The sequence below is a fragment of the Stenella coeruleoalba genome (genome assembly GCF_951394435.1).
Source record: "Stenella coeruleoalba genome assembly, chromosome: 8".
In the NCBI taxonomy this organism is placed as follows: Eukaryota; Metazoa; Chordata; class Mammalia; order Artiodactyla; family Delphinidae; genus Stenella; species Stenella coeruleoalba.
This window is the reverse complement of record NC_137154.1, coordinates 68960015-69101163: the sequence shown is the minus strand read 5'-3', so window position 1 is coordinate 69101163 and position 141149 is coordinate 68960015. Positions and strand designations below refer to the sequence as shown.

Genomic DNA, 141149 nt, shown 5'->3' with positions numbered 1-141149 from the left:
AGGTATCTCAGAGACTCCAAGGCAGTAATTTCAGCATGTGATAAGGAGGTTAAAATGGGGCTTGACCCGCCTGTTTCTACAGAGCTGCCAGTGCAGGGCTATCCTGTACCAAAGGGAATGTGAGGCAGCCGCCTATGTGGAGATTACAAAGGAAAAGCGTAAAACCGGTTTTACCACTTTGGGAGCCCTCAGCCAGATCAAAGAAATTAAGGGGAGGCGGTGCAGACTGTGGAGAGGGGAGAGGATTTGATGGAGGGATGTCTTAGGACATCATTTCAAACGCATCTCCCTGGAGTTTTGAACACGAGGCCCACGAGCCTCTTCGTCTGGGGTGGTGAGGCCAGGGACATGGGGGTCTGGCACTCCAGCGGCCCTGGTTTCCTGTCTGGAGGAGAAAGCTGGGCTGCCCGGGGGTGGGAGGAAGCTGCAGGCAGAGAGAGGCCGGGAGAGGGACGGGGTCGCTGGGAGTCCCTAGTTGCCCCACGGTCCCGTCGCTACAGCTAGTTTTCTCTTGTGCCCGCACCACTCAGAGGTGCTTTCTTTTGTTGCTTATAACAGAGTTCTGAGTACTAGGCATGGTGACCCTCAGCGACTCACTGAACTTCTCTCAGTCTGGTTTTCTCTCACGTGTGCAGCAGGTAACCATAACTGCCTCAGTGACTGAGATGTTCAAATAATGTATGTGAGAGCGTTGGGCAGAGTGTTACATAGGAGATAAGCCGTTACGAGTTTTGTGATTATTTTATTAACTACTTGACACTAATGATTTGATTATTCTGAGCGTTGTTTGTTTCTTAGTTTAAGTTAAACATTCTTGTTTTTGAGAAGTTTATTTTTATTTTCTTTTGGCCCCGCTTGTGGGACCCTAGTACCGGGGGCCGCTGCAGTGGAAGTGCGGAGTTCTAACCACTGGGATGCCAGGGCATTCCCTAAACACTCTTTCAGAAACAAGTGATGCCTTTAGCACGTTCCATTTGTTGAAGTCATGGAGTTAAAATAATCTTGACGTATGTATTTGTAGGAAGTGAATGAATGGGTCTTGTTAAATTGTGGCCTTCTCAAGCCTAAAAAAGCTTTCTCCGAGTTGAGCCCTGTTTATGTCTTTGGTGAGTATGGAGTGTGGACTTCCTATCAGATGGGCTGTTTTCCAGCCTCTGTGCCAGGGAAAATAGTGCCAAAATTCTAGAGTGATTGCATGCTTATTTGACGTTGGAGTTGAGCAGCCTTGGGTTTGAATCCCAGTGTTGCCACTTACTAAACCATGTTGTCTTTTTGAAGCTCAATCTTGTCATCTGTAAAATGGAAATAATAATCCCAACCCTGCAGATTGAGGATTGTAGGAGATGTATTTAAGGTCCTTAGTTGTGCGTTGTATGTGGTAGGTACTTAATAAATACAACTGTTACTATTAAAAATGACAGCTTTAGTAACAGTGGCAACTAAAGGGGGTAAGACTAGAAAACATGAATCTATTTGGAATCTAATGCCAAAATAAATTAATCAGTATAAAAATCAGTCAACTACTATGGGGTGCCTTGTCTGTGCAAGGCATGGGGGTGGATGAATAAGAAGCTGTGTAATACCGTTCCTGTCTGTTGGGGGTATAGGTCATGTATATGTAGGAAAAACAGGTGACATACAAGGAACTGGGCTTTGGAGATGGCAGAGGATTGGAAACAGAGAGGCATGCCATCGAAGGCCTTGAGCTGATGGAAGAATGTAGCAAGCGAAGTGAGGTAAAGAGTTAAGCATCCAGCATGACCTTTGGACGTTTCCTGTTTTATATTTGGTCTTCCTGATTCTCTTCCAGACTCGCTTAGTGTTTCTCATCATTATGATGAAGATCCCCACACCCATCGTGCATTCCAGAGTCTTAACATTTTTTGAAGACTCGTTTTCTCTGTGAACAGTTGGCCTTTTGTTGGCTCACACCCTTAAGTGACCAGAATTCTCCTGGCAGATTCTGCCTCCCCACTCCCATCTGCCGTGCCTTGTCTCAGTTTCCTGAACTGTAAGTGGCCTTTTCGGGAGTTTTATCCTGTTGCATCGCTGAATTGAGCACCTACCAGAGGCAGTGGGTAGGGCAGCGTGCTGGGGAGGCCTGGCGAGCAGAAAGATGGTGGGGTGAGCCAGGGTGGTCCCTGCCCTAAAGCAGCTCACTTAGTAGAGGAAACAGATGGGCAGACGGACTCTAATTAAATGTGTTTAGTGCTGGATGTTGGTCAGATAAGGAAAGACATTTGGCGGGAGCCCCAAGTCCCCGGGTCCTCCATCAGGCACTCACTGGCTTCTGGGCATGGTTCACAAAGGCTGTCCACCTCCCCAGCACAGTCTGGAAAAACGCATTCTGTATCAGTAGCTGTGGTTCTGGTGTGAGAGCTCTCTACGTGGTTCCCTGCTTGGTGGAAAGCGTTTAAGTGAAGGCTCCCTTTGTCACCTCACCCAAATCCTCCTGGCAGGAAGTTTGGAACGTAGAGTCTGATCTTTCCATCTCCTCCCACAGACGTACACCTGGTTCCCCCCCCACCCCCGCCACCGCCAGGTTCCCGTCTCAAATGGTACCATCATCATTCCAGAGGCTTGAGAGTCACCTGACACCTCCCTCTCTCCCCTGTAACTGACTAATCATTCCCCAATCCTATCAGTTCTCTCTCCTCCATTGTCATCATCCAGGTCCAAGCCATCATCTCCAATTGGAGGTCATGACCCCAGTGACTGGGTTCTGAAATTAATTTAGAGGGTCTTTACCAGCGTTAAAAAAAAAAAAAAAGAAGTAGAATGGAAAGCATGAGAGTGGAGTACACATAGTAAGGTTGAGTTTTATTTTGTGAAAGTTGTGTTTGTGTATAATAAGAGTTTTACAGAAAAAGGTTAACGTTGCGAAGGGCTTTTCATACACTGACTTACTTCTCCCTGTAACAGCTGATGCAGTGGTATCGTTGTTGTTATCTCTGCCTCACAGGAGAGGAACTGAGGCTCAGGGAAACTAGCCAGGTCAGGCTGGTAGCCTGCCTCTCAGACACTGGGTGTGTGGACACATACTGGGTTACACAGTAAAGTGTCTTTCTCACTCTGCAAGTTGTGGTAAAAACAAAAGTTGGAAAGTTTCTGTTTGACAGACATCTGTACCTTTACTCTTATCCTCTCCCCCTCTCCAAGCTGCAGCCCCAGTACTCTGCATTGCAAATTGGATGCTGCTGCTTCTCTGTAGCAAGGCCCTGCGCTTTTAGGAGGGTGTGCAATCTATGTGGTCACAAGGCCTGCCTGCGCAGCCTGGTCCTGCTGACCTCCTGAGCCTCGCAGCTCTTCCTGGCTCGAAGGAAGGCTTTGAGAACCGCCGGGACCCCTGCCTGTGCTCCCATGACCTCTCAGACTCAGGCCCTGCATGACCTGCCCCCATGGTACCCTGGACTGCAAGTTCCCAGCACCTACTACATCTATAAAGAAATAGTTCCTTGTTCACTTGATGTCTGTCTGGGGTCCAGGGGTGCAGAGACTGGCATGCAGTCCCAGCCCCAAGGACAGTGTCTGGCATGTGAATCAGTGAATGGTCACTGGGTGTTCCATTAGCTATGGGTGGTGAAGAAAGGTGGAGCCTCGTGTTTGGCTTGAAGAGCTGTTGGTCCACGTCTGTTGGGTGGGCTCTCAAATCCCTGTGAGGGTGGGCAGTGTGGTCGAGTGAAAGAGTCCTGGGCCTCACATCAAGAGATAGGGGTCGGGGCTTCCCTGGTGGCACCGATGCAGGGGAAACGGATTCATGCCCGGGTCCAGGAGGATCCCACATGCCGCCGAGCGGCTGGGCCCGTGAGCCATGGCCGCTGAGCCTGTGCGTCCGGAGCCTGTGCTCCGCAATGGGAGAGGCCACAACAGCGAGAGGCCCGCGTACCGCAAAAAAAAAAAAAAAAAAAAAAAGAGATAGGGGTCCTGGCTACACCACTTCTTTGCATTTCAGCCCTGAGATGTAAAATGGGGGTGATGACACTGTACCCATCCGTATCCTGGCTGATTATGACAATCAGGGGAGATAAATTGTGCATGAAAGTTACATGACAGCGGCGTTGGCTGTTTTGGAAGGTGGTGGTTTGACTTTTTCTCCCTTCTTACTTGGGACTTCTAGTGCTTGGCATGTCCCTTAGAGATTGGAGACGCCCTCGGGGCCCGGTGGTAACAGGCCCACAAGGTCAAGGGCAGTTCTCTCACCTGTTGAGTGAGTGTAGCCCTGGGCCAAAGCCATTCAAATTCCTTCTTTAAGCTCACATATTGGTGATTTTTCAAACCATCATCTTTGACCTTGGGAGCTTTCTGGCTTAGAGTAGCGTAGTGTCAACTCTGTATTCTACATAGGCCCTGAAATCATACCTACAGTGAGAATAATTACAGCTTGCGTTTACTGAGCACCTGTCATATGCCAGCTGCACGCTCACTTCCCTCTTCTCCCACCAACTTTGGGGAGTCCAGTCTTGCTGAAGAGGAAACTGAGGCCAAGTTCGAGAAACTTGACAAGCTCTTCTAGTTGAGTTCTTTAGAGCACACCATTCTCATTTTAGTTATAACTATCCTATTGATTTTTTGTTTTGTTTCTGTTTTCTTGACTTAGAAAATAATGACTCTAAGCTCCTCGAGAGCAAATTTTAATAGCTGTGTTTGTCTCTTCTCTGTGTTCTTGATTGGCGTAATCCACCTTTTCCTGGGTGAGACTCTTGTCCAGGCGAGCATTTCCGTTCCAGTGGTGGACTCTGCACGGGCCGCCTTCCTCTCCAGGTGCTTCCTGCACCCTTTGCCCCCTGCCCTGTGGTGGAGTGGATAGATTGCACGCTCTGGAAATAGGAGCTGATTTTCCGTCCTCCCGACTTCTGTTTATTTCTAAAGGCTTCTGTTTGTCTTCTCTGGGCTGCATCCATTTTCCCTCTTTATTGCTGCGGTTTATTGCTCTTACTGGCTCCTTTATTTTTATTCTTCAGACTTGCCCCAAATGCATCTTGATTTTGGTCTCTTTCGATTTTTAAAGCCCTGGACTCTGTTACTGATGATTTCCCTCATTTTGCAGTATTCTAGTTGGTTGCAAGTCTATTTTGCAAGACCCTGCTTCTTTCGCTTCCATCATTAAATTTTAATACATTTCTGTTCCTACTCTTTTATAGAAATTTATATTTCAGTTTTTAGATTGTAGTAATGGACCTTCAGTGTGCTACAGTTTGACTTCCCATCAGACTGACTTGCTTTTAGAATCATAAGTTCATGGAGCAGAGGGCAGCTTTATGTTGTCCTTGCTCTTTCTTTAGAAGACAGATCTGCCCGTGTCACTTTGGTGCACTACACCCCTTCTCTGGTTCTTGTCTGATCAGTTCTGAACCCCTCATCACAGTGCGGGAGGCCACTGCTAGCCCTCTCCTGCTGCCTCTTCACCCTTCCCTCCTCACCACCCATGACCGGCAGCTCGCCAACTTTTCGTTTCAGGACCCCTTTAAAAATTCTTAAAAACTAGTGAGACCCTCAAAGAGCTTTCAGTTATGTGGATTATATTTAGCAATATTTACAATATTAGCAATCAAAATTGAAAAGATTTTAAAGTATTCATTAAATTAGTTTAAATATAGCAATAATAAACGCATTATATAACACAAATAACACTTTTAATGAAAAATAACTATTTCTAAAGCAAAAAACATTTAATGAGAAGGGCACCATTGTTTTACTCTTTTCCAGGTATCTTTAATGTCTGCCTTAATGGAAGACAGCTGGATTCTCATCAATGCTTTTGCCTTCATTCTGTTGCAGTATGTTGTGTTGGTTGAACTGTATGAAGAAAATACAGCCTTACATGGAATGTAGTTGGAAAAGGGAGGAATGGTTAATAACCTTTTCAGTTAATTGTGGAGAGTCTTTGAAACTACATCGGAGCTTGACAAGTGATAGTTTCTTAAAGGTTTGTTGCAGTATAGAATCTGAAACCGTGTATCAGTGAACTTCTCATATTCTGTTACATTAAAACCGTATGGTCTGTCTTGCACTTTAAAAGGATCTTTTATGCATTTTGTAACATCATGCATGACTTATTTGGGTAATATCACGTTTGTTAATGTCACTGCTGCTGTCATCTGAAAAGCCAAGTACTGAGATGCTCTAAAGCTCACAGTGGCCAATACAAGTTTTTCCAAATTTGAATGTTTGCTTGAAAGCTCAAATTTTTCTTTAGCAACAGATACTGTCAGTTTTCCTTGAAATAACAAGCTCACTTTATTCCTTCTAAAAATACCCAAATCTGAGTCACCGTAGTTTTTCTGTCAGTCATTCTTCCAGTTTAAAATGGTGTCTGGTGGAAAGGAGTGGCTAATTCAGCTTTGCAGCTCAGTTGTACGAGTGCTTTGTCTTCCCCAAAACCAACCACCCTACTTTGGCTTGTAGCAGAAGTGCTTTACGAGTGCTTCTCATTTTGTCACAAGGGATTTTAAAAAGATGTGCACTCAAGGTTAATATTTAACGAAATTAATAATTTTTACTGCTTCATTAGGATATTCTTAGTTGAAATTGACCTTTTTTTTTTTAAACCGTGAAAGTACGGCAGTAGAGAACACAATGACCACTAATACAGTCAGATGCCACTGCCCTGATTCTTGCTAAGGCGCCAGCAGTTTTCCCCACCATTGTTTCCGCACCATCAGTGAAAATATCACACCGTTGAAGTTAGTTTTGACCTGGCAGCACCCTCCGAGAGGGTCTTGGACCATACTTTGAAAACCACTGGAGAAGAACAAACTGTCTTCATTCCTCTGCACACATTGGACGCTCTTGCTTCCCGTCTGCCTGGAGCACTCTCTCCCTTCTTGTGTCTAAGAGTGCAGATATTCACATATGTTTGTATATATGTATGTATACATGCGTATATGCGCATGTGTCTGTCTGTCACTTCAGTTAATACTGGTTGTACTCATCATGTGCTCGTGGGTCTCTTCCAGTAGACGGTAGACTGTGAGCCAGGTTTCGTATTTATCTTGGGTGGCAGTAGCACCAAGTACCATGCCTATTAAATGTTAACTTGTTTAATGTTGCCTGTCTTCATCATCATCATATTATGATCATTTCAAGGGCTTAATAAATGGTCTTTGAACAAATGAAGAATCTGTGTTAGTATTTTCCCAGGGTTACCTTAGAACATTCGTTCCCTGATATCAGTAAGTGTTAATCATGAAAGGGCTTCTGTGTTTAAGTTGATTTGGGAAGTTCAAATAGGTATTTAATTGAAAGCTTTCCCATGTTCTTTATTATATAATATGCATTGTGAATTTTTAAGGGGGATGGGAGGCTACGGAATGTAATATTTCTCCTGTTGAATAGCACGTGAACCTTCTTTTCTTGGTATATCTCATAGGATTAGTTTCCTTGGAATTTTCTTTGGGAAATAATTTCGTAGACTGGCTTTTCCGTTTCTACAGATTATTAAATTGATTACCCATGTTTATTCAGGCATTAATTTATACCTCAGGTATTTAACGAGTACTTCTTAAGGTTAGACGCTGGTAGATTTAGGCATACAGTGGCAAGCAAAAAGAAAAAAACAGACTTTGAGAAAATAGTAATACACTATTTGTGTGAAGTAGATGGTTAAGTGGGAGATTCAAGGATCATCAACTGATCCCCCGAAATTACAAGTGTTGTGTTGATAGTATGTTGGAAGGTACAGCTGTCTGTCGGTATCCAGGGGAGATTGGTTCCAGGACTCCCGCAGATACCAAAATCCCCAGATGCTCAAGTTCCTTGTATAAAATGGCATAATATTTGCATATAACCTCTACACATCCTCCTGTATACTTTAAATCATCTCTAGATTACTTATAATACCTAATACAATGTAAATGCTACGTAAGTAGTCGTAAGTACAATGTAAATGCTATGTAAATAGTTGCCAGTGTGTGGCAAATTTGTTTTGCCTTTTGGAACATTCTGGAAATTTTTTTTCTTTTTTCGAATATTTTTGGTCTGTGGTTGTCGAATCGGTGGATGTGGAACCTGCAGACACAGAGGGTGGACTGTACACAGTGCTAAACCATTTGCTTTCTGTTGTTCTCATTTTCAAAGCTCTGCCGGTCCCGTTTAGGTATCCCTCCCAGCATTTTGCTACTGCTGGCGTCCTTGTAATCCAAAAGACTGATGAAGAAGCTCAGTAATGATGGGGGCCGTTTGCCCAGCTGTATCATCTGAGAGTATAGCGTGTTGGAGATAGGGTCTCTTAAAATGTGAGCCAACCTCTTCTTAGTGCCTGGCACATAGTAGGTGCTTTTATATGTTGATTGGCTGGACAAAGAGCGAATAAATGTGCTCAGAGACTAAAGGATAAACCCCACGCTGTGGTCCCGTTACTCCAGTGCCCGAGCTTGCTGCGCCGTACAGGGTGGGCTGAATAAAGCCGTATATGTGCTTTTCATGCCTCGCGGCTCTGACCTGGACCACGTTGGAGGGAACCAGTGACTTTTACCTTCTCTGCCCCAAAAAACAACACACAAAGCACATCCTCCTTTCTGTTTTGATCCAGTTCTGCCCATATATTGCGGGAAAATGTTAATACACTCTTTATAGGAAAATATTTAATCAAAGGATGTGATGTTGATACAGTAAAATTGGGCTTTGGTCCTCTGACGGCCTGGACAGATGATAGCAGGAGGGTTTTGCAACACAATAGGATTGGACTCCGGACTTCGGTAAGAAGATTAAGCCGGTGTTTAATGCGATGATTCATTCTGTGAAGTCACCTACAGAGAAATCAAACATTTCCATGCTTATTAACCAGAGCTCTTGGTTTTTGGTGTGTGGCCCACACCACTTTGGGCTGGCTGAGCTCTGGGAATGCGTAAAGACCTCCCTCTGGTCCCTCCTCCCCATTGCCACGTGTGGATAGAGAGACAGGAAAACATGCAGCAGCTCAGATTATCCTCTTGTTTCAAAGCCTGAAACTTCTTCAGCCACGTCATGTTCCTGCCAGAGTCTGAAAACAAATAGGCTTTAGAGAGGCTGAGGGTTGAGTGGAGTCACGTAGGGAATGGAATGCACCTGGGTGGCTGATTTTTCAGGTTTTGTTCTGAAACTGAATTAAGAAAATTCTCAGGGAGTTTTCTTGATTTCTGATTTTTATGATTGAGTTAGAGCTGCAGAAGTATGATGAGTTGCTAATTAAAAAAATTTTTTTCTTCGTTTCTTTGTAAAAGGAATTCACATTAATTGTAGAAATTTGGAAAAATACCAAAAGGCATAATGCTGAAAATTACCCATAATTCTAGTATTCAGAGATAATCACTACAAAACGTTTTGTTGTATTTGCATGCATTTTTATATGCATAATTAAGATCATTGTGTATAAATTTTGATTTCTACTTTTCCCATTTAACATATGAATATTTTATCTTGCGTTGAGAGCAGTACAGCATGGGAGCTTGTGTTAGTTTCCTGTGACTGCAAATTTCCACAAACTGGTTGGCTTAAAGCCGCAGAAATTTATTCACTCAGTTCTGGAGACCAGAAGTCTGAACCAAGGTATAAGGATTGTACTCCCTGTGGAGGCTCTAGGGGATAATCCATTCCTTGACCCTCTCAGTTTCTGGTGACTGCTGGCATTCCTTGGCTTGTGGCCCTATCTCTTCAATACCTGCCTCTGTTTTCACATGCCTTTCTTGTGTGTGTGTGTGTGTGTGTGTGTGTGTGTGTGTGTGTGTGTGAGATCTCCCTCTGTCTCTCTTTGAGAGCATTTGTGATGGCATCTAGGGCCCACCCAATGATCGAGGATATCTCTCCATCTTAAGATTCTTCATCTGCGGAGATGCTTTCTCTATCTAAGGTAGCACATACAGGTTCTAGGGTTAGGACCTTTGGGGCCATCACTGTATTCAGACTATCACAGGATTTAAGAGTATGGACTTTTTTTTTTTTTTAGCTTATGACGGTCTGCTTTATTTAATATCATGTTAATGTATGTTTTCTTCAATGGATATATATTTTTTTATTTTTCAAATTCTTTTCCCATTTAGGTTGTTACATAATATTGAGCAGAGTTCCCTGTGCTCTACAGTAGGTCCTTGTTGGTTATCCATTTTAAATATAGCAGTGTGTACATGTCAATCCCACACTCCCTAACTATCTCTTCCCCCCACCGTTCCTACCTGGTAACCATAAGTTCGTTCTCTAATTCTGTGAGTCTGTTTCTGTTTTGTAAACAAGTTCATTTGTATCATTTCTTTATAGATTCCACATATAAGTGATACCATATGATATTTCTCTTTCTCTGTCTGACTTACTTCACTCAGTATGATAATCTCTGGGTCCATCCATATTGCTGCAAATGGCATTATTTCATTCTTTTTAATGGCTGAGTAATACTCCATTGTATATATGTCCCACATCTCCTTTATCCATTCCTCTGCTGATGGACATTTAGGTTGCTTCCATGTCTTGTCTATTGTAAACAGTGCTGCAGTGAACATTGGCGTGCATGTATCCTTTCGGACCATGTTTTTTCCAGATATAAGCCCAGGAGTGGGATTGCAGGATCATATGGTAGCTCTATTTTTAGTTTTTTTAAGGAACCTCCATACTGTTTTCCATATTGGCTGTACCAATTTACATTCCCACCAACAGTGTAGGAGGGAGGGTTCCCTTCTCTCCACACCCTCTCCAGCATTTGTTGTTTGTGGATTTTTTGATGATAGCCATTCTGACTGGTGTGAGGTGATATCTCATTGTAGTTTTGATTTGCATTTCTCTAATACTTAGCAGTGTTGAACATCTTTTCATGTGCTTCTTGACCATCTGTATGTAAGAGCATGGACTTCTGAGTCAGACTGTGTGGGCTCAAATCCCTGTGTGGTCTCTTACTAGAAGGATGATCTTGAGCAAGTGTCTTAACACTTGGTGCCTCCATTTTCTGATCTGTAAAGTGGGAATAATAACAGTACCTACTGGGAATTCCCTGGTGGTCCAGTGGTTAGGGATGTGTTCTTCCACTGCAGGGGGAACGGGTTCCATCTCTGGTCAGGGAACTTAAGATCCTGCATGCTGTGCAGCGCAGCCTAAAAATAAAAATAACAGTATCTACCTAAGTAGCTTAAGAAGGTTCATATATGTAAAGCACCTGATAAGCTTAGGACAGTTCCTGGCCCATGTAAGGATTAACTGTTATTATTGTAGTTGTTACTTTTATTAGAAATACTTTGTAAAATGTCATTTTTATGGCTGCGTAAAACTTGATTCATGAATCTACCATAATTTGTCTAATCATTTCCTATTCTTGGCTATTAACTTCATCTCTAATTTTTTAAATCTCATATATAACCCTGCCATGGATATCTTTGAGCATTAAGTTTTGTCCCCATTTCAGATTCTTTCCCTAGTGTAGAGGTCTGAAAATGGAATTACAACATTAAAGGGTGCGTACAATTTTAAGCCATTTAATAAGAATTTGTCAAATTGCTTCCAGGAAGATTGTGCCTGTTACACTCCTACCAGTAGTTGAATGATGGGAGTGCCCGCTTTGCTGTGGCCAGACCTGCATCAAGTGTTATCATTTTAAACATTCTCTGGTATTTTGACACGGTCTGCCCCTTAAGGCTGAAATGTAACATAGCAAAAGGAGTCAACATAGTAGTTCCTTTGATAAGGAGTGTTCCTGCAAGGCAAGAAAACTTCTAATGAGAAATGAAATCCTTGCTTTGTCAAATTTCCAAGCGCTGCCTCCATCCTGTCATGAAGCCTGGAAACTTCGTGAGTGTTTTCTGAGGTTACAGGGCAGGATGTTGGGGGAGAGGATATGTCAGCAGCAGGACAGGTACACAAGGATTTTAATAAACCAGTTTTGTTTCTGTTCTCAAAGTTGGACATTGAAAACTCTGAGCATTTGATGGGATGAGGGAGGCACACTTGAACAAAAAACCCTGATAAATTTAATCACTTTACAACTGAAGCCATTTGAGGGACGGGAGGATGGGGAAGGGAGGGAGCGGCTCCTACACTGCCTGCAAGGTAAGGTGGGAGACCAGCCTTGGGAAGGGCTGAGGGAACAGTGTGCACCTGCCCCTCACCGCCCTGCCACCCGGCAGCCTCCTTTCCTTTACCAGGGGTGTCCGTTGCCGTCTGGTCTTGCCCGGGCTCCTGGGCTGCAGAGGAAGAGCTGGGGTCACAACTGAGTGAGAGGCAGGGCAGCGTTTTTTTTCTCCAGCAGTGAACTGATATGAGCGTACAGTGCACAACAGGTACAACTGGTCACGCATGAATTCCACAGTATCCAAAGCAGTTGTAGTCGGCGGTATGGTGGCCCCAAAGATGGGTTTTGCTCTTTACATTTTCTTATATTATTGTTGTATATTTAAGTTTGGTTCTAATATGCTGTTGAATTCGGTTTGCGAGTATCTTGTTGAGTATTTGATCAGAACTCTTGAGAATGAGGAGATGTTACACTGGCTTCATTTACTCTTTTATGTGTGTCCCTACTCATATCAGGGCCCTGGAAGGCAGGAATTGAGAAGCATCTTATGTATTTTGTATACCTGTGTTAGGAAACGTAGTATACCCTGTTGCTCCCTCCCTCCAGGGTGATCTCCCTTAAACCACGTCATTACGTTGCCTTAGCAACTGCTATTTGCTATGCTTTTCTTTTCAGAAAAAGTGGTATAAGCTTTTCCAAATAAGGTCCAAGTAATGTGACCTTATTTGGAAAAACGGTCTTTGTAGATGTAATTAAGATAAGGATTTTTTTTTTAAAAGAAATTAAGATTTTATTCTAATGAGAGTCCACCAAGATTTCTACCCAAGGTGTGACATGATTTAATTAACATTGCTTAAATCTTGTTGTCCTTTCTTTTTTTTTTGGCCCTGCCATGCGGCCTGTGGGATCTTAGTTCCCTGACCAGGGATGGAACCCGTGCCCCCTGCAGTGGAAGCTTGGAGTCTTAAGCACTGGACTGCCAGGGAAGTCCCAAGATAAGGATTTTTGAGATGAAGTCATCTTGGATGACTTCTCTAGTGGGCCCTAAATGCAATGACAAGTGTCCTTATAACAGAGAGGAAGAAAGAGATTTTACACACACACACACATGCACACACGCACACACACACAGAGAAGGCAGTGAAGCGGAGGAGTGATGTGGCCCCAAGCCAAGGAAAGCCAGGGGACACCAGAAGCTGGAAGACACAGGGAGCATTTTCTTCTTCCCTAGAGTCTCTGGAGGGAGTGTGGCCCGGCCGACACCTTGATTTCAGGCTTCTGACCCCCAGAACTGTGACAGAATAAATTTCTGTTGTGTTATGCCACCCAGTTTGTGGTAATGTATTATGGCATCTGCAGGAAACTTGTACACCAGTCTGTGATCTGTTCAACAAGACGTTTCCACTGATCGCGTGCTTGGCTGTGTAGCAATGTCATAAGCAGTAAAAGCTTCAAAGCTGCCCTTAATTTCTGTACTTATTGTGAGCCAACAGCAAGGAGGTGGTGGATGGCACTGGTTTGCAGACCACCCTCTGAGTGCCACAGGTCCTGTCTCCCTCCCTGGTTTTGTGGACAAGGAAACTGAGGCCCGGAGGGGAGAAAGCGGGGCTGAGTTTAGAGCGCAGGTGCCTCTGCTGCTGGGAATGGACAGATAGGATGTGGCACCAGCCTCCCAGGGGCCAGGTCTGGGGTGAGCGGACAGGATTGCTGCCCTTCAGCCTGTCCTGCAGGCCCGCTGGTGTCCCTGTCGCTGTTCTGCTCCCTGCAGAGTGAAAGTTGATGCTCCAATGAGCCCCTGGAGCACTGAGCTGCCTAGAAGGCCCAGAAGCCTTTGCTGCAGCTAATGAGCCGAGAGTAGCAGGCGAAGCACCCTGTCAAGGGTAGAAGTCACAGCTCGCGTCGACTTCATTTCTAGCTGACTGCTTTAGTCTTTGTGGTTTGGGTCATATTTTCTCTCTGTAGCCCAATTTTAACATTCTACATTTTCGGAGGAGTAATTATCTCTTAGAGAATATGGGATTAGACTGCAGTCATCTAGACTCTTAATGCTGCTTGAATAAAGTCCATCCAACTTAACCTGGCATTCAGACCCCCTGAAGACCCTTCTACTCTCCAGCCCTGCCTCCCAGCCCTCTGTTTCACACACCCTCATCTTTGAACTTCACAAAAACCATGCTCCCTAGTAGAGGGGACTAGAAGGTGTTAAGAGTCTTGAAGCCCTACAGTAGGTGAGTTCATGGTTGACCAACTCAAGAACCAATGGAAAAGTAGGTCAAGGGGTTAGAGGGCATAAATCTTTCAAGATCTCAGGAAAAAAAAATGTTCACATTTACTAAAGTAGACTCTAAAGGCAGCGCAAACAGCTAGTACCAATCACTAGCATATGAGCTAAGTCATCTGGTCTACCATCCGGCTCCGTTGAGCCACCACATGACTGTAGCCACATGAGTAGACCAGAAGAAGAACCACCCCGCTGAGCCCAGCACTAATTGCTGACCCACAAACCATGAGTAAATAAAATGCTGATTGTTTAAGACAAAAAAAAGCACAGCGCAGTAAATCAAGACTTATCCTTGAGTTATTACATTTCTCTTTTTAGTAATGATAGGCATTGTATAGTTACTCAGTTATTCCTTACTTGCTATAGACACTTTCAGAGTCTCCCACCTTTGTATTTCATTGAGATTCTTATTTTGTTTTGTTATGGATAGTACCCATATTAAGAGCCCCTTTTCCCCAGTATCTGGGTCTCCATCTTAATATTTAATACTGCCGGGACTTTATGAATTATTTGTTGGATCTACTCTCTGGGTTTCCCACATCTCTCTCTTCCTTTCCTCTCAGGTGTTATGGGACAGTAGTTCAGAGGCCCAGGTCACTCCCTCTCATCTTTTATTTTTTCCCAAGGCTTTGTTTCAGAAGCCTTTATTTCTTCACCCTCTGCTTGTGTTTGTTTTTTTAGTCCCAACCCTGGATCTCTTATTTTTAAATAAGTAATTTTTGTTTGCAAGGAACAGAAATGCTCTCGTGCCAGCTGTAGTTAGCAGAGGGTCTGTTGCAGGAATCTCAGGAATGCAGGGAGCAGGCTGGAGCAGGAAGGCTCCTCTAGTTCAGGGGCTGTGCGGTCCTGTTCATCTCGTGCGTGTGCGTGCGTGCGTGTGTGTGTGTGTGTGTGTGTGTGTGTGTGTGTGTTTCTCTGGATCAGGGCTCACTGCTGCCTGCCTAAGTTTGCATGTCTTTATTCTCAAATGAGGAAAGAAGGAAGGGAGGGAGGCAGTGTGGCTGCTGCAACACGCCAGTCCCTCGGGGGAGGGGGGTGACTGACGCGAACGGGCTTGGCGGGGGTGTCACAAAAAAGAGGTCTGTGGAGGGTAGTCCCACCAAACCTATTATACCTCTTTTTCTGATTTCTCAACAGGAATAACCCAAGTCACCTTTCCTGGAAATCAGTTTGCTGAAACTATTGAAACAGCAGTTCTTGAAGAAAAGGTAAATAGAAGTGAATCTGTGTCCTACTAAAATTCTCTTAAGAGGGAAACCATGTTTGGAGGGTTGACCGTCCCTGTCGTTCCTTAAACACACCCAGTTCTGTATGTATTATTTTACCTTCCTCTGCCTGGCCAAGTTCCTAGTCATCCCTCAAGGCCTTTATCAAGTGCTGCCTGTTTTGAACCCCACAATACTCTCTCCTTCTAACTGACACGTATCCCAACGGGCTTTACGTTACCATTCGTGCCCCTCCTCTGACCGTTCTCTTGCGGCTGTATGGAATGCAGGCGCTCCTTCTCTGTGACCCCCACCCCGTCGTAGCACTTCCACACTTGATTGTAGTTGCCTGTTTTCCCCGGTTACTTCCTCGAGACATATCTGAATTGGGCCTTGGGCATAGTAGAGGCTCCGTAAACGTTTATTGAATTCACAGTGAATTGGCCTCCACTCTAGACGATCAGCTCCCAGGCGGATTCACTTTGTACCTCCACCGCTACACCCTTGTAGGGTCTGTACTATAAATCCTTCTCAAATCGATTCTGTTCTTTGAGCATGCATCCGAAATTGTTAATCTTCTCTAGTTGTCCTTTGTGTTTTGGCTGGTGGTGAAATGAAGCAAAGCTTTCATATCTAGTTTTTATCTTCCATGGGCAATTTGGGTCCATGTTAAGAGGAGTAATCCAGAAGCGGGAGGGGAAGGGAGGTGACAGGCGGGTCAGGGAACCAGTGACGGTGGGAGCATGGCTCCCCACCCTGCCTCTGCCTCCCTGTGGTTGAATGGGATTACTCGAGGTGGGGTTTGGTCATGCCCCTCTTGTCTGCTGGATGGCAGATGCCCTCCCCCATCCATCCATCCATCCATCCATCCATCAATCCATCCATCCATCCATCCATCCGTATTATCTTCCGAGCTACCTCAATCAACAGACAGTTGCATCTGAACCAACCTCCCTGCTCCAAACCTTTTTTGTTTTAAATCATTGAGTCAGCGGATTCCTTTTCTCACCTGCTTTTACTGCACCTGCTGAATATCCTGAACACGTTCCTCACTAATGTAGGAACGTCATGTAATGTTATCTGTTTTGTTGGTCACTATCCTCTTAAGAGGACTTGTCCCAGCCTTTCCTACCTGACAGTAACCAGCAGTTGTCTCTTCCATTTGAGGAGTTCTTCTCCTTTTAGAGGAGCACCAGAGTTTCTTCTCCTACCAATTCTAGGAAACAGGCAGGGGCAAACGGTAACTTCCCATTTCAGTAAACAGGCTCAGAGCAGGTAGGCGTCCTGCGTGAAGCCACGTCGCCAATGCAAATGGCATCTGGTTTTTCTCTCCCCTGCGCCACCTTGCGCATTCCCCTTGGAAGCAGCCGCTGCTCTCACAGAACCCAGGGGCTCTGTCTCACCCACTCCAGTGTTCCTCTCAGTGGGGGGAGCTTTGGCCTGCTGTGGAGAGATGCCGTCTGACCCTGGTGTTTCCTCTACCGCCAGCCAGGCCGCTTTCTTGAAAAAGTAGGTCTCTTCCTCCCGAGACCTTCCAATCAGTCTTATAAGTTTTATTTTGGTTGGAGTTTATTTAAATGCAGGAACTTTTAATTAGTTTACGTGAATGCTGTGCTGTCTTACTCTAGGAAGACACTCACAGGGACTAGAGCAGCTTAATCTAGCTGTATCTAGTGATTTTCTTCCCTTGCCTTCTCCTTTAAATAATTGCAGATGGTACCATCAGTCAAGGTGGCAGAGCACAGTGCTTTATTGCCATGTAGAATTGTTTAGTTAACTGTGATTTTTAAAAAAATGGCTCAACTTTTAATTAGAAAGCAAATTGTCAAAGAGATTGGAAAATAGACCCATCATGATAGGAAACCAGGTTCCGGTCCAGAAGGGAGCATGTTAACTTAAGAGCAGGATGTGATTTCAGTGAGTCATTGTTTTCCTAAAATAGGCCGTCTTCTCCGGTGTTTTTTTGAGAGAGAGACCTTCCTCTACATCTGTACCGCCTTAGATTAACATTTTCCTGGGGGAGATTCTACTTGGAATCCCCCAAACAGGATGGTACAACCCAGCAGCGGAACTGTCAGGGCACAGGGCTAGATACCGAAACCCTTCTGCCGGGACTCCTTGAAAACATCAGTGTCAAGAAATCAGCAGACCTGTTCTGATGCTTCTAATTGAAGAATTATCAGGCTACATACTTTACTTCCCATTGTGGTGTGATGCAAATCCCATTTTACTGTTAACAGCACTGTTTTCTCAGCCCCAAAGCTGGTGGTATCTGCTTTACTACTGGAGATCGTCTTAGAAGCAGCTTGCATATGTCCTGGCCGAGTCTGGCCCCATGAGCTCCCTGTGCGGTGCACCCCCCCACCTTGAGCTGGCACAGTGGTGGACACACAAGCACCCCGAGAGGAAGGTGGGAAGGATCACCTGTGAGAACGGCCCCAGGCGTCCATCGCTCCACACGACTCCTCTGTGCTTTGTAGCTCCTTTTATACCTTTGATAGCAGCTAGTGAACTTGGATAGGTCATGGGCACCTCAATTTCAACTCTTGCTCTCCTATCACAGACCCTTTCCAGACCTCCCTTCCCCCCATTTCATTAAGGTGCACAGCTGTTAATTCACTTTCTCAAGCCAGAAACTGGGGAGTCATCTGTTATCTCTCACCTTTCTCTTCCTCCAAATCACCAAGTCCTAGTGGTGCTTCTGAAGCAGATCTTGAATTCTTCTGGCTGCCCTTCCACATCCGTCTCCCAAGTCCAGTGACATCGTCACTTGCCTGAGTCACTGCAAAGGCCTTTGAACGGTTGCCCTGCTTCCACTTTCCCTCCATTCTGCTCACCATGTTGGACCCAGGGGAGCTTTAACAATGCTTGTCATATCATTTCACTCCCTTGCTCAAAGCTGTCAGTGACCTCCTCCCGCACTGGGATGGATCCCATGTGCCCAGCATGGCCCACAGAGGGGACTGTGCGATCTGGGCTCCGGGCCTGGCTGGAGATCCCGCAGCATTGTTGCCAGCATGTTGAAGTAACTTGTGAGATGCTTTGCCCTTTCACTTTTGACTTCCTCAGCAGATTGCAGTGACTGATTTTCCAAGTCACGTTCCATGCAGTGGAATGCTCCCGGGGGACTTTACACTGGGGAGATCCTGGATGTTTGATTTTACAGTAGGGATTCTGTAGGCTGGGTCTCTACTTCTGAGGCTCCCTCCTGGATGGCAGTGATCTGATTCAGACATGCAAGTCCTTTCATCAATTCCCACAGGTGTGGGACTCAAAATTCCACAGACTCCCAAGTTTAAGGCATGACTGCAGGCTATCTGCTAGTAATCACAGGGATGTCATTAAAAGTTACTGGAAAAAAAACAACAACAGGGTAATGGTGCGATTTCAAGGATTGGATATGATGCGATGGCCACTGTCTCTAACTTACAAGATGCCTTCCTCCCTCAGAAGAGGCAAAACTCACCTGCATCTAAAGTGGAAGCCCACCAAGGTCAGTCACAGGGTTCTCAACCTCCTAAATAGGGTTCAATGGGTCATCTTCAAAACTACTTCCCATATAAAATAAAAGGCAAAGTGCAACTTACTTAAATTTAATGAGAATTTAATACGTAATACTATGTACTGTTTGCTAATGCTGAACTTTTCTGTTTTCATGAACTTTCAATAATTCATAAAGTTGTACATAATCTTAAGAATAAATCTCAAGATTAAGGTTATGTTGAATAAATTTCATCTAGATAAAACCACAAAAAAAAATGTGATTGATGTTAAATTACAGTCCATCCTCCATGCAGGTTCTGCACTGGGGGATTCAACCAACCATGGATAGAAAATATTTGGAAAAAAAAATGCCAGAAAGTTCCGAAAAGCAAAAGTTGAATTTGCCACATACCAGCCTATTCACATAGCATTTACATTGTATTAGGTATTACAAGTAATCTAGAGATGATTTAAAGTGTATGGGAGGATGTGCCGTAGCTTATATGCAAATACTGTGCCATTTTATAGAAGGGACTTGGGTACATGGGGGAGGCGGGGTCCTGGAACTCACCGCCTGCGGATCCCGAGGGACGACTGTACTGCAGGCTGGAGTTTCTGGATGACTGCCTCATCCTCCACTAGGAGTCTGGCTGCCTCGCCACGCACGCAGCGGTGTGTTCCAGGCTCCCATGGAGCGTGGACTTACACAGGCCCTTGGATTTCCCGTAGAATTTGGAAACAGTACCCTAAGAGTGCACTGTCACCACCGTCTTGAATTTGTGACAGTTTTTAATTGCTAGGAATCTAGATGTTTAATTGTCAATCACTGTTAGCTCGGCTTTCTCATGATTAGTTTAGGGGCTTCCCTGGTGGCGCAGTGGTTGAGAGTCCGCCTGCCGATGCAGGGGACACGGGTTCGTGCCCTGGTCCGGGAGGATCCCACATGCCGCAGAGCGGCTGGGCCCGTGGGCCATGGCCGCTGGGCCTGCGCGGCTGAAGCCTGTGCTCCGCGGCGGGAGAGGCCACGGCAGTGAGAGGCCCACGTCGTACCGCAAAAAAAAAAAAAAAAAATCTTGCTTATCATTATTAGTTTAGCACCATTTGGTTGGTTGTTTACCTTGAAGAGTGAAGTGGTGCCTATTTACACCAGGGATGTGTTTTGGCTAACAAGTTTCCAACAACTGGACTTTAAAACATGAGTGAGATTTAAACGAGTCATTCATGCCCCTTTCCTGAAGCAGGCGTGCACCTCTCCCGCATTTGCTGCTACAGTGATTCTGCACAGTTAACCACTGCATATGTTTTGCTGGGAAGGGGAAAGTGTGTGGGGCGGGTCCACACCCATCCACGGGCAGTGATTTTAGAGGAATTTAGAAGTGTTTGTCCTATTTAGGGCTTGAGAAAGCGGCGAGGTAAGGCAGGGAAACACAGGTTAGGCTGTTGCAGAAATCCGCATGAACCAGACGAGGGCCTACTGGTAGTGGGGATGAAGCGGGAGGATGTGCTGGGAGATGTTTAGGAAGAGGGGTTGGTAGGTCTTGGGGGACAATTTGATACAGGGGATGGGGGGAGGGGAGACATCGAGGAAAACCCCCAAACCTCTGGCTTGGGCACCATTAGCAAGAGGAACAGGCTTAGATCATTCATCAAATACTTACTGAACCCCTGGTGGGGGAGGTGGACAGAAATGATGAACTCTGAAAAGAAAAGGTGGAACGGAAGAAGGGTTATTTTAAAGGTGTAGAAGTAGGTGAAAGGGCCCCTAATTTTGACTAAGGGGATCAGACATGTTTTCTCAGCAGAGACAGTGTGTGATGCAGGCCAAGACGAGAAGCCCCGGGCATAAATGCACGTTGGCTTGTTCTGTACCACGTGCAGCGGGACAGGAGTAACGGCTGCACTGAGGAATGGGGAGGCTGGAAGCAGGAAGACGTGCGGGGTGAGGCCTCGGTGAGGGCGGGGAGGACAGACGGGCTCTGGGTATGGGTGCAGCGTTGATTTCACTTGGAGGTGGGGGGTGGGATCTAGAGTCGGGGCGGGAGGAGAATAATCAGGCCCTGGTGAGGGCGGCGGGGGGAAGCGGAGGTGAAGGAGACCAGGGCTGCCTTAGGAAGCAGCCTCACCGTGGTCAGCGGGGTCTCTGTGGCGCCCGCAGATGGGCCACAGGCAGAATCAGCAAGGCCGATTTCGTCTTCAGCGCTCCAGGGCCTCTTGTTCTGTGCCCTTTGCCCAAACCGTCCTCATCAACCGTTCAGGTTGGTAAACAGGCTTAAGGTTCAGCAAACAAGGCGGCCTTCAAATTAAAGATCAAATATGTATCACTTTGTTCGTGGCAGACCCCACTTCAGCAGCCCGAGTTCGTTGTCTGATGGGGTCCTTCTCCTCCCCCGACCCCAAGCTGACCCTTCGGAGACTCCAGAGAACACCTGGCCTGCCACCGGGTAAATATTGGATCGCAGCCCAGTTTACCGCCTGCCTTTTGCAGAGAATTTGGATTTTGGCAGCGGTCGGGGCCTGCAGTGAAGCACAGATGATGGGCTTGGAGCCTTCGCCAGCGGGTCTGTAGCGTCCTCTTTGGAGTGATCTGCTCGCCTCTGCTCCTCCTCTGGCTCACCGGCTGTCAGCCGCAGGCCCCCGTGACCCCGCATCGCGGTGCTGCAGAGGCACACTCGTTTCAGGCGCCCTCCTGCCCTAGTTCTGCTCCAGGCTTGCTCCCACCTTGTTTTGTGGCCTCTGCTCTCTAATCAGAGATGCAGCCCCTTGTAATGCTGTCTGTACTACAGCACGTCCCCCGCTCTCTGTCACCTTACGCTGCTTTGTCTTGCTTCACAGCACTTCACTCCTTGACACACGACATATGTATTTGTCTCTCGTCTGCCTCCTTTTCCTGGAATGTACGTTCCGTCAGAGCCAGAACTTTGTGTTGTTCATTATTCCATCCCCGCTGCCCGGACAGTGCCTAGCGCATCGAGGTGAATCAGTACCTGATGAGATGGACCAGTCAGTTCATCCGTCTGTATATGCACAGCAGTGAGCAGTGCCTGGCCTGTGGTAGGTGCCCGCTAAGTGTTTGATGGAATGAATTGGTGAGTGAGTGACTCTGTGTGTGATTGGCTCGTCCCCAACACTTAGGTGCCCAGCAGGTGTCTGTGGAATAAATGAATGGAAGTGAGAGCTTGCCCGTCTCTTTCTGAAGCTGGCCCTCTGGGTGGGGTGAGCCCCAGTCTCTGTATCTGAGGAAGGCCCAGGCGTGCAGCCTTGGGCGCATGTTAGTTGCGGCTGCTGTTTGCATTTGACGCTTCCGCCAGTCCCTCACTGTCTCTCAGTATGTGTGCCGTCAGCCAGGCGCTGTAATTAACTTGCTGTAATTTAGCTTAGGGATGAATTTTTCATTTTAAAAATGCCATAAACAACTGGTGCTTGTGATATGTTGGTTGTTAATGAAGCTCATGCCTAAGAGAACATGAGGACGGTGCTCCGCGTCTGGGAGAGAAGGGCTGTGAGCCCGCTCCCGGCCACAGGAGTGTGAGGAAGGCAGGGGAGTTCTGGCGGACCTGTGGCTCTGCATGCCCGAAGCGTTCCCCAGCGTGTAGGCAGAGCCCTGGGGTGCGTGTGGGTCCTGTTTACCCAAAGGTTTGGGGGAAATAACATTTAAAGAATATTAAAACAAATATGGTTGGTTGTTGGAGGAGAATTCAACATAGCTTCGTGGTTACAAGCAGGGCTCTGGAACCAGACTGGGTGCGTTTGAATCTGTCCCACCACTTATTTGCTTCGTGGTCCTGGGTGAGTTACATAACCTCTCAAAACCCCATTTCTCGCCTCTAAGATGGGAGCCTGGGACGCAGTGAGAGCCACGGCAGGCTCTTATCACAGTGCCATGCCCGTTACGAGTAAACAGCAGGGGATAATGCTATATACGATCGCTTGACATTTAAAATAAGACACAATTAAAATTTTATTCTTGCAGTGGCTTTGCCCCAGACTTGGCCTCCAGGAATGAATGTCCCCTCTCCATATTTGAGATGGAAAAGTTAGAGAAGCACTGCCTGAAAAAAAAGTCCAAAACAGTGCATACAATTGGCTGGTGTGCATGTCTTCATGGATTTCCCCCCAGCCTCGCCTTAGCCTTGAGCTGCCACAGAGTTGAGCTGTCAATAACAAAGGGATAAATTAGTGACTCTTGCTTTCAGTACCTGCTGTCTTAAAGTACCTAATTGAATAGCACATGAAATCGAGAGAACCTGCAGGTTTGGATAAAGAATTGCTATTTAAGGAATGACCACACCTAGAAGAGCTTGTAAATTTTCTCGTTCATTACTTCCTTTCATTCTCATAGGAGCTTATTATTCATCAAGGTAGAAAGACTGTCAGGGTGTTTCGGTGACTTCTCCTGGGAATGGGATTGAAACACCTACCAGCCCTTCCTGCCTTGAGGTCTTCTCCATCCAGTGTTTTTCGGAGGCAAGTCACTTTCCATGGGATTAAACTGACATTTTTTTCTAATGAAATGAAACAAAGTAGAAAATTTCCGAGTGTGTTGCACATAATAAACTTACATGCCATGGCATAAAACTTCGGTTTTAGTTTGTGCTGTTAATTGTATTTCTTTCTGTGCATCTTAACCGTTTCAAAGCAGTGTTTTGTACCTTCTTACGGGAATTTCACTTAACTTCGTTTCTGTTTAGTCATCTCCTTTGTCCTTTCCGTGGTTGAGTTTGCTTCAGGTCAACGAGTGAAAACAAATTACTGTGCTTGAAGTTGCTGATCACTGTGAATTTAACTCTAACTTGTCTGGGTTACATAACGAGATCATCAAAGGCTTTTTTGCCCACCTGTCTTCAGTGGGAGGAACTGATGGTTGAGCCGCACCTGCAGAGCTTGGTGGAATTGCAAGGCAGGTCCCGGAAAGCCAATATTTCCCCAAGGCTGGGAGAGCCTCTTCACCGCTGGTTCTTGGAAGAAGCGTGCGGGGACTAGTCTGCCCTCGCGTGACCTTCTTTGTTCTCTGAGACCAGCAGGAGAGGCCTGGGAAATGTGACAGTAGCTTGAACAGAAAAGGGAGGGAATTGGCTTAGTGGAACGAACAGAATTGAGGCTCCTGCAGAGTTTTCCGCTCCTGAGCTCTGTGTGTGTTGGGGGTCAGGGAGGCACACGTGGAGGGAGTGGGGCTCCTTGGACAGGCCGCTGAAGCCTGAACAGCGGCAGCGCTTCAGATGCCAGGTCCTGGGCCAGGCGCTTTTCTTTTGCAATCTCATGTAACCCTCACCTTGTGTCATAGTGGCCTGACAAAATCCTGTCCTGGTTAAGTCTAACATCCCCCGACTCCATCCCCTGCACCTGCACCTGCGCGTTGGTGCCAGCCCCCAGCCGCCTTGCTCTAAGCTCTGAGGCCTCTGACTGCAGGCTGGTGGTCACCCGTCGTGCTCCGATGCATCCGTCCCGCTTGCCCGCTGTTTCAGAGCTTCTCTCTCTTCAGACTCCAGCATCTCCTCCCTCTTCCTGCCTCCCAAGCTGATGACCTTCTTCCCATTTCACCGAGAACCAGCAATAGCCCTGCGAGAACTTGCACAGACTCCCACCGTCACCTTGGGCCCATCCGGGGCCAGCCCAGCTGGTGCTCCAGCTCCCCTGGGCCGCTCGCCAGCACTTCTTTTTCCTTCCTTCTCCTGATCCATCTTCCCCTGTGACACAAACATTCTATAAGTGCCTTAAAAAAACAAACAAGTAGAACAAAACTCTTGTCCTTATATCCCCTTCTGATTCTGACCCTATTTTCATAGTGACGATGAGGATGACGTTGCTGATGGATGACGATACTTACATAGTAAATACTACGGGCCAGGCATTCTTCTCATATACCAATTCCTTAAGGGATTATTCTCCCCATTTTTCAGATGAGAAATGTGAGGCACGGAAAGATTAGGGAACTTGCCCGAGGTCACAGGGCTGATAAACGGCAGGACTGGGATTGCAGTGTAGACACTCAGCCCCCGGGTCCTGCCTTGAGAAGCGTTGGTGACTCGTGGTCTCCGTTCTCTAGCCTGCTCCCTCCCTCCCTGCGACCCCTCAGATCCGGGACCCCTCCCCACCTCGCCACCCCACCAAAACTCTCCCCTCAGGTCACCGATTACCTATACGTGACCAAGCCTGATGACCGGCTCCTTCTTCCTGGAACACTTTCTGCACTTGCCTTCCAAGACACCTTACGCTTTCAGTTTTCTTCCTTTCATACCCTTTTAGTCTCTTACTTGTTGCTCTTCAACTCTGCAAGTCCTAAACCTCAGAGCGCACTGGCCCTTCTCTGTCTGCGCTCGCTCCCCAGCCTGGCGGCTTGCAGTGCTGACAGCTGCCACGCTCCTGTCTCCAGCCCAGCTCTCTCCCCAAGCACAGCCTCATGCATCCAGCTGCCTGCTCAGTGTCTCCACTGGGGACAGCTAATTGCGTCTCAGACTTGACGCATCCCATTGTCCCCACACCCCTACGTGGCGCCGCCATTCCTGCACTTCCTTGGGCCATAGAGCCTTTCATCATTTCATGTTTTCACACTCCAGTTCCAATCTGCTGGTGAATCTTGTTGGCTGTCCCCTCAAAGTACCCGACCACTTTTCCCCACATCTGCCCCTCCCTGGGACCAAGCCACCGCGTACCTCCTGAATAATTCACTCATGTCCTCACCGAGCTCCTGGCCTCAGCCCTTGCCCCCTGCAGTCAGTCGTCCAGCACACGTGTGCTTTTCCTTAGCACACGCAGAGCCCCCCGGTGGCCCCCGTCTCGCACAGGTCACTTCCTCACCTCCTTTGAGCCTCTGGTCCGGTGTCACTTTCCCATGAAGCCTTCCTTGATTGATTTCTCTAATTTTGCAGCCTCTGTTCCCCCAACCTTTATTTTCTCTAAAACACGTAGCATCATCTGACACATATTCTGTTCATTTGTTGGTTGTCTGTCTCCCACATTCCCTGTAAACTACCCAGCATGTCTCCCGACATACAGTTGATGCTCAAAAAATATTTAAACGCTAGGTAGTTTTATCCCTGTTTTACAGACAGCGTAATTGAAGGTCTAAGGGCCACAGACCCCAGAAGTGCCAGGATGGGGATTAACACCCAGACGTGAGCTTAATTGCTCTGTCTGCTATTTTTCTTGTGAAAAAAGGACAATAATAGGTAAGGTAAAGAGTTACCATGAGGAGGAAATGAATACTGCACAGGAAAGCACTTTGCAGGAATGTTACTTATCCGATTTACTGAGAACCCTAGCTCTTTATGTCTGTGTTATTCAGCAACCCACCCCAAAGTTCTTTTGTGTTCTCGGGTTTTTATTTAGGAGTAGCTGACACTGCCACCGAATTACATAGTTTCTTCTTCCTTCACCCTCGGTGAGAGAAGTATGTACACGTGTTTGTGCCTGTCAGCTTCCGTCTGTGGCTCTGACCCTCCCCACAGGCCGGCCGGTCGGGAGCTCCCCGACCTCTGAGGCCGGTCGGCAGCGGGACGCTGGAGCCAGCGTGCGTGGCTGTCACTGCTCACGTCTGTGTTCCCGGGAAGGCGCTTGTGTTATCAGCTGGTGCCTAGCGGGTGTCGGGAGCCCCATCCCGGTCAGTTCTCCTGGTGGCCTGCCCAACCCCTGTCCCCGTCTCTGCGGCAGACAGAAGTGAGGTGATCACGGCCCATTACGGCTAAACCCCAGGGACGTACAGTGAAGTGAGCACACTCCATGAGCCACAGAGCTGCTGTTCTCGGCACGCAATTTAGGTTTCCCTGAACTCAGGGCAGCTTCCCTGGGCTCACGGCGTAGAGCATGGAGTGGTGCAGCCCTCCTGATGCCTCATGTTTATAATGACGCAGCCAGGAGAAGAGCTGGTGGAGATCTGCCCCACATACACCCTTCTTACGTGTTGTTTATTCATTTGTGTTCCTGATTTTGCAGTAGGAGAAAAACGCAGCCATTTTCTCAGTGAGCATCTTACACCGCCTTTTCTGGAGACAGGAGAGCTGCAGGGCTTTGAAAAGGTGGACAGCGTGGAAGATGGGTGGGCAGTCTCTGGCCTCCATCCCTGGGAGCGGCCCTCCAGGTGGGCCGCCACCTGGGCTGGGTGTCTGTCCTTGCATTGACTGTGGGGGGGGGAGCGGGTGCAGCCGACACAGTCTGCAGCCACTTAACGGGCGGCCCTGCAACAGCCTGGGACATCCTGGGGGCCTTCCTACCGAGCAGCCTGGCCCACATGAGAGTTCAAGCAACCTGCAGTGCGTCTTTAAGCCCAGGACAGCTTCTGGGAGTCGGAGCAAGTAAGGAACAGGCTTTATCCGCTGCCAAGTGAGACAAGCACCTGGAGGGCCTGTGCTTCTGCTCACATACCCTCCCTCCTCGTGTCCTCAGCCTCCAGAGTTGACGGGCAGGAACCCGCCGTGGACTCTTGACCCTGTGTCCCGTGACTCCATGGGATGGCCCGGCTACCGGGAGGCAGCTGGGTTGGATGGGAGGCAGACAGAGCTGGGTCTGAATCCCAGATGCACTCTGACTTACTACCTGGGCCCTTCCCTTCTCTGAGCCTCAGTTCCCTTGTCTGAAGAATGGGATAAAAGCCGCAGTGCGGTTTGCGTGTTTGTAGAGGGCTTTAGTGCGGTAGCCTGACAGGTAGTGCGCAGTGCGGTTTGCGTGTTTGTAGAGGGCTTTAGTGTGGTAGCCTGACAGGTAGTGCGCAGTGCGGTTTGCGTGTTTGTAGAGGGCTTTAGTGTGGTAGCCTGACAGGTAGTGAGCCTTCGGGATGTGATAGCTACTGTTCCTAATTGTGGGCTGACCTGGAGGCACTGTCACTGTGGGGTCATGCAGAGAGGATGGGTGCACTTTGGAATTAGGTCTGAGTTCAGATCCTCAGTCCATTCATTCACTCAATATTTAATGAGTGATTGTTTTGGATTTTATACTAGGGTTGAGACTGTGCTGGTTTCCTAATGGTCTTTGATCTTGGGCAAGTCACCATACTTTTCTTTTTTTATTTTTTCATAAATTTATTTATTTTATTTATTTATTTTTGGCTGTGTTGGGTCTTTGTTGCTGCGTGCGGGCTTTCTCTAGTTGCGGCGAGCGGGGGCTACTCTTGTTGCAGTGCGCGGGCTTCTCATTGCGGTACCTTCTCTTGTTGTGGCGCACGGGCTCTAGGCATGTGGGCTTCAGTAGTTGTGGCATGCGGGCTCAGTAGTTGTGGCTCACGGGCTCTGGAGCACAGGCTCAGTAGTTGTGGTGCACGAGCTTCATTGCTCCGTGGCGTGTGGAGTCTTTCTGGAGCAGGGATCAAACCTGTGTCGCCTGCATTGGCAGGTGGATTCTTAACCACTACACCACCAGGGAGGTCCCCATACTTTTCTGAATCTCATCTTCTTCACGTAAAATGGGAGTGAGAATACCAATCTTGTGTTGAGAATGAAATGAGCATTTCTAAGTGGTAGCTAGCTGGTTTATTATCTTCTGCTATAACCTTTTCTCCTCTCCTGTAGAATTTTCTGCTGTAACTCTGTGCTTAGTACATAAGATGACTGCTTGTCCTCCAGCTTTGGTGTTCGATCCAGAGATGCTTGCTGAGCACCTGTTATGTGAGAGGCGTCCTGCCAGCCCAGGGCAATATTATTCCTAGCAAGACACATTTGCTCCCAGAGGAGTGCTTAGTCCAGTGGGGACATCAGGGGCCCAGCCAGTTAGGCGGCGGCCACCGGTCAGTGCTGCAATAAAGGCATAAACCGAGTGCCGAGACGGCACTGTGGAGGGAGTGCTGAAGGCCAGGCACAGGGGTGACCAAGGACGAGCGTCTATACCAGGAGGATGCTGGGGCATGGGGGAGGGCACGTGGCAGAGCTCCCACACGGGCACAGGATGTGAGCGTGTGGGGTGGGCACTCAGGCGTGTTGGTAGCCGTGGGTCATGTGAGGTATGATGAGGCTGGAGAGATCTACTAGGGCGGGGCTGTGGGGGCCCCGGCGTCCTCACCGCTGTGAGTTGAGGCTGTGATGTGGGAGGCTTATCAGGGGGCTGGACCTGGTGCTTATTGCATGGGGCAGGCACAGCACTGCCCAGCTGAAGTGTCATGTGAGCCACTCGTGGAATTTGAAGCTTTTGAGTCGCCCACATTAAGACAGTGAAGAAAAACCAGGGGTAATTAATAATACGTTTTATCGAACCCAGTATATCCAAAATGGTATCATTTCTCGTAATTAGTATGGAAGATTTTAATGAGACAGTTTATATTCTCTCTTTTGGTACGGAGTCTTCAAACTCCGGTGTGTATGTCACACTACAGCTCAGTTTGGCCCACAGCCACATTTCCAGCGCTAGTAGCCGCATGTGACGAGTGGCTGCCATACTGGCCAGTGCAGCATCAGCCTGTCGGGATACGGGAGCTGGGGGTGGTCGCTGTGATTCTGAACCTTCCCTCAATTGCCCAAGCCAACCTTCTTCTCCCATCAAGCCTCTGGGAAAACCTGCCCAGCAGCAGACTGGTAACCGGTGGTTTTCAGCAGGGAAGAGAGAGAAACTGGGGGGTTCCATCACCCAGGGGTTATATGGTTCAAAACCAAAAAAAGGGCAGCATTCCCTGGTACCTCTCTCCGTACGTGCGTCTGCACTGGAAAAACCTCCCTGGAAAGGGAGTTACTCTGTACCATTTACTGAGCATCTGGTTTGGCCTGTTAATCAATACCTCAGATAATACTTCAGTCTTTCTCTCCCGATGACTCTACAAAGCAGGTTTTCTTATCCCATTTTACAGAGGAGGGAAGTCAGGACATGAGAGATGAAGTACATTGCCCGGGGTTGTATAACTAGACATGGCAGAGCTGAGGCTCAAACCTGGTTTCAAACCCACGTTCTTACCTCTGCTCCTGGCTGTTTCCCTAATAGGTTCTAAGGCTGTCATGTACATTATGATTTCTAAGTAGGAAGAAATATACATAAGGATTTTAATAAGCGTGTGTGTGCACAGTATACGTATATATATATGTATATAGAAAAAAGACTGGAAGGCTGAGCCAAAAAATCATAAAATGATTCTGTCTGAAAGGATGTTTCCCCTTCCTCTCTGCCCCCCCCCCCCGCCCACCTGCCCACGCACCCTGGGGACTGATTGGAACATTCCAGTGCTGACCAGTTGCCATGGGCTTGTTGGTGGGGGAGGGGCACCGGTGGAACTCAAGTGTTTGTGAAGTTTCCGATCCCTTGGTTAGGGGAGCCAGAGGCAGGGGGTGGCCAGGTGGCAGTCGCGGTCGGGTTGTGAAGCTGGAACTCGGCTAGTGGCTTCTCTGTCCTGCCTGGGCTGCTTGCTGGGAAAGAGCCAGACTGCACCTTACAAGCTTCATCTCTGATTTCCTCTCTGCAAGGGGCTGGTGAGCAAGGACGTGGCCCCAGAGTGGGTAAAGGGCCGGGAAGGTGCGTGGGGAAGGCACTGGAGGATGCTGACTCTTCAGGCTCCGGGGTCAGGCTGATGTGTGTTTGACTTTGACTCTGACACCCCTAGTTCTGTGACAGTGGCAAGGCTTTGGACTCCTCATTTGCAAAACTGGAGTAATCATTTTAGCTGGGGTTCCTTCACTGGAAGGTACAGAGACCCACTGGAGCCAGCTCAAGTTCAAAGAGATGTCTAGCCTAAGAGTCAGAAACAGGTCAGCATAACTCAACTCAGGAGCCTGTATAGAGCTGGGCCTTGCCGGGGCTGTGCTGGAAAGGTAAGAGCAGAGTCCCCAGTGTCCAGCTCTCAGAGCGCTCCCCTCGCCTCCCGTCTCCTCTCCCCAGCTTGGCTTCCTCTGTTGTCTTCCGCACGTGGCATCGGATGGCCCCCATCTGCAGGATTTTCCAGCTTGTGTGCCTTCATGTTTCTTGGTTTAGATGTCTGAGATAGAGGCTGATTGGCCCACTCCACTGAAGTTCCTCTGGTCAGTTCTCCAAGCCGCCGGATCCAATGGCCGCTGCCTTACCTTCACTTTGTCTCGGCGGCGTTTGGAAGCCGTGCTCTCTTCTTCACTCTTGGTCCCTGGGTCCACACTTCTGTTCTCTCTTCACTTGCGTCTTCTCCACAGGCTCCTTTGCTTGCCCTTCCCCTCCTGTTCTCTGACTGTCACATGCTCGGGGCTCGGGCCTGGCCCTCATCTCCATCTACCTTGTCCTTGGTGAGCTCACCTCATCTGTGGCTGATGACTTCCAAATATAGATCTTCAGCTCAGACCGAGCTCTTGACTCATGTCCTCAACCGCCTCCTTGATATTGCCATGGTGATGTCTAATAGGCATCCTCACACATGGATAGATGTGAACAGAGCACTTAATGTCCTTTCTCAAATCCATCGCCCCTTCCTGCCATTCTCCCTTCACCTCATAAGGCCGGATCACCATGCAGCCAGGTACCCAAGCTCCAGACCTTAGGTCCACCCGTTATTCTCTTTCCCTCACGTGCCATGTCTCATCTGCCATTAAGTACCCCCCAAATAAAAGCCCACTCCATCCTCCTGTCCATCACCATGGGCCCTCCCTGCCCTGCTCTCAGGGCCTCCCTTTTCATTCCCCTGTACCCCAGTCTCCACAGACCGGCCAGAGGAGCTTTTTGAAACTTGCACCTCCCCGCGTGAAGCCCTTCAGGGCCTCGTGCTGCTTTCGGAGTGGAACCCGACTCCTCACGGTGGCCCGCCAGCCTAAGGATGGCCTGGCCTCTGCGCCCTCTGCACTTCCCCTCCTGTCACCCTTCTGGTTCCTTCCGCTCCCTCTGCCTGCGGCTCTTCCCCAGCCTGTGTCCTGCTGGGCCCTTTTCCCTCGCCTCAGCTGTCATCTCAGAGGTGTTTTCCCTCCATCGTCACCACTCTCTCTTCAGCCCCAGGGAAAGTGCGGGGCTGCGGTTTGAGGCCCACAGCTCAGGTGAGTGAGATCAGGGAGGCCACCCACTGGAGCCTGACCAAGACCCCAGACTTCAGGCTGGCGTGTTTGTCCTTCAAATCCTGACCAGACCGGCACTGTCCCCAGTGACGAGGCCTTTTTTTAAGCCTTGGAGAACTTCTGAATGCATCTCACAGGTGTCAAGAGCTGGTCGTCACGGGGGCTGCTGCCCATGTATGTCCACCACACCTCTGCGGGAGGATGCAGCCAGCAGCCGAAGGGGCGGGGCTGGGGCCCTTGTTAACTCTGGGCCTCTGGGGCTACCTGCCTGTGGCCAGTCCTCTGCGGGGGCGGGGGGGGGGTGCCCTGTGAGGGTCCTGTGGGAGAATCCTGTGAAGGGTCCTGTGGAAGAGTCCAGCGAGGGGTCCTGTGAGGGGCCCTGTGGGGGGCTGGGTGACGGGCCACAGCGGGGTCCTCCTCTTTTCACAGGCCATTAGGTCCACAGGGAAATGGCTACAAATCAGGGTGCTGCCAATGGCCTCTTTTTAGACAATCTTGTGCAGCTGTGTCAGGGAGAGAACAGACCATGGCTCGTAGCTTTGGACAAGGGATGCCATCCACTGCTCTGTTAGATACTCTTTACAGACCAGCTGACTGTGCGCAAGACGTTTTTCCTCTTGCCCCTTGGTGTCCTCATCTCTGAGCGGGGTAACGAGCCTGCCCGTCTCCCCGCAGGCTGTCTGTTGGGTGGGCTTCGGGAGCGTCAGCTCACGTGGATCCGGTGCCTTCTCCGTGCCAGGTGCCGTGTTACCGGAATTCTTGTCTCCTCCTCACCACGGCCCTGCGGGCGGGGCACTGCTATTACGCCACCCCGGGGGGCGGCGGCTGAGGCCGGTGAGCTCCGTGAGCTCTGACCAGGGCCCCGGAGCGGGCAAGCGGTGGGGAGGGAGGAAGCGGCTGCGTCCGGCTGGCCGGCCCGTCCTGCCAGGGGTGGGCGGGCCAAGCACCATGAGGAGTGTTTTCTTTTCAAACCCTCAGTCACTCCTTCCGAGAGAGAAATTGTCCTCATTGTTCACATGATGACATTGAGGCCTCCTGAAGCCCAAAGCCGTTCAGCCCGGAAGTTGTATGTCCTTAGTTTGAATCCAGGCCTGCCTGCAAGTTCTCTGAAAGATTTGAAAAGGAGAATTTGTAAAGCTGGGGGTTCCTACACCTGTCAGGTCTTAAGGAAGTTAAGAGTGGCTATTTTCAAAAGCCTGATAGAAGGCGTAAATTTGCCTAAATGGGGCTCTCCAGAACTTTAATATTTGCTTTTGGCTGGCATCATGTCATTCCAGGGCAATAATTTCAGCCCTCTTGCACCAGGAGAAACTCCACCTGATTATGGAGAATAGGAAAAAATTTCCAGGGTCCAATCGGGGATGAGAGGAGTGGTGAGATTAGGATCCCTCTACCAACAGGGAGATTCGCACAAGACTTTTCCCGCCTCGGAACCCACATTCCACGTCCTGCCTGCCACTTGACACGTTCACTTAGGTGTAAATGTCATCTTCCTCATCAGGGTGGTGACAGGCCACCCACTGTCCTGGGGCAAAACTGGGTACACAGTATCATGATACAAGTCTCTCTGTTAGAGGAATATTGGTGTACACTGCTCGTCTGCCGCAGAGAGCGCCTCTCTACCAGTCCCCCAGGATGTTTTATGAAGGACATTTGTCTTTTTCATTTCCCTGCCCAGTAGCCAAACCCCCCCCCCCTTCACTGTGTTTAGAAACACTCCCCCTGCTTATAGAGGTTGGACGGCTAGACTGCGGGTATATTGGGTCTCAGCTGGGCTGGTCACATGCACCTGGTGACACAGAAGCCAGGGCCCTGGAGAATTCATCCTGAAGGCAGTGACAGCAGCTCCGTCTAGTTTCCAGGGGCAGTAGTGGTGGCCTCAGTGCCCCCTGCTCCAGCGACAGTGTCCAGGTGATGATACAGCCTGAGGCCTCCTCCAGGCTCGTGGTGTGAGTGGGGCTCAGGTGACGGCTGCACAGCTCCTTGCCCTGCTCATTTCCTGAGCCAGGTCCTCTTCTCTGGGGATCCTATGAGGTGCCAAAGGCCTCTGTGTAAACTCCATCTCAACTTGAATCAGCCGAAGTCTGTTTCCGTTGCGTAAAGCTCAGAATTGGACTCGTATGGAGCTGTTGCTCTATAGTTACCCACGGCCTTCGATTCATCCCCCAGGCCCCTGACAGCACCGCTTCACCGCCTGAGCACCTCCACGGGGCACAGAATTTACACGATCCTAGGTTGAGTGGGTGGCTGGACCGAAGGCTCAGCTGGTCTCTCTTTATCGTCTGTCTGACCCAGCTCTCGACTCTGCTTGCAACCTAGGGTGCACCCCTAGTCCGTGGGCTCTGTGAGCACAGCCCCGCGTGTTCCACCTCCTCCTCCCCGCCTCGAGCAGATCCTGGCACATAGGAGGTGCTCAGGAAGGTTTGGGTGGATGGGTAAAGGATCAAATGGAGATCAGAAAAGTCGGTGCCTCCGGGCTCTCTTCGGCCCCAGTGAGGCTGCCGCAACCTGCGATCGGGCCCTGGGCTCGGGCAGGAAGGGAGCCACGGTCCTGGGATCTGCAGGCTGCCGGCGGTTCAGCGCTGGAGGTTAGCCGGGGAGATGGTAGGATTTAGAACAGTGAAGTAGATAGGTGGAGCCTTGGAAGGGAGAAGGGTGCCCCCCTTTCCGCTGAGTGGAGGCGGCATAGTTAGTGCGTCCCAGTCCCTTCGTGTCATGAAAGCAGTCTTGTTCATCTGGTGCCCAGCGCCTGGCCAGCTGCCCCTGGAGCTGAGAGGCCCTGTCTCAGTGTGCCGGTCACCTGTGCACAGCACACCTGCAGAAGCGCTGACAGTGATAGAGCCCCAGGAGCATCCTGCTTAGCTCTACCACCCACCACTCAGAGGGGCTACAAGACCTCTCCTGTCCTTAATCCTTGGGCTGCTAAGTTGCAGATACTCTTCCTGGTTTAGCGTTTGCCTTTGCCTTTGCGATTCCTTTTCCTTTCACTCCGTTCATTCTTGATCATGGTTCTCTTTACAGGAGATTCTGCACCTTGACCGGAGGAGCGTGACCCTTCCTTCAAATCCCTCTCCGGACGCACCCTCCTAGCATCCCCTAGGAAAGATGCGGCAGCTCAAGGGGAAGCCCAAGAAGGAGACGTCCAAGGATAAGAAGGAGCGAAAGCAGGCCATGCAGGAGGCCCGGCAGCAGATCACCACGGTGGTGCTGCCCACGCTGGCTGTGGTCGTGCTGCTGATCGTGGTGTTCGTGTACGTGGCCACGCGCCCCGCCATCACCGAGTGAGGGACCTCCCCCCCAGAGCGGAGGCACGGGAGGGGAGAGCAGAAGAAGAATGGCTTTCATCCGCAGAGATTTTCGTGATGCTGAGCTCTGAGCCAGAGGACCCCGTCTTCTCTGGTCTGTGACTTGATTAAAGTTTCTCCACTTTTCTTGGGAGGGAATAGGGAACGCTTTATCAGTGAATGTGCCACACACCTTATGGTCCACTTCATGTGCCTTTCAGACTTCAAAGCCGTGTGTGTGTGTGTGTGTGTGTGTGTGCGCGCGTGTGTGTGTTTCTCGCCTACAATCGATATGTAGCTCCACCTGGTGAGAGGAGGAATCTCTGGGTCATGGATCAGTTGGAATCAGTGCTCACCCCATCCCCTTTGCTTTGAACGTGACTCTTTGCTACACGTGTTCATGATTTCCAAAGGGACTGTATTTCTTCTCTGTGCTTCATGTGATTTGAAATATGTCGACTCAAAAGTGAAATATTTATTTTTTGAATAAAGGAGATAATAGCCTTAAACTGGATGTTTATCTTGTTTTGCCAGGAGGTGGCCTTGCTCTCCCGGGAGCACAGGAAGGTGCTGTCCGTGCGGGTCCCCTGGCTGGGAAGTATGTCCCTCTCACCTAAAGTCCTCTGGGCTTTCTCTATCTCCCCCTTCACTCCCTGCTGTGAATCACTTCCGGTAACATTGTGTTTTTTGACTGGCTCATTTTAAGTTTGAGAGACTCTTGAGAGAGCCAGAAAGGATGCATGAATTGGTCCGTTTCAGCAAAAATAAGAGTTCTAATTGGAATGAGACCACAACTGCTTTTAGCGAACAGCAGCAGCACAGACGTGGTCCTGGAGGTAAAGGTCAGGCTTGGTTCAGTTCCTGCAGGGGTACAAATTGTCAACAGTCCAGCTGAGTTTGGGATGCAAATTGGCTGTGCTGGAAGGGTTGCTTCATTGTATTTTAGGGCATGGTTAGCTGTCCTGGTGGCTGGTGGAGTGGGCCCCTTTTGGAAGTCAGATGCATGGTAACTGCTCTGAGGGTGTCTGCTCCTCTGTCATTGCTGATTAGGGGGAGATCTGTGGGGAGACAAGTGCTTGTCTAATCTCGGTGGCTGCATGACTCGCTCACTGATTGCACAGGCGTGTTCTGGGGGCATGGAGCGTCTTGGAGTGAGTCTCTAAGAAGACGAAGCAGCTGCTGGAAGGAAGGGCTCCAGCTGAAGCTCGGATGCTGGGCTGGGCAGGGCCGACGGAGCTCTGCGGGCCTCCGAGGGAGACCCTGTGCTGCCCCACGTTCACTCCAGTGCCTGTGGCCCTGGAAAGAGATTCGCTGAAACATTTATCAAATGCAGAGGCTGCTAGCGTCAAGTTCCTCTTAGGTTTCCGTTTTCCTCCCCCTTTTGGTTCTCTGAGGAGCCTTAGTGCTTGCTGGTCCGAGAAAGCCTGGAGCCTGCTGCCCCCAGGATGGCTCATTGGGATGAAGGAGGGGGCGGGGCTTCTGCACCATCCCCGCCCTCACGATGGCCACTTAGCCACGAAATGCAGAGCTCCGCCCCCTCCCTCCCCAAGGACAGCCTGTGTGAGGACGGCCTGTCCGCTCCAGAAGGAAGAGCCCAGGCTGTGCTGGGTCCTGGCCTCATCTGTGTTCAGTTTCCAGCCTACCCCTCAGAGCTGTGGATTTCCCAAACCCCCGGAGCTCAGTTTCCCCATGTGTAATAGGCAGTCCAGGCACTTTCAGGGAAGTGGACCTCTCGGGGAAACAAGAGCCAGCCTGACTTTTTATGCAGGTTTTGCTGCCAGAGCCCCTCTCAGTCCACTTCCTCCTGTGAAAATGGAGGCTCTCTTGCCTCGTAGGATTGTTGGGAGGAATCAATTGAAATAATACATTTGTGATGCCAAGTCTAACACCTGGGATGTAGTAGTTACTCTGTAGTAATTTCTAGCATTTGACATGTATTCATGTAATCAGGTAATGTATATATGCAGTTTTCCACGTATTAACTCATTTATTTCTCATATAGCCCTAGGAGTAGGTACTGTTAGCGCTCAGTGTTACTGCTGAGGAAACTGAGGTGGGCCAAAGGACTTGTTGATGTCATACAGCTAGTCAGCGGAGGAACCCAGGTTTATTTTAATGCTTTTGTTATGGGAAGTTTCGCACATATACAAAAATAGAACAGTAATACAATATACCTCACGTACACCTCGACCAGCTTCAGCAAACCGCAACACATGGCCACTCCTGCTCCCCCATCTCCACTGCCCCTCACACCCAGACACCTTCCTGGGCACACGCACACCGGATTATTCTGCAGCAGAACAGGAGATGGGGTTTAAACCCAGGCAGTCTGGCTCCAGAGTCCATGCTCTTCATTATGAAGACCTGTTACCTCTTAATAAACACTAATTTCCCCCTCTCCACTCTCCCAGCCTAAAGTAAGCTTTCCTGCCCAGGTGTGTGAACAGCTCTCACTTGCCCACAGCTGCCGTGAACAACCTTAGATGCCATCTTTGGACCAACAGGCCATAGTTTAGCTTTACCCACTGAGTGTCTGACACCCTGCTCAATCTCTCACCCTGTAGCGATCAAGGAGAAATACCTGTTTCGTGGGCTCCTTAGAAACGCATCTCAGTATTCGTGCTTAGGACATTTCGGGTGTGATGTGAAAAGAGCCTGAGGATTGGGAAGCAAAGACACGTGTGAATCCTCACCCCACCACTTTCTAACCAGATGACCTCAGTCAGGTCCCGTGACCTGAGCTGTAGTTGCCCCACATCTGTCAGGTAAGGTTCATTTTAACTATGTAGAGGATGTTGGGAGGATAAATGGAAATAAAAAAGGGGTGTGACATTGTTCCTAGGACATTGTAGATGCTCAATAAATAGCCATTCTCTGTTTGTCAGTGCGTTCAAACCTCACAGGACATGCATGAAGGAAGGCCAGCCTCCCAGGGTGTCGCTTGCCAGACTGACACAAGACCTCACACTGGATGACAGATCCTGAGGTGCTTCTGGCCCTTATTTTCTCCCACTGTTTTTCTCTCTGTTGTCCATCGGGAAGCCTGGTGGAGTTGCACTGGATTTTCAAGTGAAGGCAATTACCAGGCAGGCTTGGTGAAAGCAGGCTGAAGATGGACTTCTGAAAGTTAACAGAACTTTGATGTGAGCCCCCTCCTGGCAGGAACGAGGTGCCAATTTACTGTGGACTTGCTGGGTGGAATTGAACAATTCTCAGGGTAAATGGTACTCTCATGTGGAGGCACTGGGTGATGATTTGAGACACAAGCTTCCAAATTGTGCTCAGTTATTCAATGGCTTCAAGGCAAAACCGAGTGATTTATTAGGAGTTTCACAGGTCATGCTGGGGTTCTGCAGCAGGATCTGGGGCTCTTGGCTTTCGGGGTCCTCATTTCAAAGCCTAACATTTCTCGAAGAGCAAATTCCAAAAGAGGAATCAGATTAGAAACAGGAATAGAAACCATTGTCATTGGTTTGAAAGGCGTCACTTGTTGTCTTTTAAGAAAATCATACCAAGATGTATTTGTGTATCTGCTGGTTCTAAAACCACCAGCTTTAATTCCTTCTCAGTCGGTCTTTCCTTCCTGCATCCTTCATGAGGTAACAGGAAGGAAACCTGTAGCCAGACTCATCTGTAAATTGGAGATGGTTTTTAACACCTGCCTCAGGTTTGTTCAGGAAGATTAAAGAGATGATTGTCTTTCCCTTTTCCCCCAAAGGATCTTACATCATTATTTACTTGCTAGAGGTAGAAAAAGAAGGAAGTCAATTATGGCTCTTGGATTTCGTTTTGGAAGGCTGCCTTCACATATATGTGTGTGTGTATGTATTTGTGTGTGTGCATATACATGAATATATTTATCTTTTATGGCTCCGTGTTGAAAATGCCCCACGTGCTCTGTCACCGGAAGATGTCTGCCTTACTTTGAATGCAATTTCTTTTTCGGGAACCACCTTTAATTCTGTGTTCTCTACAACAGCGGTCCCCAACCTTTTTGGCACCAGGGACTGATTTCGTGGAAGACAATTTTTCCGTGGACTGGGGGTGGGGGGATGGTTCAGGCGGTAATGGGAGCGATGGGGAGCGGCTGTAAATACAGATGAAGCTTCGCTCGCTCACTGCTCACCTCCTGCTGTGTGGCCTGGTTCCTAACAGGCCGCGGACCGGTAGTGGTCTGAGGCCCTGGGGTTGGAGACCCCTGCTCGACAATATTTGTCATGGACTTGCTTAAGCATTAAAAATCAGATACAGAATCTTTGGATCAAGGAGATAGATGAGTACCTTCCTCAACCCTTCCAGAACATCTGTACTAGGATTGGCTAGGGGCTTGCACATCCTCGGAGGTCTGTCCCACCTGCCCCTGTGCTTCAGAGATCAGGGAAGAGCAGTTGTGCACGTATGTTCTGCCTCACCCACTGCATCAGGCTTAATTTTTCCTTATGAGTCTATGTCGTGCAGTAGCCAGGCTGTCCTCTTCTGTTCTGAGTATTTTCTCATTACTCTACAAGGCAAAGGTTTCTGACTTCAGAGTATGTCAGTTGGGTCATCTGTATTATCCCCCCGCCTGCCAGTTCTGTGGAAAGGAGCCAGTCTTTTCGAAAAGCTTTTAATCACTTGAGCTGTTGAGTAATAACTTCGGGAAGGTAGACCAGAGTGAGCTTTGGGTGCTCAGTGATGCCACGGTTCAGGGTCTCTCTCCTTCTTTTGTTCACTTCCTAATCATTGCGTGAAGGTTGTCTCTCTGAACCCTCCCAGGAAGGAAACTTCTCCAACCTGTGACTGTTTCTTTTCCAACTGAAACAAAGCACAGCTGGCCACACGGATCACAGCCACTCTTTCAGAAAGCACAGTGAACTCTTTGGGATAAGGCCCAACTCCCAAGGCATCAACTCGTTTGGATTGCAATAAATTAAGAAAGCCCACGATGAACTCCTCCTGCAAGGCCCTCCACCTGGAGTTACTTCTGCCTCTTACTGCATTACTGGTTCATTGAAAGTCTTCCATTTAGTTCATCCACCCACATTCTCCAGAGACATTGTAATTCCCTGCCTCACACAGTCCTCCCAGGTTGGGTTTTAAAAGATGTAGCAATATCTACAAAAGATATATTTAAAGCAAAAGTATACTAAAGATTGAAAATTTAAAAGATGGAAAAAATATATGTCAGGCAGATTGAACAAAAGCCATGGCAGCAATTTTAACATGAGCAAAACAATTATAAGATGAATATGCCATAAGGGGCAAAGGATGTCATATATTAGTAGTAACAAATGATATTTTGTCGTGGATATGTATGTTGCTAACAATATAGCCTCAAAATATATAAAGCAAGTGACTATCACCAGACTAGAAAGTTTTAGTTGAAGATTTTAAGATATACCGTGCAGAAATGGATAGATCAAAAGCTGAAAAGAGCAGAGATATAGATTTGAATTGTAAAATTAATGAACTTGATCTAGTAGATAAATATAGATCTTTTCACTCAAGAGAGAATAAAGATTTTTTTAAGAGCACACATGGTACAGAAATAAAAACTAGCTTAAACATTTTCAAATTTGATGAAAAATATAAATCCATAGATTCAAGATGTATAACAATTTCAAGTAAGATTAAACACAAAGAAAATGACACTTAGGTACCTCAAGGGCAAATTGCTGAAAACCAAAACTAAATTGTACTGGGGTAGAAATCAGAGAGGCCTCAAACTTCTCTCTTTTAGCATTTGGCACTAGAAAAGCCATGCTGACAAAATTCTCAGAAGGAAAAAGCCCAACCCCAAACCGTTTTTTGTAATTTTCCTTTGTATATTGTTCATTTAACAAATATTTATAGTGCAACTATGTGCCAGCTATTGTTCTTGGCATCGGAGATACACCAGTGAGCAAAACAGACACACGTTCCTGCCTGTGTAGTGTATACTCTAGTGAGGGAATATGTCAGACTGCCACTTATGTTTGAGTGTAATACATCGATGTTTATAAACATGGGAAAATTAAGGACTGTATTTCTTATGAGCATTTTATGAAAAAACTGCAAGAGGATAAGCTCCAAACAAGCGGTAAATGAGAAATCACAGCAAAGGAATTTGCTATAGGATGAAGACGGGATCCACAGTGGAAGTTACAGTTACAAAAGTTGGAAGTAAGAGAAGGTAAGAGGTGGCATAAGTATTCTGATTTCTTACTCTTTTATTATTAGGAGTAAAAAAGTTCATAATATACTTTTTCAATGTATTTATTTTTGTCTGCATTGTTTCTTCGTTGCTGCACGTGGGCTTTCTCTAGTTGCAGCAAGCGGGGTGTGCATGCTTCTCATTGCAGTGGCTTCTCTTGTCGTGGAACACAGGCTCTAGGCGTGCGGCTTTCAGTAGTTGCAGCACGCGGGCTCAGTAGTTGTGGCACGCGGGCTCTAGAGCGCAGGGTCAGTAGTTGTGGCTCACGGGCTTAGTTGCTCTGCGGCATGTGGCATCTTCCCAGATCAGGGCTCGAACCTGTGTCCCCTGCATTGGCAGGCGGATTCTTAACCACTGCGCCACCAGGAAAACCCAGTAATATACTTTAAAGTATAAAGGTAAGTACTGAAAGAATAAATAGAAATAATCAGCTAATTTAGCGGAGAGGAGAGCATGAGGAAGTAAAAGCATACTATTATTTTATTTTTTATATATGGTGTCAGTAGATAGAAGCTAAGAAATAGAGGGTTCATCAATAAGATAACCGCTGAAAGGTAAGACAACGTAAAAATTTTTTGAATGATCAGAACACATACATGAGCAAAGGAAACAAGCCATATATTGGAGGTTATTTTAAAGCATCAATGGAAATAGTTCGTGTAATGTAAAACACGATGACAGAAGCAAGACCAAACAGCCATCCTATCTGTAAATGTAAACGGTCCAGATATACTTAAAGAAAAAGGCTCCAATTGGATTATAAGGAAAACCCAAGTATATGCTATATAAAAAAAGATACACCTTGAAGTGATTCAGAACAGTTGAAAGTAAAAGGATGGGCAAAATGTATGTCAGTGATACATGTGGAAAATAACAATACCATTAAAGGAGTGCTGAGAGGAACATTCACTTTAAATACTTATATCTGTAAACATGAAAAAATGACACTGTCAGAGAAGAAGGAAGCAGTGTTCACAGCCTCACTGTTAAAGTTGAATGGGAACAAAATATAAGAGGGAGAAAGGACACATGATGATAAAGTATATAATTCATGATGAAGATCTAAAAATTATGGATATGTATAAAAATCCCATTTTTCTCAACAAAAATTACAGGAACTACAAAGAGCAATAGAAGCATATCAGTAAATGGAGACTTTAGTTCACCATTTTCAGCCCATGACAGAGCAAGTAAGTAAAAGATAAGGGTTTATAAGACCTAAACGACATAATAAAATAGACCTGACTCATATATATCAAATTCTGTCCTAAAGATAGAGGCTATGTCTTTTCAAGTTCCAGAAATATTTACAAAAATTGTTACTTATGTTTGTCTACTTCCTGTAAATGATGAGCTCTGTGAGATGAAAAGGGAAATTGTCTGTCTTGTTAACCCTTTATCCCAGGAAGTAACAGAGGTGACCAATAAATATTTTTGAGTAAGGGAAAGAACAATGCACAAAAGAAAAACATAAATGGTCAATAAGCTCATGGGGGAAAAAAAGCACAACTTTATAACCAAAGTTATTTCTATTCAGATATCAAAAGAATATCATTTTACCTGTCAAGTTGGCAAAGCTTAAAAAAAAATAACATGCTCTAAATCCTTGCTTTATATATATAAATGCATACCTAGATACTGTGTCAGCTCTGCAAAATGTCAAGCAGAACAGGTAACACACACGGTTCTTCCCAGTTCCAGATCCTCGCACGCAAACGTCCAAGGTGAGCCATGACCTTGAGGAAATGTACTACTTGTGTTAGGTCACATTCTAACTTTCCCTTTATTTCAGTGGGTGGCGTGGCCACAGGCAGGATGGCATCTCATCCTGATAGGCCTACAGCTGAGGTCGACCCATTCCCGAACAGCGCCCAGGAACTCTCTGCTTAGCTGCTCTTGCCCGTCACTGTGAGTCTGCCCCGCTCTGGTGCTCTCCCCCAAGGGAGTATCTACCCCAGGCTGACATTTAGCCTATAGCTGACGTGTAAATTTGCTACATGAAACTCAGAGTGCATTTCCACATAGCAATAAAGGTGCATATTTCATGGTTACGTTTCCAGACTGGCCCACAAAAAGCTGTTTGAATTTTAGAACCTTAGAGCTGAAAGCTCTATAGAAATGACTGGTTTAATCGCCTACTTCTTCCTGTTTCACCCTGATAGATTCTGATTAGGTATCTAGGATTAGGAGAGCCTACAACTGGAGAGGATGGGCCCCAAATGCTTGTATTAATGAAACAAAATAAAAAGCAGGAGAAAGGATGTTGAAGAAGATTCCACATCCAAATACTTCCTCCTTCAAGTTAGGCTTGGGATTTGACCTCCTGCCTTCTTGTCTAACCACCTCCAGTTATGATGAGAGCTCATCTCAGCTACATCCACAGTGGTAATTTGAGTCCATGTGCTTGAAGTAACCATGGGGCTGGGGCACGAGAATGATGACAAACCCAGATGTCATGTTAAACCCTTACAACCACTTTCATTCCTCATGTGTTGGCTCAGACTATGATTATTTAAATAAAGACCTCGGGTGAATGAAGGCGAGTCAAACACATGCTCCCTCCTCATGATAAAACAACAGTGAAGGAAAAGGAACTAAATTCCCAGGATGAAGAGAAAGTGAGAAGCCTTTTTTCCACATCTAGCCCCCAGAATGCGTCAAGGAGGATCATAAACTTCAGACAGAAGAGTATCTTCTCCAGGTAATTTAATAGACCCAGGAGAAAAGACCTAAGGACTAATGTTGTGGGCTCCCCAAAGAAGCGATCTATTTGGATTAGCCTTCAGTAGAGCCCTGGGCTTCAGTAAGCTCTACCAAGCCTCACCCGTGGACACAGAGCTTTTTAGTGCCTCACCCTTAAATACAATCAGACAGCTAAGGATCACAATACAATTGTTAAGAGGCCAAAATAAACAATTACAAAACAATGCAGCGGAAACAGAGGCCACACCGAATGGCTGGGTAATGACTGCTGTATTGGATGAAAGATTTCCTAACATGAATGTGAATACGGATGCTTTAAATATGGTGTTAAATTTTTTTTGTGTGCTGCACAGTGGACAAAACTGAGATCGTTAACGGAAAGACTGAGAAAGTTAATACCAGTCCATGCAATTCAAACAGAACTCCTGTTCAGAGAGCAATCATATTTACATGGACCACAACACAGTTGAATAAAACAAACAACTAGCGTCCATGATGCAGTGAAAATCCAGGATGTAGGAAAGTAGGGGTGGCATATAACTGGAGAAGATGCGCTCACAATACTGATATGAGAGCAACGATAAGAGAAAGAGGATTTTGAAGATTCCAAATCCAGAGGGGGTTACATACCCACTGCTCTTATCCCTTTCCAGGTTAGCTTTGGGAATGGACACTTGCCACCTAGGAAACCACTGCAAAAAGTGTAAGAACTAACTACTGTAAACACATTTTAAGACCTCTGATTGTGTCTAGATTTCTCTAAAGTTTTAGCATCTAAGACAGCATTGAATGAACATGTAGTGTTTCTTGTTGTTTGCATTAAGCTCTATAAACTACTACAGCCTGTGGGCCAAATTCAGCCTACCACCTGTTTTTGAACAGATGGAGAGCTAAGAATAGTTACTTTTTAAAAAATTAAGCCTTTTATTTTGAGATAATTGTAGATTCAAATGCAGTTGTAAAAAGTAATACAGAGCGATCCTATGTTTCCTCTACCTAGTTCTCCCCAATATTAACTTCTTCAAACCTGTAGTACAATGACCTAGTACAACCAGGATATTGATACTGGCACAGTCAACAGAGGCCACAAGGATGCTCTGTTCCCCTTTTATAGCTACACCGACTTCCCTCTTGCCCCACTCCCTCCATTGGCCCGTGGTGACCACTAACCTGGTCTCTATTTCAATGGCTTTGTTTTGTATATATTTGTTATATAACAAAATGTAGCCATTTAGGATTGACTTTTTTGCTCAGCATAATTCTCTGAAGAGTCCTCTAGGTTTTATATAAATCAGTTTTTTGTTTGTTTTTTTTTTTAATTGCTGTGTGGTTATTTCATGATAAGGATGTACCCTGTACCACTCCCCCCGTTAAACTGTTCACCTGTTGAAGGACATCTGTGTTGTTTCCAGTTTGGGGCTGTTATGAATAAGGCTGCTATGAACATTCATGTATAGCTTTTTGTGTGTGAACATAAGTCTTTACTTCTCTGGGATAAATGCCAAGGAGTGCAATTGCTGGGTCATGTGGTAGCTACTAAACGGTTTTCTAGAGTTGCGGCGGTACCACTTTACATTCCTACCAGCAATACAGTCCAATTTCTCTGTGTTCTTGCCAGCATTTCGTGTTGTCACTATTTTAAAATTTTAGCTATTCTGATAGATCTGTAGTGATATCCTACTGTGGTTTTAATTTGCATTTCCCTAACGACTAAACATGTTGAACATCTTTTTATGTGCTTATTTGTAACCTGTATATCCTCTTCAGTGAAATGTGTCTTCCTTTTTTTACCCATATTCTAATTGGATTATTTGTTTTTTTGCTGTTGAGTTTTGAGAGATTTCTATACATTCAGATGCTAGCTCTTTTTCAGATGTGTGGTTTGCAAATATTTTCTCCTGGTGGTAGCTTTTTCCATTCTCTTAATAGGGCCTTTAGCAGAGCAAAAGTTTTAAATTTTGATGACTTCCAATTTATCAATTTTCCCTTTTATGGAATGTGCTTTTCCTTTACATCTAAGAACTCTTCGCCTAGCCCTAGGTCTCATAGCTTTTCTCGTATGTTTTGTTCTAAAACTTTTATAGTTTTACATTTAAGTCCATGATCCATTTTTGTATAATTAATTTTATAATTTTTTAATTACCAAAAAAGTTAATTATTGTATAAAGCATGACAAATTCTCTTGGTTTTCCTTCAGCTGAGAGCGTCTTGACTTTGCCCTCATTCCTGAAGGACTGTTTCACTGTGTATAAGATACTGGGTTAATAGTTCTTTTCTTTCAGCCCTCAAAAATATTGTGCCAGTTACTTCTGGTCTCCATGATTTCTGATTAGAAATTTGCTTTAATTAAAATTGTTTTCTCTTTATAGCTAAGGTGTTGTTTCTCTCTTGATGCTTCCAAGATTGTTTTGTTTTGTTTTCAGAAGTTTGACTATAATATAGGCTTCCCCTGTTACCTGAAAGTAGAGCGTTCCTATGAAGCCTTTTGTAAGCCGAAATGGTGTAAAGCAAAGAAGCAATTCTTTTTTTCATAAAAGCAAAGATTTTCTTCAGATTTCTTTTAGTGAGTGAAAACAGGTACTAGCATAGGTCTTTTGTAGAAGCAAAGTGGTTTAAAGCAAACTTGCGAAAAGCAGGAGACACCTGTATGTCACAATGTGGATTTCCTTGGGTTTATCCCGTTTGGGGTTCGCGCAGCCTCTTGGGAAATTTTCAGGCATGATTTCTTTGAGTACTTTTTTAGCCCTGCCCTTTCTCTCCTCTCCTTCCAAGACTCCAGTGACACAGTTGTTGGGTCCCTTGTTATAGTTTCACATGTTCCTGAGAGTCTGTTGATTTTAATTTTCATTGTTTTCTCCATGTTGTGCAAGTTGGGTAATTTCTAGTGTTCACTGATTGTTTCTTGCATCTCCTCCATTCTGCTTGAGCCCCTCTGCTGAGTTTTTATTTGATATGGTATTTTTCAGTTCTAAGATTTCCATTTGGTTTTACTTTACATCTTCTATTTCTCTGCTGAAACTTCCCTTATTTTCATTTTTTCCTGTTATGTTTCTGATTGCTTGCTGAAGCATTTTATGGTGGCTGCTTGAAATCTTCATTGGCTCATTCTAACATGTGTCATCTCCGTGTTGTCCCTCATTGATTGTCTTTTCTCATTCAGGCTGAGATCTTCCTGGTTCTTGGTATGACAGTTGATTGAAACCTGGATATTTCGGGCATTATATAATGAGATTCTGGATCTTAATTAAAGCTTGTGTTTCAGTGGGCCTATTCTGACAATGTTAGAGCACAGATGGGGTGCAGCGTCATTCCCGTCAGATGGTAGTGGAAACCCCAGTTTTTGACTCAGCTTCTATTGACACCTGGGGAGAGGGGCTCCTCGTTACTGCTGGATGGGTGGGAGTTCTGGCCCCCCGGTAGTCTGTTACTGATACCACCCTGGCTGAGAGGGGCAGGGGTTCCTCATTACTGCTTCTGACATGGACTCCAGTCTCACTGTGGGGCATAGGAGGGTGGCCTCATTACCACCCAGCTGTGGTTAATATCCTGACTCTCCACTAGACCTCACTGATGCCCCCTAGTGGAGAAGGGTAAGGATGCTTTGTTACTGCCTCCTGGGGGCTCCCCACATTAGTCTCCACTGGTACTGCTGTGGTGATGCCTCCTTACCTGCTGGTGGGGATGAAAGTGCTGCTGTTCTGCTGCCCTACTTAGCCTTCTTGACACCACTTTGGTGGGGGATTTGGGTTGAGGGTGGAAATCTAGGTGATCTGCCTACCTTTGCTGGTGTGGTGGGAGAGGGGCTCCAGTTTGCTCTGTGGTGTTTGGTCAATTAGAGCGGTTGTTGTCTAGACGTTTTCTGCCTTGCTCTGATGCCCCTTTCCTTGTCTTTTGTCTAGAGAGGGCAGACTCTGCGGGGGCTTTTTTGTTTGGGCCCATTGCCCTTTCAAGTTTGTCAGCATTTTCAGCTCCAAGTCTGGGATATATAACTGGATTAGTTTGCCTGGGCTCCTGTAACAAAGTACTACAAACTGGGTGGCTTAAATAATAGACGCAAAATTTGGAGTGCCTTATACATCTAACATAGTGTCTTCAATTAAATAAATGCATTTTCTCCAAAATGAAGCTATTATGTTTGGCCATTAAATTCTTTATTTCCTAAAGTACTCTTTTCTTTTCTTTTTTTTGCGGTGCGCGGACCTCTCATTGTTGTGGCCTCTCGCGGAGCACAGGCTCTGGACGTGCAGGCTTAGCGGCCATGGCTCACGGGCCCAGCCGCTCTGCGGCATGTGGGATCCTCCTGGACCGGGGCACAAACCCGTGTCCCCTGCATCGGCAGGCAGACTCTCAGCCACTGTGCCACCAGGGAAGCCCTCATATTTTTAATATTCAAGTAGTGTTTAAACTAAGTTTTTATTTTCTAAGCTCCGAGACTTATTTTTTATTTTATTTTTATTTGGCTGTGTTGGGTCTTTGTTGCTGCACGCGGGCTTTCTCCAGTTGCAGCTAGTGGGGGCTACTCTTCATTTTGGTGCACAGGCTTCTCATTGCGGTGGCTTCTCTTGTTGCGGAACATGGGCTCTAGGCGCGCGGGCTTCAGTAGTTGTGGCTCACGGGCTTAGTTGCTCCGTGGCATGTGGGATCTTCAGGGACCAGGGCTCGAACCCATGTCCCCTGCATTGGCAGGCGGATTCTTAACCACTGTGCCACCAGGGAAGCCCTGAGACTGTTTTTAAAATTAATTAAGTAATTAATTTATTTATTCATTTTGGCTGCATTGGGTGTTTGTTGCTACATGCGGGATTTCTCTAGTTGTGGCGAGCAGGGGCTACTCGTGGTGAGCGGGCTTCTCATTGCAGTGGCTTATCTTGTTGTGGAGCACAGGCCCTACGCACGTGGGCTTCAGTAATTGTGGCACGCGGGCTCAGTACTTGTGGCCTGCGGGCTCTAGAGCACAGGCCCGGTAGTTGTGGCGCACAGGCTTAATTGCTCAGTGGCATGTGGGATCTTCCTGGACAAGGGCTCAAACCCATGTCCCCTGCATTGGCAGGCAGATTCTTAACCACTGCGCCACCAGGGAAGTCCCACTGAGACTGTTCTTGATTCGTGCTTGTTTTTGTAAACTACTGTATTGAGATATAATTGACAGATTAAAAAGCTGTGCATATTTAATGTATACAACTTGATGAGTTTAGAGATAAGTATACATCTGTGAAATCATCTGTGCCATTAACTTATCTATCAACTTCAAAAGTTTCCTCCCTCTCTTTATTTATTATATTATTGATGATTATTTTCAGAACATTGTGTGTATATATGTATGTATGTGTATACGTTGCTTACATATACATACATGTCTATGTACATATACACACATTTGTGTGTATACATATATATACATATACATATATATGTATATATTTATTTTCCTGAAATTCTTGGATGCAACTCTTGTTAATATAAAAACCTTTTGTTATAAGCTAAACTTTTAATGCAGCAAATGAAGCCAAAGAGCTGTTTTAATTTGGTTACTCATCATTTTATCCATCAGAGTCATTTGGGAATGACTCATCAAATAATTTATCTCAGCTGAGAGATATGTTTGGGATTGGAAATGGTTTGAACTGAAACAGTACTGACTTTTGGAAGATTTTCCTCAAGCTGATGAAAATGAGGAATTTCAAAGCTGTTCTGATTTTCAGAAACAAACAAACAAAAAAGAAATCATACCAAAATGGGAAGAATGTTAGCTCAGTTCTTTTTTTTTTTTTTGCGGTACGCGGGCCTCTCACTGTTGTGGCCTCTCCGGTTGCGGAGCACAGGCTCCGGACGCGCAGGCTCAGCGACCACGGCTCACGGGCCCAGCCGCTCCGCGGCACGTGGGATCTTCCCGGACCGGGGCACGAACCCGTGTCCGCTGCATCGGCAGGCGGACCCTCAACCACTGCGCCACCAGGGAAGGCCAGCTCAGTTCTTTTCTATTTTGTCACTTTAATGTATAAAATTTTCTGATATAGATCTGTTATGCGCACCTCGAGTACAGCATAGCATCTACTTAGTATGGGCCCTTTGGCCTCATCTTATATAATAATCTTCTAGGCGGTTCACCATCCCTGATAAAAGGCATGTTGACCCGATAAGTGAGACACCTAGTTCTTTATTTCATGTGAAGCACACAGAGCCAATAAATTTTATCGCTGATGGTTCTTCCTGTTAAGGGAGCAACCGTATCATTTCTGTGTGAGTAAACAAAATTTAGGGAGTCACACATCAGGCTTCTCTTAATCTAGAAGCGGTCTTGATTATCAGTTGTCAACTGTCCTTGTCAAAACAAGTGTGGATCAGTCTAACCACTTATGTCCTTGGGCATATTTTGTTTTTCCCCTCCTTGGCAGGCAGGGGAGGAAGGTGTATCAGTTTAAACTGTTAAGTGCAGCCTCTGCCATTGGGTGCCTTCCCAAGAGGGTTTACCTGTATCCTGCTGAGTGGGATTCCTAAGGCAGTGATTCTCCATGGGGCTTTAAAGAAGGGAGAACCCTGGGCTGTGGGTGGCATCCCTGCTGCCAGCAACTCGTACTGCAGGGAGTCACAAGTCTTTGATTTAAAAAAAACCCCAAACGTGGATAGATTAAGGCATCCACACAAAAGGGTTGTTTTTAGTGGTGACTCTGGGGGTTGGGGGTCACCTTATAAAGCCCTATGTCTGTTTAGAGGCAGTGTGACCTGGTAGAAGCAGCATGGACTTTGCAGACCCACTGACTGGACATTTTCCAGATATCTTACCCTGAGATAAATCACTCAATCTTTTAAGTCTCAAAATAACATGGGCCTAATTATTATTTTGAGGGATTATTATAAAGATTACATTTAATGTAAAAGTCACCAATCATCGAAATTGACTCAAAAAGAAATAGAAAACCTTAATGGATCTATAACAAGGAGAAAAATTGAATTAATAACTAAAATTTTCCCACAAAGAAAAACCCAGGCCCAGATAGCTTCACCAGTGAACTCCATCAGATATTTGAAGAAATAATGCTAGTCCTTTACAAACTCTTCCAGAAAATAGAGGAGTAAAGGAAACTTCCCAGTTTGTTCTGTGATGTAAAAATTGGGGTTCCCCTGCTGGCGCAGTGGTTAAGAATCTGCCTGCTAATGCAGGGGACACGGGTTAGAGCCCTGGTTCAGGAAGATCCCACATGTGGCAGAGCAACTAAGCCCGTGTGCCACAACTCCTGAGCCTGTGCTCTAGAGCCTGCATGCCACAGCTACTGAGCCCATGTGCCACAACCACTGAAGCCTGTGTGCCTAGAGCCCGTGATCAACAACAAGAGAAGCCACCACAATGAGAAGCCCGCGCGCTGCAACAAAGAGTAGCCCCCGCTCGAGGCAACTAAAGAAAGCCCGCATGCAGCAGTGAAGACCCAACACAGCCGAAAATAAATAAATAAATAAGTAATTTTTTTTAAAAATTAAAAAGATAAAATAAAAATTGCCCTGATACCAAAGCCAGATACGACATGACAAGAAAACTACAAACCATTATTGCTTATGAATATAGACGCAAAATCCTCAACAAAATGTTAGTAAACCAAATCCAACAGCATGTAAGAAAGGATGATAGATTATGATTAAGCAGGATTTGTCCCAAGAATGCAAGATTGGTTCATCCTAAAAATAAGTTTGTATAATATACTATATTACTAAAGAACAAAAACCACATGATCACCTCAATAGATGCAAAAAAAGCATTTGACAAAATCTAACAGCCAATCATAAAAGCTTTCAACAAATTCGGAATAGATGGGAACTTCCTTAACCTGATAAAAAGCATATACAAAAAAACCTACAGCTAACATCATGCTTAATGGTGAAAGACTGAAACATTTTCCATAAGATCAGGCACAAGGAAAACATGGTTGCTTTCACTACTTCAAGTTGACATTGTACTGGAGTTTCCAGCTAGTGCAATCAGGTATGAAAGAAAGAAAAAAAAAGACAGTGCACCCAGAATGGAAAGGAAGATGTAAAAGCTGTCTTTATTTAAAGACAACATGATCCTTATGTAGAAAATTTTCTCTTTTACGGACTGTGATTTTGGCATCATAGCTAAGAAATATTTGCTTGACTCAACATCACAAATATTTTCTCCTACATTTTCTTCTAAAAGTTTTACAGTTTCAGGTTTTACATCAGGTTTATGATCCATTCTTAGTTAATATTTTTGTATAGTGTAAGGATCTAGATTCATCCTTTTACATGCAGATAGATACCCAATTGTCCCAGACCATTTGTTGAAGACTATTCTTTACCCCATTGAATTATCTTGGTACTTTTTTGTTGAAAAGTCAACTGACCATAAATATAAAGCTTTATTTCTAGACTCTTAATTCTTTCCCATTGATCTATATGTTTATCCTTATGCCACTACCGCAGTCTTTTTTTTTGAATATTGGAATTTTATTTCATTTCTTTATATAGCAGGTTCTTATTAGTTATCTATTTTATACATATTAGTGTATACATGTCAATCCCAATCTACCAATTCATCACATCCAACCCCCACTGCCCAGAATAAATGAGCTCAGCAAAGTCACAGATGACAAGACCAATGTACAGAAATTGATTATATTTGGGCTGGCTAAAAGTGCCTTCGGTTTTTAAGTAAAAATAAAAGACACATTTTTCATTTTCACCGAGAACTTGATTGAACAACGTATTCATCCTTTTGTTCCACTACCTTCTGCAATTTTTCTGGGACAACATTAAACACAACATTTGCAGTATAGGGGTCCCAGAAGGAGAAGAGAGAGAGAAAGGACCCGAGAAAATATTTGAAGAGATTATAGTTGAAAACTTCCCTAACATGGGACAGGAAATAGCCACCCAAGTCCAGGAAGTGCAGAGAGTCCCATACAGGATAAACCCAAGGAAAAACGTGCCGAGACACATAGTAATCAAATTGACAAAAATTAAAGGCAAAGAAAAATTATTGAAAGCAACAAGGGAAAAACGGCAAATAACATAAAAGGGAACTCCTAAAAGGTTAATAGCTGATTTCTCAGCAGAAACTCTGCAAGCCAGAAGGGAGTGGCATAATATATTTAAAGTGATGAAAGGGAAGAACCTACAACAAAGATTACACTACCCGGCAAGTATCTCATTCAGATTCGATGGAGAAATCAAAAGCTTTACAGACAAGCAAAAGCTAAGAGAATTCAGCAGCACCAAACCAGCTCTACAACAAATGGTAAAGGAACTTCTCTAAGTGGGAAACACAAGAGAAGAGAAGGACCTACAAAAACAAACTCAAAACAATTAAGAAACTGGTAATAGGACCATACATATCGATAATTACCTTAAACGTGAATGGATTAAATGCTCCAACCAAAAAACACAGGCTCGCTGAATGGATACATAAACAAGACCCGTACATAGGCTGTCTACAAGAGACCCACTTCAGTCCTAGGGACACATAAAGACTGAAAGTGAGGGGATGGAAAAACATATTCCATGAATGGAGATCAAAAGAAAGCTGGAGTATCAATGCTCATATCATATAAAAGACTTTAAAATAACGAATGTTACAAGAGACAAGGAAGGACACTACATAATGATCAAGGGATCAATCCAAGAAGAAGATATAACAATTACAAATATATATGCACCCAACATAGGAGCACCTCAATACATAAGGTAACTGCTAACAGCTATAAAAGAGGAAATTGACAATAACACAGTAATAGTGGGGGAGTTTTACACCTCACTTACACCAATGGATAGATCAACCAAACAGAAAATTAATAAGGAAACACAAGCTTTAAATGATGCAATAGACCAGACAGATTTAATTGATATTTATAGGACATTCCATCCAAAAACAGCAGATTACACTTTCTTCTCAAGTGTGCATGGAACATTCTCCAGGATAGATCACATCTTGGGTCACAAATCAAGCCTCCATAAATTTAAGAAAATTGAAATCATATCAAGAATCTGTCCTGACCACAATGCTATGAGATTAGAAATGAATTACAGGGAAAAGAACGTAAAAAAACACAAACACATGGAGGCTAAACAATATGTTACTAAATAACCAAGAAATCACTGAAGAAATCAAAGAAGAAATCAGAAAATACCCAGAGACAAATTACAATGAAAATACGATGATCGAAAACCTATGGGATGCAGTAAAATCACTTCTAAGAGGGAAGTTTATAGCAATACAAGCCTACGTCAAGAAACAAGAAAAATCTCCAATAAACAATCTAATCTTCGACTTAAAGGAACTAGAGAAAGAAGAACAAACAAAACCCAAAGTTAGTAGAAGGAAAGAAATCATAAAGATCAGAGCAGAAATAAATGAAATAGAAACAAAGAAAACAATAGGAAAGATCAGTAAAGCTAAAAGCTGGTTCTTTGAGAAGATAAAAAAAATTGATAAACCTTTAGCCAGACTCATCAAGAAAAAGAGGGAGAGGACTCAAATCAATAAAATTAGAAATGAAAAAGGAGAAGTTACAACAGACACCACAGAAATACAAAGCGTCCTAGAGACTACTACAAGCAACTGTATGCAACTAAAATGGACAACCTGGAAGAAATGGACAAATTCTTAGAAAGGTATAACCTTCCAAGCCTGAACCAGGAAGAAATAGAAAATATGAACAGACCAATCACAAGTAATGAAATTGAAACTGTGATTAAAAATCTTACAGCAAACAGAAGTCCAGGACCAGATGGCTTCACAGGTGAATTCTATCAAACATTTAGAGAAGAGCTAACACCCATCCTTCTCAAACTCTTCCAAAAAATTGAAGAGGAAGGAACACTCCCAAACTCATTCTATGAGGCCATTCTATGAGGCCTGATACCAAAACCAGCTGAAGATACTACAATAAAAGAAAATTACAGACCAATATCACTGATGGCTATAGATGCACAAATCCTCAACAAAATACCAGCAAACAATCCAACAACACATTAAAAGGTTCATACACTGTGACCAAGTGGGATTTATCCCAGGGATGCAAGGATTCTTCAATATATGCAAATCAATCAATGTGATACACCATATTAACAAATTGAAGAATAAAAACCATATGATCGTCTCAAAAGATGCAGAAAAAGCTTTTGACAAAATTTAACACCCATTTATGATAAAAACTCTCCAGAAAGTGGGCATAGAGGAAACCTACCTCAACATAATAAAGGCCATTTACAACAAACCCACAGCAAACATCATTCTCAATGGTGAAAAACTGAAAGCATTTTCTCTAAGATCAAGAACAAGACAAGGATGTCCACTCTCGCCACTATTATTCAACGTAGTTTAGAAAGTCCTAGCCACAGCAGTCAGAGAAGAAAAAGAATTAAAAGGAATACAAATTGGAAAAGAAGAAGCAAAACTGTCACTGTTTGCAGATGACATGATACTATACGTAGAGAATCCTAAAGACGCTACCAGAAAACTACTAGAGCTAATCAATGAATTTGGTAAAGTTGTAGGATACAAAATTAATGCACAGAAATCTCTTGCATTCCTATACACGAATGATGAAAAATCTGAAAGAGGAATTAAGGCAACATTCCCATTTACCACTGCAACAAAAAGAATAAAATACCTAGGAATAAACCTACCTAGGGAGCCAAAGACCTGTATGCAGAAAACTATAAGACACTGATGAAAGAAATTAAAGACAATACAAACAAATGGAGAGATATACCATGTTCTTGGTTTGGAAGAATCAATATTGTGAAAATGACTCTACTACCCAAAGCAATCTACAGATTCGATGCAATCCCTATCAAATTACCAATGGCATTTTTTACAGAACTAGAACAAAAAATCTTAAAATTTTTATGGAGACACAAAAGACCCTGAAGAGCCTCAAGCAGTCTTGAGGGGAAAAAACGGAGCTGGAGGAATGAGGCTCCCTGACTTCAGACTATACTATAAAGCTACAGTAACCAAGACAGTATGATACTGGCACAAAAGCAGAAATATAGATCAATGGAACAGGATAGAAAGCCCAGAGATAAACCCACGCACCTATGGTCAACTAATCTATGACAAAGGAGGCAAGGATATACAATGGAGAAAAGACAGTCTCTTCAATAAGTGGTGCTGGGAAAACTGGACAGCTACATGTAAAAGAATGAAATTAGAACACTCCCTAACACCGTACACAAAAATAAACTGTAAATGGATCACAGACCTAAATGTAAGACTGGACACTATAAAACTCTTAGAGGAAAACATAGGAAGGACACTCTTTGACATAAATCACAGCAAGATCTTTTTTGACCCACCTCCTAGAGTATGGAAATAAAAACAAAAATACACAAATGGGACCTAATGAAACTTAAAAGCTTTTGCAAAGCAAAGGAAACTACAAACAAGACAAAAAGACAACCCTCAGAATGGGAGAAAATATTTGCAAATGAATCAATGGACAAAGGATTAATCTCCAAAATATATAAAAAGCTCATGCAGCTCGATATTAAAGAAAAAACCCAATCCAAAAATGGGCAGAAGACCTCAATAGACATTTCTCCAAAGAAGACATACAAATGTCCAAGAAACACATGAAAAGCTGCTCAACGTCACTAATTATTAGAGAAATGCAAATCAAAACTACAGTGAGGTATCACCTCACACCAGTTAGAATGAGCATCATCAGAATATCTACAAACAACAAACGCTGGAGAGGGTGTGGAGAAAAGGGAACCCTCTTGCACTGTTGGTGGGAATGTAAATTGATACAGCCACTATGGAGAACAGTATGGAGGTTCCTTAAAAAACTAAAAATAGAACTACCATATGACCCAGCAATCTCACTACTGGATATACCCAGAGAAAACCATAATTCAAAAAGACGCATGTACCCCAATGTTCATTGCAGCACTATTTACAAGAGCCAGGTCATGGAAGCAACCTAAATGCCCATCGACAGATGAATGGATAAAGAAGATGTGCTACATATATACAATGGAATATTACTCAGACATAAAAACGAATGAAATTGGGTCATTTGTAGAGGCGTTAATGGATCTAGAGATTGTCATACAGAGTGAAGTAAGTTAGAAAGAGAAAAACAAATATCGTATATTAATGCATGTATGTGGAACCTAGAAAAATGGTACAGATGAACCGATTTGCAGGGAAGAAATAGAGATGCAGATGTAGAGAAGAAACAAATGGATACCAAGGGGGAAAGTGGCGGCAGGAGGGTGGTGGTGTTGTGATGAATTGGGATATTGAGATTGACATATATACAGTAATATGTATAAAATAGATAACTATTAAGAACCTCCTGTATAAAAAAATAAAATTCAAGTTTTCAAAAAAAAAGACTGTGGTAGTGGCATAAGGATAAACATATAGATCAATGGAAAATAACTGAGTCTAGAAATAAAGTCTTATATTTATGGTCAGTTGATTTTTCAACAAAAAGTACCAAGATAATTCAATGGGGGTAAAGAATAGTCTTCAAAAAATGGTCTAGGACAATGGGGTATCCATCTGCATGTAAAAGGATGAGTCTAGACCCTTACACTATACAAAAATGTTAACTAAGAGTGGATCATAAACCTGATGTAAAACCTGCAACTGTAAAACTTTTAGAAGAAAATGTAGCAGAAAATATTTGTGACGTTGAGTCAAGCAAATATTTCTTAGCTCTGATGCCAAAATCACAGTCCGTAAAAGAGAAAATTGATGAATTGTACTACATCAAAATTCAAAACTTTATGTGCTTCAAAAGACACCATGAAGAAAATGAAAAGAGAAGCCACAGACTGGGAGAGAATATATGCAAATCATATATCTGATAAAGCATTTATAGCCAAAATATATAAAGAATTCTTATAGCTCAATAAAAGAAGAAATAATTATAAAATGGGCAAAAGATTTGAACAGACATTTCACCAAAAAAAATATGAATACTCAATAAGCACACAAAAGATGCTCACATGATTAGTCATTAGGGAAATGCAAGTTAAAACTAGCATGAAATACCACTCACACACACTGAAATGACTCACCAAAAAGATAGTACCGGGTATGGGAGAGGAGATGGAGAAATCGGAACTCTTAGGCCTTGCTGGTAGGAATGTAAAATGGTGTAGCTACTTAGGAAAATAGTTGGACAGTTTCTTTTAAAAGTTAAACATAAATTTACCATGTGACTCAAATTCTACTCATAGGAATGTACTAAATAGAAACAAAAAGATGTCCACACACAGACTTGTATGTAAATGTTCATCATAGCTTTATTCATAATAGCCTCAGTGGAAACAACTCCGATGTCAATGAACTAGTGCAATGGATAAACAGATAAATGGATAAACAGAACACTATTCAGCAGCAACAATAAAAACAACAAAATATCAATACATGCTACAGTATGGACCACAAAAACATACCAAATGAAAGAAGCCAGATGCAAAAACCCACACTGTATATGAATCCATTTATACGAAACGTCCAGGTAAATCATAAAGACAAAGTAGTTTAGCAGCTTCCTGGGGTCGGGCATGGGAAGGGGGGGTGACGGCAAATGGGCACTAGAGATCTTTGGGGAATGATGGAAATGTAAAATTGGGTTGTGGCAATGGTTGCAAAACTTTGTAAATTTAGTAAAAATCATTGCATTATACCCTTGAAATGGCTGAATTTTATGGTTTGTAAATTATTAATAGAACTGTTAATGATTAAATGAGTATATATTATAGTGGCTGGCACATGGTCCTCCATAAATGATAGTCTTATTCTTTGAAGAGGTATTTTCTCTTCTGAGCTCAGACCTAATGCCTCAAGAGGGCAAGGATGGCACGTGCTCACAACTAGCATTTACTGAGTACTCACTGTTCCGGACTCTATGCTAACCGTTTTATGTGTATTGCCTTCTTTAATCTCACAACTCTCTGACATTGTGCCTGTTCTACAGAAAAGGAAACGGAAGCTTTGTTATGGTCCTGAGGTCAAGGCATGGAGAATACCTGGCCTCCAACAGATCTGACCTGTCCAAATGTGTCGGGAACCTTTAAGACCTAAGAATTTCTAGCCTGGTCATGGGTCTGGCTAGGTGGCTCTGAGCATCTCCTTTGTGCTATGCTTGGCCCTCCTGAAGCCTTTGCTGTTTGAAGCCTTGCTGTTCTAGGTTACCTGGCAGTTCTGCTGTGCAATGAAATTGCTGGTCACCATAACAATAATTACCTGGCTGACTCTGACTCATGTTTCTCCTTGTCACAAGACTGTGACTGCTCTTCTTTGAGGTGTCAAAGAATTTTTTTAATGAAGTATAGTTGATTTACCATGTTTCAGGTGTATAGCATAGTGATTCAGTTTTGTATATACACACACACACACATATATAAACATATATATGTGTTTTTCAGATTCTTTTCCATTATAGGTTATTACAAGATTTTGAGTATAGTTCCCTGTGCTATACAGTAGGTCCTTGTTGGTTATCTATTTTATATATAGTGGTGTGTATCCGTTAATCCCAAACTCCTAATTTTTCCCTCCCCTGCCTTCCCCTGTGGTAACCATAAGTTTGTTTTCCATGTCTGTGAGTCTTTCTGTTTTGTAAATAAGTTCATTTTTATCATTTTTTTTAGATTCCACATAAAAGTGATATCATATATTTGTCTTCCTCTGACTTACTTCACTTAGTATGATAATCTCTTGATCCATCCATGTTGCTGCAAATGGCATTGTTTCATTCTTCTTTATGGCTGAGTAATATTCTATTGTATATATCTAACACATCTTCTTTATCCATTCATCTGTCGATGAGCATTTAGGTTGCTTCCAGGTCTTGGCTATTGTACATAGTGCTGCTATGAACATTGGGGTGCATGTATCTTTTTGAATTAGAGTTTTTGTCTTTTCTGGATATATGCCCAGTAGTGGGATTGCTGGATCATATGGTAACTCTATCTTTAGTTTTTTAAGGAACCTCCATACTGTTCTCCATAGTGGCTTTACACCACTTTACATTCCCACCAACAGTGTAGGAGGATTCGCTTTTTGCCACACCTTCTCCGGCATTTATTATTTGTAGACTTTTTAACGGTGGCCATTCTGACCGGTGTGAGGTGATACCTCATTGAGGTTTTGATTTGCATTTCTCTAATAATTAGCAACACTGAGCATCTTTTCATGTGCCTGTTGGCCATCTTTATGTCTTCTTTGGAGAAATGTCTATTTAGGTCTTCTGCCCATTGTTTGATTTGGTTGTTTGTTATTGAGCTTCATGAGCTACTGTGACCCCTCTTGACCCGTGTTGGAGGATGGTGCTGTGTGGCAGGTAGCCTCTGAACACTGCCCAGTTGGCTTCTGTGACTTGTGCCAATGTTTTTGCCTCATGCCTGCCTTGGGAGTCCCTGGCGGTCATGAAAATTTTTCCCCAGGCTCTTCCCTCAGCCAGGACTCATAGGCCCATTGCCCATTCATTGTCATCCCTGGCACAGTGAGTGCATCCTCTCTGTAGCAGGAAAGAGCCTTTCATCAGTTTGGAATGCTTTATCCCTTAAGGTTGAGCTCTTGGTGATGCTCTAGGCTGTGGGATTGGGAGGGTAGGACAGAGTTTCAGTTGCTAGTTGGGTATAAGTCCTTGGGCCCAAATCCCTCTCACAATCCTGGGATTCTAATGGTTTCATTTGCTCTAACTATTAAGCACCATGGCTGCTGTTCTATATTAGATTCCTATTAGACATTAGTTAAAACATATAAAAGGAGTGTGTAGATGCTCAGATGGTCCTACGTTAGGTCAAGTATGAAGTGAAAATCTCCCCCCACGCCCATCACCATTCAGACAAATTCACAGTTCTGTGCTCCTTTCTGCAGCTGACAATTTGATATGGCTAATAGTTTGTCTTGTATCTAAACTGCCTCAAACTTCCTCTACTTTTTGCCTTTGCTAAAGGCATTCCCCATGTTTGGATTCAATCCACGCACTGACTGCTACTTATCCAATACCTCCCTGTGCTAGGTGCACAGGGGAGGCAAAGAAGCCTAATACTCCCCTTTTCTAGGCGCTTTCAGGCCAGTTGGAGAGACTGGAGGCGCATGTATAAAGAGGAAATGTACATTAAGTGAGATAACGGGATAGGGAGGGGATAACTGCACAGCACTGTTAAAACCACGATTACGGATTGCTTGGGTCAGGTTAACCATGGTTGAGGCATGGCAGGGATCTAGACAAACTCACCGCAGGGCAGGCCTCTATTTAGGCAGCCCAAGCTGCTGAACTGATTGCTCTCCCAGAGGGGAGGGCACTGTCTCAGGATCATGGTCCTGGGGAGACTGCGTCCCACTTAGCCAGAGCAGCGCTGTTGACAGATAATCCAGAGCTGTCCATCATTTTGTTTTAACTGACATTTGGGGGTTATATGTGTTTTTCCAGCAGCCTTCCCTCCTTCAAATTTGGTTGATTCTCAAACCAGTTTGCTCCTGGATAATTAAGAAGTAAAAGTATATATTTAGGCCATTACAAGGCAAAAGTTAACTCAAGTCCCACCTCCTCTTTGAGTTGACTCCCAGCGTTAGGTGACCTGATTGGTCCTTCTCCTGCGGCTCTGCTTCTACTCCTTTCGTTGTGTTTTAGATCAATCATGGGCTAAGCTGACTTTTGTAATATGAAGGGGGTTATAACCCTCTTCATGGCATGGTTTCTGTAGGAAACTATTCTGTCCTGAGGTAGTAACAGCACAGCTGCCTCTCCTTCGACCCCTCCCACAGCAACATATGGGCAACTGCTCTGTCAACTCCCTGGGTCCGGGGAGGGGAGGGGAGGGGCTGGGAGGGGGAGGGGGAGGGGAGGGGAGGGGAAGAGGAGGGAGGGGAGGGGAGGGGAAAAGGAGGGAGGGGAGGGGAGGGGAAGAGAGGGGAGGGGAGGGGAGGGGAAGAGGAGGGAGGGGAGGGGAGGGGAGGGGGAAGAGGAGGGAGGGGAGGGGAGGGGAGGGGGAGGGGCGGGGCTGGGAGGGGGAGGGGAGGGGGGAGGGGAGGGGAAGGGAGGAGCACAAGGTAGGCCTCACTCCTCTCCTTTCAACATTCAACCAGAGCTGCTTGCTTTTTATCTTGACTGTATATATGTTGGGCTTCAGCATATGATTCCTTTCAAACATTGAATCCTGCTGTTAAGCAAAAACTATTGAAAACCACTGTTTTAAGAAAGTGGGTATGAAGAGGAATGCCGAACCTAGTGATTTAAAAGAAGTTTGCTTGTGGACTTGACAGAATAATCTGGAGGGGCAAATGCACTGTGAGTCCTGGACATATTCCAGGTTCATGCTCTCTTGACTTTGTTGTTTTAAAATCATTGTAGTCTAGAGTCTTCGATCCAGCATGCAGACGTAGTGTATTTTAAAGATATGTACCTTTAAATTTTTGCATTGTTTGCATTTGCATTAGGGATATAAAGGTTTTAGAATTTGTTTATGAACTGTCCTTTACCTAAACGTACTTTTTCTTCCCGTCTTCTAAAGATAACACTGAAAAGTATTCTATTTTCTTTGTGTCCAGGCTAGAAATTACTAAATTTCTAATTAAAGGTATGGTAACGGGTTATTTTCCTCATGTGGGTCATTGTACCCTCTGATGTTTTGCCATGAAACATGGCTTCTGTGGATAGAGCACTGCTCACCACCTGCTTGCTGACAAGACATAATGCTGGGAAGTGGTAAGAGCCAGAGCTGGGAATCAGAGGCTGGCGTTTCTGACTCTTGCTCACCGTGATTCTAGTAAGTTCTTAACAGCTTGATTCCCAGGAACAAGGACACTAGCCTTGCTGACTGCACAGGCTTGTTTTGGGCTGAAATGAATAATGCTCTCTGAAGGCTTTTTGCAAATGTCAAGAGCTCTACAAACCCACGTGGTTGTTTCAGCTGAAGTGGACAGGGCTCTGCATTTCCCTTGGCAACGACACTTCTCTAAGGACATTGTGACTTATCTTTCCGTATGTGGCGATTTAGTTTCTTCAAAGAGAAAAAGAAAACTATAAAAACTGTAGGACTTAACCTGGAGTAATGACATGGGGATTTTTCGTAATCTTTATATAAATGTCATTTTTAAAGAAAGAAAGATGGATTATCATGCTTGTATATCTGGAACTTGAGTTTCCTTGTTCACCACCATGCTATTACTGTTCTTTACAGACTTGGCATTTATGTTTTAAGTCCAAAGAATTTCTCATTCTTTAATTGTATTTAAAACAGAGGTACGACAAAGGAGAAGGTAACAACAGCAATGCTTTATAGTTTCTTTATCTTATGTCCATGAAGTAATAATTAGTACTAACAGGAAAGCATTAATATTTGGCACATATGTTTTAAGTGTGCAAACAGCACATTCCAGGTCTTTTGTGTTAAAACAGAGAGACAGGGGGCTTCCCTGGTGGCGCAGTGGTTGAGAGTCCGCCTGCCGATGCAGGGGACACGGGTTCCTGCCCCGGTCCAGGAAGATCCCACATGCCGGGAAGATCCCACATGCCGCGGAGCGGCTGGGCCCGTGAGCTATGGCTGCTGAGCCTGCGCGTCCGAAGCCTGTGCTCTGCAACGGGAGAGGCCACAACAGTAAGAGGCCCGCGTACCGCAAAACAAACAAACAAACAAAAACCAGAGAGACATTACAAAGATGAATGCAGCAACAGTAAGCTGTATCTTTTTTTCCTAAAAGAAATGTTAGGATGTTTACATAGCTATTCATTTCAAAACATCATTGGGTTTTCAAACCTAGTACAACAGAGCTGCACTTGATCCGTTTGTATTTAGAATATAGCGTGTCCCTTTCCCTCATCATGTGTTGTTACAGAGGAAATGGGTTTCAGTATACATGATTCAGGTGGGAAAAAACTGCATATTTAATTCCAAACTATTCCTCAGACTGGAGAAAAAAATCTCTTTTGGAGAAGTCATGTTTATTTTAGAGTAACTGTAGCTGAACAATTTGTTTGTTAATGCAGAAATACAAACAGCTTTATTGAACAAAATACTATTTTCTAGCTGCCTTACAGAAATGATTTACTCAGGAAAACAGAACAAAATTTCTCAGTTTCACGAATCAGCTTTGTAACTATTTTGCCAGAGCTTTTTTCCTTGGGGTGGGCGAAGCAAATAAAAAAGTTTAAAAGCTCATATGTGTCTGTTTTGTTTTAGCTTGGTGTGTTTATTAAGAGTAAATTCTGTGTGTCTTTGCAGTTCATCAATATGTGTATTCAGAAGTTTTTCAAGTTCTTTTGCTCGCTTCTCCTCCTCCAGAAAGAAATGCTGTGCGGCCAAAGAAGCGGGGAAGGCTGTATCTGGGGGCGACTGAGAAAAGAAAAAGAAAAGTTAGATGAGGAACACAAGGTCTTTTACAAAAAGTTTTCCTATTTCTTGGTATGCTTCACCCCTGACAGAACACTGCAACTCTTAATGAAATAATGTGTCTTAAGCTGAACTCTCTACACCAGTGTAATACAGTTGCTGCTAATGAAACCCTTAAGGAGCGAAAACAGCAAGTGAAGAGTATAGTCGAGTCGGGCAAAGAAAGCTTATAGAGGAAAGAAACTTAAGGCTGGGCTTCAAGGGGGCTCGCTGCTGCATGGAGGTGGCCAGGTGAGGTGGGATAAAAGCATGATGTATAGTGGAGGTGGGTGCGTAATGCTGGGCTATCTTGTTTGTCCAACTGCAGTTGAGAACACTTCAGTGATGAGTGCCTGCTTCCACCCTTCATGTGGTATGGAAGTGCTCAGTTAACTGTGACCTGTGTAGTGCTTATTTACACACACACACGCACACACATACAATGTGTGGCTGAGGAATAAAGGGCAATGATACCATAATTTTACAGTGTTTCATTCAAAATAATTTGTTCAATTAAAAAAAATAAGTTGGGGAAATCTGTACTTCCATTTTTTAGTTCTGCGGCACCCCCCAGACTTTTCTTCAACTTTTGTTTTATGGGAAGAATGTGATTTTTATAAAGCGTTTGGAGAGTCAGCGATCTGTATGCAGGTGAACTCTGTTATAGGGGGATGTAGTTCACAAGTCTGGCCTCTGCCAGAAGTGTAGGGATTGTGGCAGATGACAGTGGAGTACTGCCAGCTTATCCAAGTAGTAGCCCCAACTGTAGCTGCCGTGCCAGGTATCACATCTTTACTGAAGTAGAATGTCACAGTCCTGGGGACATGGTATGCTGCTGTTGATCTGGAAAATGCATTCTTTTTAATACTCAGTAAGGAGGAAGATCAGAAGCAGTTAGCATTCTCATGGGATAGACAGTACACATCCATGTTCTTGCCCCAACATGATGTTTTATGTTAACGATGCTGTCATAATACACTCTCAAGGAGCCTGGACCACCTGGACGTTCCACGGACTGCAGAGTATAGAACATGATACAGTAACATGAACATCATGCTAAGCCCTGATGAGCAAGAATTGGCAAGCATGTTGAAGGCTTGGAAAGACACAGGTACTGCAGAGAGTGAAAGGTAAACCCCAGAAGCAATTCAAGGCTTGACACTTTGTTTGTAGGTGTCTGGTGATATGGAACATGTCAGGACATCTCCTTTTAAGCACAAATTAATGCACCTTGCATTTCTTAATCACTGTGAAAGGAGCATAAAGCTTGGTAGGTCTCTTCAGGTTTGGAAGGCAGCATGCTCCACTCTTGGGAGGAATAACCTGACTCATTTATTACGTGGACACAGAGGCAGTTTTGTTTGTTTTTGAGCAGGGCCCAGAGCAAGAAAGGGCTTTGCAGTAAGTTGGGAATGGGGGGAAAAGCAGTCCTGCTAGTTGGGTGAAATGACTTAGCAGCTCTCATACTAGACGAATTTCTCATAGAGAAGAGTGCTCTGTGGAGCCTTTGGCAAGGTTCGGCAGGGAGTTGTGTTACAAACCCTTGAGATTCTGCAGCAAGGCCATGCCATCTGCTGCAGAAAACTGTATACTATTTGCAGAACAGTTCCTGTCACGCTAGTGCGCCCCGGTTGAGACAGAGCATCTAAGAAGTAGACAGGATGACTTGATCTAGCTTCTGTCCTTGGCCACTCCAGTGGAAATCATGCATGGGCCTAACAGCACCATCTCCCTTTTGCCCAGGTTCATCTAGCTGCTGTTCCTGTTGAATGGCTGATCTGCTTGCAGTAGAGGCCAAAGCTGAGCTTCTGATGTGGCACCGTCCCTCAAGGACATCAGCCAGCCTCTCGGTGGCAATTAGATTACATCAGGTCCCTTACACTTTGGAAAGGGCAATGTGTTATCCTTACCAGAACTGATGTGTATCCTATAATTTGCCTTTCCTGCCTGCAGGGCCTCGGTCAGCACCACTATCCGAGGGCTCACAGAGTAACTGATTTACTGACATGAGATCCTGATTAATAATAAACGAGCCTACTTTACAGCAGAGGAGTATGGCAGTGAGGGCGTGACCGGGTATCTACTGGTTCTACCACATACAGCATGAAGTGTCTCCAGAGGATGCTAGCCTGATAGGCTTCTTGAAGGCACAGCTGAGGAATTAGCTTGGAAATCATATCCCGCGCGGATGGGGTGCCATTCTTCAGCATATGGTAGAGACTTTAAACCAATGGCTGTTATAGGCTACTGTGTTCGTAACAGTGATCTGGGAACAGAAGGGAGGATGTAGGAATGGCTTCACTCTCTGTTGGCCCTCTTGGAGAACTTGTTCCTTCTGTCTCTGTCTGGTTGGTCTACAGGTCTTTGGTCTCAGAGGAGCAATGCCTCTCACCAAGTGAGACTGTAAGAGTCTCCCTAAACGTAAAGCTTTGGCTGTACCTACTCACTTTGGCCTCCTCATGCTGACAGATCAGAGGCACAGAAAAGAGGGACTATACTGGCGGCGGGAACTGACCCCAAGCATCATGAAGAGGTAAGGCTACTACTACATGATGGAAGCAGTGAGGAATAGGTTTGGAACTCGGGTAATCCACTGAGGTGGTCTTTTGGTGCTCTCATGCCCAGATTTAAGTGTAGATGACAAACCACATCCTGATAAGGGCACGGGAACCAGGGGCTCATGCCACAAGGCAAGCCACCTGGACCAACAGAAGTACCAGCTGAGGGAGGCGGGAACCTAGAGTGGGTGAGGAGATGAGTATCAGTCAAGCCCTTGAGACAGCATCAAGGGCTGTAGTTTGCTCTACCAACCCTCCTCTGTAAATTTTCCCAGAAATTATAACCAGCCAGAATCTTGGAGAAGCTATGCCTGAATGGAATGAACAACATGAAAAGCACATGACTCTGAGTGGCTCAAGAAGTGGACCGCAGTGGATGCCGCTGGTGCTCTACCTGGATCCCTTCACCAGGCTGGTGCATCTATCCTCCAGCTGCTGCGGGTTTTGGCTGCTAACGGCTCAGAGCTGGCCACTTCTCTGGAGATCTGCCTGTGGCTAAACTGGAGCCTCCCGCCTCACCTGGGAAGTTACTATTCCCCCGTCTTCTCAGAGGCAGTGACTGATTGACACAGGGCCCAGAGCACCAGCCAAGAAGATGGCAGAGTAGAAAGGCCCTGAGCTCACCTCCTCTCACAGGCACATCACAATCACAACTGTCTGCAGAACCACCATCGAAGAAAAAGACTGGAACCTTCCAGGAAAGATCTTCTACAATGAAAGGCATAAAGAAGGAACCACAACAAGATGGGACTTGCGATATAATCAAATCCCATACCCTCCCAGGTGGGCGACTCACAAATGGGAGAATAATTATATTGCAGAGGTTCTCCCACAGGTGTGAGAGTCCTGAGCCCCACATCAGGCTCCCCAGCCTGGGGTTCCAGCACTGGGAAGAGGAGCCCCCAGAGCATTTGGCTTTGAAGGCCAGCAGGGCTTAACTGCAGGAGCCCCACAAGACTAGGGGAAATAAAGACTTCACTCTTAAAGGGCTCACACAAAATCTCATGTGCACCAGGACCCAGGGCAAAAGTAGTAATTTGATAAGAGCCTGGGTCAGATCTACCTGCTGACCTTGGAGAGTCTCCTGGAGAGGTAAGGAGTGGCTGTGGCTAACCCTGGGGACAAAGACACTGGTGTCAGACATACCAGGAAACATTCAACTGCATGAACAGTCCTGACAACTGACATCTTGGATCAGTAGCACCAAGACCAGGCCCCACCCAACAGCCTGCAGGCTCCAGTGCTGGGGTGCTTCAGGCCAAACCACTAAGTGCGCAGGAACACAGCCCTACCCATCAGCAGACAGGCTGCCTACAGACTAAAGAACCCACAGCCGCCTGTGGACACACCCCTAGACAGGGCCCAGCCCACCAGAGGGCCAAGACCCAACTCTACCTACCAGTGGGCAGGCACTGGCCCCTCTTGCCAGGAAACCTGTACAAACCTCTAGATCAGCCTCACCCACCACAGAGCAGACACCAGAAGCAAGAAAACTACAATCCCACAATGCGGGCCTCCTGGGACTAGCTGGGCCCTGGCCGTGCCCAGTAGCAGGCCAACGCAACCTTCCAGACATCTTGGACCCCACAGACAACTGCCTCCCCCCGCAGTGATCTGAAATGAGCTCTGGGATCCCAGGGCCCTGCAGCCAGACTCTAGGAACCAGCTCTCCCTGCCACTATTCCAGCACTAACCCCAGGATCTGGCTTTACCTGCCAGTGAGTTGGCGACAGCCTCAGTCTTTGGGACCCTGATTCCACCCACCAGTGAGCACTAGCCCCAGGGCCCCCTAGGATTCCACAACCAGCCGCCTCGTGACCAGGCCCCACTAAACTGCAGCCAGCAGCAACTGCGCAAGGCAGGGCCTGGCAACCAACCAGACTAGGGGCCAACCAAGCCTACCAGACCACCCACATAGCCTGTCATAAGAGGAGGACCCACCCAGCCCTCTTAGGGGGAACCCCTAGAGCATATACCGTGGGTGCACTGCTCGGATGCATAGGATGCCTTCTCCAAGGTCGAGAAACGTTAACTTACCAACCACACACATAAAAATACAAATAGCAACTTAGACAAAATGAGGTGGTAGAGGAGTATGTTCCAGACAAGATAAATCTTTAGAAGAAGAACTAAGTGATATGGAGATAGTCAATCTACCCGAGAAAGAGTTCAGAGTAATGATCATAAAGATGATCAAAGAACTCAGGAGGAGAATGGATGCACAGAGCAAGAAGTTAGAATTTTTTAACTAAGAGTTAGAAAACATAAAGAACAACCAAACAGAGATGAAGAATACAATAACTCAAATGAAAAATACACTAGAAGGAATCAATAATAGAATAAATGATTCAGAAGAATGGATCAGTGAGCTAGAAGACAGAGTAGTAGACATCACTGTTGCCGAACAGAAAAAAGAATGAAAAGAAATGAGGACAGTTTAAGAGACCTCTGGGACAACATCAGGTGCACTAATATTCACATTATAGGGGTCCCAGAAGAAGAGAGAGAAAGTGCCCAGGCAAATATCTGAAGAGGTAATAGCTGAAAACCTCCCTAACCTGGAAAAGGAAATAATTACCTAAGTCCAGGAAATGCAGAGACTCCCATACAGGATTAAGCCACAGAGGAGTACACTAAGACACACAGTAACCAAAATGAAAAAAAATTAAAGAGAGAATACTAAAAGCAGCAAGGGAAAAGCAACAAATAACATACAAGGGCATCCCCATAAGGCTATCAGCTGATTTTTCAGCAGAAACTCTGCAGTTCAGAAGGAAGTGGCACAATATATTTAAAATAATGAAAGGGAAAAACCTACAATCAAGAATACTCTACCCAGCAAGGCTCTCATTCAGATTGGATGGAGAGATCAAAAGCTTTATAGACAAACAAAAGCTAAAAGAATTCAGTATCACCAAACCAGCTTTACAACAAATATTAAAGGAACTTCTCTAGGCAAAAAAGAAAGGCCACAACTAGAAACAAGAAAATTATGGAAGGAAAAACCTCACCAGTAAAGGAAAACCTAGGAAATCATCCACACACAAAGCTAGTAGGGAGGTTAAAAGACAAAAGTAGTAAAATTGTCTATATCCACAATAAGCAGTTAAGGGATACACAAAACAATTAGATGTAAAATATGATATCAAAAACAGTAATTGGGCTTCCCTGGTGGTGCAGTAGTTGAGAGTCTCCCTGCCAATGCAGGGGACACGGGTTCATGCCCCGGTCTGGGAAGATCCCACATGCCGTGGAGCGGCTGTGCCGTGAGCCATGGCCGCTGAGCCTGCGCATCCGGAGCCTGTGCTCCGCAACGGGAGAGGCCACAACAGTGAGAGGCCCGCGTACCACAAACAACAACAACAACAAAAAAACAAACAAACAGTAATCATGAGGGAAGGAGAGTACCAATGCAAGGCATTTAAAATGCATCTGAAATTAAGAGATTAGCAACTTAAAACAATCATGTATATATGTAGACTGCTATACCAAAACCTCATTGTAACTACAAATGAAAAATCTATAATAGATAAACACACAAAAAAGAAAAAGGAATCCAAACATAACACTAAAGATAGTAATCAAATCACAAAAGAAGAGAACAAACGAAGAAAAGGAAAAAAAAAAAAAAAGACCTACAAAAACAATTAACAAAATGGCAATAAGCACATACATATCAATAATTACCTTAAATGTAAATGGATTAAATGCTCCACTAAAATACACACACTGGCTGAATGGATACCAAAACAAGACCTGTATATTTACTGCCTATAAATTACCCACTTCAGTTCTAGAGACACATACAGGCTAAAAGTGGGAGGATGGAAAAAGATATTCTATGCAAATGGAAATCAAAAGAAAGCCAGAGTTGCAGTACTTATATCAGACAAAATAGACTTTAAAATAAAGGCTGTTAAAGAGACAAAGATGGACACTACATAATGATCAAAGGATCAATCCAAGAAGAAGATATAACAATTGTCAATATATATGCACCCAACATAGGAGCACCTCAATATATAAGGCAGATGTTAACAGACATAAAAGAAATTTACAGTAATACACTAATAGTGAGGGACTTTAACACCCTGCTTACATCAATGGACAGATCATCCAGACAAAATCAATAAGGAAACACAGGTCTTAAATACCACATTAGACTAAATGGACTTAATTGATATTTATAGAGCATTCCACCCAAAAGCAGCAGAATACACATTCTCTTCAAGTGCACATGGAACATTCTCCAGGATAGATCGCATGCTAGGCCACAAAACAAACCTTGGTAAATTTAAGAAAACTGAAATCAAATCATGCATCTTTTCTGATCACAACGTTATAAGACTAGAAATCAACTACAAGAAAAAGAATTGCAAAAAGCACAAACGTGGAGGCTAAACAATATGCTACTGAACAACCAATGGATCACTGAAGAAATCAAAGAGGAAATAAAAAAGATATCTAGAGACAAATGGAAAGGAAAGCACAGCAATCCAACACATCTGGGATGCAGCAATAGCAGTTCTAAGAGGGAAGTTTATAGCAATACAATCCTACCTCAGGAAACAAGAAGATCCCAAATAAACAACCTAACCTTACACCTAAAGCAACTAGAGAAAGAAGAACAAACAAAGCAAAAAGTTAGTAGAAGGAAAGAAATCATAAAGATCAAAGTAGAAATAAATGAAATAGAGACTAAAAAAAATAGAAAAGATCAATTAAATTAAAAGCTGGGTCTTTGAAAAGATAAATAAAATTGATACATTTTTTTAGCCAGACTCATCAAGAAAAAAGAGAGGACCCAAATCTTAGAAATGAAAAAGCAGAAGTTACAATGCAACCAACACAACATAAATACAAAAGATCATAAGAGACTACTATGAGCAACTATGTACCAATAAAATGGACAACCTAGAAATGGACAAATTCTTAGAAAGGTATTGATACAATCTCCCAACACTGAGAAATAGAAAATATGAACAGACCAATTACCAGTACTGACATTAAATCAGTAATTTTAAAACTTCCAACAAAAAAAGTCTAGGACCAAATGGCTTCACAGGTGAATTATATCAAACATTTAGAGAAGAGTTAAGACCTATCCTTCTGAAACTATTCCAAACAACTGCAGAGGAAGGAACACTTCTGAACTCATTCTGTGAGGCCATCACCCTGATACCAAAACCAGAAAAAGATATCACAAAAAAAGGAAATTACAGACCAATATCACTGATGAACATAGAAGCAAAAATTCTCAACAAAATACTAGCAAACAGAATCCAACAACACATTAAAAGGATCAAGTGGGATTTATCCCAGGGATGCAAGGATTCTTCAATATATACAAATCAATCAGTGTGATACACCATATTAAGAAATTGAAGGAGAAAAACCATATGATCATCTCAATAAATGCAGTAAAAGCTTTTAATAAAATTCAACATTCATTTATGATAAAAACTCTCCAGAAAGTGGGCATAGAGGGAACATACCTCAATATTAATAAAGGCCATACAGACAAACCCCCAGCTAACATCATACTCAATGGTGAAAAGCTGAAAGCATTCCCTCTAAGATCAGGAACAAGATAAGGATGTCCACTCTTGCCACTTTTATTCAACATAGTTTTAGAAGTTCTAGCCACAGCAATCAGAGAAGAAAAAGAAATAAAAGGAATTCAAATTGGAAAGAAGTAAAACTGTCACTGTTTGCAGATGACATGATGCTATACATAGAAAGTCCTAAAGACGCTACTAGAAAACTACTGGAGCTCATCAATGAATTTGGTAAAGTTGTAGGATACAAAATTAATATACAGAAATCTGTTGCAGTTCTATACATTAACAAGAAAATATCAGAAAGAAAATTAAGGAAACAATTCCATTTACCATCACATCAAAAAGAATAAAATACCTAGGAATAAACCTACATAAGGATGCAAAAGACCTGTACTCCAAAAGCTATAAGACACTAATGAAAGAAATTGAAGACCACACAAACAGATGGAAAGATATACCATGTTCTTGGATTGGAAGAATCAATATTAAAAATGACCGTACTACTCATGGCAATCTATAGATTCAATGCAATCCCTATCAAATTACTAGTGGCATTTTTCACAGAACTAGAACAAAGGATTTTTAAATTTGTATGGAAACACAAAAGTCCCCAAATAGCCAAAATAATTTTGAGAAAGAAGAATGGAGCTGGAGGACTCATAATCCCTAACTTCAAACTGTACTACAAAGCTACTGTAATTAAAACAGTATGGTACTAGCACAAAAACAGACACATAAATCAATGGAACAGGACAGAAATCCCAGAAATAAACCCATGCACTTATGGTCAATTACTCTATGAGAAAGGAGGCAATAATATATGATGGAGAAAAGACCATCTCTTCAATAAGTGGTGCTGGGAAAAGTGGACAGCTACAGGTAAAAGAATGAAATTAGAAGATTCTCTAACACCATATACAAAAATAAACTCAAAATGGTTTAAAGGCCGAAATGTAGGACCAGATACTATAAAACTCCTAGAGGAAAACGTAGGGGAACACTTCATTTCAGGCACCCACTCCCGTGGTCATATTCTTGACATTGTCATCAGTGATAACTGCATTACTTACTAATAAAGATTTTATGCAACCCACCTAGTATCCTTCCATCTGCCTTAGTCTAGTATTCCCACTTTCTCATATCTTCCTTCTTTTCTAACTCTGCTCATATTCCATATCCATTATGATAACCATTCAGCAACTTGTCCCTCCCTATATCCTGGCTTTATCCTAGGTATTTGGTAAAACCCAGGCCTAATTAAACTGCCTGCACCATGCCTGTACCTGAGCAACTGAATGCTGGGCAGGTGGATGGAGGAGAAATTACATTACTGTAGGGACTGGTTTCACTTGAAATTCATGACCACAAATTCAAATGGTTAGTTAGCACTTCCTGGCCATTCTACTGCACTTCCCTAGTATGTTCACTTTCTCACTCATGGCATTGTGGCCTTGCCTCTTTCTCAGGTGGAAACTCCTTCATCTCACCACACCACTTGCACCTGGAGCCATATTTTAGGCCATACTCTGTTTCAGAGTCTTCCTTCTACCTACACTGTGGATTCTATTTCTTCTTACCTGCTTAATGACTTTGCTTCTACAAATGAACCGCATCCCTCCCTGGGTCCCACCCCACCTCTTTCACCATCAAACTTTCCTCCTCTCCTTGAAGATGCCCATTGGACCACTAAATGTTATGGTCTAAGGCTCTGTCTTGGGACAACTTTTCCATTTATACTCTTTTAAGTATTATCAACCAGTCTGATAGATTTAAGTATCAGCCTTATGCTGATTACTCCCATATTTTATTTCCAGCTCTGATCTCTTCCTTGATTACCAGATTCACATATCTATTGCCTATTTAATATCTCCATTTGAATGTTTAATAAACACTTTAAATTTAAATGTCTAACCTAGAAATCATGATTTTCTCCTCTAACCCTGGCTCCTTCCTAGCCTTCCATGTCAGAGAGTGGTATGAGCATCTACCTGAGGCTCAGGCTGAGATCCTAGGAGTCATCTTTGAGTCCTCTCTTTCCCTCGCTCCCATAGCCAATCCACTGTCAAGTCTGATCTCTCCAAAACATTTCCTGGATCTAACATGTGGTTCCACCTCCACCGTTCCCAAGCCAGCAGCATCATCCCTTGCTTCGACTACTGAAATAGGCTGACAATTGTTCTCCCCACTTCTACCTTTGCCCATCTATAATTTATAGTTTATTCTTTATTTGGCAGTCCAATGGATCTCTTAAAAATTTTTAAACAGATCATATACTCCCCCACTTGCAACTTTCCCATGGCTTCCCATTGCTTTAAAATAAAATCCAAATTCCTTCCCATGGCCTACAGTCTCTACATACCTGGACTTCCCCTGCCTATTTCTCTGTCCCCATTTCATTACATTCTCTCTCTGTCCTTCTAAGCTCCAGACCACCCCCTTCCCTTTTTCTGCTTCTCAAACTTACCAAACTTCTTCCTGCCATACAGATTTGCACCAGTGGTTCCCTCTGCCCGAAGTGCTCTACTTCCAGATCTTTGCAAGGCTGGATCTTTTTTTGTTATTTAGGTCTCATCCTAAACGTCCCCTCCTCAGTAATCATTTTCCTGGCCACTCAACCTAAAGTCATCCCCCATACTCTCATCACTTCCTATCACATCGTCTGCTTTCTTTTCATCATTTTTTATAGGATTTATAACTTTTTGATATTTTCTTACTTGTTCATTTGTTTCTAGTCATTAACTGTTCCCTCTTTTTTGAGATAAAATGCACATAAAATAAGATTAACCATTTCAAAATGAACAACACCTCTATCTAGTTCCAAAATATTTTCATCGTCCCAAAAGGAAACTCTATAGCCATAAAGCCACTGCTCCTTAATCCTCCCTCCCCCTTTACTCCTGGTAACCACCAACCTTCATTCTGTTTCTATGTATTTACCTATTCTGGGCATTTTGTATAAATGGAATCATATAATATATGACCTTTTGTGTCTGGCTTCCTTCACGTAGCATAATATTATCCAGGTTCATCCACATTATAGCATGTATCAGTACTTTACTCCTTTTTGTGACCGAATAGTATCAAACCATGTATACATACCACTCTTTGTTTATCCATTCACCCATTGATGGAGTTCTCCTCATTTTTCACCAGTCTATAGACTTGTCTGTCTCATCAAAGATGTGTTTAGAACAGAACCTGCCATACAGTGAGCGCTTAATACATGTTTATTTTATCAGTGACTGAGTGAATGATGAACTCTAGTATTTAAGGGACAGGTATAGGAGGGAGAAACTTGGAAGCAGACTGGGAAAGAGTAACCAGAAAGGCAGTAGGGGAATCAGTGGAGAACAGCATCTTAGAAGTCAGAGAACATAAGAGTATCAGGAGAAAAGGATTAAGGAAGATGAGTTCTTTAAACTGTGTATTTAATTAACAACTAGGATGTCACTGGTGGTCTGAGTAGGAGCAGTATTGGTGTAGAAGTAAAAATGCAGCAGTGGATGGAAATCACTGGACCCAGAACGGTGGGCTGGGCTATGTCTTTCAGGAAATTCTAGGGCCACCATCACATCTTAAGTTCCCTGTGCCCAGACCTACAACAGTAGAGAATTTTCTTTCCTGGTTGACTCTGTAGTTATGAACTCCTCAAAGGAATAATGTAGAATTTTAGAGGTGGAAAGAAACCCCGTTTTAAGTTATACAACACTCTTGAATGCTTTTTGTGCCTGCTAGTGCCAGGCACTGTTTTAGGTGTTGGGGTTAAAACAGTAAACAAAAATAGAAAAAAAAAAATCCTACTTTAATGGAGCTTAAGTTCTAGAAGAGGGAGGCAAACAAACAAAATATCTTATGGTAAAGTGCAATGGAAAAACAAAAAATAGGATGAGGGGACAGGGAGTCTACAAGGCAGGTGCTACTGTAGGGTAGCTGTGCAGGTGTTTCTGATGAGGTGATATTTGAGCAGAGACAAATCATCCTAAAATCCTAAAATCATCTGATATTAGAACAATGAAGGATTTAGCAGTTTATCCCTTTTTTTTCTCTTGCTGGACTAGAGTATGTGCTTACTTTGGAGTACTTAAAGATCAAAGTTTTGTTGATCAAAATTTGCTAAGTCCCCTTAGATGTTCCCTTAGCTTAAATGAGGAAATTTATTTACTTTACTTTATTGTTATGGAATTTTGTTCTGTTCAGATAATTTTGGCATTTTATGTTGAGATGAAACAAAAGAGCATTTCAGGGCTATAGAGATCTCTAAAACATCCAAAGTTAATGGATTTACGTCTTCTTCTTCCACAATAGCTTAAATCTTACTACCAGTCTCTCCCAAAGAAGGTGATAGATTCCAGAAAAGCAGAAAAGTACTCATGGGATGCCTAACCAGTTTAAACATTTTCTGGGATTTTTTGTTATTGTTTGTTTTTATAATTTGTATCTAATAGTGCTATATCATGGAGAGGCACTGAAAAATTACATAATACACTTTGAATATAAGCAAAGGTAACTGCTAAGAGTACTACTAGTTTCTGAGGTGAAAAACCTACATATCTTTTAAAAATATGTGATTATGTTCAGTAAATCAAATCACAAGGTAGAAAATTTCAGCAAAGAACTGGAAACTAAAAAGAAAAATCAAATGAAAATCCAAGAACAGAAAAATAATAAAACTGAAATTAACCTACATGAGACCACTTCCTCAAGGCTGGGAGAGGTGGCTCTTTATCTTATGCAGAGAAACCAACACAGAGAGTCAGGGAAAACGAAGTACAAAGGAATATGAAATTTAAAGCCCTTCCCACCTGTTTTATGAGGTCAGCAAAATATGATACCAATTCTTGACAAAGACAACAAAGAAACATTACAGACTAATTTTTCTCATGAACATAAAGCAAAAATTCTAAACCAATATGAACAGACCAAAGCCAGTAATCAAGTGTGTTTATTCTAAGAATTCAAAGTTGGGTTAACAATCTAACGTCAAGAAAAAAACACCACATTAACAGGGCAAAGGAGAAATTATATGGTCATTTCAATAGCAGTGGAAAAAGCATTTGATAAATTCAATATCAACTCGTGAAAACAAAGTTAGCAACCTAGGAATAAAAGGAACGTTCTTAATCTTTTAAAAGGAACCTACAAAATATATATAGCAAATATTATGTACAATGATGACATATTGAATGCTTTCCCTTTGCAATTGAAAATAAGAGAAAGATGCTGGCAATACCACTTTTACTACTGAACATTTACTAGAGGTCCTAGTGTACAATAAGGCAAGAAGAAGAAAAGAAAGGTATAAAGATTTGAAAGTAGGAAGTCTAACTATCATTATTTTGATTCTGAATATAGAAAAGTCAAAGAATCTACAGAACTGGAAAACATGTATAAATTCAATTGAATATTTCCATGGGAAAAGGGACTGAGGTCATACCTTGCACTATATGCAAAAAATTAATTCCAGGTGTATACTTAAGTAAAAAATAAAGAGTCAAAGCTTCCGAAAGATAACATAGGATAGTATCTTTTATAACTTTGGGACAGGCAAAAGCTTTAAATAGGACACCAAAAATATGAAGCATAAAGGAAAAGATTCATAAGTACGAATGTATTAAAATTAGGAACTTCTGGTTATCAAAACATTCCATTAAGGGAAGAGGCAAGCAAGAGTGGGAGAAGATACTTGCAATACGTATACTCAACAAAGGGCTTATATCTAGAATATACCAAGAACTCCTATAAATCAAGAAGAATAAAGAGAATCCAATAGAAAATTAGGCAAGAAAATCAAACAGATACTTTACAAAGGAGGATATCAAAATAGCCAATAAATTTATGAAAAGGTGCTCACCTCATTAGTCACCAGGAAACAAGAATTAAAATCACAATAAGATGTTGCTACACACTGACCATAAAAGTTAAAATTAAGACCAATAACACCAACTGTTAGAATATAGAAAAGGAGAATACTCACACACTACTTGTAGGGATATGAACTGACTCAAACAGTTAGGAAAACAGCTTGACAGTACCTGCTAAAGCTGACCTTACGCATATTCTATAACCTAGCAATTCCACTCTTAGATATAGATCCAATGGAAATATGTACACATGTGCACCAAAGGACACTTGCAAGAATGTTTTTAGAAGCAGTATTTGTAATTGCCCCAAACAGCAATAATTCAAATATCTGTCAATAGTAGAATGGATAAATTGTATCAGTATCATTATATAACACTATCATTATATATAGTATTTATATACAATGTAATACTATAGAGAAACAAAAAGGGATAAGCTACAGCCAACAATATGGGTGATGACTCTCATCAAACAATGTTGAAACAATGTTGAGCAAGGGAAGCTATACAAAAGAACACATATAGTGTAATACCATTTATATAAAATTTACAAATGGCCACAACTAATTTACGAAGTTAAAGGTCAAGACAGTGGTTATCTTGGGAGCGAATCAGAGTGACTGGAAGGGCACAGAAGGGAGCCTCTGGAGTACAACTAATGCTCTTTTTATTACTTGGGTGGTAGTTACACTGCTGTGTTCCCTTTTCAATCATTCATCAAGCTGTCCAATTCTGATTTGCACATGTTTCTGTATGTATGTCAGAGTCAATAAAAGAGTTTTTTTTTTTTTAAAAAAAAAAACAGGCACAAAAAATCACTTGTAGCTCTTTAAAATATACAGATCTTTGAGGGGTCTTAGAATGTGCAGAGGTGACTTGCATTTTTTTTTTAAAAAAAGTCACCAGTAATTCTGGCCTGTTCTAGAAGTGAAATACTTCATGAAACATTATGAATCCTTTCCTTCTATAGGTAGTCATGGCCAGATGATTCACAAGACCCATCTTGGAGTCCTATTCAAGGAGCAATGTTTTTTTTTTTAACCACTATGTACACATCAGTATATCAGTATCAGTGTAAGAGTAATCACCCTATAAAGGAAAAAAAACAATAACCAATAATCAGCAACTCACCATTGGGAATACTTCATCATCACTAACCAAAGGACTTGTCATTTCTTTGGTTTGAAATGGCGAAAGTGGCAACGAAGGTGTTGCACTTCTGTTTGGCTCACGATCGTGGCTAAATCTAAAAGAGAAGGACTGGTTGGCGTTATTGCTCCCAAGGACACCTGCTTATTTATGGGGCTAAGGATTTAAATTTCTCTGATATCTAACTGTGAGGAAAACACAACAAAACGTTTGTGCTTGTTATCTGGGTATTTCTTGGAAAATAATTTTGCTGATAATTTCTATTCCACTTAAAAGACTTAGAACAATTAATAATGAAGCAGAAAACTTTTATAATTGTTAAAAAATATTCTGCCATTCTTATTGCCTACGTTTTTTCCCTTTCTGTGTTTTACTGTTTTATCTCTTGGCCATTTAATTAAATAATATTAAAACAGTTTGAGAAAAATTTCAAAACAGTTAACACGGCTGCCCTTGACAGTTCTAAATAGGTACTCTTTTTTCTTTAATTTTCTATTTCACTTAACCTCACTGGCTTTCTTAGCAGAGTTATTCCTTTTTTTTTTTTTTTTGATGCTAATACGTCTCTGTATAATAATAATTCTAATTTCTAAGGAGCTTAATAATTTATAGCATGTTTTCAATTTACATCATCTCCTGAACTCCTCCACCCTTAGTTGTATGACCTTGAGCAGGTGACTATATCTTTCTGTGACCTTAATTTTTTCATTTATAAAACAAGGTTGTTATGAGAATTGAACTCCACAATTTGATGAAAGGCGCAGTATAGAATTTGCTGTTTGTGCTAAGATATGGGGTAGAAGATGAGACTGAACAAAATACCAGTGAGATTTTAAATTTTGGTATGCTGACTAAACAAATGAATAATGAAACAAAGAAACAAACCAACTTACCCTAAAATTTTACACAAAAAGGTCCTAACAGTAGGGGCTGTTTGGAGCTAGATAAATATTTTTTCTGAACCTTAATTCATGAAAATGGGGTTTAAATTTAATCAAAATCATCAAAGACCATGAAAACATAAAAACCCCCTGAATTTAAAATTATTTATTTTTACTAATAATTCAAATTCTCCACAGGTATTGATTAACCATTTTCAAAGTCTTCATATTTTAACTTCACACCGTTCAAAAAAGTTACATTCTTTTCCTCTGTTCTTATCCAAAGACTATCTATATAAACTTGTTTTTTATTATGCAAACATTTTCAAAGCTATGCATACAAATAGCAATAAAAGGCAAGTGAGGCATCTGTAAATTGGTACATAAAAACAAACACAACATGCTTTACATTTTTACTTATCTTGAAATAGATCTTTTTTTAAAATCCATTCTTCCAAACCATAATTACCATGGAAACAGAACAGCAAATTAAACTGAAATAACATGGTTTATGATGTGCACAATAAAATGAAACATCCCACAATTCAAATAGAATTACAACAATTGCCTAGTACATCTGCACAGAATCTTCAGCTGAACCTTTTAATTTGAATGAGGCTACCATCTATACTTCAAAGCACAGTGGGGAAAAAATAAGATAATTATAGAAGTGGTTCAAGAAATATACGTCTCTCTATAATCTCAATTATACAGAGAATTCAGGGAAAGTATTATTTGTCTTAAATTATCTAAATAATTATCTCAATTATCCATTTGGCTTTGGATGTATAGATACAATTTTACGGTCTTAACTACTAAAATTTATGTGTGAACATTCTCTTTATTGTAAGATCAATAAAATGTAGAAATTGAAAGGAAACACTACATTATGAAGTAAAGTACTTTTGCTTTAAATCATCTTTATATCTAAGTTGTTCTTCTAGAATACAGTTATTCAAATACTTCATAAAACTACCTTGCAAAAACACGCTAAGAATATCAATTTAAAAGCTATCTTAAAAATTATTTCAGAAGGCTTTTAATACACTCTCACAAGCCGGTCTGTTCAATTAGCTTTTCCACAGCCCCCATTCTAAGGCCTCTGCCTACTTTGCCAGGAGTGCAGGACCTGGCTGCTTTGCTGGGGAGCAGAACTCTATCCAACGGGAGTCAGCTTGAGACCTCAGTCAACTCTGCACAGTTTACAGAGTTGTCTGACTGTACATCCAATCCTGGCCCTCCATTAATTTTATAACCCTCCTTGGGCTGTCGCATAATGTCCTCAGCATGGAACAGGATCCCTGCACAAACTATGCTAATTTACCTGCTTCCAGCCTTGCCTTCTAACACTCCACATAACACTCCCTTATTCTATGAACTACTCATTATTTCCTGGCCTAGAACTCTTTCGCCTGCTGTGTTTTTCTCCTGATTAAGCAACACCATGGTGCCAAAACTTACTCAACTTACTTTTTTGCTTCTAACCAGCTATTCATTCCTTGACAAGGGATCCTGTAGAGTGGTTAAGACAAACCTGACTTTGTGGTTTTTTAGTATTACAAACTTTTAATTTATTGACTAGATTTGCTTGTGATTACCAAAACCTTTCCAGTACAGGATATAATTTTTAAAGCCGTATATTCAGTTTTAAGTATGAATCGTATATAGAGATAAAGCTCCATTTATTATAAAACTGATTTGCCATTAAAATTAGTTGTATATTAATAGCTCTGGATACCACTACTCTAAGTGAGAATGTAAATGATTCTTAAACTTCAAAACTCTAACTTTAAAAACCTTTTAAAACATTTAATACATCCTCACCAAATTTAATTTCATCTCATTCATTAATTTTTTTTAAAGTGCTGAATAACTTTCTTATTGGAAAGTAAATGCTCTGGAATATCCTAAAAGGCTTCACATTTTAAGTGGATGAGCATGAAAATTTTCTTATCACTTCTAACAGGAGTGAAAAACAACAATAAAAACTGAGTCAGCTCCAAGTGGATAAAAGATTATTTTAAGAATACAGTATACAAATCTTCCTCAGGTAAAAGCAAGAAGTGGCTAAAAATTAGACTACAGACTTAAAAATTTTGTGGAACGTTACCTTTATATACCTTTACCTAAAAGCCTTTTCCTTTCTAAAATAGCTTAATATGACCTTATTGCATTAACCATTGATATGTAAATATGACTATGTATTTTTTAAAATTATTTTCTGCCTAATCAATACACACAGCTTTCACTATTTGACTTCACTGAGCCGTGCTGTGAGGGAAGGAAAGCACATTGCCTTTTTCACTTGCTAAAATTAATAGATATGTGCTTTACAGCTCTCCACTGGTGAGTTCACAGTGTCCTTGCCTCTCAACAACTCTTTCCCCATAGTGGGTTTTATATGGTAATAATTTATTCAGAACATTTGAAATGCTGTTTCTTTTAAAAAAAAATCAGGTCACTGGAGAACACTGAAATCAGACAAGCCATTAAAACAAATTTAATGAAACTTTCAACAAATCAGACTGGCAGGACACAAGGCTTTGCAGCAGGAATAGTCACCCAAACTGCTTATTAAGACAGTCTCCTGCTGAGCATTTTACCTCTTATGCTGCTCTCTGTGTCCCCTACTGTCTTGTTTTCGTTAGGCATGTTTAACACATTCCCTACTGCCTGGCAAAGAGAAAAGGGAGCAATCCAAACAATAAAAACACTCTTTAAAAATAGTAAAAAGCAGAGTAGCTGTCTTTTTGTTTAAATAACAACACCTAGTACCTTCATCCAAGGCTTTCAAAGTTATTCCCAACAAGCAAGAATAGGAAACAGTGTTGTGCATCTAATGGGCACTCAACACAGACCAGTGACTAAGATACACTGGAAGATCCTTTGTAACACAGGGGCCTGCTTTCTCCTACAATGAGAAACTATACAGATGGGGTGGTGAGTTGACCCATGGAGAAATGAATCCATAGTGTAGGGAAGCACTTTGTAAAGCGTTCATTCTATATTAGAAAATACATTCTTACCCTCAAATCAAGATTAGGCCCCTTTGGACAGATTTTCAGTTATACTGGCCGGTCAACGTGGGCACGCTCACCAGAGAACCGGGCCCTGGTGGCGCAGTGCCCGCTTTCATCCTCCCCACACTGCTTTTGTGCTGCTGCTCCCACCCCATCACAGCACCCCACGCACAGTGCTTGTTTTGGGTAGCAGCCAGTCTTCCCTTATTCCCTTCCCTAACCACCTGAAGAGGAGTTATTACTTTAGCACTTCTGAATGCTTTCTGTTTCTTACATCAGTTTAGAATATATCCCTCTCATACACACAGGGCTGGGGCGGTGAAAGTGGCAGAGAGCTGTACTACATCTGCAAGAATGCTGAGCAGACATTTTTAATACGGCCCCTGGATTTATGGATTTATCTACCTGTAGAACTGGACCGCTTAGTTACAAAGATAAGCCTGGCATCACTCCTCCCCAACAGGACTATCTTTTGAGGAAATGTCAGATTCAGCCATTTGTTTATCCACCAAAATAATATACTTTTTAGGTACTGTGAGTTGTTGGAGCAGTATTAACATTATTATAAATACTAACAATTTTGTTGGTAATAATAACATCAATGATAATGGCTAACATTTAGGGGACTATATATTTTACATGGAACTATGTTTTCTCCTATAATCCTCAGAAAACCCCTATAACTATTATCTGTATTTGTCAGATGGGAAAACAAAGGTTAAGTGAATTTCCCAAAGTTGCAAATATTAATTATATTTATGAAAACAATATGTAAAGTCTTCATGCTAAGTATTATGAGCTTCAAAGCAAAAGTTGTATTGAAGTTGGGTCTGGACTTATTAATTTGCCGTTTCTAAGCACCATGGAATGTTAATAAATCAAATAAGTTTGGGGAATGTTGCACATCACACCTGTTCCTGGAAACTCACAATGTAATTAGCAATATTAATGACTTTGAGAAATCCTGTAGAAAAGAAACTTGTTTGTCTTGCTGAGCATTTTCCAAGTATGGGAAAATGGTGAAAGAACTCCAGAGACAGCTCTGACTCCATAAATACTTTACTAAAGTTGAAGAAATTAGCCAATTTTATGGCTGATGTATTTACTTAAATTTTGAACTAAGACATTTTAAAGAGCCTGGGGATAATGAGGGCAGCAGATAGTGATTTTCCACACTCTTCTTTTCACACAGAAAAGACCTCTCTTACGCATTCATAGATTCTTTCCTATGAAATGACCACAGTTTTTCACCACTGCCGGAGTGCCAATATAAAGTGTATATATATTTGAAGTAAAGTCAGACATGCTATCTTCCTATATTTTGACGTAAAAAATAAGATTACTTATTTGTATATTTTGTATGCCACATCAGGTTCTAAGAAGGGTGTGAAGTGACGAAAACTCATTTTAACACTCTACCCATTTCACTGTTATACTTTGAAAGCGATTGGCAACACAGAATTTCATATAAAAAATGGTATATCTAGACTATTGAATTATCACCATAAAATAAATGTTAAACAACTGAAGAGAAAGTATATAAAATTATAATTTGAATTGTTTAAAAATAAATGTCACTTAAATGTCTGTACATTTATGTCCTTATGTAATGGTGTCAGCATACCAGTCTTCATTTTTTCCCTTATTTTTTTGGCTCTGATAGGCATACCTTCCTGTTTCTTTGTAGGTATTTTGGTTAGCCCATGCTGATTTTCCAATGGCCTGAAGTTTTGCAAGATCATTTCGGAGCCTTTCATTCTCATATTCCAGTTTGTTAATAGATGTATGCCTTGCATGTTCCCTGTTAGTGAAGTCCATACTCTAGAGAATAAAATAAACTATCATTGAAAAAATTGTTACTTACAAGTGACGCATGTTTTCTGTGCGTTTGGACACACGTTGGAAAGACCCTTTAATTTGAGTCAAGTGATGTCGCTCTACTCCTGTGTGCCTCCTAAATGCTTCTTCTCACCCCCGCCTTCTCACAACACAGGTACTCAGGGACAGCTGCCACTGAACACATTGCAGTAAAAGGGGTGCACACACTACTGCCCACGCTCCAGTACAGAAAAGGCTCACTCCATGCATTACCGTTCTCTGCAGCTAGAAGAAATTGGCTAGATAAAGGAGTTTTTGTGTTTATAGGGTATGCCTTCTAGTGCTGATTAATAATGGAACCAGAATTAACATAGCTTTCAATTTTAAAAGACTTTTTTCTGATTAAAACAATACGTGTCATTATAGAAAATCACACATCAATTCCCCACTGTTGGGTGATGCAACAAATTATATACTAAATCCATGTAGACTGGGATATGATTCTGGACCATTCTATACCAAGATCATTAGATCCTGGTTGAGAGCGTGCCAATACCACACAGTTTTGAGCAATGTAGCTACATGATAAAGTTTTACTCTCTGGCACGGGCAACCCAATTTTAATGTCTTCATAAAAGAATAAGCAGCATATTTAAATCACAAAATGAGAGGTTTAGAGCAAGAAGAAAGATTCCTGATGCTGTTTTAATTAAATGCTGTAAGAAGTTTCTTAGGGAGAGTCTAATTTTTTTTTTTTTGTGGTACGCGGGCCTCTCACTGTTGTGGCCTCTCCCGTTGCGGAGCAACAGGCTCCGGACGCGCAGGCTCAGCGGCCATGGCTCACGGCCCCAGCCCCTCTGCGGCATGTGGGATCTTCCCGGACCGGGGCACGAACCCATGTCCCCTGCATCGGCAGGCGGACTCTCAACCACTGCACCACCAGGGAAGCCCTAAACTTTTTTCTCACAAAATTTTAAAAAACAGGATATATACTCACATGAAAACTCATGAAAATGCTTTAAATGACCCCATGTAGTCCTTTATAGTGTTATGATTCGAATACCCATGAATTATGTAGTTGCTGATTAAACAATAGCTCTCTGCTTTCAGAAGGATAATATTTTAGCACAAAAAGCATGACATGAGTAAAATATCTTTTGAAGCTACAAATGTCTATGTTTCAAAGCTCATAAGACTATAGTTGATTATGGCTTAGAACTTTCATTTATAAGTTTCTAAATTTAAGGTTTTGAGTGCCATTTCATATGGGCTGCCATGCCATAAAGTCATTCAAAAATTTTTGACTAATTGCACATTTAAAATTATTTATATACTATCATATTAGTATCAACACTGATAAGTATAGAAATATATATTAGGCATTTAAAATGTTTACCTATTTGTCTTATTTTTTGCTTCACAGGCAAAGTCTGTTTATTAAAATTTTTGTTTACTGCCTAATGTATTATAGAAGTTTATGAATTTTAGAAAGATCTTACTTTTGAATGAAAAAAAAAAAGTGCTCCAGGAGATCAAGTGTCCTCAAAACAGTACAGCAAGGGTTATATGCTTCTATGTCTATTGACCAAGATGCCCTTTGGGAAAGAAGGGCCATTCAAGGTATTTCTCTGCTTGTTAGGCCCTTGCGTTTAGTATATCTCAACTTTGCTCATTTGAGATACACTGGTGCATATAAAAGAGTAATCTATAATCTGCTTTAAAAGAGAAAGGATTGTTTATTCTAAAATTAGAGCAGATTTGTGATAAAGGAGGCAGATCTTATAAAATTTGTACTCATAAGGAGAATACTCATACGCACAGGTCTGTTTGAAAAACATCTTGGAAAAGATTCACAATTTTACTCCTAAAAAGACATCTACTGGTCAAAATATATAATTCTTGATGGTCTGCTGCTCTGTTACAATTTTATTCAAAAATTTTCTATAAAATTAGATTTCATCTGTGACTCTTTGGCCCAGTGTTGGTTTAAAGTAATTAAGAATGATAGTAATGATTTTTTTAAAAGCCCAGAATTTTCTAAATGCACCAAAATTAAATGTGTTGTGAGCATGACCTGAAAGAATTACACAGGTAATGTATTTACATGATTTGTATTTAAAAGCGTTTTCCAGTTTCCTGGACAACATTTTGGGGCTCTCTCGTTTTATTTTTTTCCTAAATACTTTTCTAGGGATTTCAGAAATATATCCTCCACTAGATGGTTATCATGCATTGATTAAACTTTACCTCTGTACTGCTGATCAGTTCTTTTACAGGCCCATTATCTCAATTTCTTGTTTTTTTCCTCCCAAATTTTACGGTTTCATAGTTTTTTTCTTTCGACTTTTTTTCTTGAAACGGAAAAACCTGCTGGTGCCTGTTTACTTGAACTCACTGGCTCAAGGCCAGTTGAGTTGCTGAACCGTCTGAATGATAGTAATTTGTATGTGTACTTTTTCTCTTAAATTCTTGTGTATTCTACAATAGTAATTAGGCTAACAAAGTACTTCTACAGAAGGACTGGCTTTAATCATGTTAGTTTAAGGTTACTATATTAATTTTTAGTATATAAATGGATTTTTAGATGCTTATGAGGGTACTAATTTTTTATGCTGTTATTTTGTTTAGCAAACTTTATGGATAGTGAAAGGCAAATTAGTCTTAAAAATTACCATAAATTCTGAGTTCTGATTAAGTCTAACTGGATTACACCTTCATTAAATAAAAGAAAATTTAACAAATACAAATATAGGTCTAAATAAATATGGAATCACAAAAATCTATCATGATAAAATTGATTCTTCATAATTTACCCAGGAGCAGAATAAAGATAAATCCCTCACTTTTCTCCATACAGTCAAGTTTTTGCACAAAAAACCTCTTGCTAGTACTGTTCCTATTCTAAGTGTCTCACTGAAACCGGAGGACAACTTACATACCAGGTGGATAGTCCCAACAGTAAATTCTCCAGAGGAAAATGGGGGTGGTCACAGCCCCAGGTATGCAATAGGTTAGAACTGAGTGCAGGGCTGCTGTTCCTACCTGGGTAGGTCCTACCACTGGGTGGGTGTCATTTTTCAACCTTTTTTTCCCCTAAGTGTAAATAATCAGGGAGTTTCACAATTAATTAAGCAGAAAAGTTCTCAAAGCTCTAGTTATTCAGAAATGACCTACCTTTATATCAGTAATTCCGTTTGTCTAGGAAGGAAAAAATAATTGTTATTTTAATATTATACAAATACTAAATATTTTAGAAGATCTAAAAATAATGATGTAAATATTATGTTTCTTATTGCGCGAGGTAAAGTTTCAGCACAAATTATTTAATTGTATGTTTACTTATTAATTTTAGTGACTTCAGAGCAAATTAACTATCTAATTATGGGATTTTAACATATAGCAGATATGAGTTTTCTTTATTTAATCTTTAAACAGATAAGTGCTAAATAGGTGATAATAGATTATAAAGGCTTAAAGAGCCGAGTCATATTGAATTCTTTTTTATTATTCAATAGACACAAGATTTTTCTCTTTGGGCAGTGGCTTGACTATTTCAATTATCAAAGTCAATTCCAAATCTTCATATATAAAAAATGGAGAGCAATTATAAAGTCAACGTCCTATGAGGGGAATGTGTTCAAGATGGCATAGTAGGAAGATCCTGAACTCACCTTGTCCCAGGGGCACACCAAAATTACAACTACTTATAGAGCAACTACCTATGAGAACAACCTGAAGACTAGCAGAGAAGATTTTCCATGACTAAAGTTATAAAGAAAGAACCACAACGAGACGGGTAGAAGGGGTGGAGACACAGTATGGTCAGCACCCACATTCCTGGATCAGCAACTTTCAAACTGGAAGAATATCATAATTGCAGAAGTCCTCCCCAAGGAGCAAGGGATCTGAGCCCCACATCAGGCTCCCCAGACTGGGGGTCCTGTACCAGGAAGATGAGCCCCTAGGATGTCTGGCTTTGAACACCAGCAGGACTTATGTTAAGCCAGAGGGCTACTAGGGAACAGAGACTCTGCTCTTCAAGAAAACGCACAAAATTTCTCATGCTCCAAGTCTCAGCACAGAGGCAGAGTTTGAAAGGATCCGGGATCAGATAAACTTGCTAATCTTGGAGAGCCTCCTGGAGAGGCAGGAGGCAACTAGGACTCCCCTGGGGATAATGATACAGGTGGCAGCCATTCTTGGGAGCTAGTTCTACCACATGGACACCAGCACTGGCAAGCGCCATTCTGGAGACCTCCCTCTAGCCTCTTAGTGCCAGGGGTTACCTGCCCACCAGCTGGATGGCATCAGTCCCAGGACTTCATGGGCTGCACATCCAGCTGTGCCAGGACATGGCCCCACCTATCAGAGGTCTGGAACCAGCCTCAGGCCCCACAGGCCCCATGGTCAGCTATGCTGGGGCCCAACCCCACCCACCAGTGGGCCAGCATTCACCACATGAGGCAAAGCCTGGCAGCCACCCTCGCAAGGGCCCAGCCCTGCCAACCACTGTGCCCACAGTAGTTAGCCATGCCATAAGAGAAGGGTTCATGCAGCCCACATATGAGGCATCCCAAGAGCACACAACTCTGGTGAATAGAGGGGAGTGTTCTGCTGGGCCCCATAGGACATCTCCTACATAAGGCCACTTCTCCAAAATCAGGAATCATAATCAACCTACCTACTATGAAGAAATAAAAACAGAAAATTAGGCAAAATGAGGTGAGAGAGATATATATTCCATATGTAGAAGAGGTAGGTGAAGGGAGATAAGCAATCTACCCAATAAAGAGTTCAAGGCAATGATTTTAAAGATGCTCAATGAGCTCAGGAGAAGAATGGATGAACACAGTGATAAGTTTAACAAAGAGTTAGAAAATACAAAGAAGAACCAAAAGGAGCTGAAGAATACAATAACTGAAAAAATACACTAGAAGGGATCAATAGGAGATTAGATGATAGAGAGGAATGGGCCAGTGAACTGGAAGATAGTAGTGGAAATCACCCAACCTGAACAGAAAAAAGAAAAAATAATTAAAAAAAATGAGGACAGTTTAAGATACCTCTGGGACAACATCAAGGATACTAATATTCACATTATAGGGGTAGCAGAAGGAGAAGGGAGAGGGAAAGGAGCAGAGAACTTACTGGAGGAAATAATAGCTGTAAATCTCCCTAACCTGGGGAAGGAAACAGACATCTAGGTCCAGGAAGCATAGACAGTCCCAAATAAGATGAACCCAAAGAGGCCTTCACCAAGACACATTATAATTAAAATGGAAAAAAATTAAGGTAAAGAGAAACTTAAAAGCAGTAAGAGGAAGCAACTAGTTACATACAAGGGAACTCCAAAAGACTGTCAGCTGACTTTTCAGCAGAAATTTTGCAGTCCATCAGAGGATGGCATGATATATTTAAAGTGATGAAAGGGAAAAGCCTACAACCAAGAATACTCTACCCAGTAAGGCTATTATTAAGATTTGAAGGAGAGACAAAGCTTTTAGCAAAAGCTATAAGTGTTCAGCACCACTAAACCGGATTTACAGGAAATGTTACAGGGACTTCCTTAAGCAGAAAAGAAAAGGTCACTACTAGAAATATGAAAATTAGGAACGGAAAAACTCTCATTGGTAAAGGCAAACATACAGAAGGTAGTAAAGCTAGTAGAAGGTTAAAAGACAAAAGTATTAAAATCATCTATATGTAAAGATGTACAGCTTTACATATGTAAAGCTAGTAGAAGGTTAAAAGACAAAAGTATTAAAATCATCTATATCTATAATAAATAGTTAAGGAATACACAAACCAAAGAGATATAAAACATGACCTCAAAAACATTAAATGTGAGTGGGGAGTAAAAATGTAGAGTTGTCAAAATGCATCTGAACTTAAGAAATCATCATAAATAGTCATCAAATCACAAGGAAAAAAGCAAAAGAAGAAGAAAAGAACAAAAAAGAACTATGAAAACAATGAACAAGATGGCAGTAAGCACATAATTATTAATAATTACTTTAAATATAAGTGGCCCAAACACTCCAATCAAAAGACACAGAGTGGCTGAACAGATTAAAAGACAAGACCCATATATATGCTGCCTACAAGAGACGCACTTAGATCTAAAGACACAAACAGACTGAAAGCGAGGGGATGGAAAAAGGTATTTTATGCAAATGGAAATGAAAAGAAAGTTGGGGTAGCAATACTATCAGACAAAATCGACTTTAAAACGAAGACTATAATGAGCCAAAGAAGGACATAGCATAATGACAAAGGGATCAATTCAAGAAAAAGATATAACAATTGTAAATATATATGCACCCAACATGGGAGCACCTAAATACATAAGCAAATATTAACAAACATAAAAGGAGAAAGTGAAAGTAATACAATAATAGTAGGGGACTATAACAACCTACTTACATCAATGGACTCATCATCCAGATAGAAAATCAATAAGGAAATACTGCCCATAAATGACACACTAGAGCAGTTAGAATTAATAGGTACATACAAAACATTTCATCCCAAACCAGCAGAATACACATTCTTTTCAAGTGCACATGGAAAATTCTCTAGAATAGATCACATGCTAGGCCAGAAACAAGTCTCAATACATTTAAGAAAATTGAAATTATATCAAGCATCTTTTTCGACTACAATACTATAAGACTAGAAATAACTAAACGGAAAATTGTAAAAACAAAACAAAACAAAACATGCTGTTAAACAACAAATTGGTCACTGAAGAAATAAAGAGAAAATACAAATATCTGGAGACAAATGAAAATGGAAACACAATTAGAAATCTATGGGAATGAAGCAAAAGCAGTTCCAAGAGAGAAGTTTACAGTGATACCAGCCTACCTCAGGAAACAATAAAAATCTCAAATAATCTAACCTTGCACCTAAAGAAACTAGAAAAAGAAGAATAAACAAAACCGACACTTAGCAGAAGGAAAGAAATCATAAGATCAGAGCATAAATAGATGAATTAGAAGCTAAAAAAATAGAAAACATTAATGACACTAAGAGCTGCTCCTTTTAAAAGATAAAAAATTGATAAACTTTTTAAAAGATAAAAAATTGATAAACTTTTAAAATGAGTCAGACTCATAAAGAAAAAAAAGAAATACAGCCCAAATAAATAAAATCAGAAATGAAAATGGAGAAATTACAACTGACACCACAGAAACACCAAGGATTGTAAAAGATTATTATGAATAATTATACACCAATAAAATGGACAACCAAGAGGAAATGGATAAATTTTTAGAAATGTACAATCTTCCAAAACTGAATCAAGAAGTAGAAAATATGAACAGACATTACCAGTCATGAAATTGAAGCAGTAATCAAAAAACTCCCGATAAATAAAAGTGAAAGATCAGACAACTTCACGGGTTAATTCTACCAAACATTTAAAGAAGAGTTAATGCTGATCCTTTTCAAACTATTCCAAAATATTGAGGGGGAAGGAATGCTTCTGAACTCATTCTGTGAGGGAGGCCAGCATCAGATTGATGCTGAAACCAAACAAAGACACCATACACATACACACACACACACCCCACAGGCCAATATCACTGCTGAACATAGATGCAAAAGTTCTCAACAAAATACCAGCAAATCTAGCTCAACAACACTTTAAAAAGATCATACACCATGATCAAGTGGGATTTATCCCAGGGATGCATGGATGGTTCAATATCTGCAAATCAATCAATTTGATACACCACAGTAACAAATTGAAGAATAAAAGTCGTGTGATCGTCACAATAGATACAGATAAAGCTTTTGACAAAATTCAACATCCATTATGATAAAAGCTCTCCAGAAAGTGGGCATAGAGGGAACATACCTCAACATAATAGAGGCCCTATATGACAAACCCACAGTTAACATCATACTCAACAGTGAAAAGCTGAAAGCAATTCCTCTAAGATCAATACCAAGACAAGGATACCCACTCTTGCCACTTATTTAACATAGTACTGGAAGTCCTAGCCACAGTAATGAGACAAGAAAAACAGATAAAAGGATTTCAAATTGGAGAAGAAGAAGTAAAACTGTCACTGTTTGTAGATGACACGAAACGATATATAGAAAACCCTCAAGATGCCACCAAAAAACTATTAGATGTAATAAATGAATTCAATAAGTTTCAGGATACAAAATTAATATACAGAAATCCTTTGCATTCCTATACACTAATAATGAACCAGCAGAAAGAGAAATTAAAAAAACATTCCCATTTATAATCACATTAAAAAAATAAAATACCTAGGAATAAATCGACCTAAGGAGATGAAAGACCTATACCTGGAAAACTATAAGACACTGATGAAAGAAATTGAAGATGACTGAAACAAATGGAAAGATATACTGTGCCCATAAGTTGGAAGAATTAATATTGTTAAAATGACCCTTTTCCCCAAGGCAATCTACAGATTCAATGTAATCCCTTTCAAAATACCAACTGTATTTTTCACAGCACTAGCAGAAATAATTCTAAAACTTGTTTAGAAATGCAAAAGACCCTGAATAACCAAAAAATATCTTGAGAATGGAGAACAAAGCTGGATATATCATGCTCCCTGACTTTAGACTATACTACAAAGCTACTGTAATCAAAATAGTATGGCACTGGCACAAAAATAGTACATTGATCAATGGAACAGCCTAGAGAGCCCAGAAATAAATCCACACTTATATGGTCATTAATCTACAACAAAGGAGGCAAGAATATACAATGGGAAAAATTCTCTTCAATAAATGATGTTGGGAAAACTGGACAGCTACATGCAGAAGAATCAAACTGGACTACTCTCACACCATTCACAAAATAAACACAGAATGGATTAAAGATTTAAATGTAAGACATGAAACCAAAGAACTCCTAGAAGGAAACATAGGCAGTATACTCATTTACAGTGGTCTTAGTAATATAGTTTTTGGATCTGTCTCCTCAGGCAAGGGAAACAAAAGCAAAAATAAACAAGTGTGTTTACATCAAACTAAAAAGCTTTTGCACAGGGAAGGAAACTATAAACAAAATGAAAAGGCAGCTTAACAAATGGGAGAAGATATTTGTAAATGATACATCTGATAAGGGGTTAATATCCAAAATATATAAAGAACTGATACAGCTCAACATCAAAAAATAAAACTGATTAAAAAATGTGGATGTCAATAGACATACAGATGACTAAAATACATGAAAAGATGCTCAACATCACTAATCATCAAGGAAATGCAAATCAAAACCACAATGTGATTATCTGTTAACACCTGTTAGAAAGGCTATCATAAAAAAGACAGAAAATAACAAGTGTTGGTGAGGATGTGGAGAAAAGCAATGTTCGTGCCCTACTGGTGAGAATATAAATTGGTACAGCCTCTAAGGAAAAAAATATGGAGGTTCCTCAAAAAATTAAAAACAGAACTGTCATATGATCCAGCAATTTCACATCTGGGTATTTACCTAAAGAAAACAAAAACACTAACTCAATAGCTAAGATACGGAAACAACCTAAATGTCCATCAATAGACAAATGGATAAAGAAGAGGTGGTGTATATATACAATGGAATATTATTCAGCCATAATTAAAAAAAAATGAAATCTTGCTATTTGGGACAACAAGTGGATCTAGTGGATGGATCTAGAGGCTATTATGCTAAGTGAAATAAGTCAGACTGAGAAGGACAAATACCATATAATCTCACTTATACGTGGAATCTAAAAAACAAAACAAAACAGACTCAAGGATACACAGAACAAACTGATGGTTGCCAGAGTGGAGGGCGTAAGGGTGGATGGGTGAAATAAGTGAAGGGGATTAAGAGGTACAAATCTCCAGGTATAAAATAAATAAGCAATGGGATGTACTAAACAGCATATGGAATATGGTCAATAATACTGAAATAACTTTATATGGGACAGATGGTTACTAGACTATTGTGGTCATTTCATAATATATGCAAATGTTAAATCACTATGAGGCACACCTGAAACCAACATATTTTATGTCAAGTACATTTCAATTAAAATAACCTTCCTATATGAAGTAAAATGTTACATAAAATATATATGATTAAATGCTATTTTGATAAGATCACATTGAAGGCTATACATCAATGGCATTCCATTTTATGATAGCCCATTAACACATCTTTAGACATATATATTATATATGTGTATATATATATATATATGTGTGTATATATATATATTATATATGTGTGTGTGTATATATATATATATATATATATATATATATATATGTGTGTGTGTGCTAAGTTCTCCAGATGTAATCAAATATCAAAAAGTGACTCTGCCTTTATGGAAAATATAATAAAATTGAGTAGGCTAAAGTAACATGTATGAAAAAATAGTAAATAATATAGATATGGTATAATTATGTGTTAAATTATGTTGCACCAAGTAGGAACTCAAATGTTTTCTGAATCAATGAACGTCAACAATTATTGGGATTGAGGTCATCCAGAAAGTGAGATAAGACAAGGCTTCAGTGATCTTTTTAATGATATTAGAAATGATTTTCATGATAACTTATTCATGCTTCTTAGACTACAGGTGAGTCCCATAAATCCGCAAGTATTCATTGAGCCCTACACTATACCAAACCCTATATGAAGAAAAAGTATAAAACATAGTCCACTTCTTCCCTCAAGAAGTCTATGACTGATGAGACAAAACATACCCATACTAAACAATTAAAAAAATAAAAGTAGACAATTCCAAACTGTTATAACTAAGTGCTAAAGAAAGTCAAAGACAGGAGAACTAAATGGGCCCTAGAGTAATGGGAAATGAATTCATGGAGGAAATAAAATTTAATCTAGTCCCTTAAGGGACAGGTAGGATTTTTTTTTTTTTTTTTTTTTTTTTTTTGCAGTACGCGGGCCTCTCACTGTTGTGGCCTCTCGCATTGCGGAACACAGGCTCCGGACACACAGGCTCAGTGGCCATGGCTCACGGGCCCAGCTGCTCCGCGGCACGTGGGATCCTCCCGGACCAGGGCACGAACCCGTGTCCCCTGCATCGGCAGGTGGACTCTCAACCACTGCGCCACCAGGGAAGCCCGGGACTGGTAGGATTTAATAAAGAAAAGGGTATGTCTTTACTCTCGTAAAGTAAAGGAAAGGTGGAGGACATATAATAGGTTAATTAATTCATCATTCACTCATTCATTTATTCATTCACTCATCCAACAGAAGATTTTTTCAGTGCCTCCTATATTCAGGCACTATAGTAAGTGCTGAGGTACAATGGTAAACTAGGACCATAACTGCCCTCAGTGAGCCTACTGGTAAGGGGATGGGTAGCTGACAAGAAACAGGTAATTTTAATATTGCGGTACGATAGGTGTTAAGTAAAGGATGCTATGATGGCTTCGAGGAGGGACTCTTAACAGAGGAAAATCAGGGAAGATTTCGTATAACACGTAAAATTTATGTGGAGAGACTTGAAACATTAATAGGGCATGGCCATGTGAAGTAGGGAAAGGGGATTTTTAGGTAGAAGGAAAAGCATGTGCAAAGGCCTGGTAATAAGAAAGAACATGAGAAATGAGCATCACACACACAGATGAGAATAAGCTACTCTAGCTATAGTGGAGGCTTTGTGTAAGTCACTACAGGGAAACAAAGTGGGTGAGCCAGATTAAGGAAGCCGTGGAATGTGAAGAGTTCTGACTTCCTATGGGAAATTGAGCACATGTTCTACAAGGAAAGCTTATGTAAAGAAAGCATATCTGGTCTGAGAAGTGCCCAACTTGGAAGCCATTCTATGATCCAGAAGAGATAACTGACGTTATCTCTATCCTTTAAGAGAAAGTACACAGCCAGAGAAGCAGAGGGCCAAGGCCAAATTTAAAGGATGAGTAGAGGAAGAAGGGTGAGGAGCCAGTGAAGAAAACAGAAGAAACAGAACCACGGGATATAATAACAGTTAATATCATGCACTTGGAGTTATCAAGCTATGTGATCTTGGGCAAATTACTTACAAGCTATGTGATCTTGGGCAAATTACTTAAAAACTTAAAGATTTCATTTCTTTTTCTGTGAAATGGGGATAATAATACCTACCATACACACACGGTATAAGGATGTAGACACTAATGTACGTAAAGTATTCGGCAGAGGGCAAGGCATGTAGTAAACACCCAATGAACAGCAGCTCTTTGTTGTTATACAGTTCTACCAGTCTCCCTGACTTTTTATCTCTAGTCTCTGTACATTATATTACCTTATCATGACTCATTCCCACCACTCTGTCTGGCTAATTATTCCTCAGATGCCTTTTCTGACTCCCCATACTGGGTTAGGTAACCCCTATACAGCCCCCTGCACTCTGCAATTTCCTATCACTCTTTAGCATAACTATCTAGTTAATTGTCTGTATCCACTAATGTATGTCTCCTTCCACTAATATTAAGCTCCATGAATTCAAGGATGTAGTCTGACTTACAATCCTAACATACTGCCTGACACATAGCAGACATTCAATAAGTATTTATAGAATGAATGAAAACATTCTGTGGTGACTGTGGCATGCGATAAATACAGAACAGAATAGAGAACCCAGAAATAAACCCGTACATGTACAGTCAACTAATCTTTGACGAGGGCACCAAGAACACACAATGGGGAAAGGATGGTCTTTTCAATAAGTGTTGTTGGGAAAACTAGACGTTCACAAGCAAACAAATGAAACTAGACCTCTATCGTAGACTACTCACAAAAACTAACTCAAAATAGATTAAAGACTTAAATGTAAGACCTGAAGCTGTAAAACTCCTAGAAGAAAACACAAGGGAAATAGCTATTTACCATGGGCCCTGGCAATGATATTTTGGATATAACACCAAAAGCACAGGCAACAAAAGCAAAAATAGACAAGTGGGACTACACCAAACTGAAAAGCTTCCTGCACAGCAAAGGAAACAATCGACAGAGTGAAGAGGCAACCTATGGAATGGGAGAAAATATTTGCCAACCATTTATCTGAAAAGGGGTTAATTTCCACAATATATAACAAACTCATTCAACTTAACAGCAAAAATACGAACAATAAAAATTGGGCAAAGGGCCTGAATAGACATTTTTCTAAAGAAGACATACAAATGGCAAGAGACACGTGAAAAGTTATTAACATCACTAATCATCAAGGAAATGCAAATCGAAACCGCAATGAGATATCACCTCACACCTGTGAGGATGGCTAGTATCAAAATGGCAAAAGATAACAAGTGTTGGTGAGAATGTGGAGCAAAGAGAACTCTTGTACACTGCTGATGGGAATATAAAGTGGAGAAGCCACTCTGGAAAACTGGTCGGAGGTTCCTGAAAAAATTAAAAATAGAACTAACATATGACCCAGCAATCCCACATCTGGGTATATATCTAAAGGAAATGAAATCAGTATTTTGAAGAGATATCTGCACTCCCATGTTCATTGCAGCATTGTTCACAATAGCTAAAATATGGAAACAACCTAAGTGTCTATGAATGGATGAATGGACACAGAAAATTCCACATAATGGAATATTATTCAGCCATAAAAAGAAGGAAATCCTGCCATTTGTGACAACATGGGTGAATCTGGAGGACATTATGCTAAGTGACATGATCCAGACAGAGAAAAACAAATGCTGTATGATTGCAGTTATATGTGGAAATTCTTTAAAAAGTCAAACTGATAGAAGCAGAGAGTAGAATGGTGGTTGCCAGGGGCTATCTGGGGCGGGGGGGGGGGGGGGGGTGGAATGAGCAGATGTTGAATCAAAGAATACAAACTTTCATTTATAAGGTGAAAAACTTCAGGAGATCCAATGTACAGCATAATGACTATAGTTAATAACACTGTATTGTACATTGGGAATTAGCAAAGAGAGTAGATCTTAAGTGTTCTTACCACGTACACACACAAATGGTAACTATGTGAGTGAAGGATGTGTTAAATAATTTGTGGTAATCATTTCACAATGTATATATATATCAAATCATCACATTGTATACTTCAAATATAAACAATTTTACTTGTTAATTATACCTTAATAAATCTAGGGGGGAACAAAAGAAAGCTTTAAGAAACCAATGTGAAACTGACTAACTTCATTAAAACTTGAGTGCTAACTTCTCTGTGGGATATATATTTTCTAATATTCTTGTTTTGAGGAGTGAGGGAGACTTGGAAGTTGGCATCTTGCTGCATCTCCCCTGTACCATGTTTATTTCTAACCTTTTGCTCCTGAGCTAAGTGAGTGAGGCTCCTGTCAGGGAAAGCTGGTGAAGGCTCCTTCCCTCCCTCAGAGCAAGCAGGGCCACGTAACCTAGGAGGGGCTTGGCTGGGTTATATTAGCCCTCTTGGGTGTGCCTGATCGTCCAGTTCTCAGAGACCAAGCCCACTCTATGACTGGCAGAGTGCATTTGAAGAGAAACATATAGGAAAACATTTCACAGCAAAATTGATGGGATGCAGCAAAAGCTATATCCAGAGGAACACAGAGAGCTTTAAAAACCCTTACAATTAAAGAAAAAGATATAAAATTAAGAAATTCAGTATTTATCTTAAGATATTAGACAAAGTACAACAAAACAAATCAGGAAGAGGAAATTAATAAAAGACAGTAATAATGAAATTAGGAAGAATAAATAATAACAAATCCAAAGTCAATACTTTTAATACTAATAAAATAAGCAATGATTCTGTGTGCCAGACTTAAAAAAGAGAGAGAGTTAAACTATACAAACTTAGAATTAAGAAAGGAAACAAATACAGAATATAGAAGAGATGCAAAGAACTTTAGGATATTACTCCCTTTGGTAACAAGGAAACATACTGGAATGGGGAAAAATTTCCTAGAAAAATAAAAATGACCACAAACAACCTAAGAAGAAGTGAAATTTGAATATACCAGGTACCCTGAAAGAGAATAGAAAGGTAATTGAAAATCTACTTTGCTGAAACTTCAGTTACATATATATACATTCTTTTTTATATTCTTTTCCATTATGGTTTATCTTCACTGGTTCAACATCCAGACAGTTTCATAGCTAAGCTCCTTCTAACCTTTAAAGAACTGTAATTCCAATATTATTTAAACCATGCTAGACTGCTCATAAATATGGAAAGCCCCCAATTTATGTTATAAAGCCAGCATAACTGTATAACAAGGAAGACAAAAGAGAACTATATACAAATCTCATTTATACACACACATCTTAATTTCTAAATAAAATATTACCACATAGACTCCAGAAATATATCAAAACTGTTAGAGTATGACTGTGATATGTTGAAGTCCTAACCATTATTAATGCCTTAGAATGGGACTTTACTTGTAAACAGGATCTTTACTGAGGTAATCAAATAAAAAATGAGGTCATTAGGGTGGACCCTAATCCAGTATGACAGGTGTTCTATAAAAAAGGGAAATGTGGACACCGGGAAAACATGCACAGAGGGAAGATGATATGAAGAAACAGAAAGAAGATGGCCATGTGAAGACAAAGCATTGGAGTGATGCATCTACAGTCCAAGGATTGCCAAAATTGTTGGCAAATCACTAGAGGCTATAAACAGGCAAGGATGAATCCTCCCACACAGGTTTCAGAGGGAGCATGGCCCTGTTGACACCTTGATTTTAGACTTCTAGCTTCCAGAACTATACAACAGTTTCTATTGTTTTAAGCCACCCAGTTTGTGGTACTTTGTTATGACAGCACTAGAAAGTGAATACAATGACCAAGAAGGTTTATTCCAGGAATTCAAAGGTGGATCAATATCAGCAAATCTGTCAATCATAGTCTATTACACATCAACAAATTAATGGACAAAAACTACATGATGTCACATATGCTGAAAAGGCATTTGATGAAACTGGCAGCAAATCTTAAAAACTCTAATTAGGAATAGAAAGACAAAATAAAGACCATAAGTCAAGAACAAATATTATCCTAAACAGTAAAACTCTAAAACAATTTCATCAATTAGACAAATCTGTCAACAATCACTACTATTATTTAATATTCTCTTGGAAGTGCTAGCAAGTTCAATATGACAAAAATTACTGATATGAACAGGAGAAAGGAAGAGATACAACTATTTTTGTTGAGACAACTGCATATCTCAAAAAACTTAAGAACCTCTAGTAAAATGCCTACTAAAATTAAAAGATAATTTGGCTCTTTTTTCTATATTAGCAGTAAGTTTTTAGATATGGAAAAAGGAAAATATTCCACTTACAATAGTGACAAGAATTATAAAATGCTTGAGAATAAATTTAAAAAGAAAGGCACAGAATTTATACAAAGATGATTGTAAGGTCTTATTGAAGAGCATAAAATAAGAGATGAAGGAATGGAAAGCCATGCCATATTCTTGGATGGCAAATTTTACTATTATAAAAATGCCAATTCTTTCAAAGATAATATATAAACTTAATTCAATTCCAAATAGAATCCAACAGGAAATTATCAGGAGAAACTGGATTAACTGAGCTTAATATTTATATAAAAATTTAAATCGGATTCCTGTTTTACGTCACATGCAAAAGTGTAATTCAAATGGATTAAAGACTTAGATGAAGAATATAAAGATCTTTGAGTAAACTATATGTATTGTCTAGAAGTTGGAAGAACCATGTTACACAAGGAAGGAAATTCAGATGCTATAAACAAAAGGATGTACATGTTTGACAAATAAAGGTTTAAAATTTTTTGTATGATAAAAAGATATCATAAATAAAATTAGAAACAACAAACTTAGAAAAATGCTGTTATAAATTGACAAGAAAAAATTGTCCAAAGAAAATGAGTTTGAGTTTTGCTCGAGAAAAAGGAGCAAAGAATATAACGAATTTATAGTACATTGTCAATAAATACGCAAAAATATGCTCACTGTAGTCAGGGAAATGCAAATTACACTACTATTGAGAAATCACTTTACACCCATCAGACCAACAAAAATATAAAAGAGCAATAACACCTATTATTTCCACTAAGGATGAAAGAAAAGGGTACTCTCATACAGAGACGGCAGAAATATGATTCGACAACAAATATTTTAAAATTAAAACATATTCTTTGAATCGGCAATTCCATTCTCAGAAAGCTATTCCAAGATGTATGTACAAGGATCTTTTTGACAGTATTGTGTATCTGTGTAAAAATCTAGAAACAGTTATTAATTATGAATGAATTCCAGTTGACCCTTGAACAACAGGGGTTTGAACTGTGTGGGCCCACTATACATGGATTTTTTCCCCTAAATACATACCACAGTACTACAAGACCCAGAGTTGGTTGAATCCTCAGATATGGAGGAGGGCTGACTGTAAAGTTATGTACAGACTTTTGACTGCATGGAGTTAGCGCCCCTGACCCCTGCGTTATTCAAGGGTCAACCATAATTCTGAAAAAATAGCTGAATAACTTTTGATACATTCACATCATGGGATATTATTAAGCTACTCTATACAATCAAATAAGACCTAAACTTGTTGACATAGGATCTGCAAAGGATACAAGACACAGAGAAGTGTGTAAAATCTAATCCATTAAAAAAAAAATTAAAACCCCTAAATAGGTATATGACTACACACACACACAAACATGTATGAAAAACACAAAATGATACATAGCGAATAGTTAACGTGTTATCTGGTGGATGGGTTAGGAGGTTGCTAGAGAAATGGAGGAAAGGGGAAGGGGAGAAGCAAGAGAAAAAGAGAGACTGCACTAAAATCACTAGTGTGTAAGTTACTCTTCAATTCATTAAAATTTGTATATACCTTACATGAGTATACATACATTTATTTTTTCTAAGAAATTAAGAAAAATAAAAAGGTGTTTCTCTACTGACTTGTAGAGTTGTCCGTGACACACAGTCAAAAGCCAGTTTAGAATAATGTATATATTACACATGTATTTCTGTAAAACAACACTCAGCTCATCCCTCCTAAGTGTGTACACAAGCAAGGAAAAAGTTATAGAATGCTACACACTAGCTGGTTAGCGCTGAATACCTCTGGAGTCCAAACTGGGATTGGGGATAGGAGCAGAGATAATTAGCTTCTTCTTTACACATCTTCACGTGTTTTATTTCTTGAAAAAATGAAAACCAATAAATGAACAAAGCCAAATGCCTACAGGAGCCAGAGTGAAGCAGGCTTAGTGGGGGCTGTGACGAAGCAGAATACACAACTAAAAACATCCAGATTGGGGGCTTCCCTGGTGGCGCAGTGGTTGAGAGTCCACCTGCCGATGCAGGGGACATGGGTTCGGGCCCCGGTCTGGGAAGATCCCACATGCCGCAGAGCAGCTAGGCCCGTGAGCCATGGCCGCTGAGCCTGCGTGTCTGGAGCCTGTGCTCCGCAACGGGAGAGGCCACAACAGTGAGAGGCCCGTGTACCGCAAAAAAAAAAAAAAAAAAAAAAAATCCAGATTGAAATGTAAAAAATTAACATAAAACCCATTTATTTGAGAGAGAAAAAGACATAGATGAGGGCAGGATCCTAAATAACGTTTTCGTGTATCCAGTTTAGAAAAAAAAAGTCCTTGTGTTACACAGATTTTCTGTAACAGACAGGGAAATCACACATACTCTACTTTTTATCCATTTATACTCCAATCACAGGACCCATAACAAGGCCCAAAGAAGAATGCAGAATGCTTCTATTCTATGATGCTAGAATACAGACTATTAGGAGAACAAGCACATACTATCACAGAAATATAGTATCATCATAGGCAGAACACGCTTTGACATAAACTGTAGCAATATTTTTTTGGATCTGTCTCCTAAAGCAAAGGAAATAAAAGCAAAAAAAACCCCAAATGAGACCTAATTAAACTTAAAAGCTTTTTCATAACAAAGGAAACCATCAACAAAATGAGAAGACAACCTACTGAATAGGAGAAAATATTTGCAAATGATATGACCAATAAGGGTTAATATCAAAAACAGCTCATACACTCAACATCAAAAAAACAAACAACCCGATCAAAAAATAGGCAGAAGAACTGAATAGACATTTTTCCAACGAGGACATTCAGATGGCCAACAGTCACATGAAAAAATGCTCAACATTCTTAATCATCAGAGAAATGCAAATTAAAACCACAATGAGATAACACGTCACACCTGTCGGAATGGCTCTCATCAAAAAGAACACAAATAACAAATGTTGTTGAGAATGTGGAGAAAAGGGAACTGTCACACACTGTTGATGGGAATGTAAATTGGTGCAGTCACTGTGGAAAACAGTATGGAGGTTTTTCAGAAAACTAAAAATAGAAATACCATATGACCCAGCAATTTCATTTATCTGAGAAAAACAAAAAACACTGATTCAAAAAGATATATGCACCCCAATGTTCACAGTAGCATTATTTACAATTGCCAAGATACAGAAGCAACCTAAGTGTCCACCAACAGATGAATGGATAAAGATGATGTGGTACACACACACACACACACACACACACACACAAAATGGAATACTACTCAGCCATAAAAAAGAATGAAATTTTGCCATGTGCAACAACATGGATGGACTTGGAGGGTATTATGCTAAGTGAAATAAGTCAGAGAAAGACAAATACTGTATGATATCACTTATATGTATAATCTAAAAAATACAACAAACTGGTGAACATAACAAAAAAGAAAGAGATTCACAGATATAGAGATAGGGGTAGGGGATTAAGAGGTACAAACTATCATGTATAAAATAAACTATGAGGATATATTGTATAACACAGGGAATACAGCCAATATTTTATAATAACTATAAATAGTGTATAACCTTTAAAATTGTGAGTCACTATGTAGTATACCTGTAACTTATATAATATTGTAAATCAACTATACTTCAATTAAAAAAGCAAAAATAAAATACTGACAAAAAAAGAAATACAATATCCTGGCTTAAGAAAGGACCTTGGAAAATGCCCGATCCAACTTCCTCACTTTACAGCTGAGGAACGTGAGGCCAGGTTAAGCACCTGCTGTACTCGATTCCCTCCATTCCCTGCATGGCAGAAAATTATTTTATCTCAGAATTTTCACTCAGAGCAAATAAATGGTAGACAAGTAACAATGGTATTTCATTAATTCAATAAATAAAAGTTCTTCTATTTTACATGTAAAAAAACCAACCCTCAACTGTTGTATTAAACATTTGAAATGAAAGGCACAGAACCTGTTTTAAGTTGCCTTGTGTAAACCTGTAAAGACACTGCTTGAAACCACACGGTCAGTCCTCAGTCATTCACTGATCCATCCTCTTTATTCAACCAGCATTCACTGAACACTGTCTATACTCCTGACGCTGGGAGGTACTCTTGATACACACATTAGTGAGGCACAGTCTTTGTTCACCATCCAGTGGGGAAGTGATAAGCTATGAAACAAGTTGGACCCAAAATACAAACCAAGTGTAGATGGAATGATTTATTCTGACTGGAGTTTCAGGAGCAGCTTCATCAAGGGGAAAGTTGACACATGAGTCAGGCCATGTAGGATGTAGGATTCCAGAGGCAACAGCAAGAGCAAAAGCAAGGAAGTAGTGTGTTTGAGGAAATGATCAGAATTGAGCCCAATGCAAGAAAAGAACAAGGGAGGAAACTAGAAATTCACATGTTCTAGCCTGAGGATAAAAGTAAATTCAATCTAAGTGCAAGATAATTTGCCACCCCATCTCCTGCATGCCTGACATGTGGGAAGCATTCAGTAAAGAATGTCTGGGTGAATCCTGACCAACTAAGTAATCTCTCTGTTCAAGTTACTGAATGATTTCAGCATATTACCATGTACCGTCCAGGGTCTAAATCTCCCATCATGCCTTTCAGGTGTGTGATTTCAGTTCTGACAGCTTTATCTCTCTTATCTGAGACCTGAAAGGAGATTAGTAGTTAAAAGTGAATGTAAAATTCATAATAAAAGTTCACAATTCTATGAAAATTAATTTTATTTTGTTAATGTAAATATTTTCAAAGTGTAGTGAAGGGAAACACTTCTTAGGCAGGATCATCATAAATCAGGTATTTTCATTCAGTTCTCAGGTCTTCAGCAGGCCCCATTTTACCCTCCTTTTCTGATTGGTGCTAAATTAAAAATAGATACTTACAATAATGATTCATTATACTTTTCTATTCCAAAATTCCATTTCTCACTTCTATTTTTTTATGGTATGCAAATTACCATCAGAAAAATTACAGTTTTAAAAACATGCTTGAATAATAGTGTCCGTTAAATTTGTTCATGACCTGATTAATTTTTACAATACGCAAATATGATTTCATGTTTAATTTTGTTCTTCTTGATACTTCTGCCAAATTTCCTTCTTTTTTGTGACAACTTCATTTTGTCTCCTCATTTATTTTTTTCCCTAATTTCTTCTACTTAAGAGCACTTAGACATAGCATTTGCCCTTTTATTTATCTAGGGCTCATTTCCATATAAAACACTTCCCTTAAAAAGGTTTACTTTTGTAAATTACAAAATATATTCTCCTTGACAAAAATCTAAAAATATAGAATATAGAGGTGAAACTAAAAATCATTTGTGATCCAACTACCCAGATCACTGTTAACACCTGTAAAAATATCATTTCCTTTACAGGTGCAACCAATGCTATTGTCCTATCTATGCTGTTTTCCTGTAATATTATACAAATTAATCACAGTTTAAAGCTTATAATTGGGCAAAGGCAGAATCTTTTCTTGTTTTTACAATACTCAGGATTGAAATAGCCCTGTTATTTATGAAGTAACCCTCATATGCCTAGAAAATTATTGAATGGTGCTCTCAAAAACCCTATTTGGTGGTGAGATGAATTGGGAGATTGGGATTGACATATATACACTGATATGTATAAAACAGCTAACAAATAAGAACTTGCTGTATAAAAATGAATAAATAAAATTTTAAAATCCCTCTATATTTGGGGTAAAAACACTGAGAAACCCTATACTTTCAGTAGCAGGCCACCAGTTTGATGATGAGTATGGGACTGAGGGAATTTCAAAACGAATAGGAGGGGAGGGAGGGAAGACTTAGAAGTCACTTGCAGTATTTTAACAGTAGAACGTTATAATGGCTGTTTTTCCCCATGAACCAAGCTATGCATTGAGTGAATGTTCAGTAAATATGAAGTAATCTTCGTGTTTCATGTCCATTTTTTAAAACTCTAAAACAAAGGTATGAAGTGGGAGTGGGAAGTGTCCAAGAAAAGCTGGAGTAGAAGCTTTTTTTAAGATACAAATGTTAATAGAAGAGAACTATGGAAAACAAATTCAGGAAGAAATCTTTGACCAGAGCATGCTGTGGGAGGTGATCAGAATATGGGTCACTAGAAAATGTTAGCATGAGATTTAAAGAAATTTTCTTGTGCTGTCGCTTGTTTCCCTGGTTCTTGTTTGATGACACTTTGCATTATCTCACCAAGGTTTTATGTGACTCCACAAAGCATTTCTGTGCTGTTAGTCTCAGAAACAATACAAGAAATACAACCCTTTTATTAATCAATAAGGAAGGCGACTATTTGCACTGAGCAAGAGTGACCTGGACAGGTGCTTCCTGCCGCTTGCATACCTGTTGTTTCGCCAACATTTTCTCTTTTATTTCTAACTCCATTTTTAACTGTCTCTCCAGAAAGGCAGCTTTCTTCATGATAGTTGCTATAGTGATTTCCTTCTGATGAAGCTCCTCTGTTAGGTCAGAGATTTCATTCCTCATTCTTTCCTGCTCAGAGCTATGGTACTCTTCCTCCTGATAGAGTTGGCTTCTTATCTGCAGCAGATATTTTCCAGAAAATAGTAACAAATCCTTTATACAGCAGCTAAAAGGTTTTATTGGCCATGTTCGGTCTTCCCATCCTATCTTAAAACTTTGCCAGACCTCACTTTACCCTCCTTTTCTGATCAATGCTAAATGAAAAAGATACTTACAATAATGATTCATTGACTTTTTCCTTCCAATTTCAAAATTTTTTTTTCACTTCTATTTTCTATTGTATGTAAGTCATCACCAACTACTGATACCACTTTAATGACGACTTTGACAGGAAGGTGGGGAAAGTATTATCAAGCACTTTTCTCCCAGCTTCATTGAGGTATAATTGCTATACAAAAACTGCACATAGTTCATGGATAAAATTTGGTGAGTTTGGACATACACTTGTGTTACTATCACCAAAATCAAGAAAATAAACGTGACAATTACACCTAAAAGTTTCTTTGTGTCCCTTTGTTGTTTTAATTTTGTGTACGTGTGGTAAGAATACTTCACTCAAGCTCTACCTTCTTAACAAATTTTTAAGTGCACAATACCTTACTGTTCACTGTTGCACTGTGTTGTGCAGCAGACTGTGGAACTCACTCATCTCGTGTAACTTACTTGATACCCATTAAACCACCACTCCGGATTTGGTGCCATGGAAGAGCACTGGACCCACAGCGCAGAGGCTGATGAACCATTTTTTAGGGAGAAAAAAATTGGCTTAGAGAGGTTAAGTGACCTGCTCAAATTCATAAAGCTATTAACGGGCAGAGCTAGGTCTAGAACTTAGGACTTTTGGATCTAAATTCAGTGCTTTTTTGGACTAAATCATGCTGTACTATTTGCGACTGAACACTATGTTTTTAAGAATCTTGTTACAATAAATTTCAAACTTAAGGTGTCCATCAGAAAGCATCACCTACACTTCTTAAGCCGGTGGAGTCTCATATTCTTAACTTTAGCTAAACCTTCCACGGTAGAAACCTCTGGATCACCTTGGACTCCTCCCCTCCCTCATCCTCCCAAATCAAGTCAGGTAGCAAATTCTGTCCCTTCTATTTCAACCTCTCTTAAATCTCACCTCTGCTTTCCATTCCTACTACCACTGTCTTAGTCCAGCCTCCTCCCGTCTTTCTAGAAATCTTTCACTCTCTCTAATTCTTGAGGATCAGAGATAAAGTATGTAATTACCGGTCTCAAAAAAAAAAAAATCACAGTCCATCGGGGGAAACAGGAAAATAAACAGTTAGAACACAGTGTAGCAACTGATATCAGCAGTATGTAGTGGAGTAGTGCTTACTCCAGCCTGGGGATGCCAGGATAGGATTCCCAGAGGAAGGGACATCACACGGAATACTGAAGGATGAATGGAAGCCAGATGGAAGAGAGAGATGGAGGTGAGCTCCCAGGCAACGAATGCAGTGAAGGAGCGGGGTCAGATGGAGAAGGCACACTCAGTGAACCCAAAGGAGCTTGGAGTGGCTGGGACTTGGCGCGTTGTGAGAAGTAAGGCTGGAGAGTTAAGGAGGGGCCATTCACAAAGAGATTTATATGAATTTACCCCTCAGAACTTACTTCAAAAACTTTTTTTTCATTTCATCTTTAAACATTTCAGGATATATCTCTAAAAGAATAGCGGTGTGCTCTCTCTCTTTTCTAACATAACCAGAATACCATTATAATGTCTTAAAAATATTAACAACAATTCCTCAATATCATACAGTATCCAGGCACTATCAAATTTAAAATTGTATCAGAAGTGTAATGAATGGTTTGCAGGTTTGCTTATTTGAATTGAGATCTAAATATGGTCCACACATTGCGATTGGCACCTATCTTTTTTTTTTTTTTTTTTTGGCGGTACGCGGGCCTCTCACTGTTGTGGCCTCTCCCGTCGCGGAGCACAGGCTCCGGACGCGCAGGCTCAGCGGTCATGGCTCACGGGCCCAGCCGCTCCGCGGCATGCGGGATCCTCCCGGATCGGGGCACGAATCCGTGTCCCCTGCGTCGGCAGGCAGACTCTCAACCACTGCGCCACCAGGGAAGCCCCTGGCACCTATCTTTTTAAAACCTCTCTTTGTGCATGCATGTGCGTGTGCACGTGTGTGTGTGTGTTCTGAGTACTCTGCATACATCGTCTTATTTAATCACCACAATCTCTATATTCCAGATCAGAAAATTAAGATACATAACTGTTCACAGTCACATTCTTGGTGACAGGCAGTCTGATTCCAGGTCCTTAACCATTGTTCTATGTAACCTCTGTGAGCATAGCCCTAGAACGTGGTTCCCACATTGGAAAAAAGCCAGAGTGGGATGACCTAACATGGAAAGTTCTCAGGTCAGTAAGGCAACCATGGTCCAGCCTCAGGATTTATACCATCAATCTCTCATCTGAGTCTATTCTTTTTACCAAAATTTTTAGAATTTCAGAGTTGGACATAACCTTAGAAATCACATGGCCTAACTCCATCATTAAAAAAATGGAAAAACAAAGGGTCATAGGGAAAGGAACTGACTGGGTCTAAGTTATCCAGCTCCTAAGAGCAGAAGCATAGACTAGGAGACTGAAGTACAAATACCCTTACCCCAGGACAATATTATACATCTCCATTCATCTCCCATCTTCTCTCTTCAATTTTTTTCTCTTACAGTTTATTTGATGAACAATGGGGTTGTTCTATCATTTGCCCCAATTTGGATTTTGCTGATTGCATCCCCATGGTGTAGTTTAACATGTTCTCTTAAAATGGTATTTTTAAAATGTGGGGAAAAAATGAATATATTATCATGAAGAAGGAGTAAACTATTTTCATTATTTTTACAACATTTAGATATTAAAACATGCTATACTGAAAAATTTCTTTTTAAATGAGATTAATTTACCTAGCTGTAAATGACTTTTGGCTTTATTAAAAATGTCAATTTTATCACAAAATAAGTTACTAAAAATCATTCTATAATTGACAAAAGAGAAAGAAATAAAACACTTGCAAGATTCATAGTACATGGCTCTTGTTGGTTTTATTACAAGAGAATGAAAATGCTCTCTACAAACACTTCCCAGAAACTATAGCTATTTATACACAATTCATTTGTTACCTTTTCTGCACAGCAATGCATTATCTAGAGGTCTCCCAGAGTCTGTAAAGAGATTTGTGTCTTGCAGTCTCTCCCTCCACATCAAAACTGTGCAAAATCAGTAGATTCCTTCTAAGTTTTATTACTCTACCTAAATCTATGAGGTTAAGAACAGTGTAACTATACTTTAGGAGGATTTAGTCAACCTTTTATCATAATGTATTCACTGGGGACTCCAGTCAAGAACAATTTTTAAAGTTATATTTTAAAATATCAGTAAAATAAGTTTCATGGGATTATGTGAAAAATATAAGGAAAATGATCAGTAATTCATAACACCTTTTCTACACTTAATAGTTGCCTGACAGTCAATTCTTCAGGAGATGGGATTTGGCTTTTACATTATTATATTTCCTACAGAAATAAGCAGTACAGCAACAGTCCTACTAGATACTCAATAAATGTTTGTTTAATTTATACAAACAACTGAATTTATGACCCTATACAATTATGGGAGACTTCAGCCTTAATATTAATTAATTTGTTCTCTAAATATTTATTTTCTCATTGTGTGTCAGGCACTTTGCTGGGCACTGGATGATAATTCAAAGCCACATCCAGTATTTTCCTGCTTTTAACAATTGTTTAGACTATATAGCATTGAATATTCTGTGTAATCCTTAAACTGAAAGACCAGAGAAGTGGGTAGCAGCCGTGAGAAACTCATGGGAAAGCCACGACTGAATTTGACGAGAGGAAGAAGAGAAGACAGTTTTTGTAGCTGCCTAGCTCCTGGCAGAGTACTTGGCACATGTTAGGTGCTCAATGACAAAATGTGGGTGTCACCAATAACAAGAGCAGCCAACATCTATTAGGTGCTTCCTCTGAGCTAGGTAGGCCCCGTTTTAAGCACTTTACTTGCATTATTTTATGGATTTAATGGAAGAGTATGAATTCATACTCTTAAAGGAAGAGTATGAATCCTGGAGCCAGATTGCCTGGATTCAAATCTGGCCCCTGCTACTTACTAGTTATATAATATTGGTGGAAATTGCTGATCTTCTCTGTGCCTTAGTTTCCTTAAATGTAAAAGAGGGTAGCATTAGTACCTACCTTATAAGATGGTTGTGAGGAATACATGAATTAGGATTTGTTAAGCCCTTAGAACAGCTTCTGGCACATGGCAAGAGTTGTTTAAGCTTGTTTAATCCTCATCACAACCTTATGAGGTAGGGCGAATTATCCCACCCCCATCCTAGAAATGAGAAACATAAGCAGCTCGCATAGGCAACTTCCCAAAGCTCATGCACCTAGCGTGTGGTTAAGTGCAGGCCTCTGCTTTCACACTTCCTGCGCTCAGCTACCCTGCACTGAGCCACAGGCCCTCTGTGTTTCCTGGGCAGTCTCCCAGCAGCAGAGTGATGACCTAAGGTTTGTCTTTCTTGTAGCATCACACAGAGGAGTGTCAGAATTAGCAGCTTGGTAGGTTATTATCTTAGGAGAAAACACAGAAGGAAAAAGAAGGGAGTGTGGGGGCTTCCCTGGTGGCGCAGTGGTTGAGAGTCCGCCTGCTGATGCCGGGGACACAGGTTCGTGCCCTGGTCCGGGAAGATCCCACATGCCGCGGAGCGGCTGGGCCTGTGAGCCATGGCCGCTGAGCCTAGGCCACAACAGTGACAGGCCCGCGTACCACAAAAAAAAAAAAAAAAAAAAAAAAAAGAACGGAGTGAGAGGGAAGATGTTTTTCCCCCTTTGTATTCAGAGACCTCAGATCTGCCTGTAAGAACAAAGCTCATTATTTGCCATACCTTGTTCAATTCTTTTTCATGATTTGGTTGATCTGGGGTCACTGCAAACAGCTCTTTCCGTTGTTTTTCTGATTCTTTAATAGATGGTGAATAAGATGATTCAAGTCTACAAATTATAATGAGTAAAAATTAAGCTTAAATTGATAAATTGTTGTGATTATATTGTTAATTTAGGCCATCATAGGATGCAGAGATAGATTATTAGTCTGCTGGAAACATTTCTAGTTACAGAAATGGCAAGTTCTAATACATTCAGGTCCCATAAGTATTTGCATATTTAACTGAGTGCAAATAGTCTTAGTGAAAAAAATAAAACCTAGTTATTAATATGGAATTTCAATTATACATTAAAAATTGGCTGAATACTGGATTTGCATATGTAGATAAGATTTTTGGATAAGAAGAAAAGACTGTTTGGTATAATAAAATAGCTTGGGAGCCAATTTAAAAAAGAAAATACACCTGACCTGCTTCTACATCGTGGAAAGGAACTATGTCAGGAGATGTCCGAGGGGAGCCGCTACTCTGTAAAAGTGATTCAAAATGATTAAATCTGACAGGCTACCCAGAGAGAGTGCAAATATGTCTATTTTTTGGCTGCTCAATTTATAAAATGGAATAGCAACCATATATGGACACTAGAGAGGAAAGGCAGAAACTAGTATAAAAAGTACCATTTCCATAGGAAGGTTGGAGAACTAGAAACAGGTAATGTTCACTTCCACATCAGGGAGGTTGGTAAAATTAAAAAAACATTAAAACAGAAAAATAAAGATAACCAGGCAAGAAAAGAAACATGCTTTCCACTATTGCTGGACTAACCTGGTAGAGTCTAGGGTTTTGAGGAATGTACCCACCTATAAGTGAGCATAATTTTAGATTTCCAAAGAGCTTTTTAAAAAGTTCCACAAATCAAAAACTTAAGCCACCATTCAAACACAACAAAATCTGAGTAATGATAGAGAAACAACTAATGTAAAGATGGAAAATATAGGGCTCTTTTAAAAGGTATAAATTAATAGTGATATCCCTGAGGTACATATGTCTGGACTGGACTGCTTTTATTCTGATTATCAAATATACATGTTAAGTGTAGAAAACAGTTTATCAGAGTATATACTGCGATAAATTGTCATCTAGGAAAAACTGTTGTCAGCATTTTTGTGTATATTAATTGTCTTTTTTGCCTGTGCATATGTGTATAAAAACATACATGTTTCCTGTACAATTAGAATGTACTGAACACATTATTTTTCAGTCCCCTTTTGTTTCCCACTCAGTAATATATTGTATTTTATCCAATATTCTCCTAAAACATTATTTCAGGATCAATCTTAAATTTCTCTTATTTGCTATGATTTTAAGAAGGTGAAAAATGAAATTTCCTAATTTTTTAATTCTTCCTAAGCAATTCAGGGAGTGGAATGCTGAACTGAATGGTAAAACCTCATAATGACCTTATAAATTTCAGTAAGTGAAGGGAACAAACATCAAGCTTTAATGTGGACAAATTTAAAGAAGAAAACAATAATCATGCTAATATAAAGATATAAAGGAACTATCATTTATCTTGTAAGAAGGGAATGTAGAAATTATTTTTATAACTCTCAGAACATATCAGCCCAAGGTGTTTCTATAAGTAAGAAAAGAAAAAGCTAACAAAATCTTAGCATTATGGAGAAAGGTTCTGAAAATGAATGAAGACATTATAATGCTACTATTATAAAGCTATTGTGTGTCTACACTCAGTAGCCATGGCTGCTTCACCTTAATACAGCTGTAAAGACAAAACAGAGTCTAAATTAAAAAAAAAACCCAAAACAATAAAGAGGATAGAATCAAGCTCATATGAGCACAAACTAAAAGAATTAGAAACTTTCAGTGGGAAAGATGAAGGCTGAGAAGACTCTGCCCAAAGTCTGATATACAATGGAAGCTGTGAAAAGTTAAATATCTATCTTTTCATCAAATCTCAGAATACTAGAACTGAAGAATATCCTCCAAATTAGAAAGATGTAGCTTGGAGACCAAAATATATACCAACTTAAATAGAAGATGGCAAGCAGGCATACCAGAAGAGTCGTATTAGCCAAATATGTGACTAACGGCAAGATTTTAGATTAAATCATGTATTGAAGGACAGTTGGCAATGTCTAGAATTCAGCATTGGCCTTGTGAGGAAGTTCCAGAGAAAATACCTACAATGCTCTTCACAAACCAGAGCTAGACATGGGTTGAATGGTTTGCTCTTGTAGGAAACTTCTTACGTTTTTAGGCATATACATTCCTTGCGCAAAGACATTTCTCACCAACTCACCACACTGGGACAGTGCCTTGCACATAATATATTTCCAATGGATTTATTAATGATCAGTGGTGATGACATATAGCTTATATATCTGAGCACTCTATAATGCTAACTGGCTAAGAGGCATTCTACCATCCCTGGTTAGATGCACAGTAGGTCATTTTTACAGATCTTAATTTGCCATTTGTTGTTAAGCGTAGACCTCAAAGAAATGCTAGCAGATCCCACAACTTTGAGGAAATAATTATTGCCTTTAAAACAATGTAATTATCCTTCAGTAAAATATCCCTTACCATTTGGCTATTCAGTTTCTAAAATCCTATCATTGGTCTGGCATTCGCCTTCAGATGTATGAAGGATTCAAGTTCTAATGAGAATTAGAACATCAGTGAATAGTTAGAACATTCAAACTGTCTATTCACAAACATAAACATTTAATAATCCTCTGAAGTTCCATTTCCTTTGTGGTTATGTAGTACACAATATCTGTCTGATTTTAAAAAAGGGAAAAAAAGTCTGGTCTAACAAAACCCTTAATGGAACTGACACGGTGGTGAGTGTGGAGGCCAAAATAAATACAACATTTATGAGTGAAAAGTTAGTAACAGGTTTAAGGCCAACAAAATAAAAATATTTGAAAAATATGGAATAAATCTTATTTACCAACACTGATAATTAAATACCAGCTCTATATTATTGTTTTTACGATATTCTGAAGAATAAAGTTCTAAGAAAGTCTCTGACTTCATTATGACACATAAATATCCACATATCAGAGCATGATATAATTTTCTAGGTGAGTAAAGATACTGATTTTGAAGATAAATAATCACTAACTTTTTTTTTTTTTTGCTGTACTCGGGCCTCTCACTGTTGTGGCCTCTCCCGTTGCAGAGCACAGGCTCCTGACGCGCAGGCTCAGCGGCCATGGCTCACGGGCCCAGCCGCTCCGCGGCATGTGGGATCTTCCCAGACCAGGGCACGGACCCGTGTCCCCTGCATCGGCAGGAGGACTCTCAACCACTGCGCAACCAGGGAAGCCCCCACTAACTTTATTTTTAATATCTAATATTACCTAATAATTAACAGCATGTTAATACAAAACTGACTTTTAATTCTAGTTTCAAATATAAAACTCTTAAAAATATTCAAACATGATGTTTTGAATAGTTTTTCTCAGGCTGCTGAATATAAAAATATACCTTTTTTTATTATCTGGAGCACTTTGGCACTCTCCTAGTTTTAATAATTCTCTGTACAACTGCAATCGTTCCATTTCTATAATTCTCAAGAGATCATCACGTGATTGTAACTCACTTTTCACCTCTGAGAGTCCTGCTGCCATGGCCTAAATAAAAACATCAAAAAATTTCAGTCCTCACGTTTGGATATCATGATGTATAATACTTTTAAAAATATTTAACATCTATGAAGCAGCCTAATTTCAAATGAACTGATATATCATCCTTTGCTGGCTCTGTCTTACAGAATTTCATTCATTTATTCAACAAATATTTACTGAGCTCTTACTCTATGCTCAGCACTGAGGATACAGACACAGGATCTGTCCTCATGAGCTTACAGTCTAGAGATAAAGACAAAGAAGCATCCAAATATGGCCATACTGTATGAAAGAGGGAAACATAAAAGTATGAATAAAATATCAATGCATAAAATTTGAATGAATGCAAATAATTCCTAATTTAAATAAGATAATAGCCAAGAAAAATCTAATTTCAAAGCTGGCCAACAAAGTGAATTATAAACCGTGGTTTACGGTTCCACTATTGCCCAATAGTAGCCCTACTTCAGCTGGTAACTAGAAATACCAGCAATCCTTTAACCCAGTGTTTTATTTGGCTAATAGCAGGGACTTGAGCAAGTTTAGAAGCTGTTGGGAAGGATCTAGTTGGGAGAGAGAAGGGGTAATACTAACAGTGTCAGGTTCCTGAGAAGGTAGGTGGGGTGGGTCCCAAAGCACAAGTGAAAGAACTGCCTAAAGCAAAAGAGTCCCTCTGCTCCTGCAGTAGGAAAGAAGGAAGGAAGATGGAATGGAGACACGTATATGCATTTGGAAATGGGGAGCTAGGAGAGGGGCTACCTGTTGGCTTTTATTTTCCTTGTGAAGGAAAAAGGCAATGTCAGGTCAGTGGAAGGAGAGGTGCAGGTGGGGGTAGGGGAGGGGTTTTTGAGAGTGGAGAAGGTTTGAGATGGCCTTCAATGGGCATGGGAGAGTTAGTTGTTTGGAGCAACACAGTAGGACTCCTGGCAATGTTGACACTCATTTGAGGTTTGTGCCCATGACCTGCTGAGTGATTTTCTCCAGCAGAACTTGGCTGTTCTCTGGGAGAGAGGAATGGAAGAGTCCTTTCATATCAACAGGTCTCCTCCACTCAATTACACAGAGAAATGAATATTTATTAATGTAATTAATATTAAATACATATTAATATATTTGATGACCCAAGTCATCAAATCCATCGCCATTTTTATAGATGAGGAAATTGAGGGCCAGACTTGGTCCAAAGTTACATAGCTCATAAGTTGCAGATTCTGGAATGGAAAAATCCAGATCTTTTGTCTACTAGTTCAGTTAGAACATTCAAGACGCAAAAATAATTGTTTCATGCAAAATAAGTAAAGCAGACCTGTAGCTTATCGGTAAAGTTGGGGGGGGGGTGTTGTTCTGAGGGCACTGCTAATAAAGGCTGTAAAAAAACACTGTTGATATTTTCAAAAAATCATTTGTTCAATAATGCTTTATATATCAATAATAGATTCATTCAAATATAATCCATATACCATAAAATGCACCCACTTAAAGTGTACAGTTCGGGGGATTTGAGAATATTCACAAAGTTGTGCAAGCGTCACCACTATCTAATTCCAGAACAGTTTCATCACTCCTAAAATAAACCACATACCCATTAGCAACCACTCCTCATTTTCCCTTCCTTCCAACCCCTGGCAACCACTACCGTATGTTGTGCCTCTATGGAATTACCTATTCTGCACAATTCATACAAATGGAATCATATGACATGTGGCCTTTTGTGATTGGTTTCTTTCTCTGGGCATAATGCTTCCAAGGTTCATCCATGTTGTAGCATGTATCAGTACTTCATTCCTTTTTATTAATAATATTTAATTGTATAGATATACCACTTTATTTATTCATCAATTGATGAACGTTTTGGTATTTCCTTTTTTTTTAGCTATTATGAATAATGCTGTTATGAAATTCATGTATAAGCTTTTACGTGGACATACGTTTTCTTATTCATTAATTCTTATGCAAAAATTCACAGCTTAGACTTATAATCATGTAGACAGTATAGGACATATGGGTTCCCAGATAAACTTTCTTTTTTTTTGACCGAAGTCTTAAATATAATGTATTATTTTGCAGGAGACCTAGAGACCTGGGCTCAGTAAAAGACCTAGCTGCAATACTTTAGCCCCAGAAATTCCTGGCTGATTTGGAAATAAGAATGAAAATATATTCAAATAGGTGACCTAACAGACTTGTTTGGATAAAGTCCTTGTCTCAAACAGTGGGGATTTTTCAGATGAGTTTAAAATTCCAAAATAAACAAAAGAAATGTGGAACAATAGATTAGCGAATAGAAAGACAAATTAACTTGATGTGAATTTCATCGATTACTTTACCCAATTGAGGAAGGCACTCTCCCGGCTCCCTGCATTGCAGATTTACTACCAGGGAGCAATCTAACATGAACCTGCATGTAGAAGAGTGGGCCTGCCTTCACTTGGGGAAGGGGTAGGGTACAAAAGGGCTCTAACTCCAGGACAATGAAATGTAGTGTCACCATGGAATTCTGTAAAATGTGATAATAATGGAGTCTATTTGTGTACTGTCATTAGAAAATAATACCTAAAAGAGAGACATTTGGGGCTTCCCTGGTGGCGCAGTGGTTGAGAGTCCGCCTGCCGATGCAGGGGACACACGTTCGTGCCCCGGTCCGGGAGGATCCCACGTGCCACGGAGCGGCTGGGCCCGTGAGCCATGGCCGCTGAGCCTGCGCGTCCGGAGCCTGTGCTCTGCCATGGGAGAGGCCACAACAGTGAGTGGCCCGCGTACCGCAAAAAAAAAAAAAAAAAAGAGTGACATTTGGAGATATCATTAAGGGAAAAAAAAGCTTCTTTGTGATCTAGCTGCACAGGTAGAAGAATTTATGTTAGAATTGAAACTTTTACAATAATAATGATTTGACAGGTTTTTCTAACATGAAGGAATATGTGAAAGTTTTTAATTATAATTGACAGCATTATGTAAAATTGATTAGAAAGTGCAAAAAAATAAGCTTTGTTGATATTGATAAATTGAGTTGTTTTTTGACTTGTGTAATATCCCTTTGAATTCAATGTTAATAATACTGAGTTGACACAAGAATTGGTGATTTAACTTAGATTAGGTGATTTAACGTTAGCATGCTTTTGTATAAAAGTCAAACCAATTATTTGTCAGTGTGGATGCAAATATTCAGGAAAAATGATTCTTTGGTACTTGATTCAGTTACTGGAACACTTTCAAGTTTGCTTGGAACAACTTGGGTATGTAAATCTCTACTTTTTTAACTGTAAATTTTATGAAATCTTAATACAGATTGGGAACTTCCGGTGAATACTAAACATCCAAATTGAGATGTGTAAGTGTAACATACACACCAGATTTTGAAGACTTAGTATGAAAAGAAATGTAAAATATCTCATTAATAATTTTTTACATTGATTATAAGTTGAAATGATAACTCTTTGGATATATGCTGTGCTACATAAAGTTTATTACAATTATCTATTAATTTCACCCATTTCATATTACGTCTTTTAATGTGGCTACTAGAAAAGTTTAAATTACATTTGTGGTTTGCATTATATTTCTATTGGACAGTGCTGCTCTAGTACCTTAATGACATATTAACAAGCAAAGAAAAAAGGTCCATTTTTTTGGCATAGATATTAGAAAAAATGCAGAACAATTTATTTCTGTCATTAACTGCCAATGGGAAATATTGTACACTTTCAAAACGTGAGTAATGCAGCACAGTAAATAAACATATGCAATGGAATTAATAGCTATGCTGACACATTTCAAGGTTGTGGAAAGACAAGTGAGAAGGTGTGATTCGTGTGAAAATTCAGATGCAGCTGGCATTAAAGTGTGTTGTAAGCTAAAGAGAATTTTATATACAATAAGTGACAGTAATTCAGACTGAAATGGTTGTCTTTTTAAATTCATGTGCAAGACGTGGAACACCGTCATATGACAGTTTTGCAAAACGAGAAGAGAAACTTCTTTCTAAATACATGCACTGGTTACAGTGATTATTCACTTCTAATTATTCCCATTTGGTAAAATATAAATTTTGTAAAACTAGTTTGAGGCCCATCTGTTTAGTTAGAAATTTGCTTAATGGTTTGAGAGAAGCAGTGAGTTTGAACCCTCAATCAGCTATCAAGCAGTAAATAATTGATACTTATTCTAAAGCAAAAGAATGAAACGTAAGTAAAATTTGGAAGTAAAACAGGGAAAAGGCCAAACAAAAGCAGCATTTTTTTCTAGTTGCATCAAAATTAATTAGTGTTTTCCTGGAAGTAGAAATCTTAGCTTTTAGACACCTTGAAGTTTTTGAAGCAAATTACTTCTCAAAAATCTTTTCATTAGAACTATAATATATTTTTTTTGTGTGTGTGTGAACCATACTCCAGAATAATTTGCTTTTTTTTTTCTGCAAGTGAACCCTTGTGATCCTGGTGCAGCCTCTAGCAGTATAAAGACAGCTGCAAAATGTAAATTTAAGTCGTCTTTAAATCAGGGCCAGAGGTGTGACCCGTGGCCCCTGTCCAGGGGGATGACGGGGAAGCAGCCCCTGGGAGGAAGGGGAGCCTGTCAGAACTAGCAGTCACGCAAACCCAGCTCCACCAGGACTGGTGGGCTGATGGCGAGCTAAACACTAGAAAGCACCTGGACAAGCTCTAGAGCAGAAGAGGAGGGGCTCGTCTCACTTACATTCTAGTGAATCCAGAGAAAACATCATCAATAACTTTTCTGTTTCTAGAAGACGTATGACTTTCTCAGTGTTTAGCATTTGTGGTTTAGCCTGGTTTGTGTACATCTGCTTTCTCATTTGTATTGGAATAACACCCCCTCCCCAAACAAAGCTGGAGTTTGGGGTGGGAAGCTGTACTTCTCGTAGAAATGCCACAGGATAGGAGAAGCCGGGAGCCTGTGCTCTGTCCCCTTGCCAACGTGGGGACAGGGGAACACAGAAGATAGATGCTGGCAGAGAAAGAAGTGAAAGGATGAATCCCACACGTAATCCCACATACAATGTGGCAGAAGGAGGGAAGGAGAAGTCGGCCCAACACTAAGAAGTGACCCTGGGAAGAAGAGCCTGAGGTGGAATATCTTAGAGAAGTGGGAGTCTGCTCAGGCAGTGACCTGGAAAGGTGACCTCAGCCTGAGGAGGGAATAGAGTGGGACTAAGAAATGGGCCAACTGACACAGAGGAATCAGTAGAAAGAGGCTGAATGTTTGCTGGTGGGAGATAAGACGTAGAATGGGAGAGAAAACCACAGAATGTCTCAAGTAACTGGGAGAGCCATGAATAAGAAATACGTATTTAGTCGAGAAATTGGTAATGATCAATTTTGATGAATGCTGCATAACCTTCTTAGCGGTTCCAAGAGAGAGACAAAAAAAAGATTTTTGAGTTAAGAAAAAAATTAATCCTTGGAAAAACCATCCATCACATCTACCAAGGTGGAGTTACCTCCTATTTGGTAAACGATTATGATAAGGTTAATGGCGATAAATCACAGGGAGTGACCCTCATGCCTCTCAGGGAGGTGATTAGATTGTCAAACCCTTAATCATTTCCTGGGTCTCCAGCCCAGGACTCCTGAGAGGCAAAGAGGCACAGTGTCAGAGAGAATGAACACTGGAGACAGAGGGTGTGGTGTGGCTAAAGGGCCATGGTTTTTAGGAAGAGAGGTCTGTGAGAGACCACTGTTCTACTGCACTGGTAATATTTATTATCACGTCGCTGCAGAACCCGAGTGCACCTAGTGGGGAAAAGTACCCACGGGAATACTGAACTTACTCATCAAGTAAGAATTACTTATTAAGAGGAAATATGAGCTGAATTTACATATGTAATAAAAAATTAGCTTTCTAATCCACATGCCTGTTGAGTCATCATTTGTACAACTCATGGGCTATAACAGTTGAAAAACAAATAAATCCTTACCTGGCACTGTCTTTGGTACATTTTTAGTTCTTGTAAGAGCTTCTGATTTTCATCTTGTAACTTATTCCTGCTTAGCGCTATTTCACTCACAGCTGATTTTAATTTTTCAATAATGAACTCATCTCTTTCATTGGTTTCACAACTGGTATCTGGTTCGCATATCCAAGGAATTTCAGAGCTGCTGTCTTCTTCTATGTCCTGTTTTTTACTATTTAGTGGAGTTTGGTAACTTTGCGCCTGTTTCTGAGAAATATGAAAATTGTGTCAGTTAAGTGAAGAGTATCGTATTTAAGCTTACATAAAGTTCAAGAATGATAGAAAAGAATTAGTAAAAACATCTTTAAATATATTATTAGATAGTGAAGCTTTGTCCTTCATAATTCAGTCTTGTGTTTATTCTAAAACCTCAATTTCAGGTGGCATAAAGAGAAAATATATCTGTATAACCTCAGAGCAAAGATGCAGAGTAGAGTAGATGGCTTTTGCTAGGGAATTCTTATTCGGCAAAAAAGAAAATATAGAAGATATGAAAAAAAGCATGGATTCAATTACATAATAGCTGAAAATGTCTCTATGACAAAAAATAAACAAAATAAAAAAAATCTGGATTGTACAAAGAAGTTGTCAACATGTATAACAAGGGTAATTTCTGATGTACAAAAACTTCTACACATCAATAAGAAAAAGACAAACAACACAAAAGAAAAGTGGGCAAAGTTTATGCACAGGCAATTCACAGAAGAGGAAATGAAAAAGGCTGAAAAACACAAGAAGAGATGCTCAACCTTACAAGTAGTCAGAGAAACGTAAAACAAATGAAGTCAAGGTTACTATTAGTCCATCAAGTTAGTAAAAATCAAAAGACTGATAGTCCATGCTGGTGAGAGTAGGGGTAGTCTTGTTGCCTGTTCATGAATTATAAATTACTATCATTTTTAAGAAAGGAATCTGCTAATATTTATTAAAATTTTGAATGAACAAACCCTTTGGCTCAGCGATCATTTCTAGGATTTTTATTTAACAAAACGAAGTATTCGTATTTAAAGATGTACATACAAGGGTATTTGTTACACTACTGTAATAGCAGAAAACTGGAAACAACCTGAGTGTTAGTTAATAAGGAAATGATTGAAAGAATTATGGTACATCTGCGATATACTATGGTATATATGATATATATACACTATATACTTTGAAATATTTTAATTAAGTAGTGACTCAAAAGGCTCTTCATGGCTTATTAAGTAAAAAAGCAAAATTTAAAAAAGAAAAATATACAATTTCCACACAAGCATATATTTACATATTTGTACAAACAAAAGAAAATGTATGTGAAGATAAACACCTAATTGTTAACAGTGTTTATATTAAATGGATAAGAATGAAATAGAGGATGAGGCTATCAGTTTTACATCACATTATTTTGTATTGTTGAATTCAGGGAACATGTATAACATATAATTCAAGTAACTTAAAGAAAGAATGAAAAATAAGTATATATCAAACAAAAGTGTTTCTTACCAGCTTTAATAAAAATTCAAAATTCCTTAGGTAAGCCTTTAAGGCTTATTACAATCTAATATCCAACTCGCCAGCCTTCCCTCCCGCCTACTGCCCCTTCACCTCCCACATGGACTTCCAGCCAATTGGCCCACTTTCCATTCCCTGAATTTGCCTTTTGCTCTCTTGCCTCAGTGACTTTGCTCATGTTATTTCCACCACCTGGAATACATTCTCTCTTGTCTCAAAATATAGCCATTCTTCTTCTAGGCCCAGGCCTAGTCCCACCCCTGCTGGAGGATGTTTCCTGACTATGTCAGTCCAAATTTTTCTCGTACTCCTTCGACCTCCAAAAGGATTTGTATCCTTTTCATTCACTTGTCATTAATTATCTGTAAACCTGTACATGTATTATCTGTGTCTAGGCTGTAAGGTTCTAGAGTGCCAGGATCAAGCAATCTTAAGACTTTCTAAATGACTTGCTCATAGGCATGCAAAAACATGTTATTTAATGACATAATAACAATGGAGACTTTTAATAGCACCACCTTCTGAGACATACAGACTAAAGTCACCATTACAGATATTTCACGCACTTGTAACTCTACCCAGTGTTGGACCTACTCTGGTTATTTTCCCTTAGTTGGCATTTGTATCTGTAGAAGGATTACATGCTGAATGGTAAAGAGAGTAATAGTATTTAACTTCTAATTTATTCTGATTTAGAGGATAGTATTAGATAATGTACCTGAAATGGATTACACTTCTCAGATAATACTTTTTGTTGAGCATCTAAAGAAACCAGATGAGTCTGATATAGTATCTCCTGTTTGTCCCATTCTCTTGACTTTGCTCTAAATTCCTTTAAAAAGTGGAGAGAGAAATATAAATTGAAAAAATTATTCATTTTAAAGCACAATGAACAGGGCTTCTTTCATTTGTACATCTTTCTTCTGAGAAAAAAAGTAAATCCATTCTTTCCCCATTAGGAAAACAAAAAAGTATCAAATCACTCATCTTGGATTTAGTAATAGATATATCTTCTAATTTTTGCTAGGAAAGTATGGAATTGAATCCGCTACTTTATTTTTATTTTTAATTTTTATTGGAGTATAGTTCCTTTACTGCATCTTTTTAAAAATAAGGATTTTTGTTTGTTAAAAATATAAAAAAATTTTTATAACAAATACTGATAACAAATAGCGGAGTTTCAAACAATTTTTTGCATCAACCAGTTCTTCCTTTCTATTTCCTGAGCTGACACCAGAAGTTTTTTTCCCTTCTTTCATTCTTTACACTCAGTCACCAAACCTGCTCTCTTGTTTTTGAGGGGGTGGGGCTTGGACTGATTTAGTGACTTTGTCCCCTGTGGCTTTCAAAACTGTTATCCCAGGTGAAGCCAAGATTGACCTATTCTTGAGAACAGACAGAACAACCATCTCAGGCCTCCTTTAGGCAGTACCAACTGGGCTAAGCTGGGGAAGAAGTGGTAGAACTACTTGATACAGCATGCTCTCAGTTCTTCACCGTTTTGCTCAAGTAGTGTCTTCACGGAGCCTGGTTATCTGTTCACAAATTTATAAGAGGAAAGAATGTGGCTTTGGGAATCCCAGAGAAAACTTCACTGCTTCTCAATTTTGCCTAGGGCTGGCCATCATATCTCATCTTTCTGTCCAGGCTGTAAGCAACTTAAGGGTAAGGACTATGTATTTCATTACTTTTGTATTGCTCACAGTGCATGACAAAGTGCCAGGCACCACGTACAGGGATGTACAAACAAAAGCATGGTATTAATATTTCTAAAAATGTAAACATTTCTCACTAAATTTTGCAAAGAAAACAATGTGGTTGGAAACAAACTCTATAGCTACTTAGTCCATAGCGATATATTACTGAATGTAGATACATGGCATGAATGCATTGATGTTTCCAATTATCAGCTCAGTAGTATTAATTGTAGTATTAGTAGTATTAGTGTCCAGCAGGTACTGTGGAGAGAGGAGAATTTGGAAATATTTCATGATTAAAAGAAACAAATTTTTGAAAGAAAAAATCAATTTATATATAAAATAAAGTAGGGAAATGTACATGTAAATAATTGTAAATTATTAGTACAATAATAGTGCCACATAAAAGCCATGCAGATGATGCCATGATTATCTTAGCCATCCCTAATAATATGTCAATTGGAAAAGAGTTCATTTGGCTAGAGAGATTGGCGATGTTTTGAAGATGGTTGAAATGACTGGATTGGCTAGCTGGAAAATAAATATATTAATTTAGAGAATGAAAGCTACAACTTGCTTAAAATGAGAATATGGCATTTCATATTTTCTATAGAGAAATGATTTTAAAGAATATTTGGGGAAATCTTCATTTTATAAATCCAAAAGTCCCAAAATAATCAGTGAAAGAAGGCTATAAATTGGGAGGCTTTTATAGTAATTAAAGGTGACCTGAAATTGTGTGGTGGTAAGAAAGATGGAGAAATATAGATAGACCCTGTTTTAAATATATAATAATACCCTGATAAATAGACCATATTTATTAAGATAAATGGAGACAGTTCATTTAAAGTTATTGATTTTGATTCTGACATTTGACAATTTAAAATTAGGTACATGAAAACAGGGTCTTCAGAAATAGTGACAAATTTACAAAACTAGGTACACTTCAAATCAGTACAAGGTGGATTAAAAAATTGCTGTTTAATTTAGAAAGGAGTATTTGGAGTCAGAAGTCAAAATGTGGGCAAGGTTGACTTGCACAGTTCATATCTTTCAATGATATTAATACTTAACACCCAACAATCTCAATCTTGACAATAAATATTTCCCAGCATGCTTTAGGAGGAGGCAGGAACATCAGCCTCACTTCCTTACAAATTCTACAACAGGTAGAAATGAGGCCAAGAATGAGGCCAAACAAGGCTAAAAATGTGTGTCACAAACATATAGGCTGGTCCTTATAACAGTCTTGGCTTCCTCGGTCTTACAGATGTACTGATTTCAAGATCAGTAAACAGGGCTTCCCTGGTGGCGCAGTGGTTGAGAGTCCGCCTGCCGATGCAGGGGACATGGGTTCGTGCCCTGGTCCAGGAAGATCCCACATGCTGCGGAGCGGCTGGGCCCGTGAGCCATGGCTGCTAGCCTGCGCGTCCGGAGCCTGTGCTCCGCAACGGGAGAGGCCACAACAGTGAGAGGCCCACATAACGCAAAAAAAAAAAAAAAAAGAAAACAAATCAAGATCAGCAAACAAGTAAGCACAATATCTCCAGCAGTCATGGGGCCGTGCAAAGACAGAGAAAAGCTTTATGAGGATTTTGTAGAGACTGGAGGTGTCGGCCCAGGCTCCAGCTCCAGAGGCTCTGTACACTTGCTTAAACCTCTAGAGTACGTTTTCCATAGCTAGAAACCTTTTCTGGGTCTTTAAGTTTGAGAGTGGATCAGAGGCATTAAAATCAAAGTTTCTAGCAGAAGCTATATTATTATATATAGTTTTTAATCCCTCTACGAAATCTTCAGAGGTAGAATGACCATTTCTTTAGTGATTACTGTATGTCAGGGACTCTACAAACCTCCACTTGCAAGATAGTTTTAACTTTTTAGTATGAAAATGTCCATACTTACATAAAAGTAGAGAGTAAAACAAATTCCCATATACCCTTCACCCAGCTTAACTACTGTCAACTCAGTCCATCTATATTTCATCTATCGCTCCACCCATTCTTGTTGGAGTATTTTAAGGCAACTTCCAGACTTCATGTATTTTTTTTTTTTTTTTGCGGTACGCGGGCCTCTCACTGTCGTTGCGGAGCACAGGCTCAGCGGCCACGGCCCACGGGCCCACGGGCCCACAGGCCCAGCCGCTCCGCGGCATGTGGGATCTTGCCAGACCGGGGCACGAACCCGTGTCCCCTGCATCGGCAGGCGGACTCTCAACCACTGCGCCACCAGGGAAGCCCCGACTTCATGTATTTTTACCCCCAAATGCTTGAGTGTGCATCTAAACACACATACACACACATATATTTTTTTCTTCCATAACCACAATGTCACTTATATTTTTAGCCCCCATTTATTGGTGAAAACTGTAATCTCTGTGAAGTTAACAGCTTGTCTAAAGGTCACAGGGCAAATAAATGAGTCAGTCAGGTCCTATTTTAAGTTGTAAACTGTCAGGTTCTTCCACTATAGCAAGCTGCTTCCCATTGCTCGATCGCTGTACCAGTGTATAAATATTTGTCCCCAAGGAGAAACATGCTTAGATGTAAACTAAAACTGGAATAGCCCATCTCCTACACATTAAGTTTTCAGATGCTTCTAAGCAAAAACAGGTACATGAAGCATTTCTGTAATAAAGTAGATTAAACTGTATCTACATAGTGTGCTTAAAAATGTTTGTATAAGTACAAACATATCAAGTCATACTTTGCTACTAATTTCCACTATAATTTCATGAGATACATTTTATATAAATATTTAGCTCCCTAAATGTAAAATGTACACACACAAAGTACTTAATTTAAGGCTTCTTCTTTGTCCAAACAATTTATATGAATGTAATTCTCCCACTAATCCCCATGAGAAGTCAATCAAATGGAACATCAGTGACTTAACTGCATTTTCAGTGAAAGCTCGTGTATATTATGTCGCAATCTTTGGGCATCTTCTGTGAGACCAGAATATTTCAGAAGCCAGTCGAGTTACACCATTGCAAGAGCCAGGGAGTTATACACAGTGCATTTTCCTAGAGGGTCAACCTTACTCAGTGGTAGTAATTTTGTATTTAAAAGAAGGTACATTTATTATTCAGTACAATATAAAATTTGCAGGAATTTAAAAACTAAAACCAAAGACTTCCAACAAAGTTCTTGCAATAGGCTGGTTTTAGGACTGTGATTCCAGATTTTTTTTTTTTCCTGCTCTTAAAAATATTTTGGAGGAAAAGTTTGAGAAGGACTCAAGAAGAGTCATGATAAAGATGAAGAAGTATGAAACAGAGCAAGGACAATTAGATAGGAGAAAGACAGAGATAAGAGGCATTAGACAAAGGAAAGGGGCAAATCTGGGCTGGAATATGAGAGTAAGAGAAAGGAACAGATCAAAGATTCCTAAGAGGTTTCTACCTGGGTGATTGGGAAGTACAGAACCATTACCTATTAACAAAGTAGAAGAAACTGAAATCATTGGCTGACGGTGGGAGAAGCTGGGGTTTAGGGCTTGAGAACAGTGAAAAAAAAAATGACTGGGATAACATGATAGGGGTCAACTTGAGGTCAATTAAAAAACAATGATTGAGCAGCACTGGGAATTTAGCTAAGGTTAGAGAACAGGGATTCATACTAGAATCTATTTGCTGTTATGTGACCAGTAGCAGGAATGCTCAAGGGCACAGGGAAGAAAAAGAGCTGGTTTATTTTTTCCAAGGTTGGAAAGTTAAGGGCATTAAAATAAGTGTATCTATGCCATGGTAAACCTTTATAGGGACTGAGATTTTAGAAGTTCCGGGTAACATGGGGTAGCTATATTGGAGTGGCACTACCTCTTCAAAGAAAAGATCCTGAAACTACAAGCTCTGTTCTGAAAACTGCTATGAGGCTTCTTTGGGATTTAAGTACCTAATAGTTAAACAGCCATTAAAAGATTTACTAGACACTCGCTTTAAGTGACCCCAGGGATGTCCTTCAATTTCACTCAACATCTGCAGTTCCTTTGAACTTTTTTTTTTGCTCTCCAAAAATGCTGATACACATAGAAGATGTATAAATCGAAGTGATGTTTTAATTCACTAAGTGCCTGAAGGGAAGGTGCACTAAGAAAATATATTCAATGAGAAGTTGATTTCTAATGGAGTTTGTTACCACAGCGGTACATGTCATTGTGTACACTAGAGACAAATAGCCGTCAACAGCAACAACAAAAACCAATCTCAATACACAGGGAGAAACTAAGAAAATATAGCTCACCTCTAATTTCTGGTTCAAATTGCTCAGTTCAAAGGGTATTTCTTCTTTGACGTGTGGTACTTCTTTTTGTCGAAAATTATTTTGTTTCATCTGGTGTAATCTCAGTTTTTCAAAGCTATTAGTTAGTTTGGAGAACTGTAAATAATACAGAATGATAACATTTTACTATTGGTTATTTCTAACTCGATTTCACGATAGTTCTTTTCTTGTGTACCGCTTTCAAAATTTAAGTCACGATTAGGAAATGCAGTAAAGCTTAAATGTTCCAATTAGTGAAGATAGAACTAGTTATTAAAACTAAATTATTGAAGCTGAACACAATTCAGCTTTCATGTAAATTTGGAACTTCATTAACTGCACAGTTAAACAGCGATTCACTTGATAAAATGTTTTGTTCAGTTTTGTCTTAACCATATGTAGCAAGGCTCAAAATTTAAAACAACCAAGTTTTTTTCTTATTTTTATTTAGTGACATCTTGTGTTGACGATTTTAATTTCAGTAACTCAATCTATAAAATAACCAACTTATACTCCATTTAAGAAAACTGAGGACTTAATTTAAAAGATACAAACAACATACACTTATTCATGTTGATATAAGTTTAAGTAAAGTTAAATATCAAGCTTGATATGATCTTTTTCTTACCAGTAATTCTTGTTATAACTTAGACTCTGTATTATTTTTTTTCTTGCTTCTACCTTCAAGTAATTGATTATAAGTGTCATGGTCTATCAACATCTGTTGATAGGAAATTTCTAAATAACAAGTTTTTTTGTTTTTATTTTTTATCTTGAAATAAGTATAGACTCAGAGGAAGTTGCAAAGATATTACAGAGAGGTTCTGGGTCCTCTTCATCCAGTTTCCCCAAATATTTACACCTTATTGAACTATATAGTACAGTATCAAACCCAGGAAATTGATGTCAGTACAATATGTGCATGAGTGTATCAATAGTTCATTCCTTTTTATTGCTCAGTATTATTCCATGGTATGGATGTAACCACAGTTTGTTTGACCATTCACGTATTGAGACGTTTTTGGTTGCTCCCAGTTTTTGACTATTATAAGTAAAGCTGTGAACAATTGTGTCTACTTTATCTGACAGTAATGTAGTCATTGCTGCTTCCTTTTTCCTTCTCACATTGTTTTTAAAATTGGTATATAATTCACCTACTATAAAATTCACCCTTTAGAGTATATACTTCATTGGTTTCTAGTATATTCATAGTTGTATAACTATCACACTATCTAATTTCAGAATATTTTCATCACCTCCGTTAGAAACCCTGTATCTATTAACAGGGACTACACATTTCCTCCTTCCCCAAGGCCTGGCAACAACTAATCTACTTTCTGTTTCTATAGATTTGCCTATTCTGATCATTTCATATTAATGGAGTCATACAACATGTAGTCTTTTGTGTCTGGTTTCTTTCACTTAGCATAATGTTTTCAAGGTTCATCCATGTTGTAGCATGTATCAATATTTCATTCCTTTTAATGGCTGAATAATATTTCATTGCATGGATATACCACATTTTGTTTATCCATTCATCAATTGATGGACACTTGGATTATTTCCACTTTTTGGATATTATGGAAAAATGCTACTATGAACATCTGTGTACAAGTTTTTGTGTGGATATATGTTTTAATTTCTCTTGGGTATATACCTAGGAGTAGAATAGCTGGGTCACATGGAAACTCTAAATTTAACTTTTTAAGGAACTGCCAAACAGTTTTCCAAAGTGGCTGCACCATTTTTCATTTCCAGTGGTAATGTATAGGGTTCCAATTTCTCCATATCCTCACCAACATTTGCTGTTATCTATCATTTGGTTATAGCTATTAGCAGGTGTGAAGGGGTATCTCATTATGGTTTTGATTTGCATTTCCCTAATGACTAATGATGTTCAGCACTTTTTCATGTGCTTATTGGTCATTTATATATCTCCTTTGGAGAAATGCCTATTTATACCTATGCCCATTTTAAAATTTGGTCTTCTTTTTACTGTTGACTAGTAAGAGTTTTTTTTTTTAAATTATGGACACTAGTCCCTTATCAAATATATGATTTGCAAATGTTTTCTCCCATTTTGTCAGTTGTCTTTTCACTTTCTTTTGGTGTGCTCTGAAGCACAAAGGTTTTTAAAATTTTCATGAAATCAAGTTTACCTAATTTTTCTTGTGCTTTTGGTGCCAAATCTAAGAAACTATTGCCTAATCCAAAATCATGAGGATTTACTCCGATGTTTTCTTCTAAGAGTTTTACAGATTTAGTTTTTATATTTAGGTCTTTGATCCATTTTGAGTTAATTTTTGTCTATGGTAAGGGTTGAACTTAATTCTTTTTCATGTGGATATCCAGTTGTCCTGTCACTGTTGAAAAGACTATTTTTTCTCCATTGAATTACTTTGGCACCACTTCTGCTTTCTTTTGATTAATATTTGTAGGGTATATATTTTTCTATCTTTTTTTGTTTTTTCTATTTTTTACTTTCAATTTACATATGTAGTTATATTTGAAGTGAGTTTCTGGAACACAGCATATAGTTTGGTCATTTTTAAAATTTACTCTGTAAATCTATCTTTTAACACATGTATTTAGACCATTTTCATTTAATGTAATTATTAGTATGTTAGGGTTTAAGCCTGACATTTTTTTTGTTTTCTGTTTGTTATCCAGGTTTTGTTTTCTCTGTTTTAGCTTTCCTGACTTCCTCTGGGTTCTTTGAACATTTTTTAGAATTCCATTTTGATTTATCTATAGTATTTTTGAATGTATTTCTTTGTATAGCATTTTTAGTTATTGCTCTAGGTGTAATATTATAGATACATAGCTTATTACAATCTACTGGTGTCAACATTTTACCAATTCAAGTGAAGTGCAGCATCTTAGTTCTCTTTATGTCCCTTTGCCATGACCCATTTCTAACATTATTGTCTTTAAGAAATTTCTCAATATACATTAAGAATCACTTTAGACACTGTTATAATTTTTGCTTCAGCTGTCAAACAATTTATCAATAGAAAACTCAAGAGAAGTAAAGTCTATTGCATTTACCCATGTTTTCACTTTTTCCATTTTTTTTCTTCCTTCCTGATGTCTCAAAAGTCTTTATCATTTCCTTTCTACCAAGAGAACTTCCTTTGGCTATCCTTTTAGAGCAGATCTATTACTGACAAAATCTCTTAGTTTTCCTTCATTTGAGAATTTCTCAATTTCCTCTTGATTCTTAAGGATATTTTCTCTGAACATGGAATTCTGGGTTGACACTTTTTCTCTTTCAGCAGTTGAAAAACATTCCACTTCCTTCTGGCCTCCGTGGTCTCTGATAAGAAATCCATTATCTGAATTGGCTTTTCTATATAGGCAAAGTGTTATTTCTCTCTTCCTGTTTCCAAGACTTTGTCTTAGTTTTCAGAACTTTGACCATGATGTGTCTTGGTGTAGATTTGTTTGGATTTATCATATTTGAGTGTCACACAGCCTCTTGAATCTGTAGATTTACATCTTTTGCCAGGTTTTGAAACTTTTCAGTCATTACTTCTTTGAATACTTTTTCAGTCCTACCCTTTTTTCTCCTCTTTTCTGGGACTCTGATGATACAATTTTGCAACCTTTTGTAATAATACTACAGGTCCTTGAGGTTCATTTTCTTTTAGTCTGTTTTCTCTCTGTTATTCAGATTGGGTAATTTCTATTTTGCTATGTTCAAGTTCACTGATTATGTCCTCTGTCCTCTCCATTCTGCTTTTGAGCCTATCCATTGAATTTTTTTAGTTTGGTTATTGTATTTTTCAGTTATAAAATTTCTAACTGCTTGCTCTTTAGTTTTATTTCTTTGCTAAAATGTTCTAATTTAATTTGTTTCAGGGATGTTTGTAATTGCTCACTGAAGCATTTTTATAATAGCTGCTTTAAACTCCTTGTCAGATAATTCTAACACCTATATCAACTCAGTGTTGGTGTCTCTTGATTGCCTATTCTCATTCAAGTTGATATCTTCCTTGTCTTCGGTGTGATGAGCGATTTTTTAACTGAGGCCATTTTTGGGTATTGTGTTACATGACTCTAGATTTTATTTAAATATTGTGTTTTAGCAGTCCTTTTCTGACAACATCCCAGTAGGGAAAAATAGAATGCTGCCTCGTTGCTGTCAGCTGGCAGGGGAAGTTCAGGTCTTAACTTGGCCTCAGCTGGTAACTGGGAGGAGGTATTCCTCATTACTGCTGAGTGGGAGTGAGAGTTCAGCCTCCCCACATTTTTCACTGACAACACTTTGATTGGAGGGGCATAGGTGCCTTGTTACTGCTTCTCACACGGCCTTCAATGATGCTGTAGTGAGGGGCGTAGCCCTGTTACTATGGAGAGGTGGTGAATGTCCTGACTCCTCATTAGGCTTCCTTGGATACCATTCCAGAGAAGAGGAGGAGGGCTGCCTCATCACCACCAGATGGCCAGAGAAGTCCAGGCTCTCCACATGGTCTCCACTGACACCATGGGCTGGGGAGGGCCTTGTTGACACCCCGTGGCGATGAAACTCCTGGATTTCCACTCAGTCTTCTCTGACTCCATCCAGGTTGGGGCCTGAGCTACCTCATTATAGATAGTAAGGGTGGAACCGAGGCTGTCCACTCAGTCTCTGCTGGTGAAGTGGGTTTGCAGCCATAGTCTTATTCTGTGGCCTTTGGCTAGTGTCAAGCAGTTATTATCTAAAAGTGTTTAATCTTGGTAGGTTGTCTGTTCTTCTGGTTTTTCAGTTGTAGGCAGCAGGCTTTCCTTGGGGCTCTTTTTGTTTGATTGTGCCCACTGGAGTGTCTGGGTTGCTGGCTTCTCTGTTATCCAGTCTGGGATATAAGAGGTAAAAAGAAATTCCAGGAACTCACCACCATGTTGTTCCTTGGGTCTCAAGGTCCTAGTTGGTCTGTCTTTCCTCTCCACTTCTCAGAGTCTTCTTATTGTTTTATAAATAATGCCCAGGATTTCTAGTTCCATTTAGCAGGAAGAATAGGGGAAAGTACATTGACTCCATCTTTCCAGAAGTAGAAATCTCAAATATATATATATAATTATAGTTTTATAATGGTTAGAAGGAAAAGAAAACATCCCATTTTATAAAAGGAAGCAATTTCTACAAGGAAGTTTTGACAGAGTTGAGTTTTTTAAGGCAGAGTGTGGTAAAATGTACCCTTAAGAAATTTTAGGAAAATAAGGTTGTAAAGAAATGAGGAATTTCAAAGAAAGAAGCAGTAGAGTGAGCCAGCAGCAACAAAAGCATGTTTGCCACAAGATATCATTTTCTGGTTAGAAAAATGACATATTACTAGTTATTATGCAAACCAAGTCAAATACATAGTACTTTTCTTTTTCTCTCTGTTTTTTTCCCTCTTTTCCTCTTCCTTCTCTTCTGCCTTCCCCCCCTAACTCTCTCCTTTCCTTTCTTTTAACCAGAGAAGAAAAGAGAGGCAGAAAACTGCAGCGGAAGCATATGGCTGTTCTCTCAACAACAATGTAGTGTTTCCAAAGTGTATTCTATGAAATACCTGTTTATGGTGTTTACATTGTAGCTGTGCAATGGTGTTAGTTGGTTTTAGTTTAAAAAACAAAAGGGTTCCATGGTCAAATATGTTTGAAAAATGATGGATTAAAAAGGCTAAATGGATGTTTTTAAAGCAAGACTTCTCACAGCCTGTAATACGCTACTATGCACTGTGAATGTCCAGGAGAAGAGGAAGAGTAAATAGCATTTCCTAAGCTCTCAGTGTTAGTACACAGAACAAATTTTTGTGAAAATTGCCGTAAAGACATTTGTTGGCTAGCTGGCAGCTGAGTAATAAAATAGAGCTGCAAAGCATCAAATGGCAAGGATTCATATATTAAATGACTGCTCAGTGCCTGTAAACAAGCCCAAAACTTTTTAACAACAGACATGAAAAAAAAATCCAGAAATTAAAGATCTGGTAAGCTACGGCTGAACTCGTTAAATATAATTTAGAGATGGTACTTAACTTGTATCTAGATTTCTGTATTTTTTCAAACTTATTCCAGGTTGTGATCTCTTTGTTTATACTGAAAAATTATAGTGATTCAATATTTATGTTGCTATGTTAGAGCTTCATCTTTATAGAAAAAGTAAGGTTGATTGACTTAAGTGTTAAATGCTTAGAGTCTTAACTAGGAAAACCCATATAAAGTTTTGTAATTCAAGCTACCATCTAGCAGCAGCTATTTAAATTGCAGGCAAAATATCTAGGTAGACTTAAGAGCTAGTCTTGTAAGATCATACCCATTAAGTGGAATCAAATGCTTCATATTCCTATTGTAATGGCTGATCACCTCCCTAAAAAGGTACATAAGGAGGAACTTTAACTTCTTTGGGCTCTTTTAACTATATTATCATCTGTGAAATCTCTGCACTCCAGAGAAAGCTGGTTGTAAAGTAAAATTCATAATCAAACCATATTTCCCATTGATTAATTTACTAAGTGAAGCAAGGATACAGTACCTATGAGACCTGAGATGCTCAGATGCTTATTGCCCTATGTGTCACCTGTGGGAAGAAAGAGAAGACTTTTTGCTTCCTAGCACAGTGGGGAGTATAATATAGGGATAAATCAGAAAGAAATCAGTATCTCTCATCATATATGCAGAAGCCCTCTCATTTATGAAACAGCCCTACCAGTAATATAGCAATAAAGACCAGTTTTGTTCTTTCAAATATCTATTTCATAATAGCAAACCTCCATATTTTAAATTGCCATAGAAGAAAGGACACCCCTATTAGGAAGTAGTGACTACAAAAGATAATACTTTGTTGTTGTTGTTCACAAAGCTAATTATCATGATATAATTAACCTACTAATCACTTGATAAATAGAAAGCCATCAGTCTAGCACTGTGCTAAGAGTTAAAGGGATACAGAGCTGACAATCTAATAAAAGAGACAAAATCAATACACATAAACAATGAAAGACAGGGCCAAACATATAACCTGTAGTTGAAATACTAGAACTTTTGCTTGTACTAAAAATAATTCATTTTAACAAAATTAACACAATTTTATAGGTCAAAACATATACCAAAACATATAATATTAAATTGGAATAAGTTTCCTTACTTGAGCTTTTAGGGTTTGTAGTTGTCCTTCGTAATTCTGAGTCATTGCTAAGTTACATTTTTCCAAACTGTCCAACTTCTGTCTAAGTAACCCCACCTGAATTAAGAATAAAATTTAATTTTTCTAAATTTTGCCTGACAAAATCAGAAAATGTACAAAAGAGGAGTACAGTTCAAATAAAACTGCTGTACCAAGAATAAATATTTGTACTGTGGTTCTTAGAATAGTTATTAATAATTAAATTCACAGAAACCAAATGTAGCTAGCACTATTCCACTGGGAACACATTAAGACAGTATGGTATGGATGTTTGACAAAAGATCCTTCTCGCTGGCACATTCTAAAGCAAGATTTAAAATTTACTTCGCATTATCTTTTTGGGAGGCTTATGTCATCGTTCCTGGGGCAGAACCCCTGCAGACACACTTCAGCCTTTATTTTAGGTGCTACTACCTTCAATGGGAGCTCTGTTTTAGTGGTGTTGTGGAATAATTGTTACATTTTTATAAGGACTAACAAATTAAAAAGAAAAAGAAAAGTGTCTAAGAGGAGTTCTTAGGGATTTGGCTTACAGAATTTGTCTGCTTAAAAAGTAGGCGAGGCCCCTGCTCGCACATCTGTATTGTGACAGGTACAAAAATGAGAAAATAGTCCCTTCCATATGTCAGGTCTTATGACCTGCCTCTATTGATAACTAACTAGGCCAAACATTAACTTAGTTAACCATGACAAAAAACTAAGTTCCATTGAGAGGCCATTAGAGGTAGAAAAACGGCCACTGAACAAGTTGACTTGATGTTTTAGTTATTAGCATGTGATCAGTAAACATGTTTCTTATGCCTCACCCCAAAGAAAAATTCACAGACATGAAAGTCCACATCAGGTGAAGCGTATGCCTTTCCTGAACTCCTCTGCAGGCCCGAGAGCACTCAGACCACCTTCTACCATCACCAGCTTGGCCACAAGCACCTTCACCGGGGCCCAGGGCATTCCTCCCAAGTGGGCGCCCAGGTACACACACACTCCCTTCACCAAACTGTTTTCTCTCTTGTTCTGCAATCAAGGCTTTACCTTTTACTTCTTTTAGGAAAGATTTTTCTAGCAGATGAGAAAAGGCAAATGCTCCTGAACTCTGCCTCATCCAAAGGTACAGCTTTGTTGACTACTTTGTTTCTACAGCAGCAAAGGCACGGACATCTTTGCTTGCAAACAGCATTTATTTCACATACATATTGAATGTTTGTTCACTTTCCTAGATGACATTGACTAGACTCTATTTCTGTCTGCATTGGCAAATTACTACCAGTTTAAGCTCTGTTTGCCGCTTATTTGATAGAATACATTTAGCACACTGTGACAGAATTTCAAGCTATAAATACTATTGCTGATGCCTGATAAAAAGTATGTGTAATGAAAAATATATTTGGACAGGACAAATACTATTTATAACAGTCTGAGGAATTAACAATTTATTAACACATCTCTGCAGTACCTCTTGACCTTTCTGTTCTAAACAAGTTTGTGCACTTGCCAACTCTTGATCCCGAAGATCTAATCGTGTCTCCAGAGCCCGCATCTTCCTTTCCCAATCCAGTTTTTTGTTGTTTACCATGATGTCAATCTGTTCCATTAATTCCTGAAGCTCAGCCTCACAAGGAGAAACTCTGGCAATTGTAGAAAAGTAAAATACATTTAAAAAGAGTGAAATGTGAGAACAAGAAAAATTACGGTCTTGCTTTGAATAGCTTGATCATTATTTCCTCAAATTGTTCAATTATTTAAATAGGAAGAATTCCGAAAACCAGAGGTTAACGTTTTAAATTAAAACTAAAAGCTAATTTCAGAGCTAACAGTGTACATACTTTTCAAAGGCATTTTAAAAAGTACAGTTGCTGCCATAATATAATGCAATATATTGATAAAGTCACTGCCTGCATTTCTCTTATGTACTGGTGGTAATGCATGGATCTCCCTGACCCAAAAGTTTTGACTTAGACAAGGGAGTCCTAAAATGAAAAAATATTGTGTGGAGTACATCAGAAATAAGGTCACAATAAAGAAAGTTAGTTTAAAAATAATTAATTAATTAATTAATTAATTTTAGAGTGGGCTAATTCGAAGGAAAATTCTAATTATGAAAAATGATTCCATGCTCTTACATGTAAATATACATATACCTATGTGCTTATCATAAGTTGAGGAGGTTTGACGGCAGGTCAGTTGGGGCTTCAATTGTGCTTGCCAGGGAGAGAGGAACAAGCCCAGGCTAGGTAGGACCAGATTCAAATGTACTATCTGGGCTACACTGCTGCTCCTTCGGGAGAGAAACTTGGTGTGATCTGGCTGGTGGTATCTCTTTGGAAGGAATCTAAGTGGGCAGGTGTGGGCAGAGTAATGTAAGATTTTAGACAATGGGGATACTATTAGTCAGAAAAGTGGTAATATTTTGAGTCTAGGAAGGTCTACTGTGTTTGAAACAAGACGCTTGATGATAACTAGAATTATAGAGACCGAGAGTTGGAGAGATTGCTAAGTGCTCCCAGGGCAGGGTTCTCCTTTATAGAAGCTGAAGCATTCCGCAAGGACCTGGTATAAATCCAGTCATTCAGTCTGGATAAGCAGGTAGATGTTGAGGCCTCAGACTTCAGCTTAAAAAACATACAAATGTCCAGATGAGAAAAGCAAGTTACTTCAGTATCCATTCAATGGTGCTGATAGGGCTTCCAATATATTTGCGTAGCTGGGAGGAAGGCAGGAGAGGCAGGTGTAAAAGACATCATTTCCTCCATTTAGTTTCACCAAATCAGAATTTTAGGGCTAATTAAGGATCATTTAGCATTTTTAAAAAACTGAAGCCCAGCGACATCAAGGTCACACATTAATTAATGGAAGAGCCAGAACTAGATCTTAGATGGCTGCTTCCCATCTTAATTAAGCTCCTTCCTGTATACCACACAGCAAAAGACATGGTGTTTTGCATAAGAACTTGCTTGAAAAATGTAGTACAAATTAGCTCTGTTGCAATAGGTTTAGAAATAGGTATTTGAACTCAAAGAACTCAGAATTTCCAGAATCCCTTTCTCAAGTACCCAGAATCATCCTGAACAAGAGATGTCCCTTTGATTGGCTTATTCAACAGCAGATTCACCAGTTTTGACACCACAGAGGTTTTAAGTACAAAACGCCATTCTTAAGTCTTCTAACATTCCTGGGCTAAGGCCCAAAGGCTCTCAATTTTTATTTAAAACCTAAAACAAGTCTGAGGAAAGGAAATACTAGTTCGTCTATAAAAAACTTGATTGGATTTTGGTTGGAGTTCTGATGTGGGGGAAAAAAAACAGAACGAAAAGAATGGTTTTCACACCATTTTTATTTCATAACAACATGTATCACTCTTTACTGTAAATACATTTTGTCTATTTTTTTCTGCTGGTGTAAGCTCTGAAAGAAAAAGGACTACATCAGTCTTGTTCATCACCATCTCCCCAAGGCTTAGCACAGTGCTCCAGCACATAGCAGATGCTCAATAAATCTCTGAAGAGTCAACAAACGAGTTTTTTCCATTACTATCTCCTTGGCATATAGGAATGTACCATACTAATAGAATTAAAATATAGGCCTAAAGTAGAGTGTGGCATAATATGAGCTACTCAATTGGTATTGTTAAATAAGTGAACAAAGTGTTTATTTCCTGGTTATGACTATGATATGCAAAAGTCAGAATATTAGACTTCAAGGTAGAAGGGCTTTTACAAGTCATCTAGTCCAACTACCCATTCAGTGTTTGCATACCTTCCACAAATGTTTCTGGAGAGAATCATCTATCATACCCCACTGATCAGATTCAGCAAATGTAGGACAGAGCCCAGATTCTGCATTAGTAACAAAGGTATCAAGTACATGCCACTTGGTGCATGCCAAAGTTTGTGATCTGTTTTGTAATGTCACTGCCAAGAGGTCACCCAGCCTAGGTCTGAACTTTTCCTTTAGCAGGTAACCACTGTCTGAGATTGCATCTAGACAAAGTGGGTTTTTAAAAGTTCTTTCTTATACTGAAGAACTTTTTCATCCA

At 40.7% G+C, this 141149-nt stretch overlaps 2 protein-coding genes across 3 annotated transcripts in view; one reads left to right on the top strand and one right to left on the bottom strand.

Moving 5' to 3' along the window:
* SMCO4 (single-pass membrane protein with coiled-coil domains 4) overlaps positions 1-37756 on the top strand; it is a 70854-nt gene extending 33098 nt beyond the window's left edge. Inside the window, exons 2-4 of one of the 2 annotated variants that reach the window (XR_013829310.1) lie at positions 15384-15454; positions 34867-35244; positions 37694-37756. Coding sequence is in view for 1 of the 2 variants with exons in the window: in XM_079928177.1 (XP_079784303.1) it covers positions 34951-35130 (180 nt within the window). In the remaining variant the exon portion in view is untranslated. Of the gene's footprint in view, positions 1-15383; positions 15455-34866; positions 35633-37693 lie in introns of those variants that run through there. The other variant, XM_079928177.1, reaches the window with a different exon arrangement.
* Positions 37757-63799: 26043 nt separating this feature from the next.
* On the bottom strand, positions 63800-138828 carry DEUP1 (deuterosome assembly protein 1). The gene is made up of 12 exons (XM_079929460.1): positions 138570-138828; positions 137078-137173; positions 129955-130089; positions 124735-124848; positions 122487-122729; positions 116418-116563; positions 112908-113013; positions 107833-108030; positions 106047-106133; positions 85059-85210; positions 79471-79585; positions 63800-64323 (listed from the first exon to the last, which is right to left on the bottom strand). Exons 1-12 carry the CDS (start codon positions 138705-138707, stop codon positions 64147-64149), a joined length of 1707 nt encoding a protein of 568 aa, XP_079785586.1. The 5' UTR covers positions 138708-138828; the 3' UTR covers positions 63800-64146.
* Between the last annotated feature and the right edge of the window lie 2321 nt (positions 138829-141149).

Coding starts and splice junctions, on each gene's coding strand:
- DEUP1 (XM_079929460.1), bottom strand. CDS start 138,707: ATGGAACAGATTGACATCATGGTAAACAACAAAAAACTGGATTGGGAA. Junction 124,849..129,954: donor ATTTGAACCAGAAATTAGAG/GTGAGCTATATT, acceptor CACTTTTTAAAG/GAATTTAGAGCAAAGTCAAG. Junction 108,031..112,907: donor ATGAAAAAGAATTGAACAAG/GTATGGCAAATA, acceptor TATCTGCTGCAG/ATAAGAAGCCAACTCTATCA.